Source organism: Patagioenas fasciata, chromosome 1, assembly GCF_037038585.1.
Source record: "Patagioenas fasciata isolate bPatFas1 chromosome 1, bPatFas1.hap1, whole genome shotgun sequence".
Lineage (NCBI taxonomy): Eukaryota > Metazoa > Chordata > Aves > Columbiformes > Columbidae > Patagioenas > Patagioenas fasciata.
Window position 1 is genome coordinate 129,154,681 of NC_092520.1, and position 124,643 is coordinate 129,279,323.

General features: G+C 41.6%; 3 protein-coding genes across 18 annotated transcripts; 1 reads left to right on the forward strand and 2 right to left on the reverse strand.

Moving 5' to 3' along the window:
• The first annotated feature begins 13,010 nt into the window (after nt 1–13,010).
• On the forward strand, nt 13,011–76,423 carry LOC136108085 (rap1 GTPase-activating protein 1-like). 16 transcript variants are annotated; one of them, XM_071814761.1, is made up of 24 exons: nt 16,377–16,521; nt 20,834–20,927; nt 21,380–21,415; nt 25,824–25,871; nt 26,923–26,961; nt 27,041–27,232; nt 32,109–32,212; nt 33,683–33,761; nt 34,053–34,106; nt 34,189–34,272; nt 34,522–34,622; nt 35,259–35,388; nt 35,645–35,800; nt 40,795–40,866; nt 41,052–41,138; nt 41,804–41,938; nt 43,471–43,617; nt 44,856–44,959; nt 47,182–47,295; nt 52,046–52,172; nt 52,259–52,361; nt 54,671–54,756; nt 54,909–54,980; nt 58,567–58,669. In XM_071814761.1, exons 1-23 carry the CDS (start codon nt 16,478–16,480, stop codon nt 54,930–54,932), a joined length of 2,160 nt encoding a protein of 719 aa, XP_071670862.1. In that variant the 5' UTR covers nt 16,377–16,477; the 3' UTR covers nt 54,933–54,980; nt 58,567–58,669. The 16 variants fall into 16 exon arrangements, 12 of the variants coding, with proteins under 12 accessions (XP_071670855.1, XP_071670860.1, XP_071670866.1 ...); XM_071814754.1 differs by lacking the exons at nt 16,377–16,521; nt 54,909–54,980; nt 58,567–58,669 and adding exons at nt 13,011–13,365; nt 75,239–76,423; XM_071814745.1 differs by lacking the exons at nt 54,909–54,980; nt 58,567–58,669 and adding an exon at nt 75,239–76,423 and having other exon boundaries at nt 16,376–16,521.
• On the reverse strand, nt 59,679–68,005 carry GSTK1 (glutathione S-transferase kappa 1). The gene is made up of 8 exons (XM_065849647.2): nt 67,846–68,005; nt 67,145–67,226; nt 66,248–66,376; nt 65,822–65,922; nt 65,374–65,409; nt 62,488–62,604; nt 61,268–61,361; nt 59,679–59,992 (listed from the first exon to the last, which is right to left on the reverse strand). Exons 1-8 carry the CDS (start codon nt 67,909–67,911, stop codon nt 59,943–59,945), a joined length of 675 nt encoding a protein of 224 aa, XP_065705719.1. The 5' UTR covers nt 67,912–68,005; the 3' UTR covers nt 59,679–59,942.
• On the reverse strand, nt 70,272–102,361 carry LOC136104002 (antigen WC1.1-like). The gene is made up of 15 exons (XM_065842615.2): nt 102,292–102,361; nt 93,634–93,948; nt 91,777–92,085; nt 89,976–90,290; nt 88,844–89,155; nt 88,083–88,400; nt 87,049–87,363; nt 77,018–77,332; nt 76,193–76,255; nt 75,792–76,106; nt 75,561–75,596; nt 75,116–75,253; nt 74,725–74,820; nt 71,517–71,690; nt 70,272–70,437 (listed from the first exon to the last, which is right to left on the reverse strand). Exons 1-15 carry the CDS (start codon nt 102,359–102,361, stop codon nt 70,331–70,333), a joined length of 3,198 nt encoding a protein of 1,065 aa, XP_065698687.2. The 3' UTR covers nt 70,272–70,330.
• Nucleotides 102,362–124,643: the final 22,282 nt, after the last annotated feature.

Below are 124,643 nucleotides of genomic sequence, written 5' to 3' on the forward strand. Positions count from 1 at the left end.
TCCTACTTTTTAAAATAGTGAGTAAAAGTGTGAATTGATAAGACAGGTGAACCAACCTAATAGGTGAATGCTGTGGAATATGGTAGTCCTTCCTACTTCTCTCCATCTCCCAGCTGTCAAAGCCTGTCCTCCTTGTGTTGATTCTAGTGCTCAGTTGATCTCTTGCTGAGCCACCTCAGCTGTCCCAGCTAGTGGGAAAGTATTTACATTTTTCCAGAGTGAATTTAGTGAACTAAATCCCTCCAGCAATCTGACTATTGTTGAATCCCCCTTGTAAGTACCTAGAGAAGGTATGTAGGCTGTGTAGAGGGAGTTGAGGCACTTTGCTTGTCTGCACATTCCCTTGTAGGGAGTAGGCACATAAAAACTGCTTTGGGGCTAGACCTTTTGCTAAGTTAGGAGAAAGTCAGAAAGGTGAAGAAGTCTTCATTATTTGGTGGAAAACTACCTCTGTGATTGGAAGCACTTTATTTGATTTGTGGATAGATAGATAGATAGATAAATAGATAGATATAGGTTTTGCTGAAACTTTCTGTTTTGATTGGTACACCGTTTTAAAAACTGTTTATAGACATAATTATGAAATACCAGGATGAGAAAGGCTAAAAATGATAGGTATCTCTGCTGCATTAGTTGTTGCTTGTATTACTTCAGTTGAAGTTCAGAGTCCAGTGAGTCCCCTATATTTTACCCATGGAGATGCATGGATAACTGGGCTGAATCTTTAGGAGTTATTTTTATGCATTTGTATGAATTATACTTTGCAATGCAGTTGTGAATGCATTGGTTGAACATCTTTATTAACATGTCGCTGACTGCTTTGTGGATCTAAAGATACAAAGCAGGATGAACTTCCGAGAACTAACCTTTGCAGTATGATTTCTAGCAACACAGTGCTTCTACACAAGGCCTTTTAGCATTCCTGAAGGACTTCTGAAATTTTAATGTGTCTGCCATAGTCCATCGTCTGTTTCACACTGTCATTGGTTACAGTGTCTGGGGAACCATAACAAAGAAAAATGGATCACATCGCTGCATGAAGAAGTTTTTGGTGATGACAAGATTAAGAAAATGCATCGAAGCTTGAAAAAGGCCTGATAGGTATCACTATGCAGTGTTTGTGGAATAAGGGGTAGAAGTCAGGGAAAGTAAACAAGGACATTTATACTGCTGTCCTAAACTGCCTCTCTATCATGTGCTGTGGAGATGCTTTTTATAGTAAGAATCATGCCAGGAGAATCAGACTTCATTTAACAGCAGATTTCTTTAGTTAAGACCACAGATTTCTTTTTTTTTTTTTTTTCATTCTTTCTTCCAGTACCTCATTGTTAATCTTAATTTTTCATTCAGTCTCTAGGAAGCATTTCACCTTTCCCCTGTTTCATCTCACTATCTACCTCCTGCCCAAACTGCTACTAATTAACTTAGTACCTACAATAAGCTTGCTTATCAGGTCGGTATGCAGAGAAGCTTGCTTTATTCCCAAGGCCTTGTGACGAACATACCATGGCATGATTAATCTTTCTGTAATCACTGTCTATTCTTCACTATAACCTTGTCCTGAAGCAATTTCCGAGAGCCTGAGCAAGTACTGGGAACAAAGTGCTACTGAACTACCTTTTCCTGTCTTTTCTATCTCTGCTTTTGTCTCCCAGGCTCTGCTTAGTCACCTTTGTGAAATGTGACTTGGATTTTTCTGTTCAGGAGCATGATTGCATTGTATCTACAGAGGTCATGGAACAGCCCTTACCTGTGGTTGGTATGTTTGTAGTCAGTATAATGTCTTAAGCTGAAGAAAGCAAAACTCCAAGGAAGTTATGCCTGTGCTCAGATGTTCAAGATATATGTGTAAATTTCAAAAGAACAGTGTGCTTGACTTGCCATAGCTGAATGTTCATACATTTCATGGGAGCTGTCTATCTCTTTTTGTCTTCCAGCTTATTCTAGTTCTTATAGGGCAATGGCTGAAAGTTATCATATGTGTAGTCACTGTATGGTGGGTTTTTTTGGCATGGCTGTCTTCTACCTGCAGTGGCTTTTCTCTGTAGATCAGGCTTGAGATGTGTTCCCAGAAGGACTGATATTGCAAGGAGAGCTTCTACTGCTACCACTATTTCCTCATCTGTCTCGGGGATACCTGAAAAGCATACATCTACAGAGACTGACTCAGAGACACATGTTACGCAGAACTAATGGATTTCCGTTTTCTGATAGTGAGTCACATTTAACTCAGTGGAATTACAGTGAATAGTGGCTTGACAAAAGTTTGTAACTGTATCATACAACTTAACAAGACTTCAATAACAAAACTCACAATGATATTACCCTTATGTGCCTAGAATAAAATTAGAGAGAAAAGAGAGATAGATTAAGATATCAGAAGAAAGGTAGGATTTCCCCACTCCAAGGGTCCATCGATCCAGCGACAATCTTTGTAGCTCTCTTGGTGGTGGGTGCGACAAAACTTCACCACAAGTGTCCCAAGTGAGAAGATTTTTTATGCTTTAGTTCATTTGCATGAGAGATAGGAGAGGGCAGCTCATCTCCTCCCTCTGCTCACTCCTCATGCTACGTAAGGAGATTGTTCCAGAAATGGGCTGGTGGTCTCAGAAGTGCCCAGAAGTGAGTTGATTGGTCCTCTAGGGGTAGCTGGTGATTTGTGATTTCCCCTAGCTGGTCAGTGGTTGCTGAATGACCCTGCCTTTGCTCCAGCCCAATTAATAAGACCTCAAGGAAGAGATACCATTAATGAGGCCTTCATTTTGCAAAGAATAGGTAGGCCTCAAGGAAGACATAAGTCCTGTCTCCACAGCACTTATCTATTCCTTGCTGCCAGAAGTTGCAAAAAACAGATGTTTAAGGCATAATGAGGTGCATATCATGTCCATCACAATATAGGATGAAACCTGGCAGGATGAAAACTGGTTATGTCCTTTTCAGGAAAGACAGGCCAGCCAGGCGTGGTGGTGGAGTTGCTTTTTATGTGAGAGAGCAACTACAATGTATTGGGTATTGTCCAGGCACGGATGAGGAGCGAGTTGAGAGTCTGTGGGTGAAAGTTAAGGGGCAGGCTGGCAAGGGTCATACTATTGTGGGCATCTATTACAGGCCACCAGATCAAGGTGAGGAAGTTGATGAGGCCTTCTACAGACAGCTGGGAGCAGCCTCGCAATCACAGGCCCTGGTTGTGGTGGGGGATCTTAACTTCCCTGATGTTTGTTGGAAGGACTACTCAGCCAGCCATCCACAGTCCAGGAGGTTCCTCGAGTGCATTGATGATAACTTTCTGATGCAAAGGGTGGAGGAGCCGACTAGAAGAGGTGCATTGCTGGACCTCATCCTCACTAACAAGGAGCATCTGGCTGAAGCGGTAAAGGTTGAGGGCTGCCTTGGTTGCAGCAACCATGAGATGGTGGAGTTCAGGATCTCATGTTGTAGGAGCAGGATAGCAAGCAGAATTGCAACCCTGGATTTCAGTAAGGCAAACTTTGGCCTTTTCAGGCAATTGCTGGGGGAAATCCCATGGGCAAGGCTGCTTGAAGGTAAGGGGGCCCAAGATAGTTGGTTAGTGTTCAGGGACTGTTTCTATCGGACACAAGAACAGAGCATCCCGACACATAGGAAGTCAAGGAAGGGAGCCAGGAGACCTGCGTGGTTAAACAGGGAGCTGCTGGTTAAGCTCAAGTGGAAGAGAAGAGAAGAGAAGATCATGGAAGGAGGGGCTGGCCACTTGGGGAGAATATAAGGCTGTTATCAGAGGGTGTAGGGAGGCAACTAGGAAAGCTAAGGCCTCCTTAGAATTACACCTGGCGAGAGGGGTCAAGGACAACAGGAAGAGCTTTTTCAAATACATGGCAGATAAAACTGACACCCGAGGCAATGTAGGCCCACTGATGAACGAGGTGGGTTCCCTGGTGACCGAAGATACAGAGAAGGCAGAGTTAGTGAATGCCTTTTTTTGTCTCTGTCTACTCTGCCAGGGGCTGTCCTGAGGAGCCCTGTACTGCTGAGGCCCCAGAGGAAGGCAGCACAATGGAAGAGTTTGCCTCAGTTGATGAGGACTGGGTTAGGGAGCAGTTATGCAATCTGGACATCCATAAATCCATGGGTCTGGATGGGATGCACCTGTGGGTGCTGAGGGAGCTGGCTGAGGTCATTGCTGGACCGCTCTCCATCATCTTTGCCAAGTCTTGGGAAACGGGAGAGGTGCCTGAGGACTGGAGGAAAGCAAATGTTACTCCAGTCTTCAAAAAGGGCAAGAGGGAGGACCCTGGTAACTATAGACCTGTCAGCCTCACCTCCATCCCTGAGAACCTCATGGAACAACTTCTCCTTGGTGCCATCTCAAGGCATATTAGGGATAAGAGGGTCATTAGGGGCAGTCAACATGGCTTCACCAAAGGGAAGTCAGGCTTGACCAACCTCATTGACTTCTGTGAGGACATAACAAGATGGATGGATGATGGCAGAGCAGTGGACGTGGTCTACCTTGACTTGAGTAAGGCATTTGACACAGTCTCCCACAGCATCCTCACAGCTAAACTGAGGGATGAACGGGTAGTGAGGTGGACTGCGAACTGGCTGAAGGGAAGAAGCCAGAGAGTCATGGTCAACGGGGCAGAGTCTAGTTGGAGGCCTGTATCTAGTGGAGTGCCTCAAGGGTCAGTACTGGGGCCTGTATTATTCAATATGTTCATTGACGATTTGGATGAGGGAATAGAGTGTACTATCAGCAAGTTTGCCGATGACACCAAGCTGGAAGGCTGTGCTGCCATCCAGCAAGACCTGGACAGGCTGGAGAGTTGGGCGGGGAAAAATTTAATGAAATATAACAAGGGAAAGCGTAGAGTATTGCATCTGGGTAGGAACAACCCCAGGTTCCAGTATAAGCTGGGGAACGACCTATTAGAGAGCAGTGTAGGGGAAAGGGACCTGAGGGTCCTGGTGGACAACAGGATGACCATGAGCCAGCACTGTGCCCTTGTGGCCAGGAAGGCAAATGGCATCCTGGGATGTATTAGAAGTGAGGTGGTTAGTAGGTTGAGAGGGGTTCTCCTTCCCCTCTACTCAGCCCTGGTGAGACCACACCTGGAATATTGTGTCCAATTCTGGGCCCCTCAGTTCCAGAAGGACAAGGAGCTGCTGGATAGAGTCCAGCGTAGGGCAACAAAGATGATGGAGTGGAGCATCTCCCTTATGAGGAAAGGCTGAGGGATCTGGGTCTCTTTAGCTTGGAGAAGAGGAGACTGAGGGGTGACCTCATTAATGTTTACAGATATATAAAGGGTGAGTGTCACGAGGATGGAGCCAGGCTCTTCTCGGTGACAAACAATGATAGGACAAGGGGTAATGGGTACAAACTGGAACACAAGAGGTTCCACTTAAATTTGAGGAGAAACTTCTTCTCAGTGAGAGTAACAGAACACTGGAACAGGCTGCCCAGGGAGCTTGTGGAGTCTCCTACTCTGGAGGCATTCAAGACCTGCCTGGACGCCTCCCTGTGTAACCTCATCTAGGTGTTCCTGCTCTGGCAGGGGGATTGGACTAGATGATCTTTCGAGGTCCCTTCCAATCCCTAACATTCTGTGATTCTGTGAGTACACACTCTTTTGAAAGAATTTACCCTGGTGACTGTAATGCTACTAAATGGAATACTAAAGTGACTTCTCCTTTTGTGCTAGTTCAGAGCTCCTAATGTGGATCAGACAGAGGAGGAGAGAACTTAATTGTGACTAAAGGGAAAGGAGAAGAAGGGCAGTTAAGGTCCTACTGCTAGGATATGGTGAAAGGAATACCTAGTGTGGGAAGAGCAAGTGAGCAGAAAGAAATAGTTTCAAGATGAAATGAAGAAATCAATTGAAAATAGTTAAAAGAACACAGGAAGATAATTTGCTCTAATCTAGACTGTACTAAGTGTCTCTTGAAATAAGAGAAAATAAGACCTCTATATGCTAAGCTGCTTTACTATAGAATAGTATTTGCATTCCTTTTCTCCAGACATGATTTCACCATTCCAGAACAGGAAGGTTTTCAGCCAAAGGATATGAGATACAATGAGAAAAGTCAATGTGTAATTACCACAGAGTTCCCGTTCCCTATCTTTCTCCCTGATCCTAGCCATATATCCTTTATGCTTATGTTGCCAAACCTGTTATGCACTGTGGCCCTCCCTGACGTGTTCTGAATTGCTAACGCATAAAACCGATAAAATAAAAAGGAAAAAAGAAGATATTTTCTGTTGGGTTAGTAAACTAATAGTCACAAAAACATGAAAGCAGTGCCAGTATGGCCACAAGATAAGACAAAGAAACTGAGGGCCTATTTCTGTGTTGAAGAGTAGGGGATGCCCTTTTCCTTTCAACAGCATTAGATAGTTCTGCTAGGGAACCACACCAGAAATATTTGGGAATTATGACCCAACATTAAAAAGTAGCTTTCTTGGGTTAAAATTGAATGTCTGTATGCAACTCACTGCAGTACTAGATAACTGTGGACAGAAAAGTAATAGTCTTGAGAGGAGGAGAAAGAGCTTGACATTACTGTTGCAGAATGTAGCTTCCTGAGCAAGAGTTTGTCTTTTTTTAGCTGTCAGTGGTGGGACACAGTGTCCATCCTTGAGACATTCTTGTGTTCCTTTATATCATGTTGCACTTTCTCCAAATTCTTTCAGTTAATAGTGGGGTGGAAGAATGGGGGAGGTGTTGCTAGACAAAGAGCTCACTTAACTATTTTACTGATGAGCTGTGCTTTGGAGAAAAAGAGTACACGGCTGTTACTGGTACTGGTCGCTTTGAGTGTTGTGCTTTATAGCGAATATAGTGCAGAATTCCACATGGTCCTTGATACCTGTTCCCAGCTTAAGGTGCTCATAGTCCAAAGCAAATGTGACAAATCCACAGAACAACAATTCAAGTACAGAATGCTGGAGAGAGATAACTTTCTAAGAAAATAAATAAGAAAGAAAAAAAATAGTAAAATCTATTTCAATAAAGGCAGCTTTTGCTTGAAAACTACATCTATAACAGTGGTCATTTATTGGCTTCATTAGATATTCTCCTTTCAAAGGCAACACTTACTTTCAGGGCTAGTTTTAGCACTGGTTTTCACTGTGTTTTGCTCCAGCCATGCGCAATAAGGCAGCACACCTCAGGGAGGGGAAGGTCAATGTGATTCTTTTTTCTGCCTCCGGAAAAATGGATGTTACATTTTGGTTACCTCTGTGCAAATACGCATTCACAGAGTTCCACGAAAGAGCATTTTATTTGTTACTTTATGAAAGCAAATAGATACACGAGCTGAAAAGAATGTAGCTTTTATCTTCGGGTAGTTCATCAATGTGTGAGCTGTCAGTTTGTTTACTGATATGTGCAGGTTTTATCCAGTTCTGACATTGATTTGCATTTCTAATGGACACTGCCAAATTAGAAATAGCACATCATAATGAATTTCTGGTATGTGCCATGATCATGCCCTGTACTACTGCAGTTTGTATGACATCTGAGTTTTTATGCTGGCACATTCTAGCATGGCATTGTACAAACTTTTTGGATGTTTTTTCCTGTGGGGTGAACTACTGTTTCTGAGGTTAGCCATCAGCTGCAGGAACAGTCTCATAAAGAGCACAATACCACATTATTGCCAGACCAGGCTGCTGTTTGTAAATCAGTGCTATGAAAGCAATACACGGTTTTTGCATTCTCCTGAGGCAGCGGCAGTAGTGATACTGCAACTTCTGTTATTTGTAAAGGGAAATTCCATTTTATCAAGGCTTCTGTTCTGAGAGAGAGCTTCCTTGTTCACTGCAGGCAACAAGAAACATGCATGAAGGACATGCAATGTGTGGAATTAAGTGTGTATCTGGCTGAACTGATGGCTTTGACAGAATTTATTAATGGTGATAACTGCAAGTTCCACTTCATGTCCATACTCATGAGAAGAGCAATGACTGGTTGCAAAGAGACTTTCTGTGAATATGAGATGGCCAATGAAGGGAGAATTTCAGGATAGAGCGGTTTATAGTTCACAAATGTCTGCACTGGATGAAGTAAAATGTGGTGCCAAAGATCATCCAAGTGATGGTGCCGCTGTTTCTGGAGAAGAGTTGTCAAGTCTACTGGCGACTGAAAACCTCTGATTCATAAGAGCGTTATATGAAGTCCTTTGCAGATGAAAGATGCCAGGGTGATTCAGGAGACAGTGCTAACTATTTGAAAAGCTCTCATTGACACTTGGTGCATGGGAGATTGTAGTTGTGGCTGAAGAAACTTCTTTCAGTGTATTGGAAATACTGACGAGGTATATATTATTGTCCAGTGCCTCCTCTGTTCCCCCCTGCTCCCTTCAAATTTTGTCTTGCTTCATTAAAGAAAGGGATAATAGTCTCTTCTCAGAATCACTGTTATATGACACTTTACTTCTTACACTTAAAAGTGTGTTGGTGTGTGACACCCTGATCTCTCACAAGTTTCTACCCTATACCTAGTTGTAGATCCATTGATATTGACAATGTCTCCAAGTCTCCATTGATACTGATGAAGTTTCCAAGTCTTTGATACATGGTGGTGCTACTTTTACCCTGATTCTTCTGCTCTTCAGGTTACTCAGCTGCCTTTGCCAGCCCTGTGATGAAGTGTGTTCATTGCTGAGGGGAGCTGCTGCAAAGGTGATACGAAACTCTGGCAAAAGCAGCAGATTTTTTGGCACAGGCAGGGTTTTCCTTTTTTTTTTTTTTCCCCACAACTTTAAACACCATGTGTTTAAAAGACATATAGATAAGACTCTTAGGGACGTGGTTTAGTCCTAGATTTAGGTTGTAGTTGGACTCTATGACCTTAAGGGTCTTTTCCAACCAAAATGATTTTATCATCTGGTAGAAACCCATGTTGTCAGTGTTATGTAATTGAGGTTTGGAATTTTAGAAATTGTGAACAAACACAGTATGATATATATTTAGCCATTCACACAAGCAAAATGTCTGCCACGTTCTTCATTACTAGATTTTCTGGGTATTTAGAGTTAACTGTATGGTTACTAAATGGTAGACATTTTCTTACTGAATATCATGAAGTTATTATTTTTAAGATATTATATATGCTAAATATTTGTCAAAGCAAGTATCAGGTGTTCTCTGCCATCATACATACTTACACTGCTAGACCCTCCTTATTTGTTATGTGTACTTATTAGTTAACAAATAAATGTTCCATTACTTTGTCTCCTAATTATCTTCATAAACCATCTTTACCTCTTTCCTGGTGGCCTGTCATTGTGGAATAATTGATAGGTGCTTTTTGATGAAATTGTCAATAGTCTGCATATTGTTTGTCTACTGTCCTGATTCAAGTAAGTAACAATGTCTTCCCTTTTCCATAATTTAAGAAAGGCACTGTATTTCATGCTTTTCTACTATTGAGGAGTGATAGCAAGGAATGGGGAAACAAGGAGACTGTTACTGTAACTGAGGAACTGACCTCTGATTCAGGCAATCTCAGTTAAATTTTCGGATACTACAAACATTTTGGCTGTGACTTAAAGCAAATCCCTTGGCTCATTGCAGGTCTCTTGGAGAATGAATATTTTTTAGGGTGGGGACTGACTCTTATTTCATGCCTTGCAAAAAGGGCCGAGATCAGAGCGAGCTATCTTGCAGCCTCCTTCAATGAAGAAAGAAAAAAAAAAGAGAGAGAGAGAAAAGACGAAAAAAAAAATAAATGTTTTGCTGAACTACATAATTTCACAACATTTCAGGTGTTGATGGAGTATAAGAAATCAGCATCACAAACCCTTTCTGCCCTGCCATGTATTTAGAGTGAACTTTCATACCTGCGGGTATATGTCCTATTGGGTTTCCTTAACATTTTTAGGGCACAGTGGGTTCGCGAATGCTTCCTGCTCCCTGCCCGCTTCCGCACCGCAGTGAATCGTGCCGTCCACACTAATAAACAGCTGCTTGCGCTCTTAAAGGGGCCACAGCATTTTTCTGATTTCCCGGAAACCCGCCAAAAGTAGGGGACTCCTGCCAGAGCAGTAGGCTCTGGGCTGATGGTGTTCTATCGCCAGGTGTTCCCAGCTTTAGGTGGCCTGACAGGGGCTGCTCCCTGCCACCTCTTATGATGCAGACTGCTTTAAACCCTTCTGCTCCCTCAGAGCTTCAGAGTTTCAAGCCAACAGAAGTTTGTGGGGAATAATCCCAGCTAGTTAAAAGAAACTGAGAGCAGTTTATCCCTAATTCTGTGAAAGAAACTTACTTGTGTGACTGCCTTTCCAACCAGGCATTCTCCTGTTGTCCTCACCCACACTGCATCTGTCCAGATCTGACCTCCCTTCCTCCCCATCCTGTCCCAGAGCCAGTTTAGAAACTTGTGGTTATAGCACAAAAATTTTGCATGTGAACTCTGTTGTTCTGTTTGGATTAGAACACTATTATTCACCTTGTTTGAATACCATTTAATTGCTGCATGCTTTTAAAATAGTTGACTGAAACCAGGCAAGGCCCATATCTTCACCAGTGAGCTCTTCAACCTTTCCTCATTCTGATGACTTGCCCCTCTGCTGTCAAATAAGTCTGTCCTTCCATCTGTTTTAACACGTCTCTGGCAATCCTTTTACTTCTCTGCCTTGATTTCATGTGTAAATTCACATGTATGACATGGCTTTGCATATCCATATATTACTGATTTTGAGGGACTGGGCTGACTAAGAGTATAAAGAAAGTTTTTCTTTGTTAAAATTATTAGTGAAAGCCAATTATGAAGTTAATTGTGCAGTAAAGCCCAGGGAAATGTCCTTTCTCTTAGGCATGATTATTATAGAGATAATGCATTGCTGTTTGCAAAAGATGGGCTTATTAGGGTGACTTCCTCTGCTATAGCTGTCCTCACATCTCGTATTTTCCATTTGCCTCTATTGACCACCTGTGATATACTTCCAGGGCCAGACTCGCTGGATGCTACAAACTCTCTCTGATTTTCTGAACGCTTTCACATATACCAATAAAATTTTTACCTGCTGACTGATTAGAAAACTTGATGACTTCTGGGTGGAAACTGGTAGTGAAGAATTTCGACTTGGTTGTGATCTGACACAATGCAGAACTTGAAGCTCTTACATTTTGTACTGAAATAATGAACTTTGACCTTCAGAACATTTCATGCCACGGGTATTCTAACATGCAGAGAGTAAAATCATAGACTAAGTTGGGATGGAAAGATCTCATTTAGGGCAACTACCCTACACAAAATAGACAACTTCAAAGCTACAACAGGTCGCTCTAGCACTGTCCATACATTTTCTGAAGTTCTCCAAGAATGGAGATTGCTCAGCGTTTCTTGCCATTTCTTCACAGTGCTGAACCACCCTCATAGGAGAAACAATTTTTTCCTTACTTATAGCTGAAATTTTCCTTAGTTCAACCTGAGTGTTCCCTCTTGTCCTTCTGCTGTGCACAGATGTGAGAACTCAGAAGTCTGTGGAGGAGCTGCTGCTTCTTTTTCGAATCATGGCCATTCCGGTCAACTTTGAAATTAGAAAGTAATTCCATAATTTCTGTTCGTATGAACTTTCCTTGTTGACAAATATCCAGAGTTATACTGTCAAAATCTCATCCAATTCATACAGTACTGACAGTCAGATAAATTAATAAATATTTCTCATATCATAAAATTCTACTAGCAGGCAGCTTTGCTCAAAGCTTGAAGATAAACTGAGTTGTTATCTATGGGCTGTGCCAGGAGACTGGTGATGCAGTTTCATGGGCTGGTTTAAAGAGGGTAAGGTTGCAAGGTGAACCTCATCAAAGATTCAGCACAAGAGAAGGTTCTTGTAAGTGCTCTAGCAGATTCAGTCAGACTTCCTAGACCTGGAACAACTACACAAAACAAAACCATAGGAAATGCAATTTTGTTCCACCTATAGAACTTGTTGGTTCCCATGCTCATGTGAAAACAAAAAGGTGCTGACTTTTTAATTTTTTTTTTTTTCTTTTTAATAAAACATTTCCAGCCTGCATAGTTGTGGTGATAAACTTGGCAAAGCTTTATACATGAAGTTTTGAAAAATTGACATAATTAAAGACAACTGTAGATACAAACAATCACAGTATCCTCTTAAAGTGAGTTGCTGGTTTTCAGGAGTTGTACTCACAATTGGGGTTGCAATGCCAACATTTTTTATTAGGCACTTTATTTTTAACATAATTTCAGGAAACATCACATCTGATAAAATTCCAGCAGGTGTTTTTGCAAAATATGAGAAAATTTAAATAGGACAGAAAAGCCAATGATGACCTTCTATTTGAGCACCCTAGTATGCTTTTTTTCCTTTGTATCCGTGGTGCCTCTGCCATGGCTATGGTCATGGGAAGAATGAACAGAAGAAATTACTGTGATGTTCAAGATGATGTAATAGAAGATCCGCCCAGCAGACTGATGGGATTAGAATGAGTCAGGCTGAGTTACTCCAGTGCAAAATGGAGTGGTTAATTTGGCCTGGAAATTAAAAGCACTCACCCAGTTGTAGGTAGTAGCCCTCTACAAAGGCAAAATGCTTTCAACATCTTCACCTAGGTCTGCCAGAACTCATTTTACTGTTGTCTAAGGCTTCCACGACACAGAAAATTCTTTAGTTATCCACAAAAATTGTCACTGAACAATCATTCCAATCCACAGGTTAGTTTCATGACTTGTGGTTACCAAAACCATTTGCAGAAAGTACCGTGTCATCCTGTCCCCTTAGATTATCTTCTTTCAGTGCCTTTGCTATGGGACTAAGTCAATATTAACTAAGCATTTTTCAGATTTTCCAGTCTGCTACTTTCCCTTCCTACTCTGATCTATACACATGAATCCACATGACCTAGTTCACTGTCACCAAATAACTGTCATTATACCTGACAGAGCTAAAAGGAAATGTGCTTTTTTTTTGTGTGTGTGTGAAAGAAAACAACAACAACAAAACACCACACCAAAACAAACCACAGCAAACCTCTCATTTATTTTTTTTTTTTTTAAAGGTCATCCCTGCAGGTCTGGGATTAGAAGCAGGATGTGGGTGTACAGAGCTGCCTGTGCTCCACCTATGGAGCTGCCGGTCTGGCACCTTCCCCCAGGACCAAGCTTCTCTGCTTAAAAGCACAGCTGCTCCACAGGCTGGCTGTTCAATCAACAATGATCTCTAGTTTCAAGTGTGACAGCACCGACCTGCTCACTCTCCATTCATCTGCAGCTGGGGGCAGCGGAAGAGAAAGGGAGGGAGGGAGAAAGAGGAGACTGCAACCTATGTGAATAATTGATGGTGCAAGGAAAGGAGAGCAGCTGGGTTCTCTGTCTCTATCCACTCCCCAGCTGGGGATGAGAGATCCTCACTCAGGTAAGGGATGAACAGCTTAGCTGCTTTTGTTCTCATCTTGCCTGCATTGCCAATTAAATATGTTTTGCATCTAGAAGGAATGGGAGCAAAGACAGCTGGGGGAGGGTTGATCCAGATCTTCTCTGCTGCTTGCTTGATGTTGTGTAACAGATGGACCTTGGAGCAGTTTCAGCATCAGCAGGACATACTCTGTATGCCTTTCAAAGGACATTGTGCAATACTGCATTGTGCAGAGAAGCAGCTGGGGAGGGGGAAAGAGAGAGGGGGCAGGGGGAGCAGATGTCTGTGTTGGAAATGTGACAAACTGAAGAGATGGGCAGCATGAAAGAGGGTCTGTCCAGACTCAAAGGAATCCCACCCTGATTCAGAATTATCAGCCTTTGGCATAACATGATGAGTCCAAGTGGGCAGTGGGAGGTGCTGTCTGTGCACACTCAGTACTTTATTTAGAAGCTGTGTACAGAGATCTGTGGAAACAGCTGATGTGAAAACATGTATGTTTCTGAGTGCATCTATGAGTTGTGATGACCAAGTGTAATATTGTAGTAGAACACAAAAAAATAGAGTTTCTGCTCTGAAGAGTTTATTGTTAATAGGATGCGGTGTTTATGTGGCACTGTGCAGCTTCTGTGGAGTTTCTGACGTTCTTACAACGACTCAAATAATTAATAAAATTGCAGAGATCAGGTTCTGTTACAGCTAATACAGACTTTTCCTATGTGAGCAAGACAAAATGCTAATGTAGTTATAAGAATGAAAAAAATCTGGGAAAACACATAGTAAAAGGTATAGACACCAGTTACTGTATCATATGTTAATGTACCAACAAGGATATCTGAAAGAACAGAACCTTGTGTGCCACTCCCTAAAACACACAATAACTATAAAATGCGTAATGATCTATGCAAATATAGACACATATATGGATGTGAGACTATAAGTACACAGAATTAGTCATATAAGAATGCAAGTATCAATAGGAACCGAATCTACTTGGTACAATGAAAGGCTTATATTAGGTGATACTGTGCATCAGCTGTGTAAATAGTAACAATTGTTAACTTGATTATAAGTTGAGGAACAGTAAGGGGAAAGGGGGACTGTGATTTACTTACATGTGAAAGTTTTCTTATTCATGACTATTGCTAAAGGAAGGTAATTACAACAGTAATTAGGGTATTTAATAATTTTTTGCTGGTTTGCTTGTGGGTCTTGAGGACTTCATATACGAGTGGAGTTGCACAGGAAGTTAGGTAAAGCTGGAGACAGTTAAATGAAAGCTGAGCCCAGTGTGGTTTTGTATGTTAATAAACTTGTCTCTTGTCTGTAATGACAAGCTGCTGAACAATGGCATAAAGACCTGGGCCTCTCTGTATACTTTCCTTTCACCATGACCAGGCTTGCTATTGCTGCTGATAATGACTCTGGGATGTGAGAGGGCAGTAGTTACTGCTGGCAGCCCCCTCTAGCAGCAGAAAATTATGTCTCCTCCTCCTTCTGGAAGCAGCAGAAGTGACAAGCTTGGCACTTTGCCTTGGCTCAGTCACATCTCTGCTCAGAGATTCAGGTGAATGAGTAAGAACTGCTTGTGCAAAGAGCAGCTGCTGTCTTCAGTGTCCTGAGCTGGTCTGGGAGGCATTCATGTTGGGGTGAGCTGGTGGACTGTATGAGTTGGTCCATACTGCAGCATGAGATCTGCTGGGAAAAAAGAAGAAATGGAACCATCTGCCCTCTATCCAAGTTCCTAAAACGAGCAGGTAGATCCTTTCTTCAATCATTCAAAGTTGTCACCTACCTTGATTTATTCCTTACTCCTTACAGCCTGTTTTCCTACCCACAGACCACTAAAGCCCCTATAATCATTTCTAGCCAGGTCTTTAATGAGTAGAATTTAGAGGAAGCATTAGGATGAAATTGCTGCCCTCTTATCCCTAAAACTTTGATGTAGTTGCTTGCTTTCTGCTTGCTTTCTCTATTTCTTTTTTTCTTTTTTTTTTTTTTTTTTTCCTCATCTGTATCAGCTATCTCTTATTTTCTGTGTGGTGTCTCTGCATTACACTTTCATGCTTCCTTTGCATCTTTTCCCAACTCTGGCTCCTCTGTCAAATTTTCGCTCTTGTGTTTCCTGCTGTCCCTTTCATGAGTTAGAGCAAACCCAGTGCGAGGCTGACACTTGGCATAAAATTTTAACTGCTGCCTTTATAGGCCTTCATGTAAAGAGGAAACATTACATCATCCTGTGGAATAAAAGGTAATCAGAGAAACAAATGTGTCTGGAAGAGCTCTGTGTTCTCATTTAAACATAATTATATGCATACTCTTGCAAAGGAAGATCATGCACTCATCCTCAGTTTTTATTTGGAATGATGACCTATTGATGAGTGAATAAAAATACATGTGTCTGACCCTTCAAAATTTGATCTTCCCTAGAGAATAGCTTACATATTAGATCAGTGAGCTATTTCTTAAGTGGGATGTAGAGACAAATCTCTGTAGTACTTGATGTACCTCAGCTCCAAATACCAAAAGCTAGTGGGTTTGCTATCTTCTTAGTCTTCCCTTGAAGGGAATGGAAAGTTGTGGAGGATTGCTATGATGCTCACTTTCCCCACTGGATACTGAGAGCTTGGGGAGAGATTCTACAGTACGTAAAAGTTGAATAAGGGGCCCCTCTGTTGTCCTTGTCCAATACTGCTTGTCTTACCACCACTACAACTCGGAGTACAGTTTCCTTGGCTCAGCTATCCCAGCAGAGAGATCCTGTGGACTGAGCACCACCCATGGATCACCCAGAAAGGGGAAATCTTGGGGGAATTGATCTTCCACAGTGGAGGAGGGACAGAAGTCATCGCCCCATCCCTCGTTGTCTCATCTTCCTCCATCTTTTCCTCTCCCCCTCCTCTCCGTCTTTCCCTGTGCCGCTGCCACGGCGTGCCTGGGGCTGGGTCCCAGCTGTGAGGTGCCCTTTGCTGGCTCTCCTTTGAAGCCCAGCTTGGAAGAAAGAGGAGGGGTGGGGGCGGGAGCGAACCTGTACTGTTCTCCATGGCAAGGCAGGAGGAGAGGAGGCTCCCGAGGAGGGAAGACGGGAGCTGACTCAGCGAAGCCGTACGGCATGCTTTCCAGGAAGCACGGCTTCCCTGACGGAGCCTGCGGAGGGTATGTAATCGTAACGGGACAGGTACCGGGCGGTCCCGCCTCGCCTCGGGCGCCTGGCTCCTTGCCTTTCCCACGGTAGTCCGGCGACAGGGCAGGGGACCGGCTACCGGCGTTTGGGGCAAAGCGCTGGAGCGGGTCCCACCCCCGGCTGCGGCCGTGTTATGGGAACAGAAGGAAGAGCTCTCGCGGGCTTTCTGAAAGGGCAGGGAGCGGAAGAGGAGGAAGGTGATGGCCATTCCCCAGCCCCGGCGGCGGCTTTGGGGCTGGTCCCACTGCCAGCGGAACGTCCTCTCTCCCTGGGCATCGGTGGGAGGCGGGCGAGTGAAGCTGGTGGGTGCTCCCCTTGCTGAAGGGAGAGGACAAAAGTGACTCTCGCTTGCTTTTTTCCTGCCTCCCCGGGAGTGGATAAGTTCTCTCTCCAGTTCGGAATTCTCAGAAGGTGGGACTGCAGCTGCGTCGCGAGATTAATTTCCCTTGGGAATTCTCCTTTTTCCTCTCTTGCAGGGCAGCACCTGCTAGTGGCTGAGACCTAGCTGGGTTGTCTGGGCCTTTTCGATGCCCCGCCCACCTTTTTTTTCGGTGCAAGTAGAGACAAAGTCCTGAGGAGGGAGCACGGATTGCCCTCACGTCCGAACAGGAGCTCTCAGGGGAGGGGCAGGAGCTCTCCAGCGGCCAGAAAGGGGAGTGCAGCTGCAAGTGAGGTTCCGAACTGGAAGTCGGAGTCTATAAGCAGAAAAGTTTGTGACCAGCTGAGAGCAAATGGTGTCTCAACTGTAGCAGTTACTTGCTTTTCCTAGTTCTGTCTTGATAATTCCTTCTCTCGGATTTTAGGAGTCTGTGTGTGAGTAAAATTCAAAGCTGTGAAAGTGTTGGTAGAGTAAGGCAATTTGTGTCATGTTTTCAGCTGTCTTCACTGAATACCTAAAAATTGTATTTGATAGGGCAAATGTGTTGTGTAAGGGAGAAGCAAGGGAGTTAAAGAACAGAAGCTGTTGCTCAAGGGAAGTGGTAGCTCAGAATTTTCCTATGAGCATTTCAGGTCTGTTGTTGTTTCATATTATCTTAAGTTCTTCTGAATTGCCTGTGCTTTCTAGTGAGGGATTTAAAAAAATATATCAGTGTCTTATTGCAAGAATCACTCATCAGGCTGGGACACCAGTTATTATACTGACTGTTGTTCCATAACTAGCTGCAAATTGTACAGTATTGTTTCTCCTACTGGAAGACCTCCATATTAGCAAAGGTTATTATGATAGATATACACCTGCTTCCCTGTGAACTTTGAGGAAAATAGTTACCTGAGGATTTGGGTTACCTGTCGCTTCAGAGTGCAACAAATCCCCTTTACCTCTGGAATACTTATGAAATATGTATGAAAGGATGTATGAAATCTGTCAAGGCCAATTTGTATTTTTCTCAGAATAAGTAAGTGTTTTCATTGACTTGGTTATTTAACTGCTATAACGTGGTTATTTAACAGCTATAGCAGATGGAATGATTTTGAGAGAGGCATGTAGAGAGATCCCAGCACTGAAATAGCAGAGGATGCTGCAAGACAGGAATACAGGGTGTGAGCAGAGTTGTGTGTGTGGAGACAGTGGCTTAGAGCTCTGCAAAGGTGTTTCTCACACTGTTTCAGAATTGAGAGTAGTGTCTAGCAGTGTATCAGCAGTGCCTACTTTTAGTTTGGCTACCAGCTTGAAATTAGGGTACTGGTTGTGGTCACTAGTAAAATACTAGTTTAGTCTTCAGCATTTTCTAGGCACTCTGTTTCCCCTGTTGCTATTTTCTAAAATTAAAGCTTCCCCAAGTGTATATTTGCACATAAGTATTCTTCTCCCAGTGTGCAGGATTGCTTTTTGTTTTCAGAAGGATGATATTCTACTTTTCCATGGTCGAAGTTTGAAGTTCCAATTTGAAAATAAGTATGTTCTCTTTCTATAAATGGCACTTAGTGCTTTTCATTCTAGTTCAATACTCACAAATGGACTTTCAAGCAATAGTTACAATGGCCCCAATTTTTTTTTTTTTTATATATTTTGTAAAAGATAACATAGAATCTAAGTAATTCTCCCAGATTTTTAGAGTCCCTCAGCACATTCCTAATCTGGGATAATTACAGAATGGAGAACATCTCCAAATGTATGACAAGACTGGTGATTTTGACATCTGCTGGAGTGATTTTTGACAATAGAACTGTAGTAGGATTGAATGGTAAGGAACAGTTGCTGCACGAACAAAATACTCTGGTCAATCCAAAGTGTACAGGTGAATTTCTGGTGAGAGAACAGGGGGAGGACTGGTCACATTGATCTTATGCAGGATCTGCCTGATTTCCATGATGTAGATGTGTATTTTAATCTCTATAGAATGATTCAGGATTCAAAACAGTGACATGCCAAAGAAAAACATGATAGCATGCAACAAGGCCTCAAGGCAGCCAGATGCACGAAAGCTTGACTATTACACTTTTCTAGAGATGGCTAATTTCTGAAAACAAGATTTTATTGAATTAGGCTCTTACCCTTTTAGGGCTCACAGAACAGAAACTTCCAGATTTCTGCCCAGAGAGGTTGAGGAGTCTCCTACTCTGGAGGCATTCAAGACCTGCCTGGACACCTTCCTGTGTAACCTCATCTAGGTGTTCCTGCTCCAGCAGGGGGATTGGACTAGGTGATCTTTCGAGGTCCCTTCCAATCCCTAACATTCTGTGATTCTAAAAGAAACTATGAAAGTCTTTCAGGTACTGCCTTGGACATAAATTTTGTTAGTCCCAAGCATGTTTCAAGTAAATGAATAAGATGATAAATAAAGCATGTGTTGGTATAATAGTAATATTAATTTAAAATACATTTGCCATCTAACTAGTCCAATATTTATTTGAGCATGTCAAGACAAACTTTTACACTTTCCTTCCCATATAGAGTATTGATTTAATCTTTAGATGCATTACACGGATCTCTTTCATTTGAATTTTAGGAGGAAACTGTTGGATGGAAGCACTGTGTTACTTTGTGTAGATCAGCCTATATACAATTTACATGATGCCATCGAGTTACTAAAATAAATTGTGAATTTTCAGTGAATTCGTGAACATATGGATTCTTAGAGCTTATAACAGAGTGTAGTTTCATGATTTCAGAAATGTGTTATATTCTATACAACAGGGAATGTAGCCACCGGTTTCAAAGCAAGAGTCTGCATGACTTACAGATCATGGAAGCAGTAGGAGTCATGCATCTAACAGGTAGAGGATAGCAATTCATAATTACATTATATCATCACATAACATATATTTATGATTGCATTACAAAGTGGCTGAGTCTTGGCTCTTGTATTAGAAACATGGGCTTTGTTCCCAGCCACACCTGTGTGATCTTCACCATAACTTAAATCCCAGTTGCAACTCCTAGTAAAAACTGTGAATGGCATGGGAAGTTTATTAAATAACAGTAGGAGAGCTGCAGGTAGCAATGAGATTGTCCATAGTGCAATAGGCAATGCAATATATATCTTCTAAACTACAGTGTATTGATTGTGTTATTTTTTGTTTTCTCTTCTATGAAATCAGGTACGTGCTGCTGCTATTTGTATGCACTGCTTCTCCAGCAGAGACCAAAATAATAACATACTTTCAATAGAAGATGTGCAGACAAAAGCCCATCTAACATGCACTCTAGCTTTACCAGCAGTGGTAACACAGAGTTGTGCCTACATCTCTCCTGCAAAGTGTTATCAGTTCTGTTACAGCACCATCTTTGCTTTGTTCCTGTCTTGGAGAATAATAACCAGGCTGTGGCAACTGGGGCTGTCCTTTTGGTGCTGATTTCAGCAATATTTAAGAGCTTTTGGCTCTCTTAATATGGCTCAGTTTTGATATCTGACTCAAAATCTTCCTGTAAGACCTATCTTTATTCTGCTGCAAGGCTTTGACAGAGGAGCTTGGCAAAAAGGTTCATTTGGCACTTACATTACAATTTTGGGGAAAATAGCACATGTGAACAGAGACAGCAGTCAGGGCCAGAAGATTGTTGCTGCTATATCCAGGATGTTTGCAGGTGGCAAGTGGTAAGTTAAGAAAGTTCAGGGAATCTCACAGGGAATGACAGCTCATCACAGGCAAGAAATGATCTGGGGAGAGGAAGGGTAAGCAGAAGACAGCTGAAGGCAAAGGAGGCACTGCAGGCAAGCACTGGCATCTTGAGTTCTCAAAGAGTTAGTAGGGTTTTGTTGTTGTTGTTGTTTTGTTTTTCTTCTCTCTCTTTTTTTTTTTTTTTTTTCCCCCTCTCCATTCTACCTTTGCTTCTTGCAGGAAGTCTGAGAAGGGGGTGTGCTGCTTCAATGATGTTATAGACTCTCCCACCCAAGGCTTTCCATGTGCTCTTGCTTCTGCTGTCCCCAACAAGGTAAAGGCAGTCCACGTTCCTCTGGCTTGGAGTTGGAATGTGCCTTGAACCACTGAGCAGAAGAAATCACTGAAAGCAAGCTTGTGTTCATGCATGTGTTATAGTTGTCCACTTCTGTGAGAATCCTAAACTTGTTCATTTAATAATTTCCTATGCTATACTGTATCAAGTCAGTAGTCTGACCCATTGAAAGAGATTAATTCGTGATTCCTGTCTGATCAGGTTCCAGGTCAAGCTTTTGCAACACAAGCTGAAGCCAACTTGGCTAGTTGTATTTTCCATGACATAAGTCAAGGAAGAACAATTTCATCTTGTCTCCAACAAGCAAGTAGTTTCTGTGCCAAAACATGGAAGGAGCTGTTGGGTCCTTCAATATCTGGGTTACCACAGAAGATAACATTAGCTTCTTCGAATGTTAAATTCTTTTCCCTGTTGTCTTTTCCTTTTCACAGACTGTGGACTTGTTTGAGATGATTGAAAAAATGCAGGTAAGGAGAAGTTATTCTGTCAGACTTTGGGATCTTTTGATTTTTCATAGACAATAAATAATCAGCTGCTAATTGTCTTGTCACTTTACTCCCAATACCTTTTAATTTGGGTTTGTAAAATATTTAGCTCTTTTAGGCCCAAGCTTGTATACCTACTCTTGAATGGAGTTTCAAAAGCATTTTCCTGTGTTCATTTTCCAACTGGCAGGATGGAAGAAATAGACACAAATTATTATTATTCTGTCTGTTCTTTGCAAAAGTGTGATTCTGAGAGAAAATCAAAGTTGCATTGAGGTATTTCTGGCATCTTCTTCAATAAACTACGTTTCTGCTGGTTAGCAACTGCTAATGACAGGTGATTAAAGGGATGTTAGCATAAATGCATATAGCAAAGTCAAACAATTTAGTATATAACTACTATAGGCTCTGTCTTTAACTTGCACAAGAAAGGTCTCTGGCTTAATTCTCTTAAGAAAATACATGCATTTAGTTGCATATATTACATTATAAAACTAAAATAGAGTTAAAGGGAAGAAAAAAAACAAACCTGCCCTACCAAACAGTTAATAATATAACAATATGTTATATATGTTATAGATGTAGCAACAAAATCTTTAAAATTTTTCAGATTATCCGTTCTCAGAACACTCCGACTACCAATATATTCTCTGAGTGGTATACCTTTAAAAGGCTGTGGTTGACTTTGACCTAACATAACATGTAACATGGCACATAACACTTGCCTTTTATTACATGCAAGAATTAAACTTATAAGAAACAGTTAACATATTTTCTGGAATTTGGGTGATCAAATTATGGATATGAGGAACACGCAAGACTTCGATGAGACTATAAAGTTGAAGAGGTAGTAGGCAGGAGCAAAGTGCAGGGTTATGAGGCTGAAGTACTATTTGGCAGACTAGAAAGGAGGGAGTGGGTGAAGGAGGGGCTGAAGGTGTATCTTCTATATATTCATGTGTAGACAGACACAGACCTTGAAACCACTGTACTGACACCCAAACCAGGTTTGGGATATATTCTTGGTGCTTTACAGTAACAGTCTGTAAATGTGTCTGGCTCTCTTAACTCTGTGCTAGAAAGTAAGGTTGAGCCTGCAGAATTTCCTGTTCACTTCAAGCACATGTTAAAAAGTGTGACAATCCTTTCCAGGCGTTTTGACATCTGGATAAGGAAGAATCGCTAGAAGTTGTCCCTGACTGGAAGACTCTGTTGCTTAAGATTCTCAGTGTTTCTCAGGTCCCAGTTTACCAAATGAAAAATGTCTCTCATGGATTTGGGCCTCTTTAGTTAGAGATATAACAGAAGGAGCTGATGACAATTGCCAACATATGCAGGACACCTAAATTTGCATCCATATTGGTTTCTTAGCTGCCCATTGTTAAGACTGTATAGTGTATTTTTTTTAAATTTAGCCTGACTTTTTAAAATTTGTCACCTGACTTGCACTAGGAGAATTAATAACTGCTGCTTAAGTATGACAAAATTTTTTTGAATAAAGGGAAGAGAGGTGTTTTCCAAAAGAAAAAAATCTCCCCTCTCCTGATATTTATTTTTATTATTTCTTGTGATCTTTCTTTAGATCTTACTATTTGTTTGTTTGGTTTTGCTTTCCCTTTCTTTCCATTTGACTCTGGCTATCCTTTAGATTTGTTGAATCATTCTTGAAAATCAAATATGAGATTTTCATTAGCAATCAAGTGAGTAAAAGGCAAAGCAGGAGACTTGGACATTTTTCCTATAAAGTAATTGAAACCTGTCCATGAGATCTGGGAATGAAGCTTGTTTTGTGTGTGTGTCTGTGTGGTTTTTTTTTTTTTTAATTTTTAATCGTTACTTGAAGTAAATGGGCTATTGGCTCTGTTGTTCTATGCATACAGATGTAGTGAAGTCACAGTAAATACTTTATTAAGGACACTTAGGAATACATTGTTTCTAGATTGCTCTGCAGCGTAAACATTTGAAAAGCAAGCAAATCTTACTTAACTCAATAAACCCTGATGTTTTAGGTCTTCAGGTACTTGCATAAGCAATCCTTCTTCGCTTACCTGATTTTGTCTTTTATGATGTTGCATTTGTACATTTTCAACATATCCTTCGGTCTTATTTTCTCACAATTGCCTTAATGGTGTTTGTTTGTTTGTTTTTTGTTTGTTTGTTTTTGGTTTTGTTTGTTTGTTTGTTTTTTCCTACCTTTTTCTTCTCCTGTGTTCCCTTTTATATGTAAATTGTCATTTTTGAACTAGTCCCCTTGACACATTGCTTTTTCCCCACAAAAAAACATGTTATCATAGCATTGTTATGCCATGTTTGACCTGACTGTGGGTCTGGGCAGCTTTCTCCTCTGCTGTCTGTTCTTCCATTCTGCTGAGGCCAGGTGCTTCCCTGGTACAAGACCCTGGGAATATCAGATTCCTAGACCTATGCTGTCTCCAGTAAACTACTCAGGGAAACAGTGAGGGAAGGTTTTTCCTTAAAGGCAGTGCTGCAAACCAAACTGGACCAAACCAGAAGGGTGTCTCAACTGAGACTGCTATAGGTTATGCCTCTCTCTTTTGAGGAACGACAGTGTTCATCAACCAGTTGTTTTGCCTATGCTTTGACACTTCAACAGCTTATGCTGCAAGTTCCCTGTGGTCCTGCTTACTCTTTTAAATAAAGCTTTGGACTGTGCAGCCTAGGGCTGCATTAGATCTTTGCCAGTATATTAAGCTTCACTCCAGAGGAGAGGTCGGTGGATTTAGGCCTACATCTCCTGTTGCCAGCCTACCAGGAGCTGCTTTAACTGTGCAGAGTCTGGCATAGAACATGATGGCACATTCCTCCGTAGATGTTCCCCTGCAAACGGCAGCTCCTTTGCAGCAGCCCAGGAAGTTTTCCCTCAGACCTCTCTGAGACCCTAGTCTCCTACCAGGACCTCCTATGAAACTGGAAACTTTTTGCAGGTATCAGATCTGCCAAAAATGCCAAGGAAAGGAAGAGAGATCTTACTAAATTGCAGTTTCCCAACCTCCATTTCTGTGTGCAGAAATCCCCCATTGCATAGGAAGTTTGTCCTGGTAGTTTCCACAATATTTTCCAGAAAGCAGGGGCTGCTTTGTTCCTACTTGTCCCTCCTGTCTCAGTCCTATTTTGGTAGAGCATAGGACTTTTGTGTCCCAAAGAACTGTTACTGAGACCCCTATTTCAGAAGTCTAGTCTTCTTCATGAGCCCAAACACACTAGGCTGACAAGTGAAACTCCAGATCACATCAACAAAACATGTACGTGCATTCCACTTGCTCAGCTTTATGACTTCCCCAAATGCAAAATGGTTACTACTACCTTTGCAAAAGGTAAAGATCACTTGTCAGCCTCTCTGTTCTATCTTAACTTCACAACCTACCACATCCTGGTTAATTTTTTCATTTCATCAGTGCTTCTGACATTCAATTTAAAACAGATTTTCTGATGTTTCCATATGAAGAATAATTCTAAGCTGGTATTTGTTCAAGCTTCTCTGTTGAATACACAAATAAATTTTTATTTTTTTTGGGGGGGGGGGATAACTCTCTCTACACTCAGCTTTTCTAGTTTGATCCTGCATCTCACTGCAAACATTTGGCAACCTCCTTGCTCCTAATACAGTTAAGGAAAATACAATTTTTGCTGTTATCATGTTATCTGCAGATTGTTCCTCACTTGTTTTATTGTGTTTCTATATTTAACCAACTAAAATTTGTTGTTATTTTTTGTATTTGAACTCAACTTCAGACTTAGGAAGAACGCCCTCATACATCTACTGCTAGTCTCCTTTACTCTGAAGTTTAGCCATACTGGTTTACTTATGGTGTTCCAGTCTTACCTCCAGGAGACAGATTTGTTCCCTTATGTGGATGGAAGCAAGGCACATCAGCTGCCCAAAAGTCTTATTGCCTAGCCCTAATCCTCAAAACGACTGTTTGTTACTTCTCTTAGCCCTAGTCTGAGGTTCTCAATGCTCTGCCTGATCGTATCTTTAAGGGAGAGGGAAGAATAGAACAGGAATTAGTGATCTGAAATACTGTTCTTTTGTGTTCTGTCTTTACCTCTTCCTTCTTTTATTACTTGGGATAGAAAGTAAAGTAGCTAGAATAGATTAGGGAATGAAATAAGTAAATCAGTTTGGGAGATTGCTTTTGGTTTCTACCACCTTTCTGCTTATTAAGAGACATAAGATGGGGGAGCTTTTCAGTTTTAAAGCCAAACCGGTCGAGTTCTAGCTTTATTTCTTCAGTTTATCCAAAATCTGTGTAAAAAAGAATATTACAGAGAGACAGAATACGCATATTTGGGATATGGAGAACAACACAGAGGGTGAAACAGACATGCTAAAACATGGGATTCACTGTCTGTGACTTTCTGTTCCCAGGGGAGTCGTCTGGATGAACAAAGATGTTCCCTTCCAGCTCCTCTCAAGGTCAGGCGAAGTCATTGTTTCCTCCTAAGTTGCTGAGAATGGCAGATAATAACTGACCTGACTTGGAGTGAAGAGGGAGCCCAAGAATACATACATACTTGTCTTTTTTTTTTTTTTTTTTTTTTCTTTAAGTTGGTGCAGAAGAAAGTGAAGCTTTGTAGCTGAAACAGAACCAATACTTCCCTTTTTCAAATTTAAGTGGTTCCAATAAGCATTTAATATTATTAATTATCTTGGTTTTGACTAAATAATTTCTTAAGTTTTATTAAATTTAAGAGCTACAATAATATTTATGAAACCACATTGCACTTATTTCAGTAATCTGCTTGAAGAATCAGATACTACTAGAAAGCTGATCTGTTTCAGTATTTGGCCAATAATAACAGATTCCCATCTTTGAATTCTCAACTCTTCCTCTCCATTCTTTCAGTCTCAGCTCAGGCACAGTAACGTTGACCTTGAATTCAATCTTGGAAAGACCTTAGGGAAAAAAAGAAGCTGCAGAGAGAAATGATACAGCTCAGTTCTGACAGAGATAGTCAGTGCTCTTTGTGGTGATGGAAAGGACATCCAGCTGGTATGAAGTGGCTCAGATACTCCTCCTTTTCTTGCAGTTGTTTTTTAGCACTGCTCAGTTGTATACCAGAGGTATACACAACTTTGACTTTACTGTAATTACAGTACTATTTCTACCATCCCTACTGTCATCTTTGTCTGCAGCTGTCATACACTCTGTGCAGGGAGAGAGGCTCTTACTCCTAACTTCATCCAATTTGCCCACAGTTTGACTACCTCCTCATTTTGCATGCCTGTATTCTGTGTAGTTTTGATAAGGAAGGTGACTGAAATCTGCCTCTTAAATTTATTGTTCCCAAAGTTCTATGTTATAGTGCTGAGACCTGGAAAATGGAGTCTAACCTGAAGTCCTAAAGTGAAACTCTAAATATGGACTAGGGCAGGGTGGAAGTTGAGGGCACAGCTGAGCTGTCATGAGAGCATAACACTTTAAATGATGTCATGCATTTTTACTCATGGTCTCTTCTGATTTCAGACAGAAGAGGAGTATATTCCTTACCCCAGCATTCATGAGGTGAGTTAGTACTGCTCTCATGTTTTTCTTTTCCACTTATTGGCCTTTAAACTTTAATGTTCTGTGTCCTTCTGAATAGGTATTACAGAAAGGATGGCCATATCCTCTCATCATCTTACCCCAGTTTGGGGGCTACTGGATTGAAGGGACCAGCCACAACTTCTCCAGCTTGAGTCCAACTCTGTCTGATGCCACATTTTCCTGGAGTGGAAAAGTGAAACTGGAGAGTGACCCTACAGCCAAGCTGTACCGCAAACATTTTCTGGGGAAGGTAAGGGTGATCTTCAGACCCTTCTCTGCCTACTCAGCCTCAGGGCTGAAATGTACCTCAGGCTTTTCCTTTTCCCGATGGACTTAGAAATAACTACACATCCGTTCCATTTCAATTCCCCATGATGCCTTGAACTAATGTAAATAAGGTGCATACTACCGTATGGCTAGTAGTGTGTTAGGTTGGTCCCCTTGTGATATGTACATCATCCTGCGCATTAACAGAAGAGAAAGGATTGCACGGGAAATGCTTTCGTTTGGTTAAGAACCTCTTTTGAGGCTCCTGGACAGATATCAGCCTTGAGATAACAAGGAGAAAAAAGTGTAATAATATTGGAAATGGAGATGGTATTATTTTTAGAGGTGACTTAAGCTTTGACAGTGCAAGTCCCTCAGTAGTAAGAAAAATGATCCATTTTCCTTGGTGTAGATAAGTATTACAGGAAGTATGGTTACCACAGAAAGTGTGTGAAGAAACTGTACAATGTGTTTTATAGTTGTTTGATTTAATTAAGTTTGGTGCTTTCAAAATTTCAGTCTGACAGGTAGAGAGGCAGAGCTTGGCCTCATTAGGTGGATGTTTGTTGGCTGGCCATTAAGGTCCATCTGGGTTGGCCTGTTTAGGGAACTGATTGATTCCCAGACCGGATCTCAGGTTCATATTAACTATCAAGAACAAGTGAGAACAAAGCCGTGATCTTTTCTGAGGTTGATGGCACAAGGAAATACGAAAGCCTGACAGGTTCAGTGGTCTCCCTGTGTGACTGCTTAATAAGTTTAAAACCAGGAAGAGGTGGAGCTTTGAGCAGTGCTGGGGATCTGTTTTGCAGTAGTTGGACTTGTCTGAATGATCTTGTGTAGTATGAAACACTAGAAACTGATATTAATATAATTTATATGCAAAATACCCTTCCTGGAGGCTTCTTCTCTAGACTGACAGATCTGCTGTCCAGTCTGTTAATGGACGTTTATCCTGTGACATTCCGGAAGCCTTCAGTATGTCAACTGTAATTATTTTTCTGTCATGGTAAATTCAGGTTTGTGCTTGAAGGTTTCCAGAACCAACTAGGATGAGAGGCAAATTTGGATATTTTTTTTTCCACTCCAATTGGAAGGTTCACTGCTGACCTGATATCACAGAATCACAGAATGGTTGAGGTTGGAAGGGACCTCTGGAGCTCATCTTGTCTATACCCCTGCTTAAGCAGGGCCATATCATCATTATTCCTTCAAAGTGAGATCCATGAATTCACATACCATCAGATTCTATACATTTGCAAAATTCTCAACTATCAGTCCTGCAGTACTACAGAAAAATTCTCACCTATATTCTTCCTTTTCAGGGTCCAGTGTTTTATTCTTTGTTTTAATTGACATGAGTATGTGTCCGTATTCTATTAAACATGCAAGTTTTTGAGCAAGCCAGTGTCAGAAAAGAACAAGGTGAACAGGACTCTTGTCACAGAAAACCCTACCCATGGGTAGAAAACTTTACTCATGTCTTTACCCATGACTTAAAGGCTTAGGTAATGAAAAAGAGCTCAGAGCTTTTCCCCTAGCTGAGTATTTTAAAGTAGTTCAAAGTTAAGAGAGACCAGTGACTTCCTGTGCGGATCAAGTCTTTTTCTTGCTGATAATGTGGGAAGGTTATTTCAGAAAGGTAAAGAAAGGTCTTTTGCATACTTTGAATAACTGCAAATGATTCTTAGCTGAAGATATGTGATGGACAGCATCATGAGATGGGAAAGGCATAGCCAGTGATTTAGGGAATATCCTTTAATCAATATGGGAGATTAAAGTATATGTGGTATTACAAACTTAATATGCATGTCTGTTGTGGATACGCATATATTAGGTCACTCAAGCTTGGACAATTCTTAGACACTTTTTGCAGAACAGCTTATAGCAGATTCTATAAAATAACCACAAAAAACCTGCCAGGACATACAAGCCGTAGCTCAATTATTTTTCTTTGTTTCATGGTCTATATTTTCTGATAATTACACAATAAGATTCAATTTACCTGTAGGAAGAAGGCTGTAAAACCTTATGTCTTGTACTGTGGGAATTATTAAATGTCTACATTGTTTTTCAAGACTATAATAAACAGAAGTAGCCTGAAGCCAGGGAGGATTTAATAAAGGTATACATTGGAAACGCCAGTCAAAGAATCTTAGGTTATAGTTTCACAAGCACTTGAAGCTGGCAGTGCTGACGAGAGAAGCTTTCTTGCCATACCTTTGTATGTGGTCATGTATTTCTCCATTATGCTGGTTAAAGTATTATTGCTGCAGTGCTGTGGACTGTTGAGGAACTGACTCAGTGGAGTCCTCTCAGTGGAAAGAACTATGTCTTAAGTTATTAGTATAAAATTCTAGCTTAACATAGGGCAAAGAGGTAGAAACTATTTGAAGCATTCAAAGAACATTTTTATGATTAGGTATAACTGTAGCGATGATTTTTTTGTTTGTTTGTTTGTTTGTTTTGTTACATTAAAGTGTCTCTAATGTTGTTTCATTACTATGAGTCCATGATTTTAGTAAATGTGTTCTTTGACTTGCTGACACTGCAGGTCTTCTCATATTCAGGATCGTTTTCCTCTCATATGCAAATACATGTGTTTTGGAGCTTGTTACTATTTTTCTGTCAGGACAAGCTGACATCAGCCCAAGGTTGGGTTTTTTTGGTTGTTGTTTGTTGGTAGTTTCTTTTGTTTGTTTGTTTGTAGTTTTCTCCATGCAGAGATTAAATATTACATGTATCAATAGATATGCCAGACATATATTAATATATCAATATATGGAGTGCCATGCAGTAGAAGAGACACAAGAGTTATAGATATGTTAGATACTGCAGAAGAACCTGAGAATGGCCACAAAGCAATTGGGGCTTCTCACTGCAAAAAGGTGGTGGGGTCAATAGCACAGCTGAAGTGCATCTATACAAATGCAGGCAGCATGGGCAACAAACAGGCGAGTTGGAAGCCATTGTGCAGCAGAAAAACTACGGTGTAGTTGCCATCACAGAAACATGGTGGGATAACTCCCACAACTGTAGTGCTGCATTGGATGGCTATAAAGTCTTTGGAAAGGATAGACAATGAAGCAGAGGAGGTGAGGTAGCCCTGTATGTTAGCGAGTATTTTGGTTGTCTGTATTTTGATGAGGGTGATGATAGGATTGAGCATTTATGGGTAAGAATCAAGGGGAAGGCCAACAAGGTGGATATCCTGGTGGGGGGCTGTTACAGGCCATCCAACCAGGATGAAAAGGCAGCCAAAATATTCTGCAGGCAGCAGATCACTAGCCCTTGTTCTTGTGGGAGTCTTCAGCTCACCAGATTTCTACAGGAAATACAACTCAGCAGACAGGAAAAAGTCTAGGAGACTCCTGAACTGTATGTAAGACAATTTCCTGACACAGCTGATTAGTGAGCCAATTAGGGAAGGCACCTTACAGGATGCAGATGACACCAAGCTGGGTGGTATTGTTGATCTGCTGGAGGGTAGGAAGGCTCTGCAGAAGGATCTGCACTGTCTGGATCATTGGTGTGAGGTCAATTGTATGAGGTTCACCAAGGCCAAGTGCTGAGTCCTGCACTTGGGTGACAACAACCCCAAGCAACACCACAGGCTTGGGGATGTTGATTGACAGCTGGTTGAACATGAGCCAGCCATGTGCCCAGGTGGCCAAAAAGGCCAACAGCTTCCTGGCTTGTATCAGGAATAGTGTGGCCAGCAGGACTAGACAAGTGATCTTCCAACTGTACTTGGCACTGGTGAGGCTGCACCTTGAATACTGTGTTTAATTTTGGCCCCTTCACTATAGGAAAGACATTGAGGTGTAGGAGAGAGTTCAGAGGAAGATGATGAAGCTGATGAGGGGCCTGGAACACAAGTCTTATGAGGAGCGGCTCAGGGAACTGGGGCTGTTTAGCCTGGAGAAAAGGAGGCTGAGGGGAGACCTTGTCGCTCTCTATAGCTATCTGAAAGGAGGTTGTAGCATGGAGGGTGTTGGTCTCTTCTCCCATGTAGCAAGTGGTAGGATGAGAGGAAACAATGTCAAGTTGCGCCAGGGAAAGTTCAGATTGGATACTAGGAAAAAATTATTCACAGAAGGGGTTGTAAAGCACTGAAACACGGTGCCCAGGGAAGCAGTGGATTCACCATCCCTGGAGGCCTTTAAAAGACATACAGATGAGGCTCTTAGGGACATGGTTTAGTGCTAGATTTAGATTATGGTTGGACTCTATGCTTTAGGGTCTCTTCCAAGCAAAATGATTCTGTGATTCTGTATTTATATAGCCTGGCCATTGGAACATAGCTGTATATCCAGGAGGAATATATGGCCACAGCCACTTCTTTATAGAGCCTGTGAGAATGTTTGCATTATGTTTCATTGTTTTGCTGAATGACTCTGTCTTTTGAAGGCACACTCCACTAAAGCTCAAGCAGTGTTAGTGGCACTACTGAGAACAGTCTTCATCTGCATAGTTACCTGGAGCCCTGACTGCATCCTGTCTGAGATGTCTATACTTTCAGAGATCAATCATTTCGTATAATGATCCTGCCATTATTGTTTGTGTAGAAAGTTCTCATGACCACATCCTGTTGAATATGTTGGAGACCAATACTTAGTCATGTAGGGTCTAAATGGATACAGGGAGAGTCCATGAAAGATGAAGTGGATGAACTTTGACTGATATGCTCATGCATTGATCACAAAGTGGGCTGGGAGACAGCATATGCATATCTTCAAGCATGCCATGCTAGTTAAAGAAAAAAAATAATCTTGAGTAGACAGATTGTATACAAAAACTCTGGTAAACTTATTTGGGAAGTTTGTTGGGAGTAATGCATTTTGGCTTCCTGTTTTCAGGAGCACCAGAACTTTTACTCCAGTGACATGTCCTTGGGCTACCTGGTACTTTCTGTGAAGTATGAACAGGTTGACAAACAGGAAAATCTACGCCTTTTGCTGAGGTAACGGTGCCTGTATGTTACCATGCTGATCTTATGCTGATCTTCTTCTGCATAGATATGGGTGTGAATCTCTTGTCTTTCTCCTGGAGAGGACTGCGAAGTGACATTTGAGCCTTCTTTTATTGCCTTCTCATCTCAATTCTCAATCCACAGCCATTTACTTCAGGAACCTGAAGTGGTGTTTGCAGGAACATTTTTATGGTTCCCATGTGAAAAACATCTGTTCTTCCCTCAAAATGAACATTTTTCTGCTTATTCTGTTTACTTAGAGACATGTGAGTACTCTCTAGCAGTATATGGATTCCCTGATGGAGGGCAGCCTAGCTTAGGCCTGTCTTTGGATTTTGTTCTTGAGACTAAGGCTCCCTTGAAGGGGAGCTAGAACATTCCTTAGCTTCACAGGACAGCCTACAAAGTGTCATAACCTTTAAGGCTTCCACAGAGAGCCATTACCCAGAGAGAGAGCTGCTGAATGAAATAGAGGAAGAACAGAGATGGATCTGGCTTAGGTGAAAGGCACACTGCAGAAAAGCTTTTTTACCACTCTATGGGCTGGGTGCACATCCAGTATGCAATATGTGACTGGAAGCAACTAATGTACAGTTGCTGCTGACAGGGATTCATCCAGGTCTGAGGAAAATACTGGTTGCATAAGAGTCAGCTACAACAGAATCACTGGTGGGTTTTCTCCATTGTATGCAGAGAACACTTGAGAGTGCCAAGCTGGGCAATAATCGGGGGGAAAAAAGAGCCTGTTTGTGAGCTGTGCTAGGGAGTGTTTATCTGAGCCCAGAAGCCCTCCTACGTGTAAGAGAATGGTGAAGAACAAAAGGTAGTAATTCCTTTATTAGGATATTGTATTATATGCAGCACCTGTTGCGCAGTAGCTTGCTTATAATGATTTGAAGAGGACTTTGACAGCCCAATATTTCTTCTCACCTAGAAAAACATCTCTCCTTTAATATATATTTATATATAGAGAGAGAAAGGAAGCTTTTCTCCATCAGCTTTCTGGAACAATGTTGTACCAGTTTCTACCTCCTATACTTTGCATAGATCAGCTTTTCTAGGCTGTCTGTAACAGCCCTTTTAACAGTCTTTCAAACCCTAATTGTATGATCTTATGAATCCATCATAATACTGTGTCCATTAATTGTATTTCAACATTTAGATTCCTGTGAAAGAAAATGTTGGGATGGGGAAAAGAGCAAAATATTTCTTCAAGCAAGAAAAGAATGCAAAGGAGCAAAAGACTAACCATCCCTTTTTTGTGTTCTGCTCCCCACAACAAGTTGGCAATAAGAAGTGTAAATATCTTCCTTTTCCACTGATGTTATACACCAGGCTTAAAATCAATCCTCTGGAATTAACTACTTTAATTTAGGGAATGGCTAATCTTTCTTTAAGGAGCTAGTGTTGCTTATGTCTCCCTTCAGCCTTTGCTCTGATGCCTTTTTTGTTTTATGCCAGGACTCGAACTGGCACCAAACATGATCTGATCCCCATTTCATGTCTGAACGAGTTTCCCAGTGCTGTCCAGATGGCAAAGGTGAGATTCATGTCTGCCTGATTGCTCTTGCACCTTCATTCTTCAAGTTATTTTCACCTCTGTCCTCCCATTTCCCTCTCTTTTTACTATTCCCCGATAGTACTGTCATATACATCCCCTTTACCCTTCAATTTACCTTTTCTTTCTCTCCTAATTTTACCTCAGAATTTTTACTAGAAGGGACTCCTGTCAGATACTTATAAACAGTGCTATGCTCTCATGCCTGCGGCAAGCTAGGTCACATGAAAATCACACTTCTGTTTCCCTCTCTCTCTTTCTCTCACTCAACAGCTGCTTTGTGAGGATGTGAATGTTGAACGCTTCTTTCCAGTCCTCTACCCCAAGGTATAATGTTCCAATATGTCCCTTTTACATCAAGGTCTGGCTAATGATGTCCAACTGATAATTTGTATTTTCATTAACTTAGGCTTCACAGCTTATTGTTGCATTTGATGAGCACGTTATAAGCAATAACTTCAAATTTGGGGTCATCTACCAGAAATCTGGGCAGGTAAGCTCCATTAGATCCCATGATAATTGAGACAAAACACAGAGTTAGTTCTCTTAGCTTAAAGGTAATCACAGGGTCTGTCGTATCCTCTGAAAAATACAGACACCGCAAAGAGAAAGGATTGAAGGTTGCCTTATGTTGATCAATTTGTTTGTGCACGTCCTCAAAGCTGTTTGAACTGTGTATAGAAATCACTGCCTGTTCTTTGTACTGCTTTTGCTCCTTACGACTTCTTCTTTCCTTTTGAAGACAACCGAAGAAGAAGTCTTCAGCAACACAGAAGAGAGTCTGGGTTTCCTGGAGTTCCTGGATTTCCTTGGAGACAAGATTCAGCTGCAGGATTTCTGTGGGTGTGTACCCAGCGCAGCTGGAAAGCCACATTGAGTGAGGGAACACCACTTTTTCAGGGGCTCTGACTCTGTTAGAGCCCTGCTTTCAGAAAAGTGCTGTGTCCTCTGAATCCCAATGCAGGTGGAGAAGCTCAGAATGCTTTTATCAACCATCCTGTCTGGAAACAAATTGGAGCTTAGGTCTCTGCTGGTATTTTCATTAAAATGCCTTCCGGTGTCTCAATCTGACTCACAGTGTCAGCAGAGAATAATTTTATTTGACTGTGCGAATGTAAGTTTGTTTCACAATAGTAGTGGTCAGTATTGTTTCAGTCTCTTTCTGTGGGGTAGCCTGTCCTTTTGGTAGTTCTAAAAGATGGTTTGTGTTTCTCAGAAGAATGTCAAAGAAAGTAGCTCCTTTGAGGATTCCTGGTTTAGCTTCATAGCTTTTAGCGAGCATGTTCATCAGCAGAAACATTGTGCTGCTTCAGGCAGTGCATTTGTTTTGGGAAGATGTGATGCCCCACTATCAGTGATTTCTTAAAATCACCTTTGATAATATTGATGTACCAGGTACTGTTACTAATATATTTTCTTTTCTTTTCACTTTCTCATCTCTGTCCTGCCTTATATATGGTGCGGTATGGATTTGCTCAGGTTCCGGGGAGGCTTGGATGTCACTAGAGGTCAAACGGGCACTGAGTCAGTGTATACAAATTTCCGAGGCAAGGAGATCATGTTTCATGTGTCTACAAAGCTGCCCTTCACAGAGGGAGATTCCCAGCAGGTATTGGAAGGGGAACTAAGGAATTCAGTTGTGTGGCTAAGAGGGGAGGGGTATTCAGTGTGGGGCTAGTTAGAGGGGAGAATGCCTAATTGCATAACAGTGGGAATTATAGCTGGAGTAATGGTAAAATTAATTGATGAGGGGTTTGGTTCAACAGATGGACTGGAGATGTTAAACAGACTGGTGTTTGAGGGCCCATTGTACTATTCTACTCTTTTTCACCTGCCTTCTCGCTTTATTATTTTTCTGTCTCTAGCTTCAGCGGAAGCGTCACATTGGGAATGACATTGTAGCCATCATCTTCCAGGATGAAAGCACACCTTTTGTCCCCGATATGATTGCTTCTAATTTCCTACATGCTTATGTAGTAGTTCAGCTCACTCGTGACACGACTGGAGACACTTTCTACAAGGTGAACAGAACCAATAGATTCCTCTGTACTGATTTGCTGATATTGATCCTTGAAGTGGAAACCTGTTCTCGGGCTTTTGGGAGAGGTGCAGATTCAGCCAGCTGTCATCCTAACAGCTCTGCTTGCACTTTTAGTAAACTTGATCAATATGGAATATTAATGGTATTTATTTCTTTGAATCAATTTTCAGTGAAAGGCAATAATTAGATCTATTACCAGTAAACCTAGAAATCCAGTAGCTGCCACCAGCTCTCCTTGCCCTTCATACACTCTCTGTTCTCTGACCAGGAGTCTCTTGTCTGCTATGCTGTTCTCTGTTCTATAGGTTCATAGAGGTCCTCCCTGTTTGGTGTGGTTGCTGCTATTTAGCAATCTCTGTTTGTTGAGTATTCAGATTTCATAAATACATTTTTATCTGGATGGGGCTAGGAGGTGAGGCTGACAAAGACCAAAATTCTGGAATGCAAGTGTTTTGCTGCAGGACTGCTTACTGCCTCTACCTAGCAAACAGAAAATTAAAGAGTAATTCGATCAATTTATTAAGAATCTACACATGGAACTAGAATATACTTGTATGTTTTTCAAAGGGGCTGATGAATTTCTGAAGCTTAAAGCTTGGGAATTGAAGCAGGACAAATTCAGATTATTTTTTTTGTTTACATCAAAGAGCACAAGGAAAAATTGATGCCATTTTGGGGGATGTATTGCTTGCATCATATAAGTCAGGTAAAATTCATTCACCTAACAGTTATGTCTGCATTGCTCATGCTGCAGAGCACAGTGCTGAGAGGTTGCCCTGCCGGAGACTGCAGCTCAGATGCAGCTGGTTGGCCTAATCTATGGAATCCAAACCAGCTACATCTGCTTTGGGGGATCCCAGAACTGATGCCCATCTGTCAGGGAAGTGCTACCTGTTAGGGCCCTTCAGTTGAAAGAAGCTTTACTAGAAAACCAATTCCCTGTCTGCAGCTTTTGCACACAGCTCTTTCACTGTAACATGACTGTATGGATGCCTATGTAACTTTATGCTCAACTTTCAGTCATGCTGAGAGAGAAGAAAATATACAGAAGCTCAGGTTCCGTGATGTTTCTATTGTAGAAACATTTTAATCAAAGTGCTATGTCTCATATTATGTAGAAATGCTGATTTGGTCCTTATGCCTTGGAAATCTACAAGAACACCAAGAATATAAAAATTTGGACAGGATACCCATCTCTTTTCCCACCGACGAGTGTTCTAGGAGTGGAGTAACCACCTTCTGTTGTTCCTTGTGCTATGGGCAGCCTGGTCTGTAGTGACACGATAGCTTCATGTTGATCAGGGGCATGGGGTTCTAGTTCTTGTCTTGCTTCCTGCTTTATAGGGCCCAGAAATTTACTGGATTTCATTTAATGACATGAGAAAGAGCTGGGGAAGGTTACCATTTGTCTTGTCTCTTCCTACTATTGTTTTCGTCTTTGCCTGTCTGCAATGCCATTGTTTTTGTTACTGTAATGGGGTTGCCTGTATCATTTAATGAAATAGTCCCAGTCAGGACCCTAGAGCCAATGCAGGATTTTCTGTAAAGGCTTTTCGAAAGCGCGTGTAACTCATTCTGCCTTGAGAGTATTCTAGTACTTAAGAGACTGAAGGAAGATTTTTTTCCATCCATTTTTCCATTTACTTAAGCTTTAGTGCCTTGTGGTTAAATTGGAATATTAATGGCATTTATTTATTTGAATCAATTTTTGCAATGAGAAAATTAAAATCATAGAATGTCCCGAGTTGGAAGGGACCCACAGGGATCATCGAGTCCACCTCCTCCTGTTCTTGCGTGTGACAACCCCACACTTCACATCGTATGTCTGATGGCGTTGTCTAGTCTCTCCTTGAATATTGACAGGCTGTGACACCTCCCTCGGGAGCCTGTTCTAATGCTCCACTACCCTCTGGGTGAAGAACCTTTTCCTCATGTCCAACCTGAACCTCCTCTTCTGTCATTGGTCACCAGAGAGAAGAGATCAGTGCCTGCCCCTCCTTCTCCCCTTGTGAGGAAGCTGTAGAGCCTCCCCTCTGTCCTGTCCCAACAGATGGGGTGAGGGATGAGTTAACTCTGAATGCGACACGTGCCCTGACTCAACAGATGAGACCAGGTGTGAGTTAACTGTCGGTTAATTCTGTGCGATTATGTGAAGTGAATGACAGACAATCACTCCAGGGGTCCAATTCAGTTATGAGCTTTACTAAAAGTATGTGTTGGAATACTAGTTACAGCAAATAGTGGCTTTGCAAAAATATTTTATGATATCACAGAACTTATCAATACATTAACAGCAAGAGTCCTACTACGAGTGATGTATTGGCAACCATTAGTAGCTATAATATGGGACTTAAGCTCTGCTTTTGGATTCTTGTTAAGGTAATGTTACTCTTATATGTTCAAAAGGAAGAGAGAGAGAAAGAGAGTGGTACAGAGGGAAGGAAAATTAAGGTGTAAGAAAGAGAGAAAGAGAGTAATATATCACCACTCACAGGAGGAGAGACAAAGAAATGGGGGTATAGAAAAAAGGAGAGATGGAAAGAGCAGAGAGAAAGGAAGAAAGAAAAGGATGAGGGATCCAGTCACTCTTACAGCTCTACAGCATGGATGACGAGATGTGTGTATGCCCTCCGGTGTCCCACAGCGAGGATGCTGGGGTTTGTAGTTCAGGAGGGCAGCATCCTCTGATGTCTAGTCTAGTTCCCGTGGTGAGGCTGGTGGGCTGAGGGTCCTCAGGATGGTGGATTCCCCATCAGTGCTGTTCTGGGTGAGCTTTTTTTATAGCTCTCCGAGTAGAGAAAAGTCTGGGGGGAAAGGGGTGATTGCGAAAGATCGACAAGTCTTGACAAATCTGGGGCCATGTTGAAGGGTCTGAGCTTTTCCCCTTTGTTTGCCAAGCTGGGCATATCAGAAGATGGAGCTATGTACCCTTCAGCTCATCCCCCACCTCCAATATTGGCCAGCTGGCCTGGGCTGTGGCTTGTTAGCTTGTCGTTGATATGTAAATCGTAGTTCACCCTATACTGAATGTGTCGTCTCCTGTGGCTGGATGAACTAGTTTTGCCACAATGTTTTCAGCCTTATCAATACACAAGACCCTCCTCCAAGATGAACAAACCAAGTGACTTTAGCTGCTCCTCATATGGCTTCCCCTCCAAACCCTTCGCCAACTTTGTAGCCCTCTTCTGGACACCCTCCAGTAGCTTTTTTTAGACCATGGTGCCCAGAACTGCACACAGTGCTCCAAGTGAGGCCGCACCAGTGCAGAGCAGAGCGGGACAATCACCTCCCTGGTCCAGCTGGCAATGCTGTGCTTGATGCACCCCAGGACATGATTGTCCCTCTTGGCAGCCAGGACACACTGTTGGCTCATGTTCAACGTGCTGTTGACCAGAACCCTCAAATCCCTCTCCGTGGAACTGCTCTCCAGTATCTTGTTCCCCAGTCTGTATGTACAGCCAAGGTGTCCCAGGTGCAATATCTGGCAGTTGCCCTTGTTGAATTTCATGCAGTTGGTGATTGCCCATTTCTCCAATTTGCTCAGATCACTCTGCAGGGCCTCTCTGCATATGAGAGTGTCAACAGCTCCTCCCAGTTTAGTGTCATTGGCTAACTTAGTATCCCCTCAAGTCCTGTGTCCAAGTCATTTATGAAGACATTGAACAGCACTGGCCCTAAGATGGATCCCTGAGGAACCCCACTAGTGACTGGTCACCACCCCGACCTAACCCCACTTACTAGAACCCTCTGAGCCTGGCCCATCAGCCAGTTACTCACCCACTGCATTATGTGTTTATCCAGCCGTATGCTGGACATCTTGTCCAGGAGGATACTGTGAGAGACAGTATCAAAAGCTTTACTGAAATCCAGAAAGATCACATTGACAGGCTTCCCTTGGTCAACTAGGTGGGTAACCTTGTTGTAGAAAGAAATTAAGTTTGTTAAGCAGGACTGCGTTGTCATTCAGATGTTTTTCAGTAACTCCCAGTATAATCTTCTCCATAATTTTGTCAGGCACAGATATGATGCTGACATGCCTGACAAAATGCAAGGCAGGATTTTAACTGGTAGATATCTATTGGGAGGGAGTGAGAAGCCTTGTAATTAAGGATGCTGGCCTATGATGTGAGAAATCTGAACTAAATTGAGGACCCCGTTCCCTCTTCTTCTCATTAAACTCATGCCTCTCATTGCCTCCGTGACATTTATGCTTGAGTGTTATTTTGAGGCAGTTGCTGTTAACATGTGGCATTGTTCCTTGTTGTATAAAATGGCAAATAATGGTATTGTACCACATCAAACTTGGCGAAAAAAAGCCTGTGAAATATTCTTAATTGCTGTGTGTATCTGGTAAGATAGCTGCGTATAACTACAAGTAAATGGTGTGAAGAGCCAACTGACTATATAAAAACTGCATTACAGTTACTTTTTTGACATTGATATGTCGGGTAGGAGCACAGTTTAAAAAAAAAAAAGACAAAAAACCACATGGATATCCTTATCTCTTGCTGAGAAAGTGCTTTTGTATGTGTACCATATGTGACTCAGGTGGTGTCACTGAGATACTCCCCTCACTGTGCAGTGTAGTTCCACTGAGGATTCTCTGTCAAAAAAGAAAAAAAAAAGATCACTATAACTATATTGACAGAGGTTCTTCTAGTGGAGGTAAATCTTGCAGGCTGAATAGAAGCTTTTTTTTTTTTCTAAATACATGGCTTGTTATTAAAACTTTCTAAAAACCAATTCACTTTATTGGTTTTGTTGCTTTTACTGTCTGCACATCTAGCTGACTGAATTTCTGGAAGATAAATCCGCACATCTATTCACTGAGTTCAGAAAGAGGTGGATGCATGGGATAACATATTTGAGTTCTTTTGGATATGTGAATTATTCAGGATATACCATAGTAGTCTGAAGGCTTTGATAGTCTCACTTATGTTATGATACTTTTTTTTCCCCCTTATATTGTTTCAGGTTTCAGTCACAGCCCGAGACGACGTTCCCTTCTTTGGACCCCCTCTGCCAAATCCAGCCATATTTAGAAAGGTTTGTTTCTCTTGTCCACTGTTAGATGGCAGGGCAATATGGTACATACCCTTGAGTTCTGAGTCAGTGTTGTCAGTCTGGGTACATGACTTTGGAGGTCTAAAGAGCAGAAAGGCAGAGCTTTTCTCATGTGATATTTTTATTACTGTTTTCATTTCTAGTCTAGTCTTCATCTTGTTTTGCAGAGTGCAGAGTTTCGTGAATTCCTTCTGGCCAAGCTCATCAATGCTGAGTACAGCTGCTATCGAGCTGAGAAATTTGCTAAATTGGAGGTGGGTCTATTACCTTGTTGTTTGCATTAAAAATTATAAAATTATATTACTGCCAGATTAAGAAAATACAGTATAACTTTTTACTTCTACTTCTTATTTTGTGTTGCTTAAAAAAGGAAGATGAAATGTTATGATACTTGGCTATGTGATGCTTCCTTTGTATTTCACAGCAGGTCTGATAGAATATGAACAGGTACCACCTAATGTAAAGATCTAATCCTCAAGTAAGAGTGAGAATATGATGCATACATTTTGCTGGAGGAAATTCTGGTTTAGCTGAAAATCAGTATTGTGCTACAGGATGTGTACTGATCTCACTGATTTTGGTTCAAGGTACTAAAATTCTGTTCCAGACTCTGCTGCTTACCTGATCTAGAAAAAAATGCCCTCAATTCATGCCTCTTTTTCATCACCTGTAAAAACAGTACTGGTGTCCTTTATGACTTGCTTTAGAAAGAGTTTAAAATGGCTAGGTACTATTGTAATATATTCCATAAAATCTAAACCACTAAAACCACATCTAAAACCACTTCATACTGTTTAAATTAATCTTCATGGTGTTTGGTCTTTTTTTTTAAGACAGATGTGAGACATTGCAAAAACAGGAAAAAAAAATCCCTCCACCCCTAATAATAGTTGTGTTTTCATTCCTAATGTTGATGCAGGAAAGAACCCGGAGTGCCCTCTTGGAGAGCCTTTTTGAGGAGCTGCAGCTTCGCAGCCGCAGTATGATGGGGTTGCCCATAGGGGAGGATGACAAGATAGAGAATGGCAGTGGGAGCTTCCTTGAGAATTTCAAGGTGAGCCATAGTGGATTGATTCCTTTACCCAGTTGCTCATAACTTTCTCAAGCTCATTGTGTGCCCCTCCAAGGAATATTCACCTTGCTGGTCAGCTGTGCTTAGGATGAGACAGAAGAAGTCTTTCCATCTAACAGCCTTTCTCTAGAGCATCTTCAACTGTGCTTTGCCATATGTCTCAAGAAAAATTTTTCCCCTTCCTGTGCACCTTTCTACAGAGCTACAGTGTGGCTTAGGGTGGAATTCCTTACTGTCCCTGAGAAATGAAATTCTTCATGCTTCATGCTGGTGTCTAATGTTAGACGAGGTTTCACTCCATGACTTACAGAAAAAGGAACGAGTGTTTGCAAGAGGAATAGTAATACCTAGTAGCAAGCAGCTTTCAGTTCCTACAGCGTATCTCTTCCAATTAATTTTCATCATAACTGAAATATTTGCAAGAGCCACTTCAAGAGAGTTTCTAATGTATCTGTGAGTGTACTGTCTAGAGAAACTGTGATGCTTTACTTACTCTCTAAAAGCCAGAGATAATTTACTTTTGTTCAGTGTAGATTACATTTTGTTCTTTTTTTTTTCTTTTTTCCTTTAAATCAGGTGGCAGAACTTATTTTAAAAGTGATCAAGATGATATGAGATAGGAAAGTTTTTGTAAAAACAGGAAAACTGAGTTTTGAATCTTATATCACTTTCCTATCTACTTTTCCTCTTCCACTTCTGTGGAAGTGCCTCATCACTTCTTTTGTATAAGTTAACTGTCTGGACAGAGAAATACATTATTTCTTCAGATGACCATGGTGGGCTAGTTAGAGTTGTTAAGGGCTGTCAAACTAATCCATTTACGTATAGTTATATGCGTAGCTTTGGTCAGAACTGGGATGCTTTGATGAGGTGTGTTTTTACATACAATCAGTCTACCCTGCCTTTGCTGCTAAACAGGAATTTTCTACCCATTCCGGTCTTACACTAATTATCCCAAAATGTCCTTTTCTGACTTATAGCGGATGCTGTGATTTGCATGTCATGTAGACATATGACCTTTGCAGAAGGCTGGAAAAGGCTGAGTAAACTCAAAAAATAGCTTTTTCAAATGATGCAGACTTTAGTATGGCTGCTTTCCCCTTGGAACCAGCACCCAAGTTCATGCAAGACTGAACCTTACAGTCTGGAACAGGAGTTTGATTTTCTGTTTTGTAGTCTGTACTGGGTAAAACTTCTCCAAATTATGCTGTCTTATCCAATCTGCTGGGATACTGGTAGGGAATCTCTATTTTTTGCAACAGGAAAAGGGAAGTGAAAGTAGAGAATAAACTTGAGGAAGAGATCTCCGCTGGCAGTGAGCTCCATGAATAGGCTAGGACCAAAAATGGGTAATATCTAAGATGCTGTCTTCTAGGAATTAGGATTTCTGTGGTTTTGGTGTTGGTCTATCACAACTTTCCACCCAAACTGTGGTACTTTTCATACTGCTCTACTGTGTGCAGGTCTATATGTGTATCTGTGTTTGTCTGTTTCCCTGCTTCCCCACTGTTCAGCGGGTGATCAGAGGCCGCAGCCAGAGCCTGGATGCCATGGGGATATCCATGAGAAAGCAGCAGCCAGCCACCCTGCCCAGCCGCCCAACTACACCTGGCCTTGCACTCAGCCAGAGTGTCACCGAGGGCCCTAAGGCCATTGCTGCGGTAAGGTATTTGAGTGGGCTGGAAGAAGAAAAAACCTGACATACCTTTGTGACCCATCCATACATTTTTAGTTCTCTTTCCCTATTAGTTTGTCCTTTTGTCTTTCTGTGAATGTCTTTCTGTTGTACAATCCCATTTCACAAGTGGTGGCAGCACGTGTTGCAATCTGTTTTGCCTGTGCCTATCTCTAGCCTCAGTTCATGTGTAAACTAGAGCTGAGATTGATGCAGACTGGGAGAAGAAAGCCAAACATGATTCTGCATCAGATATCTATCCTGGATTAGACCCTGTATGTTGCCATACCTTAAAAAAAATGCATGTACTGTGGTTTGACTAGATGGTACTGTATTCTCATATGGCAAGAGCTGAGAATATAAAGACACTAGATCTGTTCCATTTTTTCAATTTCACCAGTCAGATTCTTTTCTGTAATATAAACAGGTGTGCAATGTTTATTCAAGGTGCTTTTTTGCTGTAAACAGAATTTGTATGTTGGGAACAAATAGCAGAGTTAATAAAGTTTGGGGTGAGAAAGAGTGAATATTTCTAGTCACTATCAAAGGCTTTTTTATTTGATAAGGATACTAAACATATGTGATCAGTGTGAGCATAACAAATCCATGACAAATGTTGCCAGAAAAGGACCCTTGTTTCTGATACTGGAATTATGGTCACTTTGGCCAAAGTGCATCTAGCTGATTATGGTCTTTGCACTAGTGATGTCAGTATACAGGCAAACTACAAAAACACATCTCTGAGTAAGCCAAGAAGGTTCCTTTCAGTATGGAAATTTATTGGTGACAGTTTCCTCAGCTGTATGCATTCCTTATGTCAGCACGACTAATTCACAGCATAGTAATGATGAGTTTGCTGCCTCCTCCTCTCCTTTAACTTCTATTTTTCTCTACCTTCCTGATTCTGCCTCTCCTTTTCTCATCATATGGGGATAGCTCCCTTTCTGAGCCTCTTTCTCTGTATAGTGGTTGTGTATCTTGTTCTGACTTTGTTTCTGTATCTCTCAGTCTCTTTCTTGTAAGACCTCTGTAAGCCCTAGATTCTGTTTCTCACTGACAGAAAGTACTCCTTGCACCAGTGGAGCTGAGCTGTGCTATTGTTTTGCAAAGCAAAGGAGAGGATCTGGATCCACAGTGCAAACTCTCTTCCATGCTTTCAGTTCTCCACAGTGTTTCCTGTCGTGTTTCCCTCCCTCCTTTCTGTCACACTTTCCTTTTTTCTAGTCTTTTGCCTTGCCTGGTAGGAGCCCCTCACGTACTCGAGCTAGCCGGTTCCATGGGCGACGGAGTAGTGCCATTGGCATTGAGAACATACAGGAGGAAAAGAGGTATGAGCCGTGGGAAGATGAGACAAAGACAGAAAAAAAAAAGCAGAAGGAGATGAGAAAGGGGAGATAGAAAGGCATGTATAAGGACAGAAAGGTAATTGACAGGAATGAGTATGGAAATGGAAATGGTTGGAATGGGAAGAAAAGCCTGATTATGAGTTAATGGAGAAATGGACAATTGACAGAAACAAACAAACCAAAAAGGGCTCTTCGGAAAGTAGAATAATCAATATGAGTGGAAGAAGGGAGGAAATGGGTGGAGGAACATAGTAATATAACTCTTAAATAGTGTGCAGTATGTTCCAGGACTCCTGGTTCTCCTGTTCTGTATTCACCACTTTCAGATAACAATCAGATTAAAGGCTTTTGTTTGGCAAGGGAGAATTGGGTGCTTGATTGTTTGTTTGGTTTTGTGTCAAAAAGTTCAAATAGACAAAACTTCTGATATCTTGGAAAAAAAAGGATGTTTTAAAAAAAGCTTTAAGTCAAAACAAATTAGATGGTCTGAGAAATAATTAAAGGGTAACATACAGGTTCAAGGAGTGATTTGGCATATTTGACAGAATTATAACCATTCAAAAGTTGTCTGTTGGTCACAAGAGATTTAGTTAAATCAAATTTGTCTCAGTTCTTGCTGAGACTCCTTTTCAAGATTATACAGAGTTTCAGAAGTCACATGAGTGCTCTGCATCTAATATACATTTTTTCCAGGTGCAAGAATTCCAGGGGACAGCTTAAAGACTCAGCATAAAAGGGGGAAAAAAAGCTATCTTTAATGTGGAAAATAGTGATTTCTCAACAGGAAGAATTACTACATTTTCCCTTCTTTCTAGGTATTCCCTTGGACCTTTCTTTAATGAGATGGCGAGGACCTAATCTGAATAAAAATAGTATAGAATACAGTATAGAACTTTCTTTGAGAAAAACTAAATCTGAGACAACTTTCACATAACAGTGTAAGCCAACACAGTAGCCATAGCTCCTCACTACTTTGAATAGTTTTGTACCTTATGCAGCTGCGCCTGTCAACCCATTACATTGTGTACAACATTATTCACTGTTCCCTTAAAAGATCTGTAAAAGTTTTTTACAATAAGGAAAATCCCTAGATTTGTTTTCTTTCTGGTTTGTTTTTGGTTGGTTGGTTTTTGTTTTGTTTTGTTTTTTCCCCTGGCCTTTGCTAGGAGGGAATTGGTAAGCTATTTGGTTTATTTAGCTTTCCTTTTGTTTATTTGTAATCTTATTATAGATATGAAGAACAGTGAGCCTTATCTTGTGTTCTGTGAAAAACTATTTGGTTGATTCTTGAAGGTGCAGTTTAACCAGCAACTGGTCCGTTCTAACGGTTCAATGCCGCTGAAAAGCAGTCCCACTAACTCTTTCAACTACCCAATCCTGTCCTGTTCCTTGTCATGGCTCAGGTGTTCAGTGGACCCTTCATGGAACTGATTCAGCCCATTAATCTAACAGAAAAAGTATCAACTTTCACTAGATTGTCTGCCAGGTTCTGCCATGAACTGGTTCATGGATGAGTCTGATGGGTACCAGGGCTGACGGGAAGTACACTCAGCAAGAATGGGGGAGACTGGAGCACTCTCTCTGGCAGAAGAGAGATCACCACACTGTGTGTGACTTCACCCTGAAGCTGTAGTTTAATGGTATGCAGGCTCTGACAGCAGAGCTGACCCAGGAGGAACTTTGTGAGCTCCATCACTGAAGCCACAAAACTCACCCAACAAAAACCTGAGTTTTCCAGTCCTTAATTAAACATACTCCACTTTTCAGTTACTTACACAGACAGCTTGCTTCAGAAGTATCTTGACAAGTACTAGTAGCAACAAAACTATTGTAACCATCCTGAAATGGAAATTTGCTGAATCCTTTTACTTTATGCAATAAATACATTAACTCTCTAATCAATCCTAAAACTTTATAAGACCAATGAAGTGGGGAGGGTGGAAGAAAAAGAGGAAGAATTAAAAGAGAGTACTGAAATTAATTTTAACTTTTATATCAATTCAAAAGGAGCTTAAAGCTGGCCATTCCTAATATATTGCCCTCAGCAGGTCACATGTAAGGAACCTACTCTTCTCAACACAACTGTACTTTCATGTGTATATGAAAGATCCAGCTTTGTAATTGTGGCTGGTAAGAAAGTGTTAGAATAGGTAGTAGTTAACTCTGGCCGTGGGGTACAGCTGTTTTCTATTTTTTCCCAACAGAGACACTGCAGAGAGGATACAGAAGGTGTTGGACAGTCCAGGAACTTTCTTTGACCTGAAGTCTGATGGATCCTCCAGTCCCAGCTCTCCAGAATTCCCCAGGAGGATAAGCAAGTGAGTTGAAAATAATTTTAGTATTTGAAATACACTCACTGTGTCTGGTATTGACTTAAGCATGGTGCATGTCTTGCTCTCTTGGAGGATTTACTAAGATTGCCCACATCAGGCATTGCAGTATCTTAAAAGTTGTATGTCTGGCCATGGAACAGTAATTCAAACATGCAAGTAAGTCAGCCAGCTCTCTTAAACAGCAAGTGAATAATGATTGGACAATTTAAAGGTGATTTGGCTATATCTTTACTGTAATGCTAGCTTGCATCCAACAGGATACACAAAGCCCTAGCAGTTCAGTTGTCCATGCTTACTCATGTATTTTTTTTCCTCTGTAGTTTGCTCTGGGTTGATTGGACAAGGGTTTGTTGGAATGTTGAGTTGTATTCAAGTTCTGCCCCTTTAAGCGGGATTCACGCTGCTGCTCCAAACCAGTCTGAACTACTAGTCTGTCTTCAGTCCCCCCGAAGTGTTACAGTGGAGTCTCATGTGTTGCACCTAAGTTTCATTGCTAAAGTACGCCATACCATACCTAGTGTGCTCCTGCAAAATACTTCATGTGGTAGTCTGCAAAATAGTTCTTCAGTTTCTGGTGGTCAAAAACTATATAAAAATGTACTTTCCTGGTAGTGCATCTTTGCCGTTGCTGAGCTGCATTATGCTGGGATGTGATCCTATCTAGGATACTTCAGGACTTCATGGAAACTACGCATTTACATTTCCAAGATTCCAGAGCAGCCTGTCTCTAAATCCAGGACTGCAGCTGACTTTCTGGAACAGCTTGCCACACCTGATTTTTTTTCATGAGAACTTGGATGAGACCTGTGGCAAAAAGGGCACTGAGTGCTTTGTAGTAAGGCATGTCACTTTCTGAGAACTGGGGCTACTCTAGGAAACTTTCAGGAAATGCTCTAGAGCCAGGCCTCTGTGTTGCTTCGGGTGCCAAGTCTGATAAGGAAGGGCCTTCCTTCCAGGTAGATCCAAAGCTCCATAAGAATTGCAGGCTGGTGACTATCTGCAGTAGTTCAGCTATGCTATTGTATGCTGTGTGATTACCCAAAATGTTGTCACAGCCAAGGTGCAGAGTTATGGTAAATGTTTTTGTGATACTAGTTTTTGGTCTAGGTGGGTGTCCAAAATTTTGATGGAGGATGAGAGCACAGCTAGGAGATATAGGCCATTTAAGATGCCAGCTCTGGCAGCAAAGGATAAGAGAGAATACAGGACATGGAATCACTGATTGGTCAGCAACTCCTTCCAGCCTTACCACACTATGCTACCTCCCCATCCTCATACTGCCTGGGACCTTGTTGATGAATTAGAGGTTCACACGTGAAGGACTCTTGCTCTGATTAGGTAGATGAAGTAACCTTGCATAATCAGCAAGAATTCTGCCTAGTAAGAAAACATCTCATAACTCGGTTAGTCCTGGTTACCATGCTGTAGAATGTGTGCATGTCCTGGAAGAAAATGATGAAGCTTTCTTGACATCTGTTCCTGATTTCTGCATTTGATTGCGGGCTTCACCCACTTCCCAGCCCCCTGTGTCTGTTCATCAGCTGAGGTGAAACAGATGCAATGGCTGTTTCAAATTGATATGACATGCTTTCAGAGAGCAAACATACCATGGGATTTCACTAACAGTACTTGCATGAATATTGTTTATGCACATTAGGCATGACCTGTATGATTTGGCAGTCTATTTCTGTCACCAGGATTCTCTTTGAGCATCTTTTTCCAGTCCTGGATCCAAAACCACTTGTATAATAATCAGAAAAAGTCTTTTCACAGTTGTGGTAGTTTAGCTCTTTCCTGGACAGTTTGTTTACAAGGTGGGATGTAGCATGGAATTTTGTACAACTGGTGATTAGCCAGAGTTAGAGTTGTAATTTCAGAGTTAGGGACCAGCCCATGTGCAAGTCATAGCTTCTGCATCATAGCTGGGACAGGGAATCAAGGACATGGAATTCCACCACGTAGAGCGTACTGTTTTCACCAAGACAGTATTAGCACATTATTGCAGTAACAGTCTAGGAGTTTAATTCTAACAGACTATCTCAAAGACAGTTCTACTGAAATAGTATTGTTCATTAATTGTGAAGCCACAAATCAGGATCATGATATAGGCATATTTCTAATGCAAAAAGAGTTCCAGCTGGTTCTAGAGTAATTTCTGCAGCCCATATTAAAAATGTCATCCCTGGCAGTATGTCATCAATCCACTCCTGGTTCTCCCCAGGGGGTAGTGTCACAGGAAATTTCTCTGTCACAAAAATGTTCAGCATGTTGCTGCTGGTCTTAAATAATAATTACAGATTCTAGACTGAATCAAACCCTTAGTCCATGTTGTGCTAAAACCAAGCTGGAAATAATGTAAAGGGAACACATAATAGATTAATTCTTTTACAGTAGAGACAAATGAGCGCTTTCTTTCCCCACATGCTGATTGCCAACACACCCTTCTGCAGTGATTAGCTTGCAGTCCATGAAACTGCATTGTTCAGTTGGGCTAACAGTGTCTTCTCTCCCACGTGCAGGGACAATTGCCCTTAGTTTTTCTGCTTTACTGTCCAGGTAGGCTTCCAAATAATCCTTCTTCCCACGGGACAGACTCAAAAGAATGAACCCAGCCTAAGTAACCAGATAGCAAAACTCCTCAGGATAAGATGGCTTTCTGGGTTGCATCTGAAAAATCAAGCACTGTACTATGTACGCCCAAATCCTAGGAAAAGTTTTTTTGTGTTTTCCCTCCTCAGACTCATCTGAGTAGGGACATCAAGCCAATCAAGTGCGGACCAGATGCTACTCTGTCATTGGTTACCTACTGAAGATACTGGCAAGACTTTTGGGGTGAAATGAGAGCCTTGGCTAAGAGAAGCATGAACTTACTTAGAGGACCTCAAGGACTGTGGAGAGACCAAGTGGCACCAAGTAATGCTCCACTGGCAGTTCCAGGAGCAGGAGTCCTGGGAAAGGGATGTGTCTGGATAACTTCTATTGGAGCATTTTGGCTCTAGGCCGTTCCCATTGCCCAGTTAACAGCCATTGAAACAGCCTCTGCTAGTGATGGGGGAAAGAGGCCTCTCCTTCTCTTCCCCTCCTCTCAGATGAGCCAGAAGAGAACAGCTTGGCCTGCAGAAGGCAAGAGCAGACAAACATGTTTCCATCTCTGTCTCTAGTGTCTTTGGATGACATAGGTCAGTAAGTGAGGATGGAGAAACCTGCTGAGAAAGGATGCTGAGAAGGAGATACTTTGTAGAAATCTAGGCTCTAGCTCACTTCAATTCATGTTATTGATTTGCTCTGCCAATAGAGAAGCATGTTGGTCTTCATTTCCTCCAAAATATATTTCCTAACCTCCTGAGGAAATACCTTTGGCCTATATTGGCCCTGTCTTTACTGTTTTCCCTGTTGCATGCTGGCATGTGATATGCCTGGGACTTTAGGTTTCATTACTGCTTGTAGGTCAAGACTGGCCACATTTTGCAGTGTTTCTGAAGGAATAAACATATTTAGTATCTTAAAGGTGTCTTATCTTTCTTGCCTCTCCTAGCTTTTTTGGGTTTCTTAACATTTTTAAGCACTCCTCTCTCTCTTATTGGCTGCTCTCTTTTGCAGGCAGTGAGTATTTCACCATTAATGTTAGGTTTACATGCACAGTGCACCTTCCACCATGTAAGCTTATCAGCCTCATGAACTGCTCTTTCTCCTAGGTGACTATAAGCAGTGGATCCCAAATTCTGAGCTGGGAGAAGCTTTTTTGACAGATATGAAACATGGTATATATCATGGCTATCTCAGTGACCATGACACTTGAGAGAGTGGCAGTCAAGTGATCCAATAGAGTTTGCTTTGATTGTTCCTATTGTAATGGCCCTGTGGGAGCTAAAAGCCTAGTGGGATGGACCTACAGGAGCCTGTCTACTGGCAGCTGTGCACATACAAAATCACCAGGAAGGGCATCCTCACCTAGGTATGTTCCTGTCCGTAAGCAGGAGGACCTTTCTGACCTGTCTGTACAAGAGCTTGGCACTCAATCCTAATGGCTTGGCACTGAGACGTCCTAAAATAATGCAGATCCCAGTAATTTGTTTGTGCCTTCCCATTGCTTCCTTGAATTTTCTTAGTTAATAATTCTATAATAGTGGTTAATGTCTATATGTTATACTCAGTCCTCCTGTTAAAACTGTCTGGAAACACAGCAGTAACAATTTATAAGCTCTATGACATGAAAAGTGTGCTTTTATAGCTTCCTTGTACTGTCTGGAATTTTACCAGACCAAACACAATAGGTTGAGAGTGGATGTGGGAATCGGTGGCCGAGGCTGGGTAGTGCCTTGCCTTTATACTCAGTTGAACACCTCAACATGTTGTATTTAGGCTTCTAAAATCTCTAATCTCCAAAATGAAGGCATCTGTTGATTTTAATGAATGTCTAGAGGTTAACAGTGCTTAAATGCAGGTGGTTTGACTCACTCTGCTTGAAGACACTTAAGTCTGTGACTTAAAAATTCAGTCTTGTCCTTTGATTATAGTTATCCAGAATGGAAGCAAGAAGTGGTGTTTCTACTAAATGAAGTAGCAACTAGAAATTAAGGAATGCAAGCCACTTCACCAAAATTGGAAAAACCAGCTGTGGATGAATAATTTCTTCTTACTGTTGCTGACTACTATATGATAAAGTTATGTCACAAAAAGTGCAAGCCTGTGTGTAACAATAAGCCTGATAATGTTGAATGCTTACATTTCACAGAATGCTCAGGAGTCAGACTTCAGGATACTGCGTGATGCAGCCATTCTCACGTTCTTCATCCAGTGTAAGCAGTTGTTGTAGTGGTTTGAGGGAAAATGAAACATCTGAGGAAGAGGAGAATGACAGGGTGGGTGTATGAACTCTAACAAACAGGCTACCCTCCCTGATTTTACCAAGTGCTTTATTAAAACACGTCTTCTTTGCCCTCTCCAGGAGCTGATGTGCTCTCTTAAGGGCCTTCCAAAACAGGATTCAATGGTTCAGACTATGTGGCTGGATGACAGTGACTGCACACCCAGTACTTCCAGCTCACCAGGTAAAAAAGAAAGAAAGAAAAACAGAAAAAATCCTCTGGTTATGCTTCTAGAAACATATGTGATGTTGAGCTACAATCATTTTGGAAAATCTTTCATATGCCATTCTTAAGATTTGGGAAAGCATAGGTAGATAATAGGCTCAGAGAAATGGGAGAGAAGCCAGCATGCAAACCGTAATGGGGAGTGGAGAATGGGAAGTGTGTTCCAGTAGCATGAATAAATAGTGCTGTACACACTGCAGAAGGAGCTACAGTAGATTGCAAAGAATGAGTGTGTTCATGTGTTTCCATGGAGAGCATATATCTTTGTTGCTTTTCTGAATGCAGTACCCATACTCCTTTATAAACCATCCATGACCAAGAATAATAAACTGAAGAAATAACACAGTTAAGCTAAACTGAGAACAAAACACCTTGGGGCACGGAGAGGCACCTGAGTTTTGCCCTTTAGTGAGCTAAACAATAAATATTCAGCCACAGTAATGTACTGTGGTAAAATCAGACTGAACTGATCTTTTTACAAAGAAACCTAAGACATTTAGGATGCCCACTGTAAGACCGGATCTTATAATGAATGATTCTAGAATTCCTACCCATGTACACATTCTTGGATTCCCCTATTTTACCATTCAGATGTGAGAGCAAAGTTACAGAAAAGAAAAAAAGAATCGGCAGCAGTGTGTGGCCATTATGCTGCCAGAGCTGTTTTTCTGAGTTGGCTTTAAAGCATTAACGTCTCATATACTACAGCACATCACACGAGGCACAGGTGACTTTCCCACCAGCCTCAGGGCCAGGGTATAAATTCAGCTATAACCCTCCTTAACAGTTTCTTGAAAACACTTCTAGATCAGCTAATATGCACAGTTGTTTTAGATGTGTTTTTATTTGGTTACTTGATCTATCAGTCACTACCTACAAACATGTATAATAATTAAATTTCAAAGTACTGTAGGTGGGATACATACAAAATGGAGAATAACCCTGGTACTGCAAATTCATGTTGTTTAAAGCCACAGTTTAGCAACAAATGGAAGTGATTTACCAGGTTTGTTTTTAAACCTCAGAGTTTTAAATTACATTATGAACCTGGGAAAGGGGATAGTCTACCTTTGAAAAGCTTCTGAAACATAGTTGCACCTCATCTGTCCCCTAGAAAATACTGGTATGATCACGTATAGTTCAAAAAGAAAATAACATTCCAGTGAAGATCATGGTTTATCATCTTATTGCAGGAATCCCTCATTAGCTGAATTTTACAACTTTCTTAGCTTTCCTGATTGATGGTGGATAGGTATGCCATCAAAGTAATTCATCTGGTCCTTCAGACACCAACTCTTTAATTCAAACTCTTTTGATTTTCCTCTGATTCAAAGAAAAATTCTAATACAGATTTGCTGTTGCATTCATAAAATCCCAGAAACTACACTATTTATGAAATTACGATATCTAATAATTTTAAACGATCCTTAGTGCAGAGGATGGAGGATCACATAAGAACAAATTAGAATGGCGTAAGAAAGAAGGCTATGTTAAAGACATCGTACTCATTTCTGGTGAAATGTGTAGGGTGAATAGAAGCAGATGATTACAGAAAGCAAAATAATGTTTTAAGTTTGTGAATTTTCCAAAGTGTTTCAGCCATGATGTTGATACTTGATGATAGGCAAATTCCTTAAACCCTGAAGTCAGATGTAGGATACTTAAGGGAGGAGGCAGAGGGAGGATAAGGAAGAGATACTGTGAGAACATAAGATTCGACTGCTTCACAAAATGTATTATTAAGGATAAGGCATTCAGATTGCACAGGTGTACTCAGTAATGGCATTTCTTAGCCTGACTGCATGATGCTGTCACCTACTGCAACCTGCTGTATTATTTTAAACTAGGTTTTTTTTTTTTTGTATAACAGTAAACTTATACAAAAATTGAAAAAGAGACTGATGGAAATATTTGGGGAAGTTGAAGAATTACTTCATTACTTGTTAGATAACTATAGACACAGATTCTTTAGGCAAGAAGCTGTAGTTGCCACAGCTGTGGCATTGAAACGCAGTCTAGAATCAGTAGCCAATGATTTTATTGAGTGATATGCAAGCCAAGTAGTCACTTTGCTTGTGTTTCAAGCTGGAATGATAAGTAGGTCAAGGTAACATTACTCAAGTTGGGTGTAGATACATTGCTTTCACTCTTACCTGTGGACGACCCACAGATCTGAGAAAAGTTTGGGGTAAAACCAGCTATGTGTTCAGCTCCTGGGATATCCTTTTGATTATTTCTTTATTGTTCTGTGCTTGGCTCCCTTCTAGGAAGCAGGTTGCTTCCTTCCAGCAGTGTTGCTGGCTCCACTAGAAAAGGAGAAGGCAGCAAAGCAGATGTTCAGCACCAGAGTTCAGTAAGTGCTTTAATAAAAGATTTCCTTTTCACTTGCACAGAGATAAGGATGGGAGGAAGAGACTTAATTTAAGAGACTTTACTTGCTGAGGGTTGAAAGCACAGTAAGATGGTGCTTGCAGGGGAAGGTTAAAGAACTGCCTTGTTCTGCAGGCCTCCATGTTGTGCTGTGTGTGAGGTCACCGCTGGAGGACTGTCTTGGTGCACACTGGGTGAGGAGCACAGGTATCAGACATGGAGAAGTGCTGTAGACCTGTGGTTCAGGGTGCAGACAGGCCACTGGGCCACCCTTGATCTCAATGAAAGAGTACAGCAAGTATTGTAAGCCTTCACAGTAAATACAGTTAATCCTATACCTTCTTCCTCAAATGATCTTCCATGGCCAGCTGGCTCTGGACTGCTTAATCTACCTTTCTTGGTTGCCTGCTCCCTCTCAGGGGACAGCATTTCTCATTGAAACACCTCTCTCTGCCCTAAGTCTATGTTCAGTTTTATTCTCTCCTTTATTGCTGGGTTTCCTTTGCTCAGATGCTATCTACCTTTCTCTGCAGCTATCCTCTGCTTCCTATGGTTTCATTATTTTACCGAACCACTTTCTTTTCCTCATTTTGTGACTTTGAGCCTATCTCTACGCTTGCTTGTTTGCTTTTCTGCCTACATCTCCATTCCAATTTCACAGCTTTTCTAGACATGGGAAGTAGGACTGGATGTCCTACTGAGGTCTGTGATAGAGCGAAGGGGAACAGAACTCCAAGTTTGTTCCCTAGAGTTCATAGTCCAGTTTTGCCTGTGTCACTGAGAGTCTCTCTTTTGGCTTGAAGTCCGTTTCCTTGCCCAGTATTTTCTCTGGCTTGACAGCTAAACAGCATGCTACTTTGCAAGTGATATGAGACTCTCAGGAGCTAGTTTGGCATATAGCTAAGTAGAAGAGGTGTCATCTTTATGGAAGAAAATTATTCCAACTATTCCTAAATAATTGGCAGTTCTTATTAAGGCTTAACATCTGCCCACATGCCTAGTAAAAAGACACAACAGTTTAGATCCTCAATGTTTTTTCAAGTAATGCTCAGCTTTTAGCTGCCCTGGTGACATTCAGAGCAGCCAGATGAAGAGTTCAATTCAGTGTGGTGGTAGCCATTGGTGTTACATTTACAGTGTTACATTGGAGTGACATTTACAGACAGCAGATCTGAAAGTGAAGCCATGTAAAGAAGCTGGTACTCAGTGATGAGACTACTGCCAAAGATAAGTACTGAGAATGACAGCAGAGCTGCCAGCCACTGTTTACTGGGATAGTCATCAGAGTGTCTGCCAAGAGCTTGTGCTCACAATCAGGTCTCTGTAATGCAGGAGTAAGGTTGCCTAACCAAGAGGCAGAACTTCCTCAAAGCTCTGCTCCCAAGCAGGCAACTTTTGCACGAAAGCAGGTATAGAGTCAGAATTACAACAATATGCATACTCACTGCTATAAATGCAAAGGCTGTAACCATTTACTAGTCACAGGCAATAAATAATGTAAGGAAAAGCCTGAATTTAGATTTTGCTAATTTTCGTAGTGTTTAAGTACTATTTTAGTACCCAAGGCTTTGAGCATTTAATTTCCACTGATTTCAAGTAGGTCTAAGGGCCTTTAAGGTAATTTTGGGAAATACGTATCTCATTCAGTCCATCTGCCAAATCAACAATGTTCTGTCACAAAGGCTGTATTTTTTCAGCCAAGTTTGTTCAAAGGACAAAGTTTCTTAAGACCTTGGCTTTCACCATGGGATTATTTCAATATATTCCTTGCATTCTCCCCAGCTGAGTTCATTACCTCCACGAAACTTCATTTTACCCATTTATGAGACAGCACTGCCCATGACAGTGGCCCCAGGTCACTGGGGTGATCTAGCTTAAAGTGATGTTTCAGTCATTCCATTTTTATCACAACCTCAAGATCTGTTTGATAGCACAAATTGGAGACTAGCAGATTTCAAGGGGAAAATGGTAAAAAGATTATTTAACATGGCTTCAAGGGACTCAGAGAAACCTATGGCATCCACATAGATAGAAGCATTGAATTGTTTTGGTTGGAAAACACCTTGAAGATCATCAGGTCCAACCATGAACCTAACACTGTCAAGTCCACCCCTAATCCATGCTCCTAAGAACCTCATCTATGCATCTTTTAAACACCTCCAGGGATGGTGACTCCACCACTTCCCTGGGCTGCCTGTTACAATGCCTGACAACCTTTTCTGTGAAGAAATTTTTCCTAATATCCGATCTAAACCTCCCCTGGCACAATTTGAGGCCATTTCCTCTTGTCCTACCACTTATTACCTTGGAAAAGAGACTGACACCCTCCTCATGACAACCTCCTTTCAGGTAGTTTTATAGGGTGATAAGGTCTCCCCTTAGCTGCCTTTTCTCCAGGCTAAACAGCCCCAGTTCCCTCAGCCACTCCTCATCAGACCCCTCACCAGTTTCATTGCCCTTCTCTGCACTCTCTCCAGCACCTCAATGTCTTTCTTGCAGTGAGGAGCCCAAAACTGAACACAGTATTCAAGGTGGGGCCTCATCAGTGCTGAGTACAGGGGGATGATCACTTTTCTAGTCCTGCTGGCCACACTATTCCTGATACAAGCCAGGATGCTGTTGGCCATTTTGGCCACGGGGGCACACAGCTGGCTCATGTTCAGCTGGCTGTCAACCTCCACTCCCAAGTACTTTTCCACCAGCCAGCTTTTCAGCCACTCTTTCCCAAGCCTGTAGTGTTGCATGGGGTTGTTGTGGCTTAAGTGCCAGACCCAGCACTTGGCCATATTATACCTCATATAGTTGGCCTCAGCCCATTGGTCTGGCTGGTCCAGATCCCTACGTAGAGCCTTCCTGTCTCTGTGCAGGTCAAAACTCCCACCCAAATTGGTGTCACCTGCAAACTTACTGAGAGAACACTTGATTCCCTTGACTAGATCACTGATAAAGATATTAAACAGAACTGGCCCCAATAGTGACTTCTGGGGAACACCACTTGTGACTAGCTGGATTTGACTCTGCCCACCACAACTCCTTGGGCCTGATCATCCAGCAAGTTATTTACCAATGAAGAGTACACCAGTCCAAGCCATGACCAGCCATGTTGTCCATGAAAATGCTGTGGGAAACAGTGTTCAAGGCTTTACTAATGTCCAGGTAGACAACATCCACAACCTTTCCCTCATCCACTAAATGCATCACCTCGTCACAGAAGGAGATCAAGTTAGTCAAGCAGGACCTGCTTTTCATAATTTTTCATGGTTACTGGGCCTGATTGCACGGTTGTCCTGTGCATGCCATATGGTGGCACTCAAGAAGATTTGCTCCATAACCTTCCCCAGCACTGAGGTCATGCTGGCAGGCCTGTATTTCCCTGGATCCTTCCAGCTGTTCTTGTAGATTTGCATCACATTTGCTAACCTCTAGTCAACTGGGACCTCCCTGGTTAGCCAGGACTGCTGATAAATGATGGAAAGTGGCTTGGTGAGCAGCCGTGCCAGCTCCCTCGGTACCTTTGGGTGGATCCCATCTGGCCCCATAGACTTGTGCATGTCTAAGTGATGTAACAGGTTGTTAACCGTTTCCCCTTGGATTATTGGGGCCTCATTCTGCCCCCTGTCTTCTGGCTCAGGGGGCGGGTAGCTGGATCACAACTGGTCTTACTATTAAAACCTGAGGTAAGAAGGCATTAAGTACCTCAGCCTTTTCCTCATCATGATAACTTCCTTGTCATTCTAACTCCTAAATGAATGTAGCCTATCATATATCTTACAAAAGTTTCCTTCAATTCCAGGCTGGATTTGCCCAAAGACTAATGGGTGTGCTGGTGGAAAGGAGGAAGGAGTTTTCAAATTATAGGATATTTCCTGAAGAGCTGAAAGAGGTGTAAGAAGAACAAATGATACTTCTACAATACTTACAGCTGTGAGAACATGAGGGATATAGATTATTTTTCTGATGCTGTGGTCCAGGATTTGCTGTTCAAGTGAACAAGCATGAATATGCTTTACCTTAAAGTTCAGGAAGAAACAAAAAATGGAATTCCAGCTGCTGCTAGTTCTTCTGCTTCCTTCAGTGATGTGTCAGAGACAGCTAGGAATCATTGAGAAATCAAGCCTTATACGAACCAAATTCATTTGAGTGTGTTATTCCAATTCAGCCAATATAGGACCAACTTCAAATTATTTCAGTATGAAATTTCTAACTACTGTAATTAGAAGTGAGAGTGAAAAATGAAGTGTTTTGGTTTAAATTTTGTTTGCCTATCTTTCCCACTGCAGTCTATATGAGGGGAAGCCCCTCATTGCCATAACCAAATCATTCTTGGATAGGCAGCAATTAGGCCATCCTTGAGGAAGCAAAACACAGTCTGGTTCAGTTACCAACTAAACTTACATGGGATTCACCTCTGTCCTCCACAGACATTATTGTAAAACTGATGTTAGTCAAAAACCCCTGTAAGGTCTGGGGTTGGTGCCTGAGAATCCATGTGTGTGGTGGTCTCCTCAAATGTCAGTCACTGCAGAGCAAGGTGTATAAAATACTGTCCAGGAGGGGGACAGTTTCTTTCGAAATTTCTAATTTCTTCCCCAGATTTTTCTTTGGGCTTGAGTTGTCCCTCTCTTTCACTTTTCTCTCTCGTGTCCACTCCAACTGCCATGCTACAGAGTAAAAGGAAGCATGAATAGCTTGTCCTGTAGTTCTACTGTCTATGTAGTATCTTTGACTTAAAATAAAAGGAGAATGTGGCCAGCTTTTCTTTGGCTGTGTGTGTTTCTAAAGGACAAGCAGGAAGATGCGAGAAATCCAGAGATCACAGTCCCATAACAACAAATTAATCCTCATGCTTTTAGGGTAAGAGAAACTGAACTAATAGGGAAATAACAATGTTTAATCCATAAGAAGTTAAATATTTAATGTTTAATCTTTAATGTTAATCATTAATCTTTTGAAAGAAAAGAAGCACATTTGTATTGGTAAAGACCTCACCAGACTGGTAATACTGGCAAACCTTGAACTTCTTCCTAATTAGAGATAGGACTGAGCTGTAAAGTGAACTGTTAACGACAAGAAAGCCACCTCTTCATAAAATTGGATACATTCAAATAATCTCTGAAGACTGACCATGTACATGTATACTTTCCCTTTTATATATTTCCCCAGGACTTTTCACATCTTGGGGCTTGGAACTGATGGAACTGGCCCCTGCCATTTTTCACCTGCAAGACAAACCAGCACAAAAGATAAATTTTAATACATAGAAGTGATTTGCCAGTCACATTTCTGCAGTACGATGACTGGTCCTACTCTTCTTTTGAAGGGCAAATACTGATGATGGAATACAGATTTTTATCTTGTTTGGCCAGCTCCAAAAATCCTTCGCTGTCTAGTCACAACTGAAGCTGCACAGAAGAATTACTTTCCTCTGTCACAAATAAGAGATTCTGCAGGTCTGTGGCACCCCACATGAGGGTGAAGCCAATATTTTTTAGGACTCCTTTTTTGAGGGTCTGGGGCTAAGGAAAAGAAAAAGGGTGGAAGGCTGGGGAGTCAGAGAAACAAAAAGAAAATCTGTTCCAGTTCTTGGAGTTGAGACTAGAAACCAGGCCACAACATTCCAATCAGGATTATTGACTATCATAGTGCATGTTGTGAATTGAATCTTCCTCATTCTCATTTTCATCAAGAATATCTTTTTTGAATCAGAAACCCATCAGAAAAGACTATAAGCCTCCAAAAATTCCCTTATTTTTAGGCCTATGACTAATTTTAATTTACATTAATTAAGATTTTCTGCTGAAGTTTTTCAACAAATGCATCAGAGCTAATTATGTGCATAACTCTTTATTGTGATGGCTCTCCTGCCAAATCTTGAGATCAATAATCAAAATGCCCTCTAACTCACTTAAAAGCAGGTGACTAAGTTTTATTAGTTATCACGATCTATTCAAATTCTCTTAAAAAAAGTAAGATTCATATTTTATTAACAGCACAATGAAAAGAAGGATGGCCAATATATGAATTTCTGTTAAAAAGTCATGTATTTGCATAATTATAAGTTATGGATTTGGGAGCTGTGCTAACGTGTTTTTTATTAAGAAGGAACAGATATTAAATGAAGAAAAAAAAAGTATCAGCCATAGTCTTAATCTTAGCCGAGATCTAATGCCCAGTACCAAAAGGTTAAACACGAACATATTGAAAATTAAGAGAGTGTCAATAGTAGCTTCAGAATGGCATGTGGCACACATAGCCTTGAAACCAAGAGAGGATGGAGAACTCAAGTTACTTCTTGTTTTGAAAAGGACTACATCTTTTGTCACTCTGACTCTACTGAGATACACTCCAGTCAGCAGTTTCATCCCATGAGAAGTATACCCAATATTCTTTAATATTTGAAAGACACAAAGAGCGTTTTATTTAGCTGTATTACATATTTCAATAAAAGAGGGTGAAAGCATGAATTCAAAAGTGATGTTATTAAATATACTCACCTATAATGCTGCCTAGCAGCTCTAAACGATCGGAGCCAAAAAAGAGATGAGGTTCCCCATTAAAATGTGCCACAACAGCAGGCATCCCAAATGCCTATTGACATCATGGAGATGAAACAGAGAATGTTATAATGAGAGAAATTTTTGCAGACACAATGATCAATCTTCAGGAATAAAAAGTAAAAACTTTTGACTTTTTTTCCTTCCCTTCTTTTCACCTCTTTCATTCTTAAAGATGAATCTAATGGAGCTATAAAAAAGTAAAGGACTCTCCAGAGCCTGTGTGCCCTTTTGAAGGAACAAAAAGGCAGCCTGATAAATCCACGGCTTTATGTCAAGTAGTGATAAATGGTATCTCTTATTACTGGCCTTGTAGCTCCCTATCCTTGTCGTCTGACTGGAATGAGCTGAATGGGTCAACCTTGTTTTCCCAGATGAAAATGCAATAAATTACCAACAACAGTGAGTTAGCTTTCGCATGTTCAAAAAGCAAAGACCAACTAAGAGAGATGATCTATATAGTCCTGTTGCAGTTTAGCCACATCCCCAGCTGGCAACTAAAATCATGTGCTGCTTGCTTATCCTTCCCCTGCCCCTGGTTGGGATGGGAGGAGAATCAGGAAACAAAAGGCAAAACTCATGGGTTGGGATAAGAACAGTTTAACAGAACAGTGGAAAAGAAAGAAAAAAAATCCCACAACAACAATAATAATAATGAAAGAATATACGAAGTGAGGGATACACAGCACAATCTCTCACCACATGGTAATCCCTGTATGCCATCCACCTTTTCTGAGCAAACTATTCCTGTGAAGCAGCAATCATGATTCCCAACCACAGCCTAAATTGAAACCTCCCTGCCCCTACCCTGGGTCCCAGACAGCAGCTTGCGCCCAAAACACAACAGCACCAAACCATGCAGTCCAGAGGGTGTCCCAGACTGCCCCGCTCCCCAACAGTGAGAGAGAGACTAACCCCCTGGCCAGCCCCCATTTTATAACTGATCATGACCTTACTGGGATCGAATATCCCTTTGTCTAGTTTTGGGTCAGCTGTCCCGGCTGTGTGTCCCCAAAGCTACCTGTGGAAATTCACCCTACCTTGGCCAACCTAGCACAAGTGCTTTCTAACCATCACCTCCATCGTTCTTTGCTTGCCAGTATTGTTAATAAGTAAGGAGTGCACAGCTGTGATGACAAATGGGATTGGAAGCATCTTACCCCATATTTTATTGCTTGCTCTGTTGTCTCTTTCAGTCGGTTCTTCACTGCAGAGGATGAAATCATTTCAAGTTGTTTCTGAGCAACCTCTGATGATAGCCCAGCCTGTCGTGCAACCTGAGAAGACATGATATAATTAAGAGTACTCTAACACTAAATATTCTATTTCGTACTATGGTCTAATAAATTTAATCTTCAGTGTTATCACCCAAGGTTTATTAAAAAAAAAATTACAGAATACCCTTGAGGCACTTTTTGCACAATTGTCTTGCTGTATTCCCAACCCATTCATCAGTTTTCAACTCTCAGATAAAAAGTAGAAGCCCTAAGTCTGAACTTTTTTCTTTTCAGGAGTTCCTAAACAGAGAGAAACAGAGAGAGAGAAAGAGAGAGAAAGAGTTTAACCTGTGATCCAATGACTTATCAGATAACTTAGCGAAAAAAGCATGCATTCTGAAAAAAGAAAATCTTACTGTACAAGTCTGACAAAACAGTTTGTGTGACAAATGTGGCCACATAGTAACTATAAGTGATACTGCATGAAAGAGACTGCAGCTTGCAGAGGTCAAAGAATTGCTAGTGTTATTAATGGATCTTTTTAGCCTCCTCTGTATCTCTGCCACACAGGAGATAAAGTGGCCCAGGGTAAAGGTCAAATGTTTATCAGGTAACATCAAAGTTACAAATACCTGTTTTAATAAAGTATTTCACAATGTTAACTTCCATGCCATCTACCTGATGACATATCTTTTTTTCTTAAAAAACAATCAAAAAACCAACAAAACAAAACCAAAAACCAAAACAAAAAACTTAAAGTATTGCACACAGACCAGTAATCCTCTGCATGCAGGTGTTAATGATTCTTTCTGTTTTCTTCTTTTTTTCTCCCAATCACTTTTCATTTAGCATCCACATTTTCTTATACTTTCTACTTCCACATCAGGGAGATTATGAGCTCTTTTTGACACTGCTTGAATATGAGATAAAAAGGTATAGCACTGGAGTAGAACAAAATGCTTTGTATGCTTGGTAGCCATGGTGTTTAGACTGCAATAGTTACGGAGAGATGTAGTATCTGGCTCTCACCATTTAGGGCAGAAGGGGTATTTAACCAGACCAGGGCAGGATTCAAAGACTATACATGTCTTCTACAGTAATTTATATGAAGTTATTGCTGACTAAAAAAAAGAAAAAAAATACAAAAGAACTGTATCAAATAAACAACATTCAATTTTTGTAATTGTTTGTAAAATAAATTCACCTATAAAAACTCAGATTAAATGGCTGGCATCCTTCACCCAGCTTTGGATGGCGTATTTCCACAAGATAAGAATGTTTAATACTTGCTGCAGGGGTGAATTAAAACAGACGCAAGCAAACAAGGAGATGTCTACCTTTCTGCCTTGCTGAGCATAGGTGAATATTCACAAACCACCAAACAGTGACTAAAATACATAGAGATCTTTCTGAATACAAAGATTTTTCTCTGAAGTTCTGCATATCCTTGCTTTATCTTTATTTAAATGATGATGCAAGGATGTTCTGTATATATTTATGTACTGGGTCTGGCTGGGATGGAGTAAATTTTCTTCATAGCTCATAGGGTTCTGTGGTTTAGATTTGTGATCAAACCCATGCTGATAACACACTGATGTTTTAGCTGTTTTTGAACAATGTTTGCGCAATGTTAAGGCCTTCTCTGTTTCTCACTCTCCCTCCCACACCCCCAGTGAACAGCTTGGGAGTGCACAAGAGGTTGGGGAGGACACAGCAAAGCAGATCACCCAAACTAACCAAAGAGATGTTCCATGCCCTATAACATCATACTCAGCTATCAAAAGTGGGGAGGGGGGTTTAGGGAGGTTAGTCACCTTTTGCTTGGGCACTGCTCTGCCCACAGGAGGTGATAAGTGATCGCCTCTGCAGCACACGTTTTGTTTTCTTTCTGTCTTCTTCCACTTCTCCTTTGCTTATTAAGCAATTTTATGTCTACCCACAAGTTTTCCTCCTTTTATTGTTCCTTTCCTCTTCCCCATTCCACTGGGCAGCAGGTAGAACTGAGCAAGTATCTGTGTAGTGCTTAGCTGCCTGCCAGGGTTAACACACCACAATTTAATTATATCCTTCAAATCTTGCCTCTTGAAAAGGTGAAGTGCAAACATTTGCTGAAATTCTGGTAAAAGGGTACACTAAGATGAAATGCCAGGACTAGCTTCTGGGGGAATAGCAAGACTGCAAGTTTCAGGTTTCAAATAGGGAAGCTGGATATGAGAGACTAGCCATGGAAAATTCCTCTCTTTTCTTCATAGTCCAAGAACATGAAAAATAAAATAAGGTAGAAATGAGAGCCCTTAAAGAGGACCTCATGGTAAACTAACTTACATGCCATTACAGTTTTAACTGTAATAAAACCTAAACAGTAAAAGAAAATTAGTCTAATGAGTACAATTTCTAAGCATGTAATAGCAACAAAGCACTGAACTTAACAGTAGAGCCTGGCTCCATCATACCAAAGAAAGTCACTTCCATGACATGTTGAATTTACCTGATGATTTCATAAAGCAGCAAAACCTCAGTGCATTCTGGAGACACTGTTCATGTTTTCACTAATGTTAATAAAACAGTATTAACAGATAATTCTTTGTCCATCCTGGGTATCTTGCCACATGAATTAACAAAAAAGGAGATTCTGGTTCCAAGTGTCATTCAAAGCATGACCAAAAAACACCCATTCCAAACATAGCTGCTAGGAAAATTAAATCCACTTTTTTTCTAGAACTCCAAGTGATCATTTGACTAAGCTGTCTTCATGTGTATTCTGATCCAAGCTATCAGTAAAAATCTGTATCAGAAATGCAGACGCACCAACAAAAAGGAGACACTTACAGCCAATATATTCTCCGGCTGACTGATATCTTCATGCTGGTAAGAGAATAAAATAAGTAATTCAGTACTTAAGAACAAAAGCTTAGCTCTAGACTTGAAAGCAAGTTTTCTACAAAAATAGAAACAAAAACAATACTAGTTGCTGGAAAAATTTCCTCAGAAAAAGTTTTAATTCACCTAATCTAGGAATGTATTAAGTGCTTTCTGATATGAACTACTGATCCACTGAGCCCATAGGAGTCACCATACATACATAAAAAAAGGCAAATTAAGCTGACTATAAACTAGTTCTTCTCTTGTAATGGCTTCTGAACCACTACGACCTTAAGTTTCCTGCTATGACTTTTCATTAAAAGACATTCCCCTTTCTCTTGCTCAGATTGTACATTTGAATGAAGTGGGACAGGACAGCAGAGAAAGGATCAAGTTTGCTTCATAAAATACTGACCTGTGACCAAAAACGTATCCAGAACTCCCTAGATAAGGGTTCTAAGTATTGTGGTTGTGTCATGTCAATGGCTGTGATAAAGCGCATGGCCCCAAGAGTGCCTGGGATTAGGAGGGAGACAGAGAAACATACTGAAACTAGGCACAGGATCAGGCACAGATATGGTCAGCACAAGTGCTAATAATACCTAAGAACAGTATAATCTTTGTAACAGTCCTCAAACAGTAAAGCTTATGTTGATTTAAAGTATCTTCCATGCTATTATAATTCATCGGCATATTTCTCCACAAGTTCCTTTTATGGTTAAAAATGTACAGACTTCATCTGGCTGTGGCCAGAGAATTCATCTTCACCTTTACTGGAAGGGAGAATTTGAACGAGAAGTGCTGGAGTTGAAAGATACCAGATAAGCTGTTTCTTACTTACTTTTGCCAAGAATACGTTGGAAGTCATCTCCTGAAATTTGTACAGGCACTTGGTAGTATTCTGCCATCCTCTTTATATCCTTCAGCAGGTATTCTGCACGCTTTGGCAACATTGCTGGGGGCTTGTTACCTTCCAGAAAAAAAAACTTCTGTTGAGATTTTAAACTGTATTATAATAACACTGTACAAAACAAAACTGGACAAATTAGACTTCATCCAGACATGTGCCTAAAGAGGAGTATAATTTCATATTGGCTTACTGAAACATACACAGCATTTTCAAAGATAATGCTTAAACATGATTTATTTTGATTTTGCACAGATCAACCCTTTAAGTTAGCAGAACCAGCTTTAAACCAAAGTATAAATGTCCTAGCAGGGATTTATACTGATTCAGACAAATGACTTTTAAGGTAAACAACTACTAATGTGTGGATAAACAAATGTAGAGACTTGTTAGTTTCATGATTTATGAATTATAAGTCTCAGTGATTAATTTGTTCTAATAAGGTCACAAGTACCATTTTAAGGCATATGATCCTTCATGCATATTATGAAGTGCAAGAGTTCCACAAATAGATTCAGGTTTGAATGCAAGGCAAAACTTTTAGAAAAACAATCCATAGCAAATGATTATCCTGGTTTAGAGCTGGTAAGATTTGGCATAGACCATATAACCCACAAACAATCAGAGGCTGTGTAGCCGCAACAGTATGAAGTTATTTGTGCCTTATTTCTCAGTCACTACCGAGCTCCACAATCCTATAATTAATTCATTATCAGTGCCAAAACTTAATTTAAAGCTAGGACTCTCAGTCACTAAGAGCTTGCCCACTAGTCATCTCCTAGCGAAGGTGTTTTTTTTTTCCTACAGGGTTCATTGCCCTATATTGCCTACCAGTTGCTTGCATTATGCCACCAAGGAAAGCTGGACGAAAGCGCAGATCAATATTCCAGATGTGCTGGTACCTGCAGAGTACCTGCAACATAAAAAAAGCAGTGCCAGATTATCACTCGGGATGCATCTGTAGAACTGCATGCAGCTAGGAAATAAGCTAAGGCATGAAATAAACACTGCAGATGAATCCTCTTCTATTATATTAGTGATAGTCCTCAAATCCTTTTCTGGATGCTGCCAGTGAACTCTGATCTCAGAAAAATGGAAAGAACCACAAGGGTAAATAAGGAAAAGATCAAGATCGTGAGTGGACCAATGGCACTTGCTAAGCATCAAAACTATCCCTAAAGCAAAATGTTCCCAAGAACTCCCATAGCACAGGCTAGGCTACCATTTGGCTGAGACATGCTTCCTTAGTGTTGCTGATTACGTGAGGAAGAAACAGAAATACCCTTTACAAGCGAGATAAAAATAAACCCGAAACATTAGGTGGGGAGGGCGCTGACTGCAGCAGGGTGAGAAGGCACCGCGAGCCGGCCGGACAAGCTGCCCTTCGGCCGCCTCCTCAAGGGGCGGCAGCGGCTGGAGTGGCTGCCCGAGCCCGTCCGTCCCGGCGCTCAGCAGCCGCAGCGGGCCGCGGCAGAGGCTCGGGCCGCGGAAGAAGGGCGGGGCGCATCCAGAACGGGTTCCCTCCGTCTCACCTCAAACCCCAACCAGGAGTAAGGGGATACCACATCGTAGAAGAGCTCCACGAGCGTCCGTCCCATCCTGACAGCGGCCCGTCCCGTCGCCCGCCTTCCAGCCGCCACTACCCAGCGCGCCTCAGCACCACCCCCGGGGCAGGCGAGGGGCGGTGGCTGAGGGGGAGTGCCCTTCCGATTCGTAGGCCGCAGTCACCCTTCAACCTTCTTGGCTCGTTCCCTCCGTCTTTCCCTGTGCGGCTGCCACGGCGTGCCTGAGGCTGGGTCCCAGCTGTGAGGTGCCCTTTGCTGTCTCTCCTTTGAAGTCCGGCTTGGGAGGAAGAGGAGTGATGGGAGCGGGAGCGAGCCTGTGCCCTTCTCCATGGCGAGGCGGGAGGAGAGGAGGCTCCGGAGAAGTGAAGCCGGGAGCTGACTCAGCGGGGCAGTCCAGAATGTTAACTAGAAAATTAGCAGTTATGAACCATTCTTTCTAAGTTCACTGACATTTTTTAAAGAATTTTCTTATGCTACAATCTAAAGCACAGAAATAAACACTATTTTTCCTTTTTTGTATTATTATTATTATTATTATTATGTTATATAGACCAGTCAAGTAATCTGGAAGTCTCTTTCTGTCTCTTCATGATATTTAAAAATCTTGTCAAGTATATTCCAATATCCCATTGAAAACAGTACATAGTACATAGTGGCAAAATATTATCTTGCTACTTCCTATCTCCTTTTTGAGAGTACATTCATTTTAGTATTCTAGTATTTAGTATTTTAAGAAGTAAATGACTCTTGCCTGGAGCTAGATGTCACGGTGATTACTCTCCCTTAGGATCACTTTTAATAAAGTGACTTGTCTTTGACAGACTTGTCTTCACTTTTGAATTTCTTCTTCACTACTTTCAGTCTAGGTCAGAATGGCTAAAGTTGCACGAATATCCTATGCATCACAGAATCGTAACAGTACAGAGTATACTCGTATGCTCCCACAATATTCCACAGGAAACTCCATTCAGTGCTGAGAGGGAGACATCCATGGAAATGTAAATTTGACAGGATACTCACTGAATACGAAGAAGTATTCACTTCATCCCGTTGCAACCTCTTCTGGCTCAGTCCTTGGCACAGGATTGTATGGTGTCCTGAGGCTCAAGTAATGAGATTAATGAAATTGTTTGGGAAAGAGTTTGCTTTTCTGTGTCTCTTCTCAGCTGTTTGGGACAAACTCACATTTCTTTATGTATCATGATGGAGAGAATAACTGTTGTTTTTGTGTACAAATGAGAGTCTCATCTAGATTATGGTGATTCTCACAGGTATTTCTTCTAGACACATTATTACACTGGCATGCTCTAGGCCAGGGGTGTCAAACTCATTTTCACCAGGGGCCACATCAGCCTCACGGTTGCCTTCAAAAGGCTGAATGTAATCTTAGGACTATATAAATTCTCAACAGCCTGCATTTATCATCTGATCCACATCCATGTTGAAGTTTCACACCTTTTTCTTTTGAGATAGCTGGTCTGAATACGGTTAATAAAAAAATTCCTTCACATTTGTGAATAAATTGGGTAAAGACAGAGTGCCTACTAGAAGGACAGGGCTCAGATTTTGAGGGATAAATGAGGCCAAGAGAGATGACAATGCAAGGGCGGCTTTTAGGACCTGAAAGAAATTTTATTGGGAGTCAAGACAACAATACTTCACCTTCTATCAACATGAGGACTTTTTCAGTCTGCCTTCGTATGATTAAAAGAAATGATATAACAGACATGTATAGGTATGAACACTTGCCATTTATGGAAAGAAATCAGACTTTCTCTTACTCTGTAATTGATATGACTTTGGGAGACAATAAGTCATGATGGTATAGAAGGAGAAAAGAGAAGCTTTTCCCTGCAGTCAAATGCATGATTCAGTTGTACATAATTCAAATGACAGACCTACATCTGAAGTGAGGACAAGTATAACCTCTTGCTAAGTCTCTCATCTCACTAAGCACTATCTAGAAAATTACATCTAGTCCTCTCTTTCTGTGGGACAAACAGGAATACTCAAAAGATGAAACAGAACATGTATGATTTTCTTGCAGTTCAGTCTGCATTCCTAATAACCTCCAGAAATCTGCCCTGTGTACCTGGGAGGACAAGCATACATTTGAGGACAAATTTAAACATTTTCTTATAAGAAAATATCTTAAGCTGAAAAATTAACTCAGTAGGAAAAAAAAAAAATGACAGCGAACATATTTAGAAATAAAAAGCAAAAATCGTCCACACAGTCTCGGCAACAAGAAATTATAAGGGAAATTAGAAAGATTTTCTTAACAGTCATGCTTGTATTTCTTCTAAATATGTAATCACTTCTCTGCAAATAAACAAAACTTAGGTAAACTAATCCTAAATTCAGGTTTTTTACAGTTCTGCTAGTACCCCATTTGCATTTTATGAACAGAGGTGTATTTCCAAAAGTGACCAGTACAGCTCAGCAGTCTCTATCAGTGTCCCAGCTCTTCAATGTTGTTATAGCCCATATCTTCAAGAGCAGGGGATGAATGTCTCTCAGATTCAGAGGTCCTGCTTCCTGACACATTAGAACTCCAGTCTGAAAACAAGAAGGGAAGAACACTGAGATAAATGCACATCCTGTATGTATTACCTTTGCAAGTTTATGCAGCTGGCAGCATGAGCCATTGTTTCCTTTAGAATTTAGAACCACAGACACGCATGGTTGTGAAAGCCCAGAGGAATTCTTGTCTCATCCTGCCTCCTGCTACATGTACACATCTGCTGTTTCCAGAAAACAGGTTACTGATCTAGCTTTAAACACTGCTAATAAAGGCAATTCTTCAAAATTCCTAAATCATGCAACTCCATTTTACTGTCTCAAGTGTCATCTGACACATTGCAAATTTAGTAGATATCTCCTTCTCCATCCAAGTGTGCCCTGATTTGGCTCCTCACAGGAGCCCATTGTCTGTGTTTGAAACCCATTAAAAGGATGTAACCCACCTTACTTACTGAGAGGTGTTGTTGCCCACAAATGTATGAGACTTATATTACGAGTTACAGGGGAAGAGCATTTAGGATTGGACAACTTACTATGGGCTTCTTAGAAGAGGAAACAAAAGCAGAGAGAAGGAGGGATCAGTGTAGTCTGGGGAGAAACAGACATGAGAAAATAGAATGATAAGGGGATAAAAGGGACTGGTGACATGTAAACAGGCTGCTGGCCAGTATGCATGTTTTGCCATGCCTTTGATCTGATCAGCAGCATCTATCCTGTCTTCTAAATGAACTTCATTTCTAACTGCTTTCCTAAATAGGGGGGGCACTCCATTCTCTGTGTGTGTGTAGATCTAACTGCCAGCAACCAGTGCTGGATCATGATCAGAAGGTCTTCCACAGTTATATTAAGTGCACAGAGAAAGAAAAGTCGTTTTTTTTGCTTTTTTTTTTTTTTAATAGGTGGACTGGACAAAATTTAGTGCTAGAATAAAAGCCTAGGTGAATCCATCCTCTATCTAACCTACAGTCTTTGTGTAGGCAGGCAGCGTTTCTTCCTGACAGTGGTTAGATAAAATCTAGGTGATACCTTGAGGTACCCTCCACCTTGATTTTTCCTGAGTTCAGCACAGTAGCTACAGATTCTGAAAACTAACAACATTGCTCTTCTGGCCTCACCTGTCTGTGAATCCTTGTTTCTGTCACTTTCCTCAGGGATCCCAATGAATTCCTGTTCATTCTGCCCAGAAAGAGAAGCATCTTGAGGTCCAGGAGCTTCTGCCACATCATCGTAGCCATCTTCCAGAGCACTTCCAGGCAGTGGAGACACCTCTGCAACAGTGGAGGTATTAGCTATAACAGGGAGAGATCTTCCTCTAGAGAAAGCAGTAGCTGATGATCCAGTGATAAAGCATGATGGTAATGAATGATAATAAACCAAGAATCCTCCTGAGGACTCTAAGGTATTCCAGACAACAATGATATAGCTTCAATAATTGTTACACATTGCTGTGACAGGTAGAAAGTGAAAAACAACATGGAGGAGGGACAGAAGAGGGAAGAAGAGAATAGAATCATAGAATTATTTTGTTTAGAAGAGACCCTTAAGATCATAGAGTCCAACTATAACCTAAATCTAGCACTAAACTATGTCCCTAAGAGCCTATACATCTTTTAAACACCTCCAGAGATGATGACTCTACCATTGCCCTGGGCAGCCTGTTCCACTGCTTCCCAACCCTTTCTGTGAAGAAATGTTTCCTAATATCCAGTCTAAACATTCCCCGGTGCAACTTGAGGCCATTTCTTCTCATCTGGAGAAACAGGCAGCTAGTGACAGGGTTTATTTCAGGGTAAGATTCCCCATTGCATTTCATAATTGCACAATGACAAATTGTCTGTCTAAGTAGCTACCCTTGGCTATTTGCCTATGGACATGTGGCTACAAACTCAGGGCAGACCTTTGGAGAAAAATATCTGCAGTTCTACTTCTCTTTTTGATGTTGAACATCTCTCTCAGCCTTTCTCCATAGGAGAGGTGCTCCATCACTCATAATTTTTGTGGCCTCTTCTGGACCCTCTCCAACAGGTCCATATCTTTCCTGTACTGAGGGCTCCCGGGCTGGATGCAGTACTCCAGGTGGGGTCTCGCTGCAGTGGAGTAGAGGAGCAGAATCGCCTCACTTGACCCACTGGCCATGCTCATTTTGATGCAGCCCAGGATATGACTGGCTTTCTGGGCTGCAGGTGCGCATTGTCAGCTCATGTCCAGTTTGTCACCCGCCAGTACGCTCAAGTCTTTCTCTGCAGGGCTGCTCTCAATCCATTCATCCCCCAGTCTGTACTGATCCTGGGGATTGCCTCAACCCAGGTTCAGGGCCTTGTACTTGGCCTTGTTGAACTTCATGAGGTGAGGTTCATATTTTCTCAATTCTCAAACCTCTCTGTGTATTTTTTGATTGGCACCCTTTCCCTCAAACTGCACTACTCAGCTTGGTGTCATCCACAAACTTGCTGAGGGTGCACTCAATCGCACTCCTTATGCCATTAATAAGTATATGGAACATTAATGGTTCCAATAGGGACCCACGAGGGACACCGCTTGCTACTAATTTCCATTTGGACATTGAGCCATTGACTGCAACTCTTTTGAGGTGGCCATACAGCCAATTCCTTATCCATCAAACTCAATTCTGTGAGTAGCCAGCTCTCTGATTCCTCAGGGGCAGCTAGTCCTGTGGTCTGTACTTAAGTGAAAGACATCCCTCAGATCCCTCAGTTTTCACTGTTTTCTAGTGTTACATACACACAAAGACATACAAATAATACATATATAAAATTACAAGTCAGTTAAAGCAGTATTTCACTTTTTATCTAGTACTCAATGTTCAATATGAATAAGAAAAATAGATCTTATTTGAATTAATTGTCTTCTTGATAAGCATTTCAAAGCACGCAAGGAAAAGAATAGGTTTTAGTTTAATTTTAGATAATAAAATAGCCTTAATACAAGAAAAACTATAGAAAACAAAATTAAAGACATAGCACAACAGAGAGTCAGGGAGATGGGCAGCTGAGATCCAAAACTGCTTGTGCGTTTGGCAGTTGAACTCTCTGAGGTCAGGCAATAGCTAGGATCAGATCTAGAAAAACACAATCTCCTAACACTCGCTCTCCCTCAGGTTTTGTGACTAAAGAAAAAACAAAAAAATGAATAAGCAAACAAACAACAAAAAAACCCAAAACAATCCCCAAAAAAATAAACCACCATATCTGGCAAACTGCATGTTCTTCATATCACTGAGATTAAAATTCCCTAATCAACTCCAATGGCATAGCAATGTTCTTATTTGGTACATGTTTTTCCTCTGTTTTAATTCTCCTCATTTACCTGCAAAATGGAACAACAGTTTAAAAGCTGTTGGAGTTGCAATTTCTGGGAAAAGCACTTGTCAAATTGTTGGATTCGTGTGACTGGATCCTGTAAAGAGTGCAATACTACCAGCAAACATTTACTTTCAACTTCTTATACAGAAGACTAACAGTTGTATACAAGATTGTATGATTCTTTCACCACAAGAGTTAAACAAAAATTTTTGGTTCACAGCAAAACATCCCTAGTGGACATGAGGTGCAGCAAAAAAAAAAAAGCTTTAATCACCGAAAGTGCTTTGGAAATTAAAAGCTACCCTGATTTTCAGTCTCTTTCTTTGTAGGATTCCCATCTTCCATTTCCTTGAGTTGCTTCAGGACTATTTTCTTAATCACTGTCCCCATTGTAAAATGGTACCTTTGTTTTTGAACTCTCTGAAACATAATCTAGGCAAATGAGAAAGTGTGTGATACCAGATTAAACTCTCCTTGGTTGCTAAGACTATATAATGAGGAAAAGAGTAAGCTGCAGTAATACCGCCCAAGTCGAGGAGATTCTTGGGCAGTATTACTCCTGCAAGGTAAAGAGCTTACAGTGGAATAGCTAAGAAATCCCTCAGGGGCCGCACAACACCTCTCTTGGCTCTCAGGGGAGGCGAGCCGTGAAGGGAGGAAAGCAGTCAACAGGAAGAAGCCTATAGATACACATAGCTGCTGGGAGGGAGATATGAATTATTTCTTTATTTGTTCCTGCTTTAAATAATGGCAGCAAAGGCCTTTTGTCTGTTGTTTGTTTGGGTTTGTTTGTTTGACTTAAACTGATCTATGTTCTGTGGCACAAATGAATTGTCCCTGTCAGAGGAATTGGCAGAGTTCAGTGGTCAGGAAACCCCTCTTCTCAAATCTAGGAATTTTCTCTTTTGTAGTAGATTTGGGAGCTGCAAAGTATCAGATTGGGCCACAAGGAAGAATTAGCCTCAGTTATTTTCCCTTTACAAAAACAAGACACACAGACCTGGGAGGCCAGTCATGCCCTGCTTTTCCATCATCAGGTTATAGTTGATCTCTTCATAGACAACCTCAGAGAATGGGTCATAGGATGCTCTGGAGCCTGAAAGTAAAAGGCAATAATCACTCACACAGTCTTTGTTCATACTCAGGATGGGGTCATAAAAAGGAGAAGTGACCTAAAGGGGTCTATATAGCCTGGTTGGTACCCAGAATTTCACTGAAAGGTGCTAAGGATAAGCGTTGCTGAACTTTTTCACTACCAGATTGTAAGTGGAAATCTCAGTGTGGCAGTAGATGCCATTCATCTTAGTCAACTATCCCTCAGGCTACCCAGCCAACTAAACACTTGCCAGCCGTGTCAAGGAGGCATTTCACATCAGTCCTGAGAGACCTACCTCTCTGCTGTGCCCTGGCACTTTGGATCTGTCCAGCAAGAATGGCAAGGACCAGGCAGAGAAGGGCCCCCAGAAAAATGCAGATGATGACAGGTGTTGAAATTCTTGTCTTCTCTGTTGCAGGGTGGCGTGGAGGATCTGAATGGAAATGGAAAGTCAACAGGTAGAGAATCAGGTGACCTAAAGCACTGCTTCTCTGTAGCCTCCTGCTGTGCCCATGCTAGCAGAATGAGGCTGGTCACCTGCTACCCAGTTGTGGGTTTTGCTCAAGCACCTAGAATTCAGCAACTTGGCATAGTGCCACTTGGCTCTCCTTTACAAAAGGCTGTGTGACATGCTTTCTAATGAGCTAGAATATACTACTGGTTTACCTGCTGTGCAAGTATCATGGACATTAAATGCTCATTTGAGAGGAGAATGAAAGAGGGAAGAAGGAATGTTTTACCTGATCTAGTGGGTGATGCTGTCATTTCTGTTATACCTGCAAAGGGAAGGTGAGTCCAGATTAAGGAAGAGACAAGTGTGAAAAATAGGGAGAACATCTCCACATCCTTTGTGAGCTTCCTGCAGTCAAAATTGTGAAGAGGCTAGTCACTGGAATGTACAACTGACATAATATTCTTCTACCCACCTCCTTCCCAGATCTGTTTAATGAATCAAAGAACCAGTCACTAACCAGAGCAATCCACGGCAGCATCTTCCTTATGATCACAGTTTTTGCTGAACAAGGGCTTGGCAGGACAATCCCAAAGAGACAGCTCTGTTCCTTTACAGTGCACCTTTTCCAACCAGATAGGACCACTCCCTTCCCCAAATGCCGCTTCGCTCAGAGCAGACACAGCAGATCCGCAACCCAGCTGTCTGCATACAACATTAGCGTCTGCTATGTCCCAGGAATCATCACAGACTGTTCCCCAAGAGCCTTGGTGCCAAATCTCCACTCTGCCTGAACATCCATCCTCTCTTCCTATGACTCGTAACTTCTCCTTGTCTGCAAAACACAGAAACTTTCTCTATTGCCGAAAAAGCAGGAAGGTCTGTAGGGACCAATAAGGAGAAACAAAGACATAGGGGTACCTGAACAACTTGTAGAGTTTGGACACTCAGAAAATGTGGCTGGAGACTTCACCTCTTTTCTTCCTGCAGAATTTAAATAGTGAAGTAAATAATTTGATTATTCCCTGAAAAGATTGAGGGAGTATAAAATGCCAGAAAATTAATCACCAAGTTATTTTTTCCTGTTACATTTATACTGCCTATTTATTTCTTGGGGATCACTGTTTGGCTATTGCTGTGAATAAAATAATCTTCCTGATGACTATGCTTGCTTTCTTGTGTGAGACAGCTGCAATCCCTTTCAGGAGATCTGAATGTCACTTAGAATTCATTTATGTTATAGTGGGAACCCACAGATATGAAATACTGTCATAAGAGCAGGCATTAGAAATGAACCTTTGGAACTGAACTAATTTATACACTTGTCCATGGCTAAGTGCATGCACACATGTACATGTACATATGCAGTGATACGCCTCAATACATGTAGAAACACATACATGCCTCTAGACTTGTTGAGAAGTCTGCTTGAGAAGTCTGATCCTATCTCAGATCTCAGAGACTGACTGTGTGTCACAGATTTTTGCTTTAAAAATATACAATGGCACCATCATATCAGGAATTCTATCGGGATTTCTACTGGGTAACTGCACTCTGTGTAATTTTAAGTCACTCATTTACATCAGGGATATGAACAAAGAAAAATGTTTGTGCCATTTGCATGAAACCAGAAGTAATATATATCAGATAACAAACAAACATGAAACAATTACTACAATGCCATATATGCATGCTTAGATTTATGTATATGTCTGGGCAATCCTGTACAGATGCATTTTTAATTACCAGTGCAAGAAATATGTGTCTCTTCTGCTCGGTTATCACATGAATGAGGATTCCAGGGGTCTGACTGACATTGCCAGAGCAAGCTGTGTTGCTCAGTACACTCAATGTGGTCCAGCCATGTGGGCCCAGAACCTCTGCCATATGTGAAGTCTCTTGCGATTTCCCCACCATCTCCGCAGTTCAGGTGTTTGCACACAATTGTTGCAATGAGTTGAGACATCCGATTGGAGCAAATGCTCCCCCACGTCCCATTGTAGAAAACTTCCAGCCTCCCAGCACAATCATTGCCATCCACCAGCCTCAGGGCCAGGAACTCTAGAAGTGAAGACATAAAAATTGAATTAGGGGGACCTGATTCTACTAGGAACTTGCCCATGACAAGTGAAATCCAGAATCTACTAACAATCCTGTTCATCAGTCTGAATGAGAAAGTGGCAGAGGAAACCAGTCTAAAAGAGACAAACACTTAAAACCAAAAGTCATGCAGTGGTCCTCTGCTAGTCAGCATTCACCATCATCTACATCAACAAACTACAGTGATGGCCACACCCCACAGTTGCAGGCATATTTCTTTGGTATGTCAAAGGATAGATGCCATGTGCTCCTTTGAATTGTTCAAGATTTGGTGTGCAGTGACTTGCTTACAATAATTTCAGAGTCATCTGGAATGGTTTCCCTGCAGAAGCACAGGGCATCCCTGCAGCCCCCAGTGACTGAAACACTGCTACTTATAGCCAGTACATTTCACCCCTTACCTCTATGAAACACCTGTTTAAGAAAGGTTTGAACATTCATCCATTATAAACTCTACCACCATCATAATCATAAAATGCATGCATTGTAAACTCTACCTTTAGCCCCCAACAATAGGTATTGACATTGTAACAATGTGCACATATAGTCAACAAAATGCTACCCTTCACGTTGAGAACCACATTATAGGAGTTAACATCGCATCAATCTCAACATATATTTATTACAAACTTCAGACCTTGTCCCTGCCTAACACACGAACGAGAACGTAGTTCATGAAGTGAAGTAAAATTACTCTCTTCTATTTGCTTTATGTAAAGGCACACGTTTTGTTGTTCTTCCAAAGACCAACCAGTAAGTAAACCCTGCTCTTCAAACAACAGAGACCACTTCCTTAGGGATTTCAACTGTTGCAGGCCTCCCCATCCAAGTATCCTCAGGGCTTGCTGGTACTTTATCACCCAGTTAAACTCAGGTTTTCTTTTGGGCTGCTATGACAAGTTCCGGCCTCTGGGTTAACTAACCATGCATCTTCCTGCAGATGAGGAAGGTTAGGATGTCATACATTCCCTGATAGACTCCTTCCCTAGTGTTTTTAGCACAGATTTAATTAAACCATTGCACAGCTCTAAGTTTTCCAGCTGCCTGGTGGTACACCTACTCTACTCATTCTTGAATGGTTTCATTTTTGTAATGACTTATATTGTCTGATTCCTGCCTAAGCAGCATTCCGTGGTGCCAATAGATATGTTCATTTCTTCTAGGGTGCTACCTGTGCTTGCTGTCTGAGTGGAGAAAGCTTCTAGTCACCTTTTTGATGCTCTACCACTATGAGAACAGAACATCTGCCAGTGGTGCTGGGGAGGAAGGGGTTGGCCTATATAATCCACTTGCCAGGAATCTTCAAACATTCATTTCTCTCACAGTTCACGCTGTTTCATCCTTCATGGTATACGTTGTGTTATTCCACAAACATCACATAACCTAATTGCTTGCATTATATCTTCCCAAGACAAGCCTAAGCACCCTCCTCTGCCTTTGATAGTTTGCATCATGTTCTGCATTTTCATAGGCTCGTCTATCTAAAAGTAGTTTTCCTTTATGTTCCATCCCAAATCTCTATGGATAGGTTGAGATAGCTGGTCAGCTTGGTTGCTGTGTTTCTCTTCTTGAATTGCCTTTGAATTTGGGATATATGCATTATTAGCATGACAAACTAAGCAGGTCTTCCATGAAGCAGCTGTCATACTACTTTCCATACTTCTGCTCAAAATGGTTTTCCTCACTGCTGCCAGTTATCACAATTCATTCTCTAAGCGACTTCTTTACCACATTATTCACCATCCAGGAGTCTGTATATGTGAGTCTGTTGATGCTTGTGAGCATGTTCTGAGGCTATTTTCAAGGCCTTCTTCAAACCTCCTTCCAGATGGCAGCTTCTCCTGTAGAGGTGTTCCAAGGATTTCCACCTCCTGTTTCCTGCTGTGCTTTTACAGGATCCATCAGTGAACCAACTTTTGTTTATTTTCAGTACTTTTTGTCAAATGTTAGGACTTTGACAGCCAAAGGCGTTTTGTCTTCCTCATACTACTGTTTTGCTGGCCATTGACTTAGTAAATTCAACTAATCCTGGTCCAAAGAACCAATATGTGCAGATTGTCAGTGTCATAGCCTTTTTTTGTCATGTAGTTGTGGTCACTCTTTCCTCAGTAGTTTTGAATCCTTGAACCTAAAATTCAGGACATCTAGTCTAGGACATAACCACAATGATTGCTCTGAACTTGCTTCAGTGGGACTGGTACCCCCTGCATATGCAGCTGGGACTTCTTGTTCTAGAGGGAAACATTTATCTTTTGCTCCTCTGTGGCTTTGACTCCAGAGTTCCAACAGTGTCTCTCATCTCTTGAGATACTCATTGCCACAAACTCCATTCCATGTAATGTTTGTCTTTCTTGCATTTGTATATAACAATTTATATATATATATATTGCTACCTACCCATTTAGATCTAAATGGCATGGACTGTATTCTGCTGATCAGCTTGAAGGCTTGCTGGTGTTTCTCTTCCCACTCAAAATGAGGCTTATTTCAGGTCATTTCATATGTAGGTTTGTTCAATTGGCTGTAACCAAGGATGTGTATACATCAAAACCCAGTAATGCCCAAGAAGGCCTGGGTTCTTATTATATGGAGGTCCAGAGTCCTTATCCAAGTAATTTGGTCAGGTGGCATATATCTCCATCCATTTTGCATGCTTAAATCCTTTATTTCTTGATGGAGCCTTTTTACTTTTAACGAGTTTTTAGTTTTAACGACAAATCCAGCACTGAGAGAGGTAATGATTTCCTATAGCCCTTTACTTAGTGACACTCATGTAATTTTAACCTACTCATATCAGGGATATAGAGAAAGAAAAATGTTTGTGCCATTTGCATGAAACTAGGAATATATACCATATATATTCTGGACTTGTCCCTCCAATCAGTACATCATCAATGTAGAGGAAAAGTTCTTTGGAATTCTCTTGCTTCAAATTTTGATTGATGATGCCATGGCAGGTAGAAAGGGTTGTGTTTCCATCCTTGGGACAGCTGGTTCCAAGTGTACTGCACACCATTCCAGATGAAGGCAAATTGAGGTTTTCGTTCTTTGACAAGTGGGATTGAAAAAAAACCACAACATTTTGAATATCATTTATAACATAGCAGGTATATCCTTTAGCTTCCAGCTTATACAATAGGTGTGATGTGTCTGGAGCTGTAACAGCTAATGGGCATGACTTCTTTCAGAGCTCTGACATCTATTGTAAGCCGTCATTCTCCAGTAGACCTCCACACAGGACTGTTGTAAGGTGACTGTGTGTTTAAGAACACCCCTTGTTTTTTTTTTCAGGGGAACAATTATTTTTGGGATTTCATCAGTGGACTCTTGGTCAGTTTGATACTGCTTTCAGCAATTTACTTAGATTGCCAAGGGACTGACACCTGGGTCTATTTAAGCAAATTCAGCAATGTTTGGGTGATAAGAGAGTCCTGGGGAGTCCCATAGCTACTTCTCACCTGTGCAAGCCACACTGCCTATTCCAAAAAAACCAAGGCCTTTGTGTCCCATCCATCCATCTCCAGTGGTTAAGAAAGTCAGTGCCTAAGATTACAAGGGCAGTAGGGCCAGTGACAACAAGTAAAGTGTACCAAACCCATCTATTCAAGCTTAGGTTCCCTTCCTCCAGAGCTGGGCATGTTTCTCCTCCAGTTACTCCAAGAACTATTTGTTTATCACTGCTACACAGAGAGGACAATAAGGTGCACTGGATGTCACTATGATTAGGTACTCACTAGGGCACAAAATTGTTGAGACAAGGGTACTTGGCTGCCTATCTGGAAAGTCTAATAGCTTTGGTAAACTTCATCCACTGCCAGGGCAAGAGAGAATCCTCCCTGATGCAGTAAGTTCAAATCAGTTGCCAGAGTACTGTGTGGTCCAGAAGTAGGGGCAGCAGAAGGGAATGGTTTAAATAAGCTCTCAGCTCTCTCCTGTGCTCACAGTACTAGGTCTATGAAAGGATCAGAAAAGCCCAGTCTGCCTTTTCTTTCAGATACATCCTTAAGTGCCAGTGTGTTGAAGAGGAACATACAGAATTCTCATTTTCTTTTGATGTGTTTGCTGAGATTAACCAAACTGCTGGATCCTCAGTATTATCTGCATCCATGCTGTTAGCTTTCACTTTTCTTCTGGCATCCTTACTCCACAACAGTATACATAGCTCACTCCTTCATCAACAGGGCATCCCACCACATTGTACAAGAGAGGCTTTAGTAACTGTGCCTAGCATTAGTGATCACAGTGTTCAGGACAGTTTAGAAGTGGCTTATGCCAAAACTCCCCGAAGTCCTGCTGTCTCAAGCTTTCAGCTGTATCTCATATGCCCTGGTGTCCCAGAAATGCCATAGCCACTGCAGAGCAGTGACTGTAAGTTCTGAAAATTTCTCAAGGCTTATTGACAGGGCTTAAAACTAGATATGATGGGGGATGGGGATGTAATGGGTCTTGCCTGTGACATGGCGTGGGATGAGACAGCCAGCACAGAGGGGTGAGGCGAAGCAGGCTCTAAACTGATGAGCTTGGGGTGTGGGGTCTGATGTGGTGATGCTCGTGCAATCACTTGCAACTGGGAAACATGCCAGACCAGTCAGAGCAGTGACAAATATTCCTTAGCTGCCTCCCAAGATGAGAACCAGAGGGCCAACCACCTCAAGGGTACACATGGCTGAAGTAGATCTTTCTACACCTTTCATGAGAAACCCACATGCTTGAGTACTTCCCTGAAGTGTCTATACACCAATGCGTGTAGCATGGGAAGAATTAGAGAAGAATTAGAGATTTGTGTGTGTTCACAGGGCCATGATCTCATTGCTATTACGGAGATGTGGTGGGACAGCTCACATGACTGGTATGTTGTCATGGAGGGCTATGTATATTTCAGGAAAGACAGGCCAGCAAGGCAAGGTGGAGGAGTTTCACTTTATGTGAGAGAGCAACTTGAATGTCTTGAACTCTGCCTGGGCGAGAGAATGAGTTGAATCCCCATGGGTAAAAATTAAGGGACAAGCTAATAAGGAGGCACACTGTTGTGGGTGTTTACTAAAGACAACCTGATCAGGAGGAGGAAAGTGATGAGGCTTTCTACAGACAGCTGGAAATAGCCTCATGATCACATACCCTGGTTCTCACAGGAGACTTCGGTCACCCTGACATCTGCTAGGTGGGCAACACAGCTAAGCATGCACAGTCCAGGATGTTCCTACAGATCATTAATGACAACTTTTTGACACAGATGGTGGAGAAGCCAATGAGGAGAGGCCTGCTGCTCAACCTTGTCCTAACAAACCAAGAAGAACTGGTTGGAGATGTCAAGGTTGGGGACAGCAACCGTGAGATGGTGGAGTTCAGCATCCTGCGTGGAGGAAGCAGGAAAATAAGTAGGACTAAACCCATGGAGTTCAGCAGGGTGAATTTTGGCCTCTTCAAGGTCCTGCTTGGAAGAACCCCATGGACTAGGGCTCTAGAAGGTCGGGGGGTCCAAGAGAGCTGGCTAATATGAAAACATCACTTCCTCCAAGCCCAAGACTGATGCATGCCTATGAGGAAAAAATCAAGTAAAGGGAGTGAGAGGCCAGCATGGATGAATAAGGAACTCCGGTCAAAACTCAGGTGGAAGAAGGATGTTTATGTAATGTGGAAAAAGGGACACCTGGGAGGAATACAGGGAGGCTTTTAGAGTATGCAGGGATGCAGTGAGAAAGGTCATACTCTACTTGGAAGCAAAATTGGCCAGGGATGTCAAAGACAACAAGAAGGACTTCCTCACATATATCAGCAGCAAAAGGAAGGTTAGCTAAAATGTAGGTCTGCTGCTGAATGAGGAGGGTGCCCTGGTGACAGATGATACAGAGAAGGCAGAATTACTGAATGCCGCCTTCGCTTCTGTCTTTACTGCTAAAATTAGGCCTCAGGTATCCCAGACCATAGAGACAGGAGAGAAAGTCTGGCAAAAAGAAGACTTTCCCTTGGTTGAGGAAGATCAAGGTAAGAGATCGCTCACACAAACTGGACATCCACAAATTCATGGACCCTGATAGGATGCATCCATCAGTGCTGAGAAAGTTGGCAGATGTTGTTGCAAAGCCACTCTTCATCATCTTTGAAAGGTCTTGGAGAACAGGAAAGGTGCCTGAGGACTGGAAGAAAGCCAATGTCACTCCAATCTTCAAAAAGGGCAAGAAGGACGACACAGGAAACTACAGGCCAGTCAGCTTCACCTCCATCCCTGAAAAGTTGATGGAACAACTCATTCTGGATGTCATCTCCAAGGATGTGGAGGAAAAGAAGGTTATCAGGAGTAGTGAGCATTGGTTCACCAAAGGGAAATCATGTTTGACCAAACTGATAGCCTTCTGTTGAAGAGAAGCTGTCAAATCAATGCATACTGTGATTCAGTTACAAAAGGTATATCCATCATTAACCAACTGACATGAGATAAATGCTTTCTGACAACTTGTAAAATGAGGGGATATTTTTCAAGTTTTAGAACCTTCTGCATGACAGGAGGAAGGCAGAAGATTAAGTAATACATTGTTTAGAAGCAGAGTGCTTAGTTTATATGTAACTAATAATTAATAGATGTATTGTAAGTAAGAAACTAAATAATTATAACATCATAGATTATTTCTTAGTATAGATGTATTGTATGTTGAAATTTTCAAAAATTGTAATGCATATGTAATAGTTATGCGAATATAAGCAACAGAAGAGCATCCAGTCTTTGGAGCACTTATGATCCCCAGAGCTTCTCAGCACTGTCAATAAAGAATGCCACTCAACAGTGTAATTGATTCTACTGTTAAGTTTGTTTATTCATTTCACTATGACTGGCTGGGTAGACAAAGGAGGAGCAGTGGATGTTGTCTACCTTGACTTCAGCAAGGCTTTTGACACTGTCACTCACAATCTCTTCATAGGCAAGCTCAGTAAGTGCAGGCTGGATGAATGCACAATGAGGTAGATCATGAACTGGCTGGATGGCAGAGCTCAGAGGGTTGTGATCAGTGGTGCAAAGTCTGGTTGGAGGCCCATAGTTAGTGGAGCTCCCCAGGAGTCAGTGTTAGGTCCAGTGCTGTTCGACCTGTTCATCAATGACCTGGATGAAAAGACTGAGTGCACCCTCAGCAGGTTTGCTGATGATACCAAACCGGGAGGAAGGGCTGACACACTAGAGGGCTGTGCTGCCATTCAGCAAGACCTGGACAGGCTGGAGGACTGGGCAGAGAAGAATCTAATGAAGTTCAACAAGGGCAAGTGTAGGGTCCTGCATCTGGGGAGGAACAACACCAGGCACCAGTACAGGTTAGGGGCGGACCTGCTGAAAAGCAGCACTGCAGAGAAGGACTTGGGAGTTTGGGTGAACAACAGGTTGACCATGAGTCAACAATATGCCCTTGTGACCAAGAAGGCCAACAGTATCCTGAGGTGCATTAGGAAGTGTGTGACGAGCAGGTCGAGGTTATTCTTCTTCTCTACTCTGCCCTGGTGAGGCTGCATCTGGAGTACTGCATCCAGTTCTGGGCTCCCCAGTTTAAGAAGGATAAGGAATTACCAGAGGAAGTCCAGCAGCAGGCTACAAAGATGATTAGGGGCCTAGAGCATCTTTCTTATGAAGGTATGAGAGACCTGTGTCTATTCAGCCTGGAGAAGAGAAGGTTGAGAGGGAATCTCATCAATGTTTATCTCAAGGCTGGATGTCAAGACAATGGGACCAGACTCCTTTTAGTGGTGCCCAATGACGGGATAAGGGGCAGTGGGCACAGACTGAAGTGCAGGAGGTTCCATTTGAATATAAGGAGAAACTTCTTTCCGTTGAGGGTGACAGAGTACTGGAACAGGCTGCCCAGGGAGGTTGTGGAGTCTCCTTCTCTGGAGACATTCAAGACCCGCCTGGACACATTCCTGTGCAATCTGCTCTAGGTGTACCTGCTTTAGCAAGTGGCTTGGACTAGATTATCTCCAGAGGTACCTTCCAAACCTAACCATTCTGTGATTCTGTGATTTACACTCAAAGACCCATTGAGTGGTCACAGTCTGGGGAGCAGCGTACCTTTTTCTGTAGAGCTTCTTAATTACTGTGACTAGAGCTGCCTGAAAGGACTCAATTTTTAATTCATCATGAGCCCTTAGTTTCCCCTCCAAGGTGTGAGGGTCCCCCTCCAGGTCAGTCACTTCAGGCTCTAGGTGCTCCCATAAGCAGCTGGAAGCTTGATATTTGACCATTTCAGTGCTACTATCTGCTAACTTCCAACCAGAATCATCCTTCTCTTTTACCAGACCATTTCTCTGATAGAGACGGTCAACTAGGTTTCCCAGCTCCGATAAGCTATCCCGGTGCCTCTTGAAGCCCTGCTATGAGTATATGGTAGGCTCTGGTGTATCCCACAGCAAAGCAACACACCACTCTTTTGGGTTTTCACAAGTAGCATAGCCCCTTTGCATCTCCAGGGCTGATATTGTTGAACAAAAAAATATCCATGCTCTAGGCCACTGAAGTTCTTCCCAGTCACCTTCCCCTGCAACAAGATCTGTCACACTCTCAACTTCTCACCCGTTTACACACAGTCCATACCTTTCCCCCTCTCCTCTCCAACATCACACCATGACAAATTTCCAATATCAGAATCAACACTTCTCTGGAGATTTGAAATCACTACAGTTATTTCAGTCCCAGGGCATGCCAGGTTGCCTGAGTGTCTCCCACATTCACTGGCTGCTAAGATGGGCAAAACAGTTCCCACTTGGGAAATAATAACTTAACTTTTTTTTCCTCCTAACATAATCTTAATTATTTCTTTGGGTAATGAGGAAAAAAATAATGAAATACTAATAATTAAAAAAACATTGAGGGAAACATCTTTGATCCACTCTATTCATCCTAACTTGCTTTGTTTTGCCTCCTAGTTCTTGCAGTGAAGGTGGCAGTACAGGAGGTTGTATTTTTCTTCTGTTGCTCCCTGCTTCTTATTCTTTTTTCTCTGCTCCAGCATGGATGCTCCACAGGCTGCAGTTCCTTCTGGGTTGGTGCCTGCACCATCATGGGCCCTCCACATGCTGCAGTCCCTTCAGGGGTTGTACCTGATCCAGTGTGGATTCTCCATAATCTGCAGTCCCTTCAGGAATGTATCTTTTCCACTGTGACGTACCTCCTCTGGCTTGGAAACCATGTCTCCAGCCATGTCCCCACCAATGTCTTTTTCCACTTCTCCTTCATTTCTCCTCTGTTGTGCAGCTACTACTCTGTCTTAAATACTCAGGAGCAGATCCACCATATGCTCCTCTGATTGTTTGATGCTTTGATGCACAGTGGGATGTTTCCATTGGTTTTAGAGCCATCTGTAGCTGACTATAATGGGCACATGGCAGTCGATGATCTCCTCCTGCATAAGGAACACCCACAGCCCCGTGCTGTGGAAACTTTTACAGAAACTCTCCAATTTATCCCCCAAATATCCCACACTACCACACACTTTGTGTATGTGTGTGTTAATGCAAAATAAGGACTTTGGTAGACCCCTTGCATCTTGGTGGGATCAAGGGGATGTGTTGACCAACTATGCTTGTAATCAAGAGAGGGCAAGAGACTGTCCAAGCAAATTTCCACTGTTCTCCACTTCCCCTTCGTGTAACCCTCCCATTTCCACCTGCAGGCTCACAAAAAGATTCTCTGAACACACCTGAGCACAGGACTCCAGCATCCTCTTTGTGTTGGCAGTTGTGCTGGCCCCATGCCCTAAAAGGACATGACCAGAGATCAGATTCAGCCCCAGTGCAGTTCACATCGTCCAGCCAGATCTGTCCTGAGCCTTCACCATAATGAGCAGAGACAAATGCCTTGATGGCATGTCCACATCCCAGCTGTTTGCAAACAACATTAGCATCTGGTAGATCCCAGTTATCATCACAGACGGTGCCCCAGATGCCATAATGATAAAGCTCTACTCTCCCAGCACAGCGATTTGTTCCATTCACCAGCCTGATCTGTCTGCTACCTGCAGGAATAAAACCCAGCTGTCACCATGCAGTATAATGACAATGCACAGGTCAGTGTGATGGCATATGTTCAAAACACTTTTAAGGCATCATGTTCTTGTTATATATTTGAGGTCTTCCGTTATGGTTTATTGGGGAGAACACCTGTGATGCTAAAACTGCATAAAGGGAGAGGCCTACTTCTCCATCAGGTAAATGCCTGAATAACTCCTGTGAGATATTGCAAACAAGAAGGAGTGTCTAGTATATATGGACATCACCTTATATTAGAAATCCTGAGAAGCTGTCTTCTATCTAAACTCATTTAGTTATGCAGAGACAGATTCTGAAACAGTTTGGTTACAAAATCAGAGTAGAAACAGTTCTATTTTACTTTAGAAGGGCTGCAAGTATCTAGAAATGCTCACATAATAAAATGTATTTCATTCCCAAATGACAGTCATAACGGGTGGCAGTCATGGCCAAATTAGTGTTCTTATGACTTCTGTATTTTATTACTGCTTTTTGATTCTGTGATAATTCTTTCAGAAATTCAGATGAAGATAGCATTATGTAAATTACACTGGCTTCCTTAACTATCATTTGTCCCTTAGAGTATACAAACAGGTGGGTATCACAAGCTCAGACCCATGCTTATGTAAGATCTGGTGAGAACACAGCACAAGGTGGGCTAGAGGCAACCCAGGAAGCATTCTATTCCTTTTGTACAGTAACTCACCTGAGCAAATTACACCAACATCTTCAGCAACTCCTGTTGGTACTGTCTGAGAATGGGAGGTCTTACAGAGCATCAGCTGAGTCTCATTTCCAGCACACTGGACACTTCTTAAGCCCACAAGGCCCACGCCACGCTCAGACCTTGGAAGGTAATAGGCTTTCTGGGCAATTCCACACTGGAGCTGTCTGCATACCACATGAGCGTCCTTAATGTCCCAGTCATCATCGAGGACTCTGCTCCATGTGCCATGGAGAGAGACCTCAAGTCGCCCATCACAGCGGCTCTCACCACCTGAGAGTCTGAGTGATTCAGCAAGACCTGGCCTCAAGAGAGTTGAAAAAAATCTATTTAATAACATTTATTTTAACATCTATTTAATACTACTCCTACTGCAGTAGATAGAACATCCAGGAGAGACATGGAAGACAAATTTCTATGTTGGTAAATAAGTATTTCTCACCACTGGTTAAGGAGACAGCCTCTGTTAAGTCTGTATTTCCTTTTATGCACACAAGGGTCTGCAATAGGAAGTGAGAAATGCTTCCCCAGCCCAAGGACTAGATCCTGTGAGGAGTCAGGCACATTTAAACAATGTGAATCCCTCTACTAAATAAAGTTTTCATGTTGCAACCAAAGTTGGAGGGGTGTGGGAAAAGAAAGGGCATTAAAGACAGGCTGACCTACCAGACTTACTTGGTAGAGTGAGCAATGCTGCTTTGGTCTGAAGTTGCACTATCCATAAAAGTCCACTCCTGACTTACCTGAGCAAATAACAGTGGCTGCTTCTCTGATTGAACAGCTTGGATTGCCCAAAGTCACTTGAGCACAATCCCACAGGCAGGACTCTGTTCCTTCACAATGAAAAGCATCTCTCCACACAGGCCCATTCCCGTCCACAAAATGGTCTCCTGTCTGGATTGACTTTGCATAGCCACAATTCAGCTGACGACAGAGAACACTGGCAGCTTGCAAATTCCAGTGGGAGCGGCAGAGACTTCCCCACGTGTCTCCATGGCGGATCTCCACCCTGCCAGAGCATGTGGTGCCATTCACCAGCCTGCCCCCTGGACACCCTGAATGTAAGAGAAAGTGAATACTAACACATCATGTTCGTAACTACTCATGGGCACGACCTGAAAGTGACTGGGAAACGGGAATGAGTTTTTCTTAGCATTCGGGAGTAACAATGACTCCACTGGGCCACTGGTATTTCTATACTCATAACTAGACTTTGGTCTGCCCTATTTTACTGAGAAGAATGACTAGAAATCAGGATCTTGTCCCCTTTGCAATTTTTAAACTCGGGGTATGAGGTTTCAAGGCTTTGGGTGAACAAATAGACCTTAATTGTTCTGACCAGCCCCACCTAGGGCCTCCATTCTCAGGCTACTGGTCCACAGCCTCACTTAAACCTGGACAAGGCCTTCAGTCTACGACTAGTGTAAATGTCTCCAGTCTTTTCTCCTGCTACTCCTGACTGTAGTCTCCAGTCAGATCCTACATCTGATTGATAACTTTGCCTTGTCTGGGACTGTCCAATAGATCTTATTATCAGTACCTTCCTCTGTCTTCTGTGCAGATGCTTTGGGTTGTGTCTTGGTGGCTAAGGACACTGCCTGTGTTGTCCTTGCCTATGTTGTCCTTGTCCTCTGCCCCCAGCTCATCCTACATTGTGGAGCAGCCCTGTTCTTGCTGTTCCCTGAGACTAGGAGCACTTCACAGATAGCAGCCTTTCTGGTACAGGTGAAGTGCAGCCTCAACTCCTGGGAAAGCCTGTAGCAGCAGGCAAAAGATGAAGCTTGGCACCACAGACACCCTCTGGATTTTGGGTCCATATTTTTCCTCAAAGAAGGAGTTTTAAAGTTTCTCCTCTTAGATCTTTCTGCTGCTCACCTGAACATACCACACGAGCATCATTTCCAGCAGGGCATTCATCATGACCTAGCACATGCACAGGACAGTGTCTCAGGTGTGAGCCATTCTTCTTGCAGCTGAATGTGCCATTCCAGAAAGATCCATTTCCTTCAGTGAAGGACTCTCCACCTGGTATTAGGAGGGCAACACCACAGTCCAGCTGCTGGCAGAGGGCATTGGCAGCTGGTAAATCCCACAGGTAGTCACACAGGGTTGCCCACGTGCCTCCATGAAGAAGCTCTACTCTCCCTGAACATGTGTTACTGCCATTTGCCAGCCTGTACCCACCATAACCTGCAGTAGGAATAAAGAAACTTAGCAGTTATGTTTTTATTTTCTGCTATTGCATTGAAAATTTTAAGAGAGATCTACCTGCTAGGAACTAGCTGCAAGGAACAAGCACTAACTATGTCTCAGGTTACTGGAAGGCATGTTAGACTAGGATCTCATAAGCCAGCTCTGAAAAAAACAAAATATTGTCTGTGTAGCCTGCACTACATGACTAAAAGTTTTTAGACTCTTTAAGTTCAATTTCTTCTCCTCTGCTCTGCTCTCTCTTCCCCACACAATACTATTGCTGCTATCTTGCAACATCTTTTCTTGCAGAGACAGTTCCAGCGTTGACATGCATTTGGAGCATGTGAGAAACTCTGAATAGGAGCTACTAGTAGCACTCTCCCAGTAGTTGGCCATCTCACATTACCTGGTAAGCAGGAACTGCAGTGTGCAATTCTCTGTGCCACAGCATAAGGCTCTGAGCACAACAGGTCATGTCCATCAGCATATTTACAATAATTTAAGTGTGGAATGGATAGGACTGTGGTGTCCTGCTGCCAACTCCATGCAGTGCCTCTATCTTCTCCTGCTGTTACTTCTTACCCTTACCTGGTCCTTTCATCATAGTCCACCTAATGAGATCTGGATTTCCAATCTGAGCTGTGACTCTTGCAAGATGGAAGAAAGAGCCAAGATCTGTCAGTTACTGATACCTGAACCGTGCCATTTGTCTGCCACAGGTCCTCAGCCAGAACTTCAGATCACCATGGCCAGTGGGACAGCATCCAAGACAGTCTTGAAACAGACTGCAGCTCTGTGACTGGGATATGGGCATAAACTGCAGTCATTTCCAGGCTTGTTTTGTGAACAGGATGTTGCCAGCAGCTCTGCCCTGTGTTCAGTTTACCCTTTTGATTTGTGCTCTCAGGAAAAATGTTGTGTTTGCTAGGTCTAATCATCACTTTTGTAGTGAGTGGCAATTAATTAGCTGTATTTAGAGCCCTCAGCAGCCATGACTGTATGGAATTCTTAAATAACACTACCTGACAGTCACACCTAAAGTCATCCAGCAACAACTTAATTTATTTATTTTAATTTGTAACTTGTACCTCCTTTGACCTTTTGGAGGTATGGTACCTCTCCTGGTTTTATAATTAGCTGAAGCACCAGGGATTAACATGCACACTGACAACACAGAAAAGAAATTCATTTCTCTGTGTTCCTGCTTGTCTGCTCTGACATCTCTCCTTTTATGTATATGAGAAAGACATGGAATTGTCAGCATAAGTCTAGTAGCATAAAAGAAATTACAGCCCTTTTGAGATCTGCATTGTGGGGCTGCTCTGTATTACTTCCTTGCCTTCCCTGAATGGCTCAAGGTGTGATAGAGGAAGCATTCAAGAAACCCGAGGATCAAATGAATGTGCAGAGGCTCTGAACTGCAGGTTGACAGGAAGAAGAAATATCAGACACATAAATTACATCCATTGGTCCAAAGTCTCACCTGAACATACAACACGGACATCATGAGAACATGTCTCACTGTGGTGCAGCATCCTGGGACAGTGTGCAAGGTGAGTCTCATTCCCTACACAGTGAAACTCTTCTTGCCAAATCAGTTCTTGTCTCTTTCCAAAGTGAGTTCCTCTCAAGATATCCACAGCCTGGCCACACTGTAACTCATTACATATAACAGAGGCAGTTTTGAAATCAGTGTGTGACAAGCAGACCATAGCCCAAGTTTCTTCTTGCTTTACTTGCAGGTGTCCTGAGCAGGCAGTGTCCCCTCCAGTCAGAGACAGTCCAGAGAAACCTGGGGGGAAAAAAAAAAATCAAACAAGATATCCAGCATCAAGGGTTGGTTGTACTGACCTAATTTAATAACTCCCATACCTTCATGGGTAGGATGTATGTCACTTATCTGAGGACCACAGACACTTTAAATAGCCATTGTAGCAATTCATGTGTGCCACTGATGAGAGAGAAAATGGTGTGTGGGGATACTTATTTCTTAGTATGTAAAAATACTAAATCCTTGGGAAGCTGTAGAAGGAAAGGGGAGTTTTGAACAGTTGCCAAATGCTTGAGAAGTAGCAATCCTTGAATAAATAAATAAATAAATAAATAAATGAATAGCCAGTTACTAGTGTGTGTTCTCCAGACTTCATTATTCAAATGAATAGGAAGCTGAAGCAACCCAGAAAGAAGAAAGAGGAAATGTTGTACCCATCTTCAGAAAAGTCTAAAAAGACAGTCTGGAGATCTACAGGTTGGTCAGCCCCATTTGGTACCTGGAAAAAACATGGAGTGAATCCTCCTGGAATAAATTTCTGGGCGCAAGAAGGTAGAAGGGAAGAGTCAGCATGGATTTACCAAGAGTAAATCATGCCCATGTAGCCTTATTACTTTCTCTGATAAAAGTGACTGGGTTTGTGGATGAGTGGAGATCAGTGTGTGTCATTCAGCTCTCGTTTAGCAAGGCTTTTGACATGTTCTTGCACAATATTATTGTGTCAAAACTAGGACGTTACAGTCTGGGTGGGTGGACAACTACATGGTTAAATAGCTGACTGGATGGTCAGGCTCAGAGTCTATTTGCACTCTACCTGGGGGCTGGCAACAACTGGAATACCACTTGTTGGTTCTTTCCTAGGACCTGTTCTGTTCAGCATCTTTGCCAACAACTTGCAGGAGATGATGGAGTGCACTCTTATCAATGTGGGGATTAGGAGGAGATAACCCCAATGGCATTCTGCCATTCAGAGAGACCTAGACAGGCTGGATTAACAGGCTGACAGGAACCTTATAAAAATCAAAAGGGACAAACATAATATTCTGAAGCTGGGAAAAAAACACCCAACCTCTTGCCATGGTACTTTATCCAAAGAGCAAAACCAAGCACATCTTGCAGACCAAGGCAGCCAAAAATATATTGGATTTGTTTGCCATTGCAGACTGTTCTGTCTTAGCTTACATGAAGATCTGGAGAAGAAGGCCATTTGCATGGCATAACACAGCATTTTCTTGCTTCTCCATCTACAACTGTTCCTGGTCAAAGACAAATGTAGTATTGTTCTCCTGTCACCTGAGAGAACTGTGGCAGAAACAAACAGTGTTTACTATTCTGTCCTATGTCATTTACTATGTCTACTTCCATTCCATGCCATTGCTGTGCCCAGGCAAAGGAGATAGACACTTTTAGTCAGCAGAAGACTTAATGTTCATGTAACTTGCTTTGGCTGAGGGGAGACTATGGAGAAATTGCTACCTCTGTGCAGTACTTGGCTTTATTCAGCTAGAACAAAGTTTGATCTCAGCCTTGTAGCATTTTTCTATCATGCAAGGTTGGATGACTTCTTACCTGAGCAAATCACTCCAATATCGAAGTAATGAGGGCAAGTAAAAGCACCCCATCCTGTATGTGAGCAGTTCCAGAGAGCGGATTCGTCACCATGGCAATGAACTCGATACAACCATGTTGGTCCAGATCCTTCTCCAAAAGAAGCTCGACTAAGGGCCTGAACAGCAGATCCACATCGTAGTTGCTTACAAACAACATCAGCATCTTTTATGGTCCAGTCACCATCACATACAGTTCCCCACTGCCCCTCATGTTTTATTTCCACTCTCCCAGAGCAGCGGCCAGTTCCATTTGACAGCCTCAGTTCATCAGCACCTTCATACACAGAGACAGAGCAAGTTTATGGAAAGGACAGTGCCTAATCACAATTATCTACTGCAGATAGTTAATGAGATTATTATTACTCTTAATTTACTACAAAATCATATTTATTCAGTTCACCTTTCTAAATAATCCAACTTAAATGTTTTTTTTTGCAAGGAGTTGTGTCTGTATTTACAAGTTTGAGCTGACTGCACTGCTAAAATATAAGCTATTTCTAACGACAGATGAGCTTTCTCTTCTTCTGACCCATCAGGGCTGGGAGAAGCTGAGTAATGTCCCTGCTGTGTGATTCACAAAAGCTTCAACATCAACTCCTCCTTTGTTTTTCTGCCATGATGACATTCAGCTTATAATGTTCACTGGGCACCAATTTCTTCATTCCCGTGTTAAGTATGATGTGGAGAAGCAACTTCCTTTGTGTGCCTCAACTTCTTCCTCTCAGACAAACTATTACTTGCAAGTCAGTTCCAAATACTGTATATACTTTCCCTCCTCTCTTGCCCTAGCCACATGGTCCTCTAGTCAGGGCTACCCAACAAGAGAAGAGAATTACTCATGAGAGTTGGCAAGCTATCTCAGGAGATAAAGCAGCATAAACAGAGGACAGACAGGGATGTCTTAAATGTTGTTCCTCATGCTCCACCATCTCTTGGGGTGGGGCTGATACCTGAAGAGCCCTCTTTTCCTCCTCTGCTCCCAGGTCCGCCTCTTTCCTTTGATATGGATACACATTTCCCATCAAAAGCTAACACAGGGATATTACAGACATCTGCAGAAAGGGACTTGTTTTGCACTTTGCTGAGAAGAAAGGATTTATTCAGGCAAAACAGTACCTGCAAGGCTATGGACAATAAACAATGTCTACAGTTGAACAAAGCAAAGGCACTTGTGAGATCAGTGGAAAAGATCCAGTGAGAAGCAAGAAGACCTCAAAGTGGTCTGTAAAAATATAAAAGTCTATGGTTTTCTATGCTTGGGTGGGACCTCTGCATAGCTAACCAGCGGGAGCCAGCCCTCCTGCTATTCTACTCCATTAACTTTTTTTTTTTCCTGAGAATTTTGTTTCCTGAAAGTGTGCTCTGCATACGGTTATCAGGTCTTGCCTGAAAGTTTGCCTCTTGAGTTCTAAAATGTAGAATCCAGAGCAAAAGTTTGTATTGTGATGGATACAGGCCTTGCCTGAAAGTTTGCGGCCGGAATGCCAAGACACAGACTCCAGAATGAATGGTTATCAGGGTGGAAAGACAACTGAAAGTTTGCTTTGTGAATGGGTACAGGCTCTGGGAGAGAAGGTAAGCAGCATTTGGCTTGGCATATTTCCTCCATGCAGTAAATAATAGAGTGAACCTGCCACTTCTCTTTGAGAAATCTAAACGTTGTGCTGTGGTAAGCAGAACCCTAAATGACTCCCCTGCGACAGTGATGGAGCCCCGCTGTCCTGGAGATGACTGACCATCTGCCAGCAGATTGGAAATACTGAATGAATTCCTCATTTTGCTTTGCTTGCACACACAGATTTTGCTTTATGTATTAAATTGCCTTTGTCTTAATCCAGGAGTTTTTCTCATTTTTACCCTTCCAATTCTCTCCCCAGCCTGTGACTCAACTCCTGCTCAGATTTTGACTAACACAGATCATGCTCAAGTCTGATGTATGATGGGAGCAATGCCATTAGGTCAAAGGGAGAGAACCACATAGGCACAGGTGGCCAGAAAGAGCTAAAGGGACATTATGCAGCCATTATTACCTGCAGAGTGCTTGCTCCTGCAGCCATCATCTTTGTCTGGCAATTTCTTCAGAATCTGCTAACTAATGGAAATTATATAGACCAAACCTCTGAGCTGGAAGGTCATCATCAGCTTACTCAAAAAAGCCTTTGCAGCAAATCCAACAGCAGCTGGACTGCTGAGGATTTCATGCTTCCCAATGTGACACAGGGCATGCACACATTGTTTTGGAGGAGGACAGATAAGCACTCTCACCATTGGCTTGGTAACCAATTCCCTGGTTTTTCCCTTTTGGCTCATAGATGCACAAATCAAGAGTTATGGGTTATAAGTTATGAAATGTTATGACTTGAATCAGTGAATGATCATGGCAGACTAGTTTGGGCAAAGGGGAAATGAGCACCTATTGTTGTGTTTATTTATTGTATTTCTTAATGAGTTCCTAAAATGAACTTTAATTCATGGAGTATGTTGTCCTGTAAATTTGGGAGATCCAAACAGATTGTGACACCCATTCTACTAGGGGAGAGTGAGCAAACAGCTGTGTGGTGTTTAGCTGCCAGCTGGTGTTAAACAACAACAGATCCCAGCAACTGGATTGCGTGAGGGTACCACATGTCAGTGTGTGATTGCTAGTGAATATCAAGCTGGACTAGCCAGTGAGCAAGTTAATTGGCCTGGGAGTCAAATATGTGTATGTGTGTGCGTATGTGTATGTGTATGTGTATATGTGTATATGTCTCTGGGACCTAGGGACCCAGTGGGACCACAGGGTCCAGGCCAACTACTAGAGAATTGGTAAGGTCAGGGGTCAACTCAAAGACACACTTTCATGTGTGTCTGTGCATGAGTCAACTACAGAGACTGAGAACTTAGGACCAGGCACTGGATGGGCTGGATGTCTGGAGGAATGCAAATTGCATGTATTAGCATGTTTCCCACTCATAGGCTGTTATTCTGAAAAGCCAGATAGAGAAACATAGAATCACAGAATGGTTTGGGTTGGAAGGGACCTTAAAGATCATCTGGTTCCAATCCCTCTGCCACAGACAGGGACATCTGCAGCAGTGTGCTGAGATGGGGCCTGTGAGAAACTGCAAGAAGCGAAGCATGAGAAACAAGCACTGGGACTGTATGCTAACCAATGCATCAAGGACAATAGAATTATGTGTGATAGATAAAAAAGTGTTTATGGCAGTAACTTTGGTGGGAACACAGAATATGTCGCTTATGTAATGACTAACTAAGCAAATCAGCAAATGCTTGAGCAAGCGCTATAGCAAGTATGAACGCAAGCCTGAGTTTGTAATAAAGGTCTCTCATTGCACCTTACCAAGAGTTCGTGGCTCATTCGCTACAGACATCTTTTCACTAGATCAGGTTGCTGAAAGCCATGTCCAACCCAGCCTTGAACGCTTCCATAGATAGGGCATCCATAGCTTCTCTGGGCAACCTGTTCCAGTGCCTCACCACCTAATTGTAAAAAATGTCTTCCTTATCTCCAATCTAAGTCTACGCTCTTTCAGTTTAAATCTGTCGCTGCTTGTCAGGTCACTACAGGCTGCAGTAAGAAGTCTATTTCCATCTTTCTCATAAGGCCCCTTTAAGTATTGAAAGGCCACAAGGAGGTGTCCCTGGAGCCTTCTCTTCTCCAGACTAAACAACTCTAACACTCAGTCTTTCCTCATAGGAGAGGTGTTTCATCTCTCTGATCATCTTTCTGGCCCTCCTCTGGACCCGCTCTAACAGGTTCATGTCTCTGTTTTGCTGTGAACCCCAAAACTGGATGCAGTACTCCTGGGTGGGGTCTCATCAGAGCAGACGGGCAGAATCGGCTCCCTTGACCTGCTGACTGTGCTCATTTTGATGCAGCCCAAGATATGATCGGCTTTCTGGCACCTTGCTGGCTTGTGACCAATTTGTCACCCACCAGTATCCCCAAGTCCTTCTCCACAGAGCTGATCTCAATCCTTTCATCCTCCAGTCTGTTCTGATCCCAGGGATTGCCCTGAGCCAGGTGCAGGACCTTGCACTTGACTTTATTGTACTTTGCGACGTAAGGTTCATATTCACCCATTTCTCAAACCTCTCAAGGTCTCTCTGGATGACACCCTTTCCCTCAAGTATATAAACTACACCACTCAGCTTGGTGTCATCTGCAAAGTTGCTGAGGGTGCACTCAGTCCCACTACCTATGTCATTAAGAAGGATATTGAACAGTACTGGTCCCTGTATGGACCCATGAGGGACACCATTTGTTGCTGATCTCCATTTGGGCATTGAGCCATTGACTGCAGCTCTTCAGATGCGGCCATAAAGCCAATTCCTTATACACTGAAGAGTCCATCCATCAAACTCATATTTAATGATAAGAATGTTGTGTAGGACCACATCAAAGGCCTTACAAAAGCTGAGATGACATCAGTTGCTCATGATAAGGCCATTGGTGCAGTTCGTGTTTGTCACTGTTGCGTGTTTGTGTCACTGGTGCATGTTTCTGTCTCTGTGGCCAGCCATGCATATGTGTGCGTGTGTGTGCGTATCTGTATATCAGTATATGGGTGTTACATATGTGGGTGCCCATTGGGACTCCAGGTCAGCCTCACTGCCAGCTGGATCTTAGGAAACAGAGCTGTAACTGCCTTATCTCTTATCACACTACCAGTTTCAGCAACCCCTGCACAAGAGAGGTTTCTAAGAAGGATTTTGTCAAGCAGTAATCAGACATTTAAGCAGTGACAACATGAAAAAGATACATGCCTTAAACCTTGGGATACAGGCCACCTTGAAATGAAGACAGGTATGTAATTATTTGCTGGATATAAATGCTCAGTTGGATTACACACAGAATACTGAAATATTTGAAAGGAATATTATGTTTCAGAGGAAAGGATGCTCTGTAGCTCTTGTGATGGACCTAAGAAACCTGGGGGACTTTTAAAAAATGTAAGTCTGTCCCTTGACAACTAAAGCATTCTGTACTCATCATGTTTGTCCGTAAACCATTGTTATTGGCTCATGCACCCCTTGGAACCAGGTTGTTGGATATGAGCTTTGTACTTCTTTGTACTTAAAAGGAGAAAATTGAAAGAAAATGCTGTGTTTGCATTACTGAACCATGTGAATTGAAAGCCACTGGCGTTTAGAGCATGAAGGAGGACACGACAAAATGACTGGAAAATCAAATTATAGAAAACCACATTCAGGACCTTGGTATTTCCAGGTTAAGGACAAACTACAAGGTAAGTGCACACATGAATCAGTAAGTGGTTGCCCACCACATCTGAGACTTGTCTTCGATTTGATCAGATTTGAAATGCAGCAATTATGGAGCAAGTAAATCTCTGAAGAGGGTTGGCAACTTCTTTTGGGGCCTAGAGGATCACTCAGATTGACCATGTAGCTAGAGAAGGTTTACAGGACAGTCACATAATAAGCCTAGTAACTTTGGTCACAAATTAGCAGTGTTTCAAAACCTAACACACAATGGGAAATGAAAGCAATAATCTATAGGACAAGTTTGATCCAATCGTCAGTGCCTTAACTGCACTAATGGCCTTGACCTTTCCCAGCTGGGGTCTTCACCCACATACTCTACCCATGGGCCAAAGTCTCCATTTCAGCCCAGGGCTGGGACCTGCCTGAGCTACACTGTACGTGCAACTGTGTTCAACTTGGACACAGCCATGCCTGGTCATGGGCCCTGTTGATCTGCAACCTGAGCCACAGACCGGCTTCTCAGCTTGATCTTCGACCTTCCTCATCACCATGAACTTGCCTGATGATCCGAGGCAAGTTAGCAACAGGAATTGAACCCAACTACCACCTCTAGGTCTACCCTACTTGACTCTCTTGGGTACTGTGGGACTGGATCCTGGCTGGTGAGGCCCCCACCCTGCCAGACATGTTATCACAGCCGGAGCAGCTGGCCCTCACTGTATCCTGGTATCAACTCTACAGCTCATGATTCATAGGAGTAACCTCTCCAAAGGCGACACAAAGATTAGCTAAGATAACCACCATTTTTAGTTTGGAAGACTACACTAGAAGCAAGTATCAGAACCTGATCAGATACCAAGAGAAACCTGCAGTACTGCACTGGGCAGTGATGTGAACAGAAAATGCAGCTGTGCACATCTTGCAAGTTGTCCAGAAAGACACATCTCAGATATCATCTACTATCAGTGGTGGTATTTGATAAACAACAAAAGATAAATTATTTACACAAAGGGCCTTGGGTTTTCCATTAAGAGTTTTCAAAACAACCTGGTGTGGACGGTATCACCTATCTCAAAATATGACCTACCTCAAAAGGTGTTCCTACATTTCACACTCCTTCCTGTCACTTGAGATTGTGAAACAAGAATATATACTTGTTCTTTGCTTCTGAAAACAAATCTAATTGCTTTCTCTGTTCCCTGTAAGTATGTCAGTCTTACCCCATGAACTGGTGCTAATGCAGCCACTTCCTTTAGTAACTAATCATTGTTCCATTTCTTGTTCCAGAGTAAACTGCCAGCAGGAGTAAAATAAAAGGCAGTTTTGGCCCCATCTCCATGTGGTCTGTAGCTTGGTTCTCTCCTGTTTCATCAGAGACAGACAATATATTGCTTTGACACACAGGCAAAGGTTTTGTCTTGTTTGCTAACACCGCTGGAATTCCTCATGATTTCCCACCTATCATTCAGATTTAGAAACACAAAAAAGTTTAAGGGAGATTATTCAAGTGACTGACAACTAATAACTTCCAAAACCTATTTTTTTTCTGCAAGGTATCTTCTCTGTTCAGATTTCCCAAGTAAGAAAGTCTCTCACAAGCCTCTGAAAATGAGAAAATTCCTTTAGACTTCCAACATGTCTCAAAGGAGTATAATCTTTCCATACTGAGTCTTTTAAGACTCTTCTGAAAGAATTTCTGGAAAACAACCCAGAGTTTATTCGAAGAACACAGTCCAAAAAAAGAGTTTTCTTAGCTAAAAAATATATACATTTTAAACAGAAATAACTTCTCGGCAAAGTTACATTAATAATTCAAACTAAAGGAACCAGATAATTTATCTCCATTAGCCATATCTAGGAGTAAAGCAAACAGTTCCTCACTTTACTGATCGATCTCTCTGCACTTGAATTTTTCAATAATCCAACTTTTGATGCTTTCAACACGTGACAGCATGCGAGGCTGGTTGCAGAAGCAGGCACAACCCAATCAACAGATCTAAATATTCCCTAATTACAACTATTATTTGCTGTAATCAATCTTATGTGATTTTTTTATGATACCTACAGACATGCTCTTTTGTATTTCCTCACACTCCATAGCCTGCCTCACAAGCGCCTTCATTGAATTCAGTGGTACTAGTTACAGAGTAGGGTTGTGCTTGGATAAGAAGGCACCAGATTTTGGCTTGCTCTGTCTGAAGGCCTGATTCCCCTCATAGGCCAGGAATGAGAATGAGTCCCGCATCCCTGTGCCCAGGTTTTCAGGAGACGCGTCCTGTTCCTTCGCAGGTTGCACGCTCACTCCGTGGTGGCCGTGCGGCCCGGCTGCCTGCGTCCCGCGCTACCTACGCGGGGACCAGCGCCTGCGCTGCTTACGCAGGGACCAGCTGCCTACGTGGGACCTGCACCCCGCTGCAACCTCCCAGGGACCAGCAGGGGGCTGAAGCAGCGCGGAGAGCGCGAGTACCGCCAAAGCAGAGAGGGGGTGGTAGGTGCTTCTGGTGGTGTCACGGCAAAGCTGTTCTTGTCTGCATCTGCTGTTCAGTCACTCTGTTACTATTCCGTGCTATTAAAAATAAGTTGGCAGAAAACTCACTCTCACTTCTACAGTACTGCTCAGCTGACACTCAGACATTACTAAAATGATGTCTAAATACAAATATTTAATATTTTTCTTCACATTCCTTTGCACAGAAAGGCCCATGCCTCCTCTTCCCATCCACTTGAACTGTGACTACATCCACAACTGGTGAGAACCACTAAGACAAAGGCCATGCTACATCAAAATAGCCACCATAAAGTCTTGTGCTCATTGTATGGGGATGCAACCACCACCACCATGCTATAGTGCCACCTCCATGTGTATAGAGACAAAAACGAGGTTTCCAAAATCTGTCTCATCATCAGCTTCAAACATGTATGCATAGCTCTAGAAGAGTAGAGAGAAAAATAGCAATAAGTTTCAGATACACAGGAACAACTGAGGGGATGGTATGTTATCCAGCAAAACTTCACTGGACACACAAAGCACAGCAACATCATTTTAACTGGTGTTGAATAAAGACTACACAGACCTCAAAAGGGAAGACAAGACAGTATTAAGAATACTCAGGTAGTTTCCATTACAGCTTGGCTTTTTACTAAACTTGGACTCAAATTCCTATGAGAATGGCCAGTCACTGATGTCCGAGTGAAATACAAAACTATTACAAATGGCTTAACCTTCTTTCTCTTGAGATCACCAAGGAGATTGAATCAAAGACAGAAATGTGTTTAAGCACTTTCTTGACACTTTGCTTTACAGGTTTGTGGAATAACAACCTATTTATATTGAATCTACATTCTTTTCCTATCTCAGTGCCTTATGCGAAATAAAGTATGTACTTACCCAGGCAGAACTGAACGGAGAGGAGAAGCAGCCACAATACTGGAGTAGAAAGATGTCCTCTTGTTGCCATCAAGATAACAGACAGATGATACTTCACTCTCTATTAGGCACTGCCTACACCAAATTCTACATGGTCTTCTCTGTGCCTCACAAATGACTACGAAGTAGGAAATATATAGAATCACATGAACTATGTGAGGGAACCAATAGAAATATTGTTCACCTTTTAAGACATTATCAACAAATTAATCTCAAATCTGAAAGAAGCAAATCCTCCAATAAAATTTGAAAATTGTGCTTGTGACCTTATATGAAGGATGATTGTGCTTCTCATTTCATCACTGGTATTGTCTTGTTTTACTGTGGAGCCAGCTTTGATGGTGCCGGCCAAGTAGTATGCAAAATGGAGGGGGGAAATAATTCTCACCTGAACAAATGTGAAAGTGAAGAACATTGGTCATTTTATGAATAACTTTGGAAGAGAAAAATGTGAAGAAAATCCCTAAATTCGTAGCTTATCCATCTTCTTGGGAGAAATTGTACTTTCACTACAAAATCAACAAAAGTGGTGTTTATCACTAGTGGTAGATCTGTGAGAAAAAAATGACATCCACTTTGTCTTTAATGCAAGTTTTGCTCAGGGTTTCCTTATTTGGTCAAAACTTGAGATCTCTATGGGCAGAAGCTCTTTAAAGACCATCTTTCTTAGGATCCGAATTACAGGACTTCCTGGTTCCTCTGTTGAGTTTCTTTTTGTTTCACATTATGTATGACCATCACTGGTAGTTCTGCCCACTCTCTCATTCACTCTAAAATCAGGAATTCAGGGAAATATAAGCTGCTGCTAGTCAAACTCCAGCTACTTGACTCATTATTGGCAACTGGAACAAGTTGCAGAGCGCTATCTTTTATACCAGTGTAAATACACAATCCTCTTTGTGACACTGACACATATGCTCTTTTTGCCTGATGGCATCTATCTGGTGTTTATCCAAAATCCCAAGGTCAGTTACACCCAGGCTCTTAGGTTCTTAGTACACCAACAAACTCTGCAACCTCTTCCCCTTCTCACTGGGCTTTGTCTGCCTATTCAAGGTCTGTATAACCTTCCAGCAGCGTAACCATGGGTTAGACTGCTGTGGAAAGATCTGTATGAGGAAGAAAAGAGATAAATCTGGCCAGAGGCATCCCATTCTTTGCTCAGGAACCACTCAGGAGCTCAGACATTGGCCCGTGGTCTCTCTTAGGCAGCCAAGTTTGAGTCCGGCCATGAACTTTGCTGATACTGACCCTAATGTGCAGACTTGACTTTACGGCTTGATCTTGGACCTACCACCTTACTATGGTCCTGTCTGGATTGCCTTGACTGCTGACTTAACCTGGTTGCAGTCACTAGACCTATTCTGTTCTTCTCATCCAGGTACTATGGGACCGTACCCTGTGGTGATGATCCTGCCTCATAACTGGCTTGCTGTCAACTTCATTTCCTGGTTGACCTTCCCTTGCAGAGAAGGCTGCTTCTGCTCCCTGGTACGGACCTCCAAGAAACAAAGTCACTGCCACTCCATTGGAAATCTGGTCAGGGTGAGGAAAAAAATTCTACAGATGTGTTAATGAGAGGTAGACAAGGTATCCATTATGTCTGTTCCACTAATGAGGTTGAGTGATTTTACTTAGCACTCTTTTTCTTGCTAATCAGTGACCATCAACAGGTCATGCAGTGAGGTTAGTTGGAGGGCTCATGTGGCAGGATCCCACTGCTGAGAAGTGTGTAGGGACTGCTTTCATACAGATCCACCTGAGACAGCAAGTACTGTGGAGACACTACGGCTCTCATCTGCTGGAGCAAAGAATGAAGGATGTGGTTAGAGGCTCATCTCATTTTTGAGGCAGTCAGCTGAAATCTTATCTACAGTGCTAAGTAAAAGTTGGTCAGGGACTGATTCCTGGGTACAATGTCAAGTGGCACAGACTGGGTTGTACCCACACTGCACAGGATGCATTCCCTCTATATCATACTTCTCTTGAAGTGGTCCAAAGCAAAGTTAGAGACTGAACCAGCATCTGAGCCATGAGCAGAGGTTAAGTGCTTGAGTTTGTTTGCTTATTGTGCAGTGTAGGAGTACTCACAGGGTTCCTCTCATCTCTCCTGCAGCTGAAGAACTCCCTGATCTTCTTGACACCTGCCAGTATTCATCTCCATGGCAGCATGGGGCATCCCTCCCCACACACACGAATATGAGGTATATAGAGTAGGAAGTCAGCAAAAAAACTCCTGCCTTGCAGTCCGTAAAAAAAATTTATTTCTAAGAGTTTTCAATACCTGGCAGTACAGACCTGACTAGTGGGAGATCTCTTAGGAAGCAGTTGTAGTGGAGATGGCTAATAAGACCCATTAGCAAGCTCTGTGCTGGATCACCTGGACCACACAGGAGCTTTTGCAGGATTCCAGGCATGCACATTGATGCATGGTAAGCAACAAAGGAGCCAGTACAGCCCCTTTGAGAGGATGGGAAAGGTAACAAAGAAAGGATTTCTTAGAGACCATCTTCTGAGAAACACAGGTGAAGCAGAGAAAGTAATAGATGGATGGGAAAGAATGGGAGTGGCACAGGGCTGTGGTACTACTGTCCAGCAGGTAGACACAGGGAATCTATAGGGACAGGTCATCCAGGACATTGGCACATCTGCAGGTCACAAAAAGCTTGTTATCTCCATTTTCACTGCTGGCAGGTTTGATCTCTGCATACCAAGAAGCCCTCCTGTCACAAACTGCTTCAAACTCTGCCTCAGATTTTTCTGGAGGGCTGAAATAGGGATGTTGACACGCACTGTTTCTGAGGCTTCTGCTGTCAAAATCTTTGGTAGTGAGGGAGCAACAGAGATGCCATTTTCTTCCTCTGCTGTAGGCACATCAGTAGTAGACCTTGCTGAACCTTTCACACAGCAGACCCAGTGGCAGCCTCAGCAGGAATTCAAAAAAGGAACTTTCAAAAGCACAGGTGAGCTGCTAGGCCTGCCATTTGCAGTTTCCTAACTATTGCTGCAGAGAAGCACTTAAATATTGCCATCCTTGCCATAGCCAAAGGGCAGAGCCCAGGCAAATCTTTGTCTGCCTTTTGCCACTCTCCATGCAGCACAGCCAGGTAGCATTCCAGTGCCTGTCATCCTGCAGCTGCTTTTGCTACCCCATGGCTGCTTACCCCTGTCAGCCACCCTATTATGCTAAAGACAGGCAGGTCTCTACCACTGTGGAACTGTGTTGCTCTGTAGTGTTGAAGAAGAGCTGCTGTACTCTCTGCTTACCTGACAGTGCCATCAGTAAGGTTTCTGGTAACCTTTCAAACTACCAGGCTTACAGGTAAAAACAAATTCTTAAATATTGTCCTACAGTGCTATTAAATAGATTTAATCAGAATATGAACCCTTTTGTACAGAAGGCTGTATGCATTTCTAAAAGCCTCCGCCATGTCTTAAGACCTTCAGTCCCACGTGTCTGTGAAAGTGGGTGAGGAGGTGTATGGGAATAGTGCAAGAATGACAAGGACGATAACTGTAAATATGCTTAAGCAACTACAGCTGGGGTGTAGAAAAACATAAATCACAAGTAGAACCTCTGTGTTTAGATAACAGGTCTGTGAAAAGAGTCTTAAAGGCAGCTTATCATACATCCTTGAGATTCCTGCAGGTAAAGATCAAAGCAGTCTGGTAAACTGTGCCTGCCTGAATCCCTATATATGGGCCAAAATAAGCAGGCTCATTCATCTTCAACCAGTGCTGAATTCTGTATTGCCCGTGTCTCCGCTTGTGTCACCTCTGTTTGGGAACTTGGGTGCTGTTTCAGAGATCTCTGGAAGTGAGGTTACAAAAATAAATTTGCTTTTTGCATTGCATTCATGGCCTCTAGGTGTTTTTGTGACCTGCCTGCACTGGCTCACCCGGGAAGATAAACATACATACACACAAACACGTCTTGTGGTCCATAGTTAATAAAGGCTGCTTCGAAATCTGTTTGGGGCCTATATGTATATGTGCCTTTGAACTGCTGTTATCTTGAAACAATGCATAGATGGAGCTAAGAGATGGAGCTAATAGACTTAATGCTATGGTAAAAATAGTGGTGTCTGAAGGAAAACAAGCAGTTAGGAAGGAAACCACTTTCTTCCTTACTTGGACTGTGCTTGAGGGATTTTGAGTTTCAGAGAAATGAGATGTATCCTGTGGTTAAGCTAAACCTGAGACTTAAGAAGGAGCAATCTCTATCTCAAGCCAACAATTGTTTAAACAAACATCTGAAATGAAGTCATCTGGAGTGACATTTACCTTTGTGAATCTTCATGAATGTATTTTTCAAAAACTTCCAAAAGTTAGTCATACATTTTGTTACTTCCTTGTGGGTCCAAATGCTTTTGGAGAAGCAGCAGTCAGAAATTCCCGAACAAAAGTGTAACTTGAGGAAAGTGTACTTTAAAGAAACAGATGTATTTAACAAAATTTGGTTTCAGAGAGGGCTCAAGTGCAGGTTAATATGATTTATATTGTAAGAAAAATTAAGATGTCATTCAGTTTCAGAATAAACTATATTTTGATCTTACGATCCATTGAATGTCTCTATCCCAAAGAGTTAAACAAATTGAAAGTAAAATTTTAGTTGCTTCTCTGAATTATGGTCTAAAGTAAATGTTTTTGGTGCACTTTCTCTGAGATACTTCAATTTATACATGGAAACTTTGGTGTTTTATTTTATGGCTATTATTTCTTTCTGTATATTTTTTCCTTAAAATAAAGGCACAAAAAATTTTTAATATGATTCTCTGTTATTTTCTTCACTCCAGTGTTTATTAATTCCAAGCAGTCATGAAATCACTATTTATTCAAGCCATGTATGGTAAAATTAACTGGAAGTAACCGTTCAGGATTTCAAATAATGATAGAACTGATCCAGTGGCTTCTGAAAAGTTGCATTAATGATGATGCATTATGCTATAACCTTTGCTTCAGAGAATTGTGTGGTTACCTCTAGTTTTTAATTAAATGCCAGGATCTCAGTTCTGAAGATCAAAATGATTCTTTCAAGTTTGAACAAGAAGGAGGTGGTATGTACATGTTTGTGTTTGTCCCTTTTTATAAGATAAGATTTCTAAACTTTCTCTCTAAATATTTAAAACATTAATCCCCGAATTTCAAGGCACAGAAAAAAAACAATGGATCAGGTCTCTGTAGTAGCTGACCTCCAGATCCTCAGACTGGACCCTCAGACTTAGCTCCTAAACTTCTTACTCTACTCAACAGTAAGTCCAGCTTGAAGTTTGCTGGCAGACGACACACAGAAGAAACAGGGAGTATACTCACATGAAAGCAGTTACAATTTAATAAGAAGATCGAACAGCCTGTAGCAATGTGGTGCAGGGACTGACGAGACAAGTTTGGTGCTTATAGGCAGTGGCATCTTTCATACTCCCCTTCCCCTGTTTCTCTGTTTTCCTCCATAACATGATCCTTCCCATTACACAGTATCACAGTATCACAGTATGTTTGGGATTGGATGGGACCTTGAAAGATCATCTAGTCCAATCCCCCTGCTGGAGCAGGAACGCCTAGGTGAGGTCGCACAGGAATGTGTCCAGGCGGGCTTTGAATGTCTCCAGGGAGGGAGACTCCACAACCTCCCTGGGTAGCCTGTTCCAGTGCTCTGTCACCCTCACTGAGAAGTTTTTTCTCAAATTTAAGTGGAACCTCTTGTGTTCCAGTTTGATCCCATTACATCTTGTCCTATCGTTGTTTGCCACTGAGAAGAGTCTGTCTCCACTCTCATGGCATTCACCCTTTATATATTTATAAACATTAATGAGGTCACCCCTCAGTCTCCTCTTCTCCAAACTAAAGAGACCCAACTCCCTCAGCCTTTCTTCATAAGGGAGGTGCTCCACTCCCTTAATCATCTTTGTTGCCCTACACTGGACCCTCTCCAGCAGTTCCCTGTCCTTCTTGAACTGAGGGGCCCAGAATTGGACACAATATTCCAGATGGGGTCTCACCAGGGTGGAGTAGAGGGGAAGGAGGACCTCTCTCGATCTACTGACCACCCCCCTTGTAATACACCCGAGGATGCCATTGGCCTTCCTGGCCACAAGGGCACAGTGCTGGCTCATGGTCATCCTTCTGTCCACCAGGAGCCCCAGGTCCCTTTCCCCTACACTGCTCTTTAATATGTAATTTCCCAACCTATACTGGAACCTGGGGTTGTTCCTGCCCAGATGCAGGACTCTACACTTTCCATTGTTAAATTTCATCAGGTTATTCCCCGCCCAACTCTCCAGTTTGTCCAGGTCCTGCTGGGTGGCAGCACAGCCTTCTGGCGTGTCAGCCACTCCTCCCAGCTTAGTGTCATCAGCAAACTTGCTGATAGTACACTCAATTCCCTTGTCTAAATCATTAATGAATATATTGAATAATATTGGCTCCAGTACTGACCCCTGAGGCACTCCACTAGATACAGGCCTCCAACCGGACTCTGCATCATTGACCACCACTCTCTGGCTTCTCTCTTTAAGCCAGTTTGCAACCCACCTCATTACTCTATTGTCTAGACCACACCTCCTCAATTTAGCTGTGAGGATGCTGTTATAGACTGTGTCAAAGGCTTTACTGAAGTCAAGGTAGACCACATCCACCGCTCTGCCATCATCCATCCACCTTGTTATGTCCTCATAAAAGGCTATGAGGTTGGTCAAGCATGACTTCCCCTTGGTGAAGCCATGCTGACTGCCCCTAATGACCCTCTTATCCTTGATATGCCTTGAGATGGCACCAAGGATAAGCTGTTCCATTACTTTCCCAGGAACAGAGGTGAGGCTGACTGGTCTATAATTACCTGGATCCTCCTTCTTGCCCTTTTTGAAGACTGGAGTGACATTTGCTTACCTCCAATCCTCGGACACCTCTCCCGTTTCCGAAGACTTGGCAAAAATGATGGAGAGCAGTCTAGCAATGACTTCAGCCAGCTCCCTCAGCACCCGCGGATGCATCCCATCTGGACCCATGGATTTATGGATGTCCAGACTATTTAATTGCTCCCTAACCCAGTCCTCATCGACTAAAGCAGATTCCTCCATTGACCTGGCTTCATCCGGGGCCTCAGGGGTACAGGGCTCCCCAGGACAGCCTCCAGCAGAGTAGGCAGAGACAAAGAAGGCATTCAGTAATTCTGCCTTCTCTGTGTCTTCCGCCACCAGGGCACCCACCTCATTCATCAGTGGGCCTACATTGCCTCTGGTATTAGTTTTATCTGCTATGTATTTGAAAAAGTTCTTTTTGCTGTCCTTGACCCCTCTCACCAGCTGTAATTCTAAGGAGGCCTTGGCTATCCCAGCTGCCTTCCTACATCCTCTAACAGCAGCCTTATATTCCTCCCAAGTGGCCAGCCCCTGCTTCCATGACCTGTAAACTCTCCTCTTCTGCTTGAGCATACCCAACAGATCCCTATTCAACCACACAGGCTTCCTGGCTCCCTTCCTTGACTTCCTACGTGTGGGGATGCTCTGATCCTGAGCGTGGAAGAAGCAATCTCTGAATGCAGTCCAGCTCTCTTGGGCCCCTTTTCCTTCAAGCAGTCTTGCCCATGGGATTTCCCCCAGCAATTGCTTGAAAAGGCCGAAGTTAGCCCTGCTAAAGTCCAGGGTTGCATTCCCTGTAAATATCCCATAATTCATCCTCCACATTCCCAAAATTCTGTTGTTTAATCCCAAAATTCTCCTCTTCCCCCAAGCTTCCCATTTCAATTCTTGTACTCATGTAGCAGTCTGCCTTCATTTGCATTGCATTCCAAAGAGAACTGAATAGCCATTGAGTGTCTTACAACAGGGGCAATTACTAAACTAGTCATAGCAGGAGTAGCTGATTCAAAGGCATTAGGTTGGTCAAGTTCCTGATTTGTTGCTGTATATTTGATTGCTTTCTGTGTATTTGTATAGCTGTTAGAAGATGGCATTAACAGATTTTTACTTATTAATCTGAAGTATACATGCCCTATGAACTTACTTGTACCTCATGAATCTTGATTCTTAAAAGGTTAAAATATAGTTCTGAGATTTGTTACTCATTATATGGAAACTCTAAATGAATACAAAATCTTGAGCTTCTAAAATGTTATTGTTAGGAAGCATGTCACCAAATACTTGAAAGAAACAATCACTCCTTCAGTAGATAGTAGATCTCAGATTTGACTAACGACCCTCCATAATGGTGTAGAGAGTCTTAAAGGGAGAAAGAAACCATGAACATCTCCATCTGTATCTGTGTGGTGTTGTGTGTGGAGTGGTTTTGCCTGGAGCCTCAAGTGTGGATTTGGTTTCATTCATTCCTTTCTCTTGAGCTACTGCCTTCAGTCTGGCTGGGGAAGGATACAAGACCCCCTTGAATATATATACATACATTTATTTGTCTGTCTGTCTATATCTATCTATCTATCTATCTATCTATCTATCTATCTATCTATCTATCATCTATCTATCTATTTATTTATTTTTAGTGGCCATTCCTGTTCCTGTCTTACGGAGGCAAGAGCATGATTCCACCACTCTGTCTCTTTCTAAGACTCCCTGGTGCTTCTTAGCCTTTCTACTTCCTCTCTTAGCTCTGCTACCAGGCTTAGCAGATCATCCACCTGGTCACATCTCACACAGCTGTCATTAAATATGAAATATTCTCGTTGATCAGCCTGGAGGTAAGTCAAGGTCTGGCCCATCTATGCCCCCTTCCTAGCTGCCTCATATCTGCAAACAGAAAGCCCAGAAAGACCTTGGTCTCCCAGACAATAACTAAGATAAGAATAAGCTCTTACATTCATTTTATTCCAACTCAAAAACATTGGAAAGTTACTTGAAGAAAAAGTTCTGTCCTGGGGTGTTATCTTAATATTCTTGAACTAAATCCAACCAATTACCATGCTAGCTACAAAAAAAAGAAGTGTTTCTAACTGCATGAAGAAAATTAGCTCGCTTTCAGTCAAATCAGCACATCTCACTTTATATACCTATATTCGTATTTTATGTCTGATGCCTAAACTGCTCCCTGAATTGCAATTATCACTTCTGAGTTTATGAGAAGTAATTACCATGGCATCTTCTAAATTAAGAAACAAAATGGATATTCTCATACTAGGACCTCAGGTTAGCTCCTTATCTTTATCCAATATATTAAAATGATTGTGGCAAAGAGGATTATCGCTTTTTTCTTATGTGTGTGGAGATTTAAAAACATTATAATTATTATTACATGGTTGTTCTGAGCATTCCAAACTAGAATAATAATTTGTAGGAAGATAGGAACAGGGAAAATGAAAACAAAGATTATTTTACCAAAAGACTTCACTGGTTCATTTCGCTCTAGTCTCCTGAAAAAATGCAAGATTCGCCTGAGCAATTTAAGATCTGGAAATATACACTGTGCCCTGTGGAGAGGACACATGCTGGAGAAGTTAATGAAGGACTGTAATTGGTGGGAGGGACCCCACACTGGAGCAAGGGAATGGTGTGAGCAAGAAGGAGAGGCAGAGATGAAGTGCTATGAACTGACTGCAATCCCCAGCCCAACACCCTGCACTGCTCAGGAGGTAGAAAAGTCACGAATGAAGAGAAGGGGTGGGGAGGAAAAAGGTTTGGTTTTGTTCTTTTTTTCCTCTCTCTTTTTTTTTTTTTTTTCCTCACTACCATACTCTGTTATTGATTAAATTTATTTCCCCAAGCTGAGTCTGTTTTGCCTGTGGTGCAATAGCTAAGTGATCTCCCTGTCTCAAACCATAAACTTTTTCACTGTGTTTTCTCCTGTACTGGGGAGGAGGGAGAATATAGAGTGTCTTGGTGTGCACTACAGGTACAAAAGCTTTTCATGGTCAGTCCCCATCTCATGATGAAGCATCTTAGAGATTCTACTGTTCTAAGGTCTTGTTTTTATGAATTTAATCAAATCAACGGCATCCTGTAGCACATTGTCCATGTCTGGTTGCCATTCCTTTCCTGCAATATGTTTTCTACGACCAACGCAATGAATGAATTTCAGGTGTGGTGCTACCTATGTAACCTTACCAAGCAATCCTTTTTCTAGTCAAAGCAGCCACTCCACTGGTTGTTAAACTTGTACAGCATTTCCATAAAACATTTTTATTAAAGAAGTAATTTACTGTTGAGAATATAGCTTCTGTGCTAGTTCTTTCCTTCAATGACTCACAGAAAGTAGTTCTTCATGTATTTGAAGAAACTAAAACAGAATTGAAACAGAATCTATCAAATACCATAAACTGAGACATGTTAGAAACATCTGTATTTCCATCCAGCTGCACAGCAAGCGTCTCACACTGTGAAATTTGTACTGGTACTTGTTTCTTCCAATCGACAGCAATGTTTTATATGCATCTTCTAACAGTGTTTGCTGACAAAGGAATGCATTTTAGTTTGCCATCGTATTGCTTTCTGTGTACTATTTCAGCAGTTTTTACCGTGGCAGGAAGAACAAGTATTTACATGTGGTATATGTATTTGCCTTTTGCTATGAAGTGAGAAAGCTCAAAGGAGGCTTCTAAACATTTATGATTAAGTTCAGTGTAATTTTGTAAAGTACTGGATTGAATATCAAATGGCTTGAAACTTCATTGAAAAAACTGTAGAGGTTTGTATACATGTTCTAGATGCTTAGGTTTTAGATGTCTTGCTGATTCTGATGGCTTCATAGTGTCATTAGCTAACTTCAAGGCGTATTATATAGGGTGAGGTACTTTCTATGTGTGTTGGTCTGCATGGCCAGCTGTGTACTTGAATATTTTGACTGCATATGCTTGTGTGTTTCTGTATATGGCTGAGAAGTATGTGCTCAGCCTCACTACCAGCTGAATTTCAGGAAAACAGAGCCACAGCATCCACGCATCATCAGGATAACAGATTCATCAACCTGCAGCAGTATAATTCTCACATTATAGACTCTAATTAAGAAGAATAGTAAGTATAGAAACTGCTTTAAACAAGTATCATAAATACCATCTGTGCTGGTGAAGTTTCAATGGGATAGATTAGTTCTACATTTAATGAAATTATGTAACAATGTACTAGTGTCTGTTAGTAGTTATTAACATATAGAGTACCATCCTCATGGTACAAGTTGTTTGTGCAGTTAGGGAGCTGGACACAGATCATGTCAGTAAATTGCTTATGAAAATTATTCTTAAATTAGTTTTAATAGACTGTTAATATGTTACAATTCATCCCATATGTAACAGTTAAACTACAAAACTTGCAGTTGTTTCACACAACTTTCTATTGTCCTGGTGATCCATTCCAGGGAATGCTCTTTGTTTCTGTGGCTAAAAGACCTGGAGTGACTCACATGCACATACTCACTACACACCTCAGAAACCAGGCCAGGCCTACCCTGTGTGGCAACAGACAACCTGACTGTTACTGCTGCCATTTTAGCTGCTGTTTTTTATTCTACTGCTGCTGTACTCTCAATTATGCTCATGCTCAGGTATTATCTAGAAAGTACTGGACTGACCTCTTTCTCCACGAAGTGTCAAAATGAGCTGCTGAAGGGTAGATAATTTTTTCACATTGCAGAAAATAACCCTCCAGTTCCTGCGTTTTGTGCACGTGGGTGAACCAGCAGGAAGTACCAAATTTTGGCATAAAGAAGGTCACCTTCAAGGTTCTATGCAGTGAGCTATTGCCTGTCACCAAGCGTCACCACATCATATTTTGGGTGCCAACACCTGTAAAGAAGGTCCTCCATTGCATTGTGTAGCCTTACCATCTCAATGTTGACTGCTAGGCAGCCAATTTGAACTCTGTAGTGCAGATGGAGATGGAAGTCTCCCACGTCGTCTTCCAGACCCTCTGCCTATAAGTTGAAAACAACATTACAGAGACCAGATGGGTGTTAGTTGAATGTGAACTCCCAGTCTTCATGGAGACAATTAAAAAAGTACATGTCCCCATAGGCTGTGTATAGTGAGCCTACTATGGGTACACTGATTTTAAAAGCTGCTCAACGTGAGAAAGGCCAGAGTATCGCAGAATGGAATTTTACACTGTTTTGATTTATCAGCAATTTAGGAATTATTAAGGAAGATAACAAGTTTAATATATTATTTTAATAACATTCAATCTACAGGTGACAAGTGATTAAAGTGATTTAAAACAATAATTTTTTTATAACCAATAAGGTGACCTAATTCAAGATGCAAGGACAGCAGAGTCACAGTGTACTTACAAAAGAGATAAATTGGAGAATATACACATAAGCACACATGTGGAGATAAAACACATGCATACAAGATTATAATCAAAAACACACTAAATCACACACAGTAATGCACATTAATCCATCAATTTGAATATAATTGCACACACTAAACTAGCTTTGAGCATATATATGTAGAATATATGTGGAGGTATACCTGTAGTTCAAATTTCCCTCTCAAGTTTAACAAATTACTCACTTTTAGTCCAGCATACTCAATGACCACTTGGTGAGAAACCTGTCTTCACCAGCAGACTACACCAAGTTAGGCCTTTGAATCCCCATAGAATTGTCAGGAGATTATTATTGAGTTTTTGCGAAGTCAGCTCTGACAGATGCCTAGTCAGGGGGACACGCTGATCACAGCCCATTCCAGAATTGCTCAAAGGGTCTTGCTTTGGGATTGCTATTTATAGGGTCGTGAGTTCACTAACATTATTCATTAAATTTTCCACTCGGACCACACTTAGGATTAAATGATTTCTTATGCTTTCCACCATTTATCTATGTCCAGAACTTTTCAGATCGTATAATTCTGTACCATCCTGCTCGAGCTACAGTCCAGGTAACAGGGGAGCCATAGGTGCATTGGACTGTCAGCAATGACTGGTTGTTGCTACCCCTTTCAAGCAGAAGGGGTGCCTTTTTCCGTTCATCAGGAGTTTTGAAACTACAGAGGGGATGCCTCAGTGCTTTATCTCACTGCACTTGCATCATGGGAATTGTTTCTCCCCGACATGACCTGTTTGCCCCTGGTATCCAAGTACTCAAGTGGCCTGGGGGTGTTCCAATCACCACACAGGGGAGAATTATGAATTAGGCATAGACTACATTGGTCACGTCTGTCAAGGAGCAGCAGGAGGAGCTGTTCCATAAGGGAAGGTGAGCCGGGCAGCTAACATCACCACAAGGCAGGCAAGGACCGTACCGACACTGTCAGTGTCAGGCATTGTGGTGGATGCACTCGACACCCTGCACCCTGCTGCCTCCATCCCGCATGAACTAGCAGCAGTTTGGTCCAGGCTTCAGAGGAGGTAAGGGCCTGAGCTGTATCCAGGCCAAGAACTCCTTTCAGAAGACCCACAAAGAAGCACAACAACACACTGAACACCTGTAACTTGTGGGCGCAGGGAGTCTCATGTATACTTTTCTTACTGTATGCAGGTTGACTACAAGTCAACCACTTTGTTCTATAAATACAACAACCTGGATGAGCTCAGTTTGAGCTCTCCCTGCTAAACAAGTGGGCTGTATGGCAATGGTTTTACTAATAACAGGTCAGTGTATGAGCCCAATTCAAGTTCAATATTAGTCATTTAGTTGTAGATGCACACTAAATATGATGAATTATTAAGAGATATAAGGTTGTATGATTTTTAATATACTCTTTGCTTCATGTTACTTGATAAGCTGGATATGCTAAAATTGCAAACTGTAAAGTTCTGCTCATATTTACTAAAAAGCAACTGCAAACTACACTGAACACTTCCAAGATAAGGTCTAGTTTGCACTTAGCTGGGAAAAATGGAACTGACTGGGAAAAACAACAATCCAAGGCTGACACGGAAACATTACAGACATCTGCAGAAAGGGACTTGTTTTGCACTTTGCTGAGAAGAAAGAATTTATTTAGACAAAACAGTACCTGCAAGGCTATGGACAATAAACAATGTCTACAGCTGAACAAAGCAAAGGCCCACATGGAATCAGAGAAAAAGATCCAATGAGAAGCAAGAAGACCCCAAAGTCAAATGTTGCTATTGGACCGAATCATGGTATGAATGGTCTGTAAAGATATAAAAGTCTATGGTTTCCTATGCTCGGGTTGGACCTCTGCTCAGGTACCCAGCTGGAGCCAGCCCTCCTGCTATTCTACTCCATTGAATTTTTTTTTTCTGAGAATTTTGTTTATTTAAAGTATGCTCTGCATACAGTTATCAGGCCTTGCCTGAAAGTTTGCCTCTGGAGTTCTAAAATACAGACTCCAGAGCAAACGGTTATCGGGGAGAGAAGGATCATGAAAGTTTGTACCGCAACGGGTACAGGCCTCGCCTGAAAGTTTACCTTCAGAATTCCAAGACACAGACTCTGGAGTGAATGGTTATTAGGGAGGGAAGATGCCTGACAGTTTGCTTCGTGAATGGGTACAGGCACCTGAAGAGAAAGTGAGCAGCATTTGGCTTGGCATATTTCCCCCATGCAGTAAATAATAGAGTGAACCTGCCATCGAACTCTTTTAAGCCACACTTCTCTTTGAACAATCTAAACATTGTTCTGCAGTAAGCAAAACCCTAAGTTACTCCCCCACAACAGGCATGCAGTACCACAGCATATGAGCAAAGATAGCAGATGAACTAATTGATGGCAACTAGGGTCAGCCAGGAGTCCAATGACTGCCAGACAAGTCCATAGTGATGTGGCATGTCCAAGAATAATCCAGGAATTCAGCTGCAGGTCAGCATCAGTATTCAGATCAGCTAAGCATGTGTAGCAGCAGGTATAGCTAACAGTAGAGCTCAGGTAGAAACCAAGGATGAAAACAGTGGCCCCACTGAGGCTTCTCACAGCAATTTGATTTAAAGTCAGTCAGCTGCACTGTGAAAGTTGGTTCTGAATCTAGGCAGCCAAAACTCCAGAAGTGGAGTAGAAGGAATACACAGCAAGGTCCTGACAATATGCACTAAGGCAGTACCTCAGTCCATCAGTAAGTCCATCCCAGTACTATCTTTCTACCATCTGGTGGTAAAATGACTAATATAATTGCTATTCAACACAAGTAAATTTGAAGGGTTTGATCAAGAAAACAGTTTGTTTAAACAGAATTAACTACCACAGTAGATGGACAGTTAAGTATATAAGGTAGTTCAGTAAATGTATAGAGAATAAGTATACAGTGTACGGTATTCTGGGGTGTTTTAACAGGAGCATAGCCAGTAGATTAAGGGAAGTTATTATCTCCCTCAGCACTTTTTAAGACAATATCTGAATACGGCATCCAATATTCAATTTTATTTTTCTAGTGACTGGAGGCTATTAAATCTGCAGATAACACCAGGCTTGGACTGGCCACAAAGTTCTTGGAACGCGGATTCAGAATTCAAAATCATCTTGACAAACCGGAGATGCAGGGTGAAAAAATATGGACAAATGTTTACAGATAGGAATAAACATATACATAAATACTGGATGGAGAAGAAGCTGTTAGCAGAACTGCAAAGATGGATCTGGTGGGTAGAGCAGATTGTGAGGACAATTGTAAAAAAAGACAAATGGCATGCTTGGATACACAAACAGCAATTTTTGTTTGCTGTACAAATTAAGGGATTGTACTGCTATATGTAGCTCTGTTAAGGCTGTGTTGCAGGACTGCAAAATTTTTTTTAAAATGCAAAAATTGAAAGCACCAGCCTTGTTTACTTTAGAGAGAAGAAATTTGCAAGGGGGCTTACACATAGAAAAAATAACTCTGAAGATACAGGATTAAACTTTTCTCCATGTACATTATGGGGAGGCCAAGTAATGGTAGGCTTCATAACAAAAAAGTCAGATATTTTTTACAATTAGAGTGTTAAAACCTAGAGGAAAAAAACCTCACACATATTCCCATTGCAGACTTTTTAGAAACGTTTGAACAAGAAGCTGCAGGAATGCCACAGGGAAATCTGATCCTACTTTTGAGAAGTGAATGAAAGCACAGCTTACTCATTAAGCTACATAGAAGTCTACTAAAAATGCATTTGATTCCATTTCATCAGTCTGGGGTAAAATCTTTCCCATCTATTTATGCTGTTCAGTTTGGCTTTTGACTTTGTGTACTGGAATCTTTAGCACTTAATAATACCTCATAGTCACACAGGAAATTATTTAGTTAATTTCAAAATATGCCATATTTCTGGGCAGATAACAACAACTCCATTTTACAAATGCACTGATAAGTTAGCAAATTACTCAAACCCACATATTACATCAGGATGAAAGATGAGAGTGGAATTTGAAGTATCCAGAATCCAGATCTTAGGCCTTAACTACTGAAAAACTGCAGGAACTGGAGATAAAAACCAGGATGACAGGCATAAGAAGAGAAGACATCCAATGAAAACTTGGTGTAAATACATAGCAAGGAAATCGAGGGTTCTGGTTTTTTAATATGCATTTCACAAGCATTATTTGTGGTACTGCAACGCATATGAAGAGTTTTAGTGTCAAGTACAATTGAAAACACAAATAAGGACAGCAGATTTCAGGACTGAACAGAAAAGAAGAATTTTTATGACTGATAACACTTCAATATATGATTCACAACTGTAACTAATGGTAACTACTATGGATGTACTTCTGCCCCCCAAAATACTGAAAAACTATGTTCTTCCTGACACCTTCTAACGCATTGCCAATAGCCATGGAATGCCTATAGTTTCTAGTTTAACTGCAAACACTATGATCTCACACAATTTCTTGCGGCATTCCAGTTAAAATATACATGTTGAGACACAAGTCTCTGAGTTTTTGTCAAGTGACTGTTGCATTTTAACAGTTATGACTTGTGATTCTGCATCAGAAAATCTTAATCTACATGTAAAACATAACTGATTCTGCTTGTTAGCATCACTGTCTCTGAAATTCAAGGCCCTTTTCACCTCACATATCTGCACATATCATTTAGGTAATAAGGCTTAGTTCTGCTTTACTGTCACCAACCACAGAGCTTAGCCTGAGTTTGTCATAAGTAGACATTAATTAACAACTCCACATCTCACACAAGGTTGTCATCTCAATTGGATCTGCAGGGCTAATGCAGTAAAACATGGGACATAGCTTTTGTGTTATTAAATTCACCACTTTTGATTATGTTGAATAAGAACTGGGATTTTTTTTCTACAGATTTTTCAGAATCAGAACTGAATTTTAGAGCATATGTCCTTTTAAATCAGTCTGTAAGCAATTGTGAAAGAAAAAGTAGGTAACTAGCACTTTAAAGAACTATGGAAAATGTTTTTCTAGGATGTATTTCGGAAGGTGGTGGAAACAAAAACAGACTTGGTACCTGCTCGATTCTAACAAATTGCTCTGGCAGTCTGCTGGACTCAGACGTTTTATTTGCTTATTTCTTCACTTAGTTTCTCTGTCTATAGCTTGAATCACAATATTTGTATATCTACTGCATTTTCAGCTTTCTAAAAACTTTATAGGGTAAAACATCTATTTTGTCCTTAGAACAGCCACAAAGCCTGCTATTGAGGAGGTATGCTAAGTGTTCAGGGATTGTGTTTTTATTCTTTCTTACCCTCCATCTGAATGTGTAAAAAGATATACAACTACAAAAAAATATCTTTTTTTAATACAAACCAGTTGCATAGAAATAAATTAAAGTAACTGCAACAAACTACAAAATCATTAACAACAGCCTGAAGTGATATTATAATTAAGTCTATTTATTCTTAGAGATTGTGCCCAGCGAGATTTTAAAGTAACATAGGAAGTGATACAAGACATTCATGTAGGGCAGGATTATGCCCAAGGAAACTCAAGAATATAAGGTGGGAGTTTTGTAGTTTCATCTTCAACGTCTTCTCCAGCCATTCTTACTTTCAATTCTTTCACCTTCCCTTGCTTTCTTGTCTAATCTTCCCTGCCTTCCTATCTTCATTCTCAGACTTCCCTTCTGTAGTACCTGAAACCAATCCAATTTCTGTCATCAAGACTACCCCTCTGGTCTGTTTCCTGATTCACATACCTTTCATCCATTCTATCCACTTGGCTTCTAGGTCTGAGTATACTCTTCCTTTTGGATGGACTGATGAATCTTCAGTTTGAAGGACTCACACAGGACAGGTTATCTCACCTTTTTTCATTATCTTTAACAGATTCAACCATATAATCAAACTACCACACACTGAGCTAGTTCATGTTACAACCTTTCCACCTCTTCCTGCCTCTTCTGAACCTAAAGCCTTTTGACTGATGTTAGTGCTTAGAAGTATCAGCAACTTTACTGTCTTTTTTCCTGAATAAAGATGTTGAAGAAGTGGTGCAGGCACGTTGGCAGAACAGGTTGCCCAAGGAAGTTGTGAATACCCCATCACTGGAAGTGTTCAAGGTCAGGCTGGATGGGGCTTTAAGCAACCTGATCTAGTAAAAGATGTTCCTGATCATGGCAGGGGTAGTGGACTAAATGATCTTTAAAAGGTTGCTTCCAACCCTAACCGTTCTATGACTCAATGATTCTACGTATCTGATGGACTGAAGGTAGATGAGAGCAAGTATTCAGTGGGAAAAGGCAGAGAAAAGTTCCCATTTGCATATGTGACTAAGGGTCTCTGAGAACATTTTTCACCAGAAAATGGATCTCTCAGTGTCTCCATAGTGACAGTGTTAGAACACTCTGCTAGATTCCTGACTGGCAGCTTCAACTCTGGGACGTTTAAAATGAATTTTTCCTGCTGTCAGTCCTCCCATCATGGCTCCCGGGTTATAATGATTCCAGTTTTCTGAATTTCTCTAGTGAAGCAACAAAGTCTCACAGTGCTACAGTGTTCTGAGGTTTTCAAAACAAATTTGTGCTTTTGATGGTTACAAAAAATATTACTAACCTTTGGCAGAAAGTCTTTCATATAAATGGTAATTTATTTCATGTTGCTTTCATCCACAAATCACACTGATCACTGGTAGTACCATCAGTGACCGTTTGAGGCAGAAAATCTTGAATTAGACAAGTCTATTTTTAAAACTTAGTACAGTCTCTTTGTAAGTTATAACCTTTCCACATGAGTTTTCAAGAAGGCCAGTCGTATTAACATTGCTGCATCATGTTTAACGCTTTTTTCTTTCCCATTTAATGTCATTAAGCTTGCAATTTTTTGTGTGATCTGTGATAAATACATATTTTTGGAAGGTTGAAGATAGAATATCAATCTATGAAGCAAAACTTCACCCTACCAAACTGTTGCAGGGGAATTTACTATTCACTCAATGTAGAAGATCAAAGTCCCAATTGAACTTCACTTCAGGTCAGATATTTAGAAATTAATTTTCTGAAATATGCCTTGATTCCTAGCCATGTACTATCAATGTATTATATAAGAAGTGCTTGCAACAACATCTGCCAAACACACATCAATGCACCTAATAATTCCACATTTCTTGAATCATACATCTATTTAAATCTAAGAGGCATCTTAAACGCAATTACCATTAAACATGTTTATGTGTGACAACTGGAATGCGTATCCAACATAGTAGTCTTTTCAATGTGCTGATCAGTGTTACATTTGGAAAAGCTAGTGCACTGTATAAAGAAGAGAAAGAGTCTGCCACAGAGAAAAAGTCAGAGATCCTCTTGCTAATTTGTGGACTCAAGGGAGCAGAACTGTCATCTGTGCCTCAAAGATAAGAAAGGAATCAGTCGATAAGGATTACTTGTGACGTCTCCTCCCCACACACCCCTCAACTGCTCTTCCTGCTTCTGTAGCTAGAAAATGTTTGCAGGGAAACTTTTTGTCTTCACTTTAAGTAACTGATAAACTTACATGCTAGCAGGAAAAAAACCCCACACATATACAGCACCATATTATTGTATACCTGAATGCTTTGTGTACCCAGCTCACAAGATCCCCAAAGCTCCACTGGCTCCATATTCAATAAAGATGTCAGACTGCACACTGCCATCATGCAATTGCCTCCAAGGTTTGATCTTTTTCAAGGCTTAAATGCATATACAGACACTACACTCTCCTGTGGCACTTATCTTGAAGAAGACTTCCATATCCAATTGATAGTGAGGAAAATGTGAGATACGCTTCCCTGGTTTATTGCTGCCAGATGCAAATTTGCTCTGTCCTTATTTTGAGAGATGCAAGAAACTCTGCTTGAGTACTGTAAAGTATCCGAATTACTAAGCTTCAGCTAATGACCAGATTCAAACAGATTCTTCTGAAGTGTGGGTCATATAATTTTGCCTTACACCCGGATATCTCAGAGCACAAGAACACAGAATTTATGTGAAATAAATTCACAGTCTCTCCAACGAGAGATGTGAATTTTGGAATCAATAGATTTTAAACAACTTGTTTCTCTCCAGAACAGTTAAATTTTCCTACTGAATTATTTAACAAACTCTATTGCAGCAGAATTCTACTCAGGAGCATACTCTTCCAATGGAAACCAACAGTATTGTCTGTTAGAATCAGTATATAATGTTATTATGGTCACCTCCCCACCAGATTTTGCAAGACAGCTTCCTCAGCATCACAGCACCACTGCAATATGTACCAATTCAAAGACATGTGCTCTTCACTAAGAAAACTATGTGAATTTTAATTTCCTGAAACATCCTATACACACTTACAATAAGGTTGTGATCCAGATATTATACTTTCCAAGATGTGTCCTGATTAGTTTACAAGGTCTGGAAAAAATAATCCACATATACACATTCAAAGTATTTCTAGATAGTGTGTGGGGGACAGTCCTTATGGTGTGGTAATATCATATATGGTATGGTAACATTTTGTCAAATTATGTAGAAAAATTGCATTTAATCAAGAGGAGGTAGAGGACCTTTTCAATAGATACAGGCTCATGAAACCGTGTTAACTCCAGTCATAGCTCATCAGTACATAGACTGAAAGGCTTCTTTGGCCTTTTCAAGTTTCATATTAAAACTGAATACTTCAGTCAAGGTTTTATTACTTGCTTTAATTTAAATTACATTGTGTTCAAAATGATCACAACCATTTCCTAATCAAAAAGGCAATAAATTCCTTGACCAGAGAAATTCTAAAGCTTAGAGAGTATTAATTAGAGAAAACATAAGTAAAATTAACATAATTACTTAAAGCTTGGGAGCCGTGAGATGCTGCAATTATGAAGATTGAAGAGTTCAGACATATAGATAAGACAGATAAATAAACTGCATATTGTCATGAACAAATCTGTCCAGTCAATTTATAAAGATATCTCTACTGTAAGATCACTTACAGTTAAATTGAGTCAGGTTGCTACACAAATTTTCATACAATTTCTTTGTCTTTACTATCAGTGCAGCTACTGAAAAGCCTTTGTAAGAGAGTACTAGAACTGTAGCTATTGTGAGAAAAGATATAAAGTAGAGAAGAGTGGAAAAGTCTCAAAGGCAAATGTTACAGAAATATGGAAGACTTAAAGCTATGTTGAAACAAAGGATTATAAGGTCTGAATTTTGTTACATATTCCATTCCCATTTCTCAGTTTGCACAAAGATTTGGGATTTGACTAGCTGTATTTGTTAGACAGTGTGGATCACAATGATGTTCCTACCAGTGATGCAAGAGTTGTGACTACCAAAACAGTGTCTTTTTACTTCCACTAAGTCAAATCTCAGTCATTTATGCAAAAAGTATTTGCAAATTGGATTCTGATGTTAAGTTGAAGGGAAGTGACCTATTACAAAGAAAGAAAGATCAGCAAGGACATTTTTCTGCAGTACACAACAACCTTTTTTACAGTATTCAGAGCTATTTGGTAAACGTAGAAATATATAGCCACCAGTGACTTGAGATGTAGAAAAAAGTGGGAGTAAGCAACTAGCTTCAGCCATGTAAGAAGTCTATTGTCACAGTATAACCAATGTTGTTTCAAAATTATGCAAGTACTACACAAATAGGAAAAAATCAAATTGATGAAGGTGGGAAGAAGATTTGGACTTTAGGACAGAGACCAAAGATTTCAGAATCTCTGAACAACTGAACAGATACCCAATTATCTTCAGATTAGTGAACCAAGACATCATATTCCCCTGAGAGACTAGCAGGGTAGGAAGGTAAGCAGTTGTGCTCTGGTTTTCTGCTTGTTTCAGAAGCTGACACCAATGGGTTCCCACCATCTCTCTCATCTCCCAGCTGCCACTTGAGAAGGTCTCAAGTCCCAGTGTCCACTACTCAGTTTTTAATGTCTCGGGGAAAGATCCTGGTTCCCAGTCCTCAAAGCAGACAAAATTCCCTCTGAGATCTTTCCAATATGCATCCTTAAGGAAACAAAGACAGGCTGGCTATCACCTGAGAAGCAACAGAGAGCTGTAAACAGAATCA

What these genes read in the sequence shown, in the direction of transcription:
- LOC136104002 (XM_065842615.2), bottom strand. Translation starts at nt 102,361, where the DNA reads ATGGCAACAAGAGGACATCTTTCTACTCCAGTATTGTGGCTGCTTCTC. An exon ending in TGCTGGAGTCCTGTGCTCAG is followed by an intron (nt 77,333 to 87,048) that starts GTGTGTTCAGAG and finishes CTTCACTTCTAG; the next exon opens with AGTTCCTGGCCCTGAGGCTG. An exon ending in AGCATCACCCACTAGATCAG is followed by an intron (nt 75,254 to 75,560) that starts GTAAAACATTCC and finishes ATTTCCATTCAG; the next exon opens with ATCCTCCACGCCACCCTGCA.
- LOC136108085 (XM_071814745.1), top strand. Translation starts at nt 16,478, where the DNA reads ATGCTTTCCAGGAAGCACGGCTTCCCTGACGGAGCCTGCGGAGG. An exon ending in TTCCCCAGGAGGATAAGCAA is followed by an intron (nt 47,296 to 52,045) that starts GTGAGTTGAAAA and finishes TACATTTCACAG; the next exon opens with AATGCTCAGGAGTCAGACTT. An exon ending in AGGAAGAGGAGAATGACAGG is followed by an intron (nt 52,173 to 52,258) that starts GTGGGTGTATGA and finishes TGCCCTCTCCAG; the next exon opens with GAGCTGATGTGCTCTCTTAA.
- GSTK1 (XM_065849647.2), bottom strand. Translation starts at nt 67,911, where the DNA reads ATGGGACGGACGCTCGTGGAGCTCTTCTACGATGTGGTATCCCCTTAC. An exon ending in AGCAAGCAATAAAATATGGG is followed by an intron (nt 61,362 to 62,487) that starts GTAAGATGCTTC and finishes TGATGTCAATAG; the next exon opens with GCATTTGGGATGCCTGCTGT. An exon ending in GCTGCTAGGCAGCATTATAG is followed by an intron (nt 59,993 to 61,267) that starts GTGAGTATATTT and finishes TTTGTCTTGCAG; the next exon opens with GTGAAAAATGGCAGGGGCCA.